The sequence below is a fragment of the Panicum virgatum genome, chromosome 9K, assembly GCF_016808335.1.
Source record: "Panicum virgatum strain AP13 chromosome 9K, P.virgatum_v5, whole genome shotgun sequence".
In the NCBI taxonomy this organism is placed as follows: domain Eukaryota; kingdom Viridiplantae; phylum Streptophyta; class Magnoliopsida; order Poales; family Poaceae; genus Panicum; species Panicum virgatum.
Genome location: NC_053144.1, coordinates 60734951 through 60870866, shown reverse-complemented (window position 1 = coordinate 60870866; position 135916 = coordinate 60734951). Strand labels below are relative to the sequence as shown.

Sequence of the window (135916 nt, the reverse complement as noted above, 5' to 3'; positions counted from 1 at the left end):
CTTGGATCCCTGCAGACGCGCAGGACGATCATCACGACGATCCACCAGCCGTCGAGCCGCATGTTCCACATGTTCGACAAGCTGCTGCTCATCTCCGACGGCCACGTCATCTACCACGGCAAGGCCCGGGACTGCATGCACCACTTCTCCTCGCTGGGGTTCGTCCCGGAGATCCCCATGAACCCCGCCGAGTTCCTGCTGGACCTAGCCACGGGCAACCTCGACGACATCAGCGTCCCCGAGGCGCTGCGCGGCTCGCCGGACCCCCAGGAGTTCAGGTCCCATGTCATCCGGCACCTGCAGCTCAAGTACAGGTCCGCCGCCGCCGCAGCCGGTGGCGCCGAGGCGGCGGCGAGGAGGACGCTGCCAACGGAGCAGTTGCGGTTGGCGGTGCGGGCGCGCAAGGATCGGCGGGGCATCGGGTGGTTCCAGCAGTTCGCCGTGCTGTCCCGGCGCACGTTCAGGGAGCGCGCCTCCGACTACCTGGACAAGATGCGGCTCGCGCAGGCCGTCGGCGTGGCGCTCCTCCTCGGCCTCCTCTGGTGGAAGTCCAAGACCGGCAACGAGGCCCAGCTGCGCGACCAGGTGGGGCTCATCTTCTACATCTGCATCTTCTGGACGTCGTCGTCGCTGTTCGGCTCCGTCTACGTGTTCCCGTTCGAGAAGCTGTACCTGGTGAAGGAGCGCAAGGCGGACATGTACCGGCTGAGCGCCTACTACGCCAGCAGCACGCTGTGCGACGCCGTGCCGCATGTCGTCTACCCGGTGCTCTTCATGGCCATCCTCTACTTCATGGCCGACCTCCGGCGGACGGTGCCGTGCTTCTTCCTGACGCTGCTCGCCACGCTGCTGATCGTGTTCACGAGCCAGGGCACCGGGGAGCTGCTGGGCGCGGCCATCCTGAGCGTGAAGCGCGCGGGGGTGATGGCGTCGCTGGTGCTCATGCTCTTCCTGCTCACCGGCGGCTATTACGTGCAGCACATCCCCAAATTCATCCGGTGGCTCAAGTACGTGTCGTTCATGCACTACGGGTTCAACCTGCTGCTCAAGGCGCAGTACCACGGGAACCTGACGTACGACTGCGGCAGCCGCGGCGGGTGCCGGCGGTTGCAGTCGTCGCCGTCGTTCGACACCGTGGACCTCGACGGCAGCATGCGCGAGGTCTGGATCCTGCTCGCCATGGCGCTCGCCTACCGACTCCTCGCCTACTTCTGCCTCCTCAAGCGGATCAGCTTCATGCCCTTGTGATGACCAGGGTTACGTTACCGACCGGTCCGGCCAAACCGGCGGGGTCCGGTACCGGTATACCGGACCGGTTTGGCCGGAAACCGGTCCAAACCGGTTGAAGTCAAATTTGAATTTAAAATCTTCTGTGCAAACGGTTCGTACCGGTATACCGGTCGATTTGACCGGTTTACCGATCGGTTTGACTGGTAACCCGCCAAATTCAAATTTTTTTCTTTTTTGATTTAAATTCAAATGCCCGCAAAGTATACTAAATGAATGTTTGTATAACATGTTTTAGCCTAAATGAACCCTCTAAGGCTTTTTTATACTACTTTTATATTGTATTTGTATACTTTTGTATGCATGTTTTTTTTGTTTAACTTCAAATCCCCGCAAACTATACTAAATGAACGAATTTTTGAGAAAATTTGACACCATTAGATTCGTCGCACCTTGAAGTATTTTTAGAATTTTTTTGGTAATTTTTCATTTTTTTAATTTAATTTTGAATTTTGAATTTGGACCGGTTTGATACCGGCCCAAACCGGAACCGGTCCGGACCGGTTTGACCGGTTGTGAACCCTGGTGATGACCCGGCTACTCCTGATTTGTTTAAAACCGATGACAAAGAAAATTGACTGCAGACCACTGTGTATCGGTCTTGTTCTTGACACTCGAGAGATGATTAAATGTCAGGTTCAGAAGAGACTGGTTGTTTCAGATATGATGGATGTTAGCCACGCTGCTCTCGGTGTGCCCTGTTTCGATCCGTAAAAGTGCCCAGTGCCCACACAACTGTTTGCGATCTGGCTCGCTGCGTGTGGCTTTTGCATCCCGATATCGATCTGGTTGCTGGTCCTCGATCCGCCTGGTGAAGCATGCGCTGCTGGCCTGCGGGCAGTGCGCTTTCGCGGTGGCCGGGGTAGCCACGCACTGTACCCGTCCCTGCGGCCTACGGGCATGAATGTGATCCGCCGATCGTTGCAGCAACGTACAGGCGCAGACACAGGCTAGGTGCCAGACCTTCAGTACTCGTCCAACCTGTGCCTGCGCCTGCGCCTGTACGTAGCTATCTGTATCGCTGCCCTCGCTCTGCATCTGAATACAGCGGCCTGTCTGTCTGTCGGTCGGGACGAGGCTTTGTCCCGCTGGCCGCTGGTGTATCCGGCCGCAAGCACCACCAACCCCCTGCGCCGTCCGCCGTCCGCCTCCCGGCCCTCCGGGGAGCTCAGCTTGTCGTCGAGGCCTCGAGGGGGAACCAGCGGTCGAGCACTCGAGCAGAGGCCGGAGGGAGACGAAGGGAGCCGGCCAGCCTCGGCCCGTGAGCAATTACCAACGCTAATCCTGGCCTCACATATACGATCCAACGGATACGGTGGATCCAAGGGGTGGACGGTATGGTGGCTGCGCCGCCGCGTTCTGGCCATTCCCTGCGTTCTCCTCCCCCGTTCCCAGTTCCGGAAGCGTCGGGGAGCAACGCGCGTACGCCGGCGTGCGGTGAGCCCCCCCTCTCTAGTCGCGCTCCTCCCCCGGCGGCGCGCCTAACAGCTAACGTGGATAGAGAGGAGCCGCCGCCGCCGGCCCCCGTACGTCGGAGTACCTCGCGTGCGCATTTACTGAGAGGACGGGGCGCTCTGTACCTGGCACTCTGGCAGTGGCCGCTGGTAAAAGGGGCAGGTGCTGTTCTGGCTGAGTGATTCGTGCCTGATGAGACACCGGAGGCGGAGGGGCGGCCTTCAACCTGCTGCCCGGCGTGCAGGCGTGCCGGACTGCCGGTTGCTGATCAGCGTGCAGTACCCGTACGAAAGAGCGTGCAGACGACGACGGTACAGTACGTTTATCTTCGAGCACCGACTTGGTGGCATATCACGGGACCTCCCATTCTCCCTGTGAACTTGCCACGACATCTACAATTTACACCAGAGGTGCAAATTTACTGCATGAAACTCTCCTACATCCTCGTTTGGTGCAAATTAAATGTGCTCTGAGTGGGGACGACTGGAGAGGCGATCAAGATCAAGACGTGCACGCAGCAGTGCCCATCCCATTCAAAATTAAGGAGAACCTTTCGATCACTTCACCTGTGTCTCGCGCCACGACGTCTCTTCTCTAGAGTCTAGAGTGGCAAACGCAGTAATTGCTGATAGAAAGATGTCAGGTTCAGCCGTCCGGGACTCGCAGCTATCGCGTACTACAAGCTACACGAATCCAAGGACCTTTCAATTCATACGGTGTCACGGTGCGTACCAGTAGCAGCCACCGGAGAATGACAGTGCCGGTTCATTGATTTCAGCCACAGGTACAGCACTCGCAAAAGTCGTCTGGTGATGCGTTAATCCTGACGATTTCTCCGTATGCGTTAATCAGCCGGAGCCCCTACGTCGTCAAATGTACGCATCAGTCAGGCTCGTCGTCGTCCTCCGGCGAAAACAGCGAGTTTTACCATTTGGCCGTCACAGTCGAACGTACCTCTGGCCGCTGGGCCCCCAACCCCAACAGCGCTGCTGGCTTGGCCCTCTCTCTGGCGCGCCTGACGAACTGCTGCGCCCTTTGACTTGGAACCGCAATCAGACTGCGCGAGTCGTTCGCAGAGGTCGTCCTTGGCTCCTTCCTTGCGCGCTGCAAAATCTGCCGCGAGAGACAACAGAGAACCCAACCCGGTCGGCGACCTGGTATCGCCGTACGTCGCGGAGCACGGAAGGGACAAGTGGTGGCATTCACTTCGTCGCACGGGCTACGGATCGTGTCTCCGATCCAGATCGAGCTCCCGGGCTCATGACGCCCTACGCACGACGTGGATGAGCAGTAGTATCCGTAATCGGAGCAGTAGAACACGCAAGATGCAAGTCGCCGTAGCACGTACTGTACAGAGTAGTGTGCTCATGTCCGACAGATGCTTCGGTGCGAGTGTGATTGGAGGGTGTGACAGTCACGGTGCGAGGGAGCATGAAGCGTAGTAGTACGAGCGGACAACAGCCTACTCGCCTTTGCCCATGCCCACATCCCTCCAAGAAGCCAGGAGAGAGCAGGAGAGCCCGAGGGGATCTGGATCACTAGACCAAAGGAAAAACATGGAAAAGGGGAAGCAAAACCAAAATCACTTCCTGTGACTCCAGTTCGAGACAGTACTTGAGCACTAATCAAGATTCCGAGGGAGAGGACGAGAGAGGAATCGGCTGTTCGGATTATTTAGGCTTGGCTTGTCTCAATTTATTTTCTCTCATAAAATATTATTCATTCTACAAGTTCTATACTATTTATACGATGAGCCGAACATGCTCGAACAGGAAGGGGGGGCAGGGCATTAACCACGCATCAGTTGCCACCGACCCCGACCCGACCGGCATTCAAGTCCCGCGCCGCGCCCCATCCCCCTCACCTCATCCCCGTGTGGCCGAAGCGAGCTGCCAAAAACGACGTCCCACGCGGGAGCACCACCAGCACCGGACCGCCGACCGCCGCCCCACAGGCCGCAGCACGATCGCGACGTCGCCACCACCCACCGCAGGGCAAGGGGACGGGACGGGCACTGGCAACCGGCACCACCCCCGCCACTCCACCCCGAGTTCGCCAGAACCCGAGAAAACCCCTAGTCGGATCCCCGTCAGGAGAGGGGCGTCGCGGCAGAGAGCTGTTCGTAGCACGCGGGCAGCGCGCTCCATCGTCCGCGGTGGCCATGGTCTCGTCCCCGTCCCCTCCCCCTGCCTTCCCCACCGTCGTAAGTGCGCGCGCCTCCCTCCCTTCTCTCGCCTAGTCACGACGGTTTTGTCGTGCTTGAGTGGTTGAGCTGTTCGCCGCGCAATGCGCCGTCAGGCCTCCAGCGAGCCGAAGCAGCAGCGGGGCGGCGCGAAGGCGGCGCCGGAGAAGGCGGACAAGAAGTACGCGCACGTCCCGACGCCGCTCCACCACGGCGGCGGCGGGGCCAGCAAGAAGACGCCCCGCGGGGCCAAGGGCGGCGACGGCGCCGACGCGGCGGTGTCCTGCTCCGACTGCCGTTTCAAGCAGCGGGCCCTCGCGCCGGCGTCGCCCGGGGCCGTCATCCGCTCGCTGTTCGTCTCCCTCACGCGCCGCTCCACCCCGCGCTCGTCGCCGTCGGCGACGTCGGCCTCGGGAGGGCCCGGCAACGCGGGGGACGGCGAGCAGTGGCGCCTCGCCGCGGCCGACCTCTCCCGGAGGCTCGCCGCGGCTACGCGCACGCGGGACGAGGCGCTGGAGGAGACCACTCGCCTGAAGCACTCGCTCGCCGAGCTGGAGCTCAAGCTCGCGCGCCTCGAGGCCCGCGTGCTCCCGACGCCCACGGCCGCCGCCTTCCCCGTCGACGCCTTCCTCCGCGCCGTCTCCACCGCGCGCGCCGCCGTGCGGAACCTCGCGCGCGCGCTGTCCACGCACCTCCGCAGCCCCGCCAGCCCCGGCCCCAACATCGAGAGCTTCCTCAACCGCGCCTTCCACGGCGACTTCGAGCTGGACACCGACGCCGACGCCCACACCCCGGACCCCGCGGGCCGGTGCGAGGCCAACCTCGCGGCGTACCACGCCGTGGCGGTGCTGACGTGGGAGGAGGTCCTGCTCCACGGCACCAAGCACTACAGCGAGGGGCTCAGCCGCTTCTGCGACGCCAAGATGAGCGAGGTGGTGTCCTCCCTCGGGTGGGCCCGCGCGCGGGCGTGGCCGGAGCCGCTGCTGCAGGCCTTCTTCCTGGCCGCCAAGGGCGTGTGGGGCGTCCGCCTCCTGGCGCGGTCCGTCCACCCGCCGCTCCCCGTGGTGCGCGCGGAGCGCGGCGCGCGCTTCGACCCGCGGTTCATGGAGGACGCCGCGGCCAGGCGGGCGGGGAGGCTGGAGCCGGCCAGCGTGAAGATGATGGTGGCGCCGGGGTTCCACGTGTACCTGGCCGGCGCGGGCGTGGTGAAGTGCAGGGTCGTGTGCTTCTACAGCAGCAGCAACGGCCGCACCGCCGGCCACAGAGATGGCGGGAGCAGCACCAACGGCAACGTGGGGTTGGGGAGTAGCTGTAGTGACATGAATGGGAGTGCTACAGACGTGGTGGATAGCTGTAAGAGCAGTAGGGTCGGGTAGTTGCTGCATACTCGTAGGTAAAGAAGAACACGGGGAATTTTCCTTGTCCGGTAAAAACACGATCTGCATTTAGCTGCTACTGCTGTTCTGTTTGTGTGAATATGGGTGAATTGATCATTACCAATTTCTTCTAGTTTTGCATCTCTAAAAGTTTAAATTCCGAAGTGCAAGGTCCTTTGTTTGGCCGATGCAGCAGTTGGAGTTTTTGAAGAGCAAGAGTGCGCCATGAGCATGGGCCCCTTGGAAGCTGGAAACTTTCCCATCACAATGGTCTATAGGAGACTAGGAGTTGATTGATTTGACGTTCCAACGATGTTAACCGTCAGGCACGGGCTTTTGGTCTTTCATTTTCCTTTCATCGCATCTTTGTTCATTTCTCTTCTTGTTGATTTGTTTGTATATCAGTATATGGGGGAAATTGAGCTTAGAAAAATATAGAACCGTATGAATCTACTGTTGGGATCTCTGCTTTGTAGATGCCCAGACAGAGAGCATGAACAGTAAGAAAAGGTTGTAATGAAAGTAAGTGTCGAACTCTCCAATAATGATCAGAAAATTCAACCCTTTACACTGTGAAGAGAGGGGGCTATTTATACCCCTAGCCCTCGGCCAGGTCTTCCTAAATTGCCCCCTCCCAACTCATTTACAGCTTACTCTTAGCCGGTTCCTGGGTAAAATTACAACGTGAGAGGTTTACAAATCCGACCTTCTCACATATTCACGTTTTACTCACATGTCTACAACCGACGAAGGTTACAACAACCTTCGGGTACCTCCGGGAGTTTGAGCCATGCAGGTTCCATGATCGAGCAATCAGTCGTCATCTTCGCTCCCGGTGGTGATCTCTTCTCCCGAAGGTCCTGGCCTTCGAGTTTATGCTTTCGGGTAGCCAAATGTCACCTTCGTCTCCCGAAGGTGGTCGCCGAAGGTCTTGCTCTTAGACTTTTGCTTCCGAGCGGCGGTTTGTTTCCTTCGCCTACCGAAGGTGACCACCGAAGGTCTTGGTCTTTAAACTTGCGCTTCTGAGTGATCCTTCGTCACCTTCGGGTACGCTTACCCTCCTCTCGCTGGAGCCCTGCAAAAGAGTTAGGGAGCATTTCCGAGGGTGGGAGCTTGACCCGGAGGTCCAATCCCCAACATCTACCACGAAGTGCTAATTTTAATTTCTCTTTTCTTATACTAGTGGAGATGTGTCACGTGTTTAAAGAACAATTGTATTTAAAAATATTACATGTTTGCATAGAATAGAGGCCAAATATGTCTTTGATGTAAGTCTTTATACCTGTTTATCTATCTATAAATAATAAATACTATAAGACGTGTGCATTACAATAAAGGAAATTTAATAATACTTCTCGACATCCATGTTCCTTATGGAGTAGACAGCAGCTCTTATATCTTCTGGGATATTGTCTGCGCTCTCATTAAAATGGCATCTTAAAACTTCAATTAGGAACCACTTTCTGAGAACAAACGGATCCTGTAGAGCAATTGAAAACATTTTTAGTAAAGGAGAATTTGAGTGATAACATAGAATATCTAATGGATTGAATTACTAACCATAAAGAGCCTTTGCTGGAATGGTTGTCCATCCCACAATCTCATAAGTTCATAGACTATATACTCCGTCAAGTTCCTACACATCATAAAATTTTCTAAGAACACTTAAAGTTATCAAGTCAAAATATTTCATATTTCAATTTATTGATGTAAAGAAAGGGGTGTTGGGGCAAAAAAATTAGTATTACCCGTCAAGTGTTTTAGGAATATAAAAAAGGAAATATAGGATTCCAATCATAAATGTCGTCATTCCATGCAGGATCTACTTCCTCCATGGCACGATCAAATGTTTTTCGAACCTTTTGTATTCGAGGAAGGTAGTAAAAGATAGGGTGGTTATATGCATCACTTTGACGCACAGGTGAAGGATCAACTATCATTATGACTCTGGCCTTCCTGTCTAGTACAAAAAATGCATATGTGCCACACGAATAGAAAGGTATGATAACCTAGAATAGTAGATGTTAATATATGCGCAAGCTTTAGTTGTTATATACGAAGCATAAAAGAATATGAAGCATAAAAGAAATTTGAATAGAACTTACCAGCTGACATGATATATATATATGATGAATGACGATGGCCGAGATGCGCCGGCCGCGACTGTAGTGCGCGTGTGTCTCGTGCCTTGCCTCCTGATGGCGATATGGAATAACGCCTAGCTAGTAACTTTGCCTCATGACGGCGATAAGGAAGAACGCCTAGCTGGCAAGTTCCCTGATTCCTTGCCGCACCTGAACTATACTATTTTTTTTTTTGCGGGTACTGAACTATAGTAATAACCAGGCCAGATCGATCACAACCATGGAAGAACGACAAGACACTAGCTAGTTGACAATGTGAAGGCTAGCGTGTGATGGAGATGTACCTCTGCCGCCGGCCGTCTGGTTTGGTCGAGCGCTAATGCAGCAGGCTGCTCCTGGCTCGGCGACCCGCTCACCGAGCGGGACGAGCGGCCGCTTGCCACGCGTCGCAGCGGCCTGCTGCCGGACGGTGCCGAACTTGGTGATGATGACCCTATGCAATCGCTGATGACCCTGAGATTGGTAGATTCCATGTGTAAATTTGGAAACATGAGATCACCGTGCATGGAAATTTGGAAACATGAGATCACCGTGCATGGAAATTTGGAAACATGAGGCCGCATACGCTAACTGCTCATAGTAGCTAATTGGCTTTTCATATGAGATTAACTGCTCATAGTAGCTAATAGAATTTCCATATGAGATCAATAGGTGGGTACGGTGGGTACATAGGAGAGCTATGGTGAGAAAAGTTGGAGATTTTGAGTGAAAACATTTTAGAAATAGCTATTTTCATCTATCCACCATCTTGGGACCTGCGGTGTGGGGCCATCTGTGAGGGGTAAGAGTGGTTCACTTTGGTGAGAATTGTTTTCAATTGTTTCAACTTTTATAGTATAGATAGATACTATATAAGTGCCTATCGTATTAACTATTAAGGGTTTCATGTTTTGTTATTTGCAGAGATGAGACCTGAATCAACAAGTTTTTGCAAAAGGAGATAAGAAAATTCCGGCCGAATTATTAAAAGTCCTCCATAAATGGGCTCTGTAGATCTCAAATTGGCCCATTACTAAAAACAAATGAGACCACCAAAAAGCCCAGAGCAATTGGTTGCTGCCAGCTCCTCTTCCGCTTCCCCAGCTCCCCACCCGCTCGCCGTGCGGCCGGGCCCGCTAGTTCCGCCGCTCGCCTACCTCCACACGCTAGCCAATGGCGGCCGCCATGCGGAGCGCCAGCCTCCTACGTCTTGGATTCCGCCAGGTCTCCTCTCTGGTGTTCCAGGTGCCCCCTTGCTCGGCCCCGAGCCTGGGCCTGAACCTGGCCGTTGGCCGTGCCGGATTGGTACGCCTCTGTTGCTCGGCGGCCGGGGCCGGCGACGACGGGGGCAAGAAGGTGTCGGCGCGGCTGGCGCTGACGCAGCAGGTGCTTCGCGACGCCGAGGAGCGTGCCGCGTCGGCTGGCTCTGACCCCGCCCCAAAGATCACCCTGGGTAACTAGCTAGAACTGCTGAATCCCCATTCGTCTTCCAATCGGTTCCTGAATCCTAAGGGTGTGTTTAGTTCCACCCCGTAAACGCAAAAAAGCCGTAACGTATTAAAGTGAAAAGGAATCTTGCTAATTTGAAGTACTAAATGAAGTTTATTTATAAAACTTTTTGCATGGATGGGCTGTAAATCGCGAGACGAATTTAATGAGCCTACTTAATCCATGATTTGCAACAGTGATGCTACAGTAACCATCCATTAATTATTGATTAATCATGGATTAATTAGCATAATTAGATTCGTCTCGCGATTTACAACCCATCTGTGCAAAAAATTTTGTAAATAGACTTCATTTAGTGCTTCAAATTGGGAAGATTCGAAACGCAAATTTTTTTTGCGTTTACACCCTACCGAACTAAACACGGCCTAAGGCTCCGTTTGGATGTCGATATTGGAGCTCTTGGCATTGAATTGGTTTCAATGCCAAATCAGACTAGTTTTGATATTGGGTTACAATACCAAAGTCATTGTTTGGATGGAGATGAAATTGCTAGATGGAATCAAGGAGCAAGCGAATACCAATTCGTGTTTGGATGTTCATACCTGTGGCATTTGAGAATTGACCATCGTCTTCTCGCCAGAGAAGGCCGCCGTCTTCATCCGGGGCGGAGCTCCCCCGCGCTCGCCCACACCTCGCCGGCGAGGAAGGAGAAGAAGGCAAGGGAGGACGGGGGCGGCACAGCTCGTCGGGGGAGGGAGGACGGGGGCGGCGCGACCCATCGGCGGAGGAAGGACGGGGGCGGCGCGGCTCGCCAAAGGAGGGAGGATGGGGGCGGCACGGCTCACCAAATGGGAGGAAGAAGAGGAAGGGCGCCGGACGGGAGGAGGAAGAGGAAGGGCTCCGGCCGCGAGGAAGAGGAGGAGAGGCGCCGGTCGCCAGGGACGGAGATGGAGGAGGGCCGCGGCGGCGGAGATGGAGGAAGAAGAGGAAGGGCACCCACTCCGCCGCGGCGAGCCGCTCCCCGTCGCCGGCCGCGTCCCGGCGTGCCTGGACGAGGTGTCCAACACGCTCCACGCGCCGCGCGCCGGGCACCACCTCTTCCATGGCGATGGGATGCTGCAGGCGGTGCGGCTCCGCGGCGGCCCTGCAAGATGCGCGCGACAGGGAGGAGAGGGGAGCGGGGAGAGGGAGAAGGGAGCGAGGAGAGGGAGAGAGAGATGCGGGGAGGAAGAGGGAGCGAAGGCGGAGCTCAGGGAGAGGGGGAGGAAGAGGGGAGACGCGGGGAGGGCGATTCCACACAATACGGAGGGGGAGAGCTCGATATTGCGGGAGGGGGTGCGGCGGTACGCTGAATTCCGTTCGGTATTGGTGCGAGTTTGCAATGCCGATTCCTAGAACATCCAAACAGCTGGTATTGGATGCCCTCAATGCCAATTCCGAATTCCGAGCTTTAATGCCTACATCCGAATATCAATGTCACACCTAGCATTGGTCCTAGAGTTGACTGTAGCTTATGCACCAGATACGGGGCTAAGATCACGATGTTAGTGGGGTTTCCACTGAATCTTCTGTACAAACCCTATTTGCAGAGCAAAAACATGACCGTACGTGCAGAGTCCATTTGACCGAAATGGCTCGCCCCTGGGGGTTTTAGTTGATGATTCAAGTGTTTCTGCAGCTAATTATTCCACTTTATGCCTACTAACATGGCTCGTGATGTGGAATCTGTGCCACGAAAGCAAGCTGTGAATAATATTGGGATCGGCTACTATTAGTTTGGAGTACCCATTAGTTTGTTGTTCACCTGTTCCTTGAGCAGAAACTAGTAGTGTCGAATGCAAGTTAATCAAGCATTGTAAAAGCACCTAGGCTTGCTGCCTTATGGGTACTAAGTAAAGAGTGTTGAAAGCGTGGGGTTGGTTGCGAGATGATAGTGAAGTTTGGGCTGGTGAACTGATGTATCCAACATAGGGTTGCAAGAGGGTACCTGAATGGTAGTTCTGCGTCACCACCTTATTTCATTCTGACAGTGGTATGTGTTCATAAGTTAGCACCTAAGGGCAAGTCATTTTTGTCTATGTTGTGAGGTTAAAGCTACAATTGAGAATGCATTATATTCTCACATATTGTCATGCAACACAAAATGGTAGAAAGCAAGCTGAGATCTGTTTCAGTGAGCCTGTGTGAATTTGTTGTTTGTATAAAATGCAATATGTGTCAATGGACCGGAAGAGAAAAAGAACTTGAAAAGTGAAAACGCTAGATTGCAAGCCATGAAGATAGATTTTGTGCAATTTTTCTTTCTTAAAATTATCTGTATCAGTTCAACATACTTTATCTCAGTGCAATGCGATGATTTGTGCACTGTGATGAGCGTGTCTAGATATCGTTTGAATTGCCCCTGTTCTGACTACATTTTATCTCTGCAGATCATGTTACTGTTAATTTTGCAAGAAGTGGTGGCCCTGGTGGTCAGAATGTTAATAAAGGTTTCGTGTTCTCCCCCATCCTTATTTTGCTCATTTGCATAAACTTTTGCTGTCAGTTCATTATGTTCTGTCATTGCATTTGGTATTGTTCATTCTTCTTGCTTCTACATTAAAGATTTATATAGTTCCTGCTTCTTTCTGCATTCAATAATTACTCATTAGCATATGTATATACCTTTTGTCATTCTTAATCATCAGATAATTGTAGTTGGTCCATCAGTGCTTGAATCAGGGGTTTCCAAATAATAATTACATCTTCTACTCAGTGTTCCTTGTTTTACCCTTTTATTTCTTTTTTTTCCTCTTGTTCTAAAATGGTGCTGCCGTTTTACAGTAAATACAAAGGTTGACATGCGATTCAATGTTAAAGAAGCTCACTGGCTTGGAGAGAGAATCAAGGAACGAATATTACAAGCGGTAAATGAAACCAACATGTTTCAGGATTGCTCCTGTTTATACTGTTTTCCAAACTTGTGCTCTTATATGTACTTTTGCACTTTCTTTCATATGTCTTTCCTAAATCCTGTCAACATGTTGTTAACATTGTAAGTTCTCTTCACGCACAGGAAAAGAATAGGATAAATAAAGACGGTGAGCTTGTGATATCTTCTACAAAAACTAGAACACAGAAGTAATTATCATTCTACTATACCTTTTAGTCATTTTTTGGATAGCAACTGACATGATTTATCATCACAGGGGCAACATTGAAGATGCTTTGCAGAAGATACAGGCATGTTTCCTCCCTTTTTTCTGTTTTTCTAGGACGAATTCTCTTGACTTACTCCACAAATTTATCTTAAGCAGGCAATTATTGATGCCGCATCATATGTTCCTCCACCCCCTACAGAAGAGCAGAAGAAAAAGATAGAAAAAATGTAAGCTGTTCTTTCACCAGTTTATTTCGCCAAAGTCTTCTGCCAATCAGTTGTTCGTATATGGGATTGAGATAGACCGTACCAAGTGCTCAATGATTTCTCAAGAAGTGAAATAATGTGATATTGTCACTGATTTTCTTGAACTTTCTGTGCTCTACGTGTTCCTAATTGTTTTTCATTGCAGTAACATGTTGACGATATATGATTGTTTTTTTATTTTACCTATATTAATTAATCTTACATGGTTTTACTAAGCTGTGCTTTGATATTATGTTTTGTACTTTTGTAAGGTTAAATGCATAAATGCCAAAATGTAGGAAGATTAGTTACAGTTGAGGTTGCCCTTCAGTTTGCTAATTTATTGCTCAGAACGCTTGTGTTGTTTCTTCTCAGAAACCTTTTGTTCCTCTAATGTCTAAATCTTTATTGTTTCATTCTTAACTCATAATTCGATATAGGATTTCTCTATTGCAAAGATCAAATGTTCCTCTGTTGGTGCAAATTACAGTGGTAATTCAGTTTTTCTGCCGGTCATTACAGTGCTGCAGTCGCTGAAAGGAAGAGACTTCAGAATAAAAAAGTGCTTTCACAGAAGAAGGAATTTAGACGGAACAGAACTAGCTGGGATTGATGGAAGGAACATACCTTGCACAAAACGTCTCTGTTTCCTGCTATTCCCCAGTGAACCTGGTGAACATTTCAGCGTGGTAACTTCTGGTGTTTTCTTCCTAATCTGTTTCTTGATGGTTTAAAACTTAGTATGAATACCTTATTGATTCAAATGGACTGGGTGAGTCTGCCAAATGTCTTTTACTCAGCTTGCTCTTGGATGTAGCAAAGCATTCAGGGGTGTACATAAATCGACATATAAAAACAAGACATGGTGAAGGCATCTTTGGTGAAGAAGAACGCTCAGTTTCATAGGCATTGCCAGTTCTTGTTTCGTCCATTGGGGACCGGCCTCTGCCGGGAAACACTGCTTGGGTCCTGAAACGCGGTATACATACCAGTCGTCCTGGTCCCTGAACTTATCAGATACGTACTAGATAGTACACGTGTAACTGAGCACTCATATGTAAAACTGTAACAATTTCCTTTTGGACTTTAGGCTGTGACAATTTCTTTTGGGACTTTAGGCTGTAACAATTTCTTTTTGAGGACTTAAAACTGTAAGAATTTTTCTTGTTCGCCAAATTCTAATGTCAGCGACGCCCGTTGAAGCGCCTCTCTCCGTCCGTGTGTGACTTTGAATATTTTGTTTTGTCCCGCAAGGTGAGTTATGCAGGGAGTCAGGGAGAGCGTGAGAGCGTCAATGCGTCTTGCACTATCGATGTGCATGGGACATGACTGAAGTGTTGTGCTGGGGCCTGTGAGTATTTGGCTGTGTTGACTTCTAAAATTTCTCTCTCCAAATTTCACTATTTATCTAACACATTAAATTTTTTACCTCATGTATAGAGCATTAAATGTAGGTAAATAAAAAAACTAATTGTATAGTTTTGATGTACACGACGAGACGAATTTTTTGAGCCTAGTTAGATCATAGTAGGATAATAATTACCACAAACAAAAAATATTATAGTGTTGGATGTGATCTTTTTAGCACTATTTTACAGATCTAAACACAGCATTTGAAAATTACTAGAACTGTACCATGCCATGGGCTGCAACGGTACAGCAGTCACACCAGGTCATCACTGCTCACAGGCTACGTATAGACTGAATTACTGATCCATCGTTATTGCCAGTTCGAACTGTTATCATAAATACAGAATTAAAGCTAGGATCCTAAGGATTAAAGTTAAGGCCCCCTTTTAGTTCGCAAAAAAGTTTGGGTTTTGAGTTTTTGACACGGTAGCTCTTTCGTTGTTATTTGTCAATTAATGTCTAATTATGAACTAATTAGGCTTAAAAAATTCATCTCGTGCTAATCAGTTAGACTATATCATTAGTTATTTTTTTAAATTGCATTTAATGTTCCATGCATGTGTTCGAACATTCGATGTGACGGGTACTATAGAAAATTTTTTGAGAACTAAACGGAGTTAAGCTTATATTTAGCCCGAAGTTATATAATTATTTTATTATTAATTTACATTTAATACTTCTATTTAGCATGAAACATCCAATATAACGGCCCTTCCATGTCTCGCTCTCGCTCTCTCGCCATTGCCAGTTGCTCTGTTCACCAATACAGTATACTGATGCACCATATGCCAGCGGATCAGCTGCAGGCCTAGGCTAGGCCACGGCCTCTCGGCCAGTGCATCAGACAGAGAGTCCGGCCCTGTGAGTCGTGTCCCCTGGCAGGCAGGACGGCGTCATGCGGTCACAGTGACGCTGCTGGTACACCGTGCACGCGGGTCAGGCGCCCCGACGCACGCCGGCATGCGCGCAGACCGCAGAGCTCGCCAGGCCAGACCGGCCAGCCCGGCGCCCGACGACTTTGGCCAGTTCGCAACCCCCGAGACACCACCTGCCATCGCCATTCCCTCGTCGTCCGCGCCGGCCCGGCCGTGTCAGGGAGCGCCCGTCACGCGGGAGCCACCGCGCGCCTAGTCGCCAGGCTTTGACTGCCGGGCCACCCACGACGACGTCTTCCCACGGGCCAGCGCCGGGCAGTTGGACGTCTCGTCGCGCCACCGGCAAGACGTGGAAACGACCGGAAAACCCGCTGGCGCGGCAGAGCCAGGCCGACCGCGGCGTGCCGGTGCTGCCACGGACGCGACGGGCGTCGGTGGACTCGCTCCGCTGTGCCGGCCGCCGCTGGGCGTCGCGCGCACGGGCGCGTGCCGTTTGCATCAGGACATGGACATCGAGCGCGCGGGGGGGTCCGGAGGCGTTGGGCGCGCCGCGGCAATGGCATACTACTGGTCAATGAAACTGGTGGCCGGTGCGCGGTGCCCACGCACAGCGTCCGTGTTGTATCGTTGCTCGTCGTCGCTGCCGCTCCCGGCCGCTAAGGCAACAGTGAAATCTTTTAGCTGGGAGCCTGGGACCGTGGGTATCTCGCACTTTTTTCATGGGTTCGTGTACGTGGGTTAACTGTGCAAGCGTTGCCGCGTACAGGAGGCGGGGCGCCGGTCTTGCCCGTGACGAGGCGTTGAACCCAACGGTTGGCATGGCGGATTTGCGGTGACTGTACCTGCGCGCCGATACTGACATATACAGCCTACTTGGTTTTGTTCCGTGACGATGAAAAATACCGAGAAATATTTAAGGTTACAGACACCCAGAAATAATTTATACAAAATTTGAAAAGGTAATCAAACAATTGTTTGGAACAGCCGAACAGAGGTGTCACGCCTAAAAAAATATTTTGAAGGAAATTCAGGAGAGCTATTTGTACCCTTCGTCAACTTGGGGGCTCGGGCCATTGCCCCGCCCACGCGCAATACATTTCCCAACACGCAGCGCGCCCCCGTACGCACGGCGCGGCACGGTCCTCCACCACCGCTAAACCCTTCCGAAAGAATCCCCAAATCTCGCACGCCCCGAAGCCTTCGAGGCCCGAAACCCTAGCACCTCGGCCGCCCCGCCGCCGCGCTCCCATGGCTCCAGGACTCCAGCGCTTCTCCTACATTGCCGGCGACGGAGCGCCCCGCCTCGACGCCGCCTCCGGCGAGGAGCTGGTCCGGGTGGACCGCGCCGCGTCCGTCGCCCTCGGCCGCCGCTCGCCGGAGCTGCCGGGGACCCTGTTCGTCACCACAAGGTAGTGAAGCTCGGCTTGCACGAGTACATCTCCAGCACTTTTTCCGACGGTTGATGTTTCGCTAACCGTTGGCTTGCTCACCTCAACTAGGAGGGTGATTTGGCTCAGCGAGGCGGAGAAGGGCAAGGGCTACGCCGTGGACTTCCTCGCCATCTCGCTCCACGCTGTGTCGCGCGACCTGGAGGCGTATCCCTCGCCCTGCCTCTACACGCAGGTGATTGGACAAGCAAGCTCTCCTTTTGCGGATACTTTAGTGCTCGTTGTAGAATTACTCCCTCTTGAGGTCCAATAAGATGAAAGATCGATCAGGTCTAGCTCTTATGTCCTAACAGTTGAGCTATGTGTGCTTAAAGTGTGGGGTGTACTCTACCTTGAAGTGTCTTGGACCATGGTCTAGGATCCGGGAGTGCCCAATAAGCTTCTTGTTAGTAGTGGCCTAGTGGGGTAGGCTGTACAATTCAGCGTGAGACGCTCGTACAGTCTTATTGGTAGATCCCTTTGCTCACGGGATTTCAAAAACTTCCTTCTTCTGTTTTCTGGATGGTTTCAGAATACCTCATAGCTTTTAGAGAACTAGGATCTTTGATTCACAGACCCTAGAACGGTTGTGTGGACTATTGAGTGTAGGATTTTTTGTCACATGATGCTTAGTTATTCTTTGACTATTGCAGTTGGCACCATTTTGCTTTTGGCATCTATAGCTTGGCATAGCTTGGTTCTCTTGTGGCATTTGCGGTTAAATGTTCCCTTGTCGATAACTGGATATGCAGAAGGCTCAGAACTGTTGTAGCCATGTATTTCCACTGATGAACAAAGTTTCTCTCTGTGTCTATGAGGGATGGTGCTGTCTCATTTGTGGATAGGTGGCAGTACCTGTTTTATTTTGTAGCAGTACTAAGTTTCTCCATTTCTACTGAATAACTCACCAGTCACCACATGTTGCAATAGAGTTCCTGAACAAAGCAAGCCCTCATCTGCATATAAATAAATTGTACTTTTGCTGTATTAGTTAAATTTTTTTGTGGATAAGTACCCTGCTGAACTTACATTATATCTGCATATCCTGATTCTGACATGTCTGTACCATTTTGTTGTTTAATTGGTGTGCAGTGAACCATTATGTGTCTGTTTTGTACTTTTGTTCTGTTGCTTTGTTTTTAATATTCCCTGGTATAAATGTCTGACATTTTGTCCATGTAATTTGAAGATTGAGGCAGAAGTTGCCACAGACGAGGAGGCTGTTGAATCAAATCCTGAAGCAAATGATGAATTAGACCTATCAAGAGTCTCTGAACTGCGCATTATACTGGGGGACCCTGGTCAATGTATCCTTTTAAATTAACATGTCTCTTCAAATATTTCCTTGTTTGCTTCATTCTGGTGTTCAGTGTTCAAGTGTTTCATGATTTAGATGTTACAACTTGCGATCTATTGAACTGATTCAGGGCGCTACTAATTTCATTATGCAATAATTCTCACAGTTAACACTACAATATCTCAATGTAAAATCGAAGTTGGCAGACTGCTGCTTTTCTTGTCTCTTGAGTTCTTGAAGTATCTATGCAATTCTCTCTGTGGCATTGCATGACTTGTATCCTTGACAGAACTTCAGTGGAAGCGCTTTTTGATGTCTTCTGCCATTGTGCTGAACTGAATCCTGATCCTAATGCTGGTAAGCTATGAAGTTACACTTGATACTTAGAACAGTTCTGTCGCAAATCAATGTATTTTTTTTATTTTCCAGAGCGCAACGGGGAGAATGGTTGGTTCCATGGTGATGATATGGTTGATGGTGGCTGGGTTCATGGTGATGAAGACATGGTTGATGGTAAGCATTGTGTGTATTTTTTTACGCTAATGTGTTAGCAGCACTTTGATGTCTTTTCTTGCATACAGAAAATGGTACCCAGTTTTTCAATGCCAATCCAATAGGTCAAAATGGTGGATATGACCTCAGTCAATCAGTGTTTGAGGTAAGCAAGGAATTTGTCAATGTTATTACACTCTTATAAGTTTGCTTTTCACTGTTTTAATCATAAGTCTGGTTTAGGGTCAGTTGATTCGTGAAATCTTCTATTAACGTTGCACTTGCACAGCCTCTGAGACAATAACACATATATCTATATAGTGGGCCCTGGGAAGTATTTGTCTGAGTTACACGGTTGTCAGAATTAGAAATAGTGCTTGGATATGATGCAATATTAATCTTACATTAATCGTGTTCACGTGCTAAGCTAGTACATTAGACTGAAGTAAGATATTATTTGCAAAACTGGCATACCTTATCCGCCCACTGCATTAAGTTCTAATTATGTTTCAGAATGCTCACCTAACATTATGGTCATTTTGGCTCACAGCTTCAAATCAATGACCAGCGTTTTGAGGATGCAGATGAGGAACAGGAGATCCATGAAAATGGACATTAGAAACAGGAATATATTGCTCAAAGGCACCATGTGATTTATTTTGTTGTAGATCACTACCGATGCAGATTGGTTGCCTACTGTTTCGCCTACATTTTCTCCCCTCGATGTTATAAGATTAACATCTCTGGGCGACTTTCTGGAGTTGCATCGAGGGTTACTTTTGGTGAGAAAAAGGTCTTGCTGCTGGTCAAGAATGTAACTTGTAGAGCATGATGGGGAAACGTGTGAATTAGTTAGGTACTTCTGATCTAACAAATAGAAGGTGAAATTGGGAAAAGAAATATATTATCTTTTCCCTTGTATATCATGGCATAACTATATTACATCTGTTTAGAATCGCTGGTCTCAGTCAATTTGGGTGTCACGTGGTGCATTTTTCTCTCTTATTCAAACTCATGCTGCCAGGCGGTGCTGCTGAACGATATGAGCTTCACGAAATTCTGGATCTGCGAGACTTTTTTTCAAAAATATGAATATGCTTACTTAAGAAGGTGGGAGTTTTTCCTTAATATACCACTCTAGTTTTCACCAGAATTCCGACAAATTGAACAACACGTTTAAATAATCATTTTTCTAGAGCATTTAAATTACAACTTGGTCCGACAATTTGCTCTAGCTAATTTATTTTCACCAGAATTACCAATTAGGGTTGAACGATGAAAGTTCCAGGCAATTATTCCAAAAACTTGCTGTTTTTATCGTTGCGACCGTGTGCTTGTATAAGTTCCAGCCAGTGTTCTTTCGATGGCACTCTATCCTTTTTTTTTTTGAATCAGATGGCACTCTATCCTGGAAATGAACGTCACAGCTCCTGCCGATCTTCGAAGGGATAAAACCCTGAAAATACTGGAGGACATTTCCCCCCCTTTTTCTTCCGTTTGAGAGGATACTAGTAGAGGACAAATGGAATGTAAAAACTAGATGGGCCGTTCAAAGCCTGGTTCAAGTTGGGCCGATCCGTTCACTTCTCATATAAGTAGCCTCGAACCCACCCGCGGGCGAAAACCCTACCTCGCAGCGCCGCCTAGCCCAAGCAGCCGAGCGAGGAAGCGAAGACTCCCCACCCCCCCCCCCCCCCCCCCCCCCCCCCCCGAGCCAGAGCACCATGGCGGCGGCGGCGGTTTACGGTGGCCTCAAGGGAAAGCTTGGCGTCGAGGACGCCCCCGAGCTGCAGCTTAACCGCATCCGCATCACCCTGTCCTCCAAGAACGTCAAGAACTTGGAGAAAGGTATAGCCGAACCTCAAGAATCCAGACCCCCTATTTCCTGATCTGGTCTTTTAGCTATCCTTGCTTTGTATACAGTAAAACGTGATGGTCTGTATACAACCTTCCTTTGCCGGCTGGTTTGTATATAGTTTATGTTTATGCTTTAGATCTATCTGCCGAACTTGTGGCCTGCAGTACTCTTAACGTGTAATTGGAGTCTCGTGAACATACAGAAATCTGATGTGTTGTAATTTACTGTTGCTGTTATACAATTTCCCGTTGGTTAGATTGCTGGGTGCGTAGACCCATTTCCTATTGTTTCTCTTGTAACAGAACAAAGCTCCAATCATCAATTTGATGTACCGTGCCCTTGGGGACAAGCGCGGCAGCCAAAGTGCCATTTCTTCTATTCGATCTTACAGGAAGATTTTAGCAACCTATGCCAATTATGTGTGATGTGTCGTTCCTATCACTTTCATCTAGACATAAGTTGGTGCTGGTCATTTCTATCATTTGATCAAGTATGCTATGTGTGATTGTGCTGCCTCAGTATATTGTATCATTGAGACTTAACTGTATTTTGGTCACATGTTATGCTGCATGCTGCACCATGAAGTACAGAGCTTGTGTTGTAGTCTGACATTCACTGAGTTCAGCAAACTGATGATTGTTGGGTTTTGCTGGTATATTTCAGTTTGTGCGGATTTGGTGAAGGGAGCCAAGGACAAGCAGCTGAGGGTTAAGGGACCCGTCAGGATCCCTACTAAGGTTCTCCACATCACCACCCGCAAGTCCCCATGTGGTGAAGGTATTGAGTCTTTCAAATCATCTGCTGTTAAACTGATATGTGGCATGGCTTTGGTTGGTTTTTCTAATTGAATTTTATAGAGTTCTCAAGCTATTTTTATAGTGCTAAACAGCTAAGCATGTTGTGTGTCCTAATGTATGAATTGACTATTCAATAAAAGGTGCTTTCATCTTTATGGTATTTGTTATCTGTACAACAGTATTGTTTTCAGTTTTAGCTAGTTTGCTGTCTTGTGATCATATTTGTTTTTCAAACCATTCTTTCTTTTTACTATTGCTGAAATCTGTACGTGGACCTTGAATTGGATGTTTCAATCATTATGGGTATATCTAGTCTGCACTCTGCACCTTGGTAGGTCTATGTTATTTCTCTGTTGTTGCCTTGGCTATGTGTTAAATTATGACTCACTTTGTACTATCTTAAGCTGTGCTAACCTTTTTGGGTAAATTTGGATTTTACTTTCTGGATACTTACACCTAGACCTTTTTTTCCCGGTTGGAGCACTGTTTTGAAACTATTGATAACTTTCTGAGGTCTACAATGTGGGATATGCACACTGATTCCATTTTGGTGTTTATAAACTCCTGTAATTGACTGATGCTATCCTAATTTGTTGATCAGGAACAAACACATGGGATCGCTTTGAGTTCCGTATCCACAAGAGGGTGATTGACCTGATCAGCTCCCCCGATGTGGTGAAGCAGATCACCTCCATCACCATTGAGCCTGGTGTCGAGGTCGAGGTGACCATCGCGGATGTGTAATGCCATGCAGTTTAGCTGTCATAGACTATCCATATATTGCATTGGTTTAGTTTTTGTGCTCCCTTTGTGTGCTTGTATGAGACATCTGAGTGATTATTAGCATCCAAGACTGTTTTTGCGCCGCCTACTATAATCCTACCATAGCTGTTTGTCTGGTCTAAAGGCCTGTGCTACTTGAAATTTTGATTCAGTTATCTGTCTGTTTCCCCAATGTCGTGCGTCTGTGTTTTGTCGGTTGCTCATACTTTTAACATATGAACTCGGCTGTTCCGATCAGTGTTGCTCTGGAATGATACTTATATACTCCATCCGTTTCAAATTATAAGTCATTCCAAGAATCTTGGGGAGTTCAAATTTTTTAAGTTTGATCAAATTTATATGATAAGATAATAACATTTATAATATCAATTAAGTATCATTAGATTTTTTGTTAGCTGTATTTTCATAGTGTACCTATTTAATGTCATAAATTTTTATATTTCTCTTTATAATTTTGGTCAAACTTTAAGATGGTTTGACTCTTCGAGATTTTTGGAATAATTTATAATTTGAAAGGGAGGGAGTACTTTTAAAGTCTGAACACGAGGGTTGCGATCAGTGTTAACTGGAATGATGCAGTCTGTGTTCCGCAATGACATGGGAGTTCTACATCATGCCGCGCCGGCCTGTGAACGGAGACAGCAGAGTGCGACCCCTACACTACAGGGGCTCTTGCCGCTGCACGCCTCCTGCGTGCGCCCGCCGCCATGGCGCCATGCCCGTCGCGCTGCCGCCGACAGCGACAAGACGGACGCACAGCGGGATGTTTGCCGTGCCAGTGCCACGGCAGAAGGCCTCCAGGCTCCAGCCGGAAATGCGGTGGTAAACTTGGAGACTAGAGTAACAAAAGGCAGTTGTGGAGGCAGGAATGACCGGCAAGAGGAGCTGCTTCCTCTTCTTCCTACCTGCCACTTCTCTTCTTCTTTCCTCAAATTTGTAAGGAGGACTTAGAGAGGGCTCGTGAGAGATTGAAAATCACGGCAGTTGGGGGGCTCGACGCCTCACCGCTAGATCCGCTCCTGACAAAAAGGAGATAGAAATCACCAGCTACTAGCTTCGAGGTGCGTGACACCGGCGTCACAGAAAACAAGAGGAAACGCTGACTTAACCATCAAGGTTCAAGGAATCGTTCGCGACGTGTGATCAGACGAGATCCGGAGTGGAACTCGGTGTTCAACTCTGCAGCGCCACGCCGCCACCTGCAACCCCAGTCCATTGGACCGACGACGCTTCACAGCCAAGGCAGCGGCGGATGCTAAACCCCGTCACGTACTCAAGCGAGAGAAAAAAAACGATTTCGTCTCGTTCGATTTTTGCCTGGAAACAGGCACCGAACTCCCGTCAAGAACCTTCAGCGGTGTGAATAGGTAGGTTTATATTGCAGTATCAAAAAAAGGTAGGTTAATATTTGTCAACGAGATTACGAGAGCAGGGAGCAGATCAGCCGTGCTAGCTCCAGCTCTCCGCCGTATGAAAAACTCTACTGCTTACTGGTAGGACGACGACGGCTTTGGGAGTCAGTCAATGCCCAAGTCCACGTGATTCGATTTCGCGTGCTCACGCCCCAGGCCAGCCGTCACCCTGTAACAAACAGCTCCTAGCGTCAATAGCTGCACTGTGGAGAGCCACAATCACCCTACTAATCTTATAAAAAGGAGCCCGTAATTACACTACTACCATTACGAGATGCTAATTGTGTCTATCTCCAGGACCGTCAACACCAACACATTCGGCAAAGCGAGACACGAATGGGCAGAATTGGAAGAGCTGACGGGCGAGAGGAAGGAAGCGTGCCGACAGTCCAAGATCCGGTTCCGATCCTTATCCCCATGATGAATTTCGGCCCCACGGGCCACTCGATCCCCTGGCCCGTATAAAATGAGATTGAAATCCAACCGAACGAAAACGATAACGATAATTTTCATAAAAAAAAAGAGAAAACGATAACGATAAACCAAAAAAGATTTTTGAGCCCCCAACAACCAAAAACGAAGCCAGGCACCTGGTACCGTCTGGTCCACACTTGATTTTTAAAAGGTGCAAGGGAAAAAAGAGAAAAATTCGCTGCAAACAGCATCTAAGTTTGAAGATATGCCAGATGTTTAAGGATCTTTTTTAATTGCAGGTGGTCGCCTTGGGGTTTTGGACACGTACATGCGATTTGCGATCTCTTTTTCTCAAGGTCAATGTCGTATCCTCGTCAAGAGCACTACTGTTTGTTTGTTTTATGGGCACTCGGTAGTCACTTCTCCTGTACGCTCATAAAAAAAGAGGAACAAAATAGAGACGCGCTCGTGGGAACTCGTGGGGCACCTCATAAAAAATCTAAAACAAGAAAGGGGAAAAAATAGAGATGCGAAAAATCCCCGGAATTTCTCTCCCCAAATGTAGCGCCCACGCAAACGAAATCCGCCGAGGCAGCCCCCTCGAAACCAAATCGAAACCATCCGCTCCTCGAAAAACCGGCAGCAGAGGCCGAGCGCCGCCGCGGACCCAATCGCCCCCAATCCCACCCAGTCCCCGCCCCGAGCCGAGATCCGGGGGCCAGCCGCATTGCCGCGGATCGAGGGGATGGCGCCGCAGCTCACCGGCGCGCCCGGCTCGGCGGCGGCGGGCGGCGTCGCGGCGGCCGTCAAGCCGCAGTTCCACCACTACCACCACCACCGCCTGCCCCCGCGCCACTACCACCCCGCGCCGGCCTCGCTCCTCTCCAAGCTCGCCTTCTGGTCCGTCTGCTCCCTCTCGCTCCTCCTCGCCTTCCTCCTCCTCTCCCCCTCCTCCGCGCCCGCCCCGCGCGCCGCGCCCGAGTCCCCGCGCCGCTCGCTCCACGCGTCCCCCTCGTCCACCGCCTCCTGGGGCGGCGCCGCCTGGGAGAAGAAGGTGCGGGCGTCAGCGCGCGTCAGGCGCCCCCGGGGCCACTCCGTCCTCGTCACGGGCGCCGCAGGGTTCGTCGGCTGCCACGCGGCTGCCGCGCTGCGCCGCCGCGGAGACGGCGTGCTCGGCCTCGACAACTTCAACGACTACTACGACACCGCCCTCAAGCGCGGGCGGGCCGCGCTCCTCGCCCGCTCGGGGGTCTACGTCGTCGACGGGGACATCGCGGACTCAGAGCTGCTGGCCAAGCTGTTCGACGTCGTCCCGTTCACGCACGTCCTCCACCTTGCCGCGCAGGCGGGCGTGCGGCACGCGCTCGTCGACCCCATGTCCTACGTGCGCGCCAACGTCGCTGGGCTTGTGGCGCTGCTCGAGGCGGCGCGCTCGGCGAACCCTCAGCCGGCGATCGTCTGGGCGTCGTCGTCTTCAGTGTACGGGCTCAACTCCCACGTGCCTTTCTCCGAGCATGACAGGACGGATCGACCAGCCTCTCTCTATGCAGCCACCAAAAAGGCTGGCGAGGAGATTGCTCATGTCTACAACCACATCTATGGGCTCTCACTCACCGCTCTACGGTTCTTCACTGTCTATGGGCCTTGGGGGCGTCCAGACATGGCCTACTTCTTCTTCACCCGGGACATCCTTGCTGGTCGGCCGATCACGGTGTATGAGAGTGCAGGTGGAGGCTCACACCAGACTACCATTTCCCGTGATTTCACCTACATTGATGATATTGTGAAGGGGTGTGTCGCGGCATTGGATACTGCTGGTCGGAGTACAGGCAGTGGAGGCAAGAAGAGAGGTCCGGCGCCATTCAGGACATACAATTTGGGGAACACCTCTCCTGTGCCTGTTACACAGCTAGTGGATTTGCTGGAGAAGCTGCTGAAAGTGAAGGCTGTGAGGAAGGTTGTCAAGATGCCAAGGAATGGAGATGTGCCATATACACATGCTAACGTAAGCCTTGCACAGCGGGAGCTTGGCTATCGGCCGTCCACAGATCTCCAAACAGGGCTCAAGAAGTTTGTGCGGTGGTATCTTGAGTACTACCATCCTGACTTGGCTGAGAAGCAGAAGCAGCATGCTGGTAGCAATGGCAAGGGTTCACGTGGTCGGAACGGCAGCTTGAGTAGTGCAAGATGACTGTTTATTCAGTGTCTTCGTGGCCTTTCCTGACGGTGTGTATCAGAATTCTACCTCCATTGCTTACTTCATCAGATTGGGAGGTTCATTTTGCTCAGCATGTTCTGGATGTGAAACAGAAGTTAAGAAACACTCATTAGGTAGTCATAATTCAAACACCTGGTGCTTCTCTTTGCTACCTTTTGCTGGGCATTTAATTCCTAGTTCCAGTAGTTGGTTCTTAGGATGGCACTGTTTGGAAGATGTTTCATGGGTTTGGGGGGAAGGCATTCTGTTGCAAAGACTACAATAGATTCTTTTAGTGACATTTTGTACCACGGGAGAGAACTAAGTATATCATGACTTGTTCTTGTTCAATTTAATTCGTGATGATCGACAGTTGGCCTATGCTTCTTTTCTGGCTGTATATGCTCTCTACCTGTGTGGTGTTGCATAACCGCACACGCTGTTTAGCTGCATTGCAAGCTTATTTTCAGCATGAGAATCTTAAAATTTACTGTATGCATTTTGGGTCTGAAATTTTATGTTGTGAAGTATGTTTTCATACCATAGTTATAAACCATTTGGTTATTGAAGTAAAATCACTTGCCTGTGTGGGTTTGTTAGTGTATTAATTTTTGGTCAGTTGTGATTGCCATTGCTGGAGTTTGAAAGCTTTATAATGGTGTTAGAACTTCTCGCGTCTGTAGTTAGCACTTTATTGGTCTGAATCAAACACTGCTTAAGCTTTTTAAATGTGTATGGGTTGTATGGGTCTACATTTGGTGGGGAAAATACAAAATGACAATTAGAGGGTTTTGAAGATATGTCCTTGTTCCTTGTGGGAACTGAGTGCAAAGGTGATAGTTATCTATGTTTGATATAGTAAATAAATAGCAATGTGGGTTTTGCTTCCTTCAAGATCTTCACCCTTTACAAAAGAAATTCATTCAAATTGTGTTGGACATGGACTCCAGCAAGATGGTGAATTGATGATACATTGTATCATGCATTCATGCTAGCAGCCATTTGTGAGGGGTGATGTAAAACAAATGAATCTATTCAACATATCAAGGCCTTGCAGGAGCACAGGTTGGAGTCGTCGTTTGCTGCATCAGAAAATATAAAATTCCAGCCTATTGTTGAGTTGAGTGCACTTATAGTTGTTCACGTGGTGGTCAAGCGACTCCAATTGACCCAATTGCATTGGATGTGGCATTTTTTAGATAAAGCACTTAGTCATGATGAAGCATGCTGATGGTTCTGCAATTTCATGATTGTTGATTCTTATAATTGCATGTTTTCCCCACGATCTAAATACTTATAGGCTTCACTCCTGCAGTCTGTATGATTATCTTTGATGCTTTTAACCAAAGCTAAATTCGTTATGCTATGGTGCGTGAGAAAACAGGAACATTTGGTCAGGCCCTGTTTAGTTCCCACCCCATAAACCCCGTAAATGCAAAAAAATGTCGCATCAAATGTTTCGACACATGCATTGAGTACTAAATGAAGTCTATTTACAAAACTTTTTGCATAGATGGACTGTAAATCGCGAGAGGAATCTAATGAGCCTAGATAATCCATGGTTTGCAACAGTAATGCTACAGTAATCATCCGCTAATTATTAATTAATTATGGATTAATTAGCATCATTAGATTCGTCTTGCGATTTACAACCCATCTGTGCAAAAAGTTTTGTAAATAGACTTCATTTAGTACTTCAAATTAGTAAGATTCTATCGCAAATTTTTTTTGCAAAACATCTAAACACGGCCTCAGTATCTTAGGTCAACTGGGTTATTCGAGTATTAATAGATGGGTAGCAGTTTCTCTAGCCTGTAGGCTGTAGAATTCTGCATCATTTGACCTTTTTGGGATACAAATCCAGTGAACTTTTTTTAAAAAAAAAACAATGCTGCACAGATGCGTGTGCAGGAATTATGCATCTAGCTTCTAGCATCGCCAGCTGCATCTGCATGTGAGCTGAAGCGGAGCTGCAGATCACATCGTGTCGCGCCTGATGCAGAGTTCCATCTTGACCAGTTGACCGCCAGAATAGACTGCTACTGAACTCTTAATTTCTTGTGCATCCTTCCTTCTGTTTCCGTCCATCCATCCATGTGCGTCCTCTCTCCCGGGCTGGGATTGACACGCATGTGCTCTCTCATTGCCGGCCACGAATCGTGTATCTCCCAGTCCTCGGCCACGTCGCTCGGATGGGCAATGCTCCGTTCCGGGACACGAATTTCCCTGCTTAATTACCCTTCAATTATGTACTAGGAGTAGGAAACAGCACACCTGTTTGGCCTCCAGTGCTCGTTGCCCATCTCCCTATTTCTGTACATGGGCAAACCAGCAGTCAAGGACACAGGTCACCGAAGAAACACACAGGGTAGGGTAAGGAGAACCTGGGCAACCGGATAATAGGGTAGGGAGAAGTGGAGAACCTGGGTTGAGAAGAGTGCACTCGGGCAAGCTAAGCAGACGATATTAGGGGGTTGCGAGTTTGCTGCATGCTGTGTTGCCATGGGGATTCCATTCTGCAAACCTTGCATGTACAAGTACCCAATCGCTGCCAGGGGTCCACGGCAGCTCAGCAGTCCTTCCTTGATGTGCTCTGAAATGAACTCATTGCTTTCTTGTTAGAACTAAAAGTGTGAATCATATCTAGGGAAATGCAGTTGTGGGGATACTGGTGATGATCGCACTGAAATACTCGGGCAGACCGGTTGAAGAATTCCTCCTTCAGTAATCCTTGGTGGAGCGAGCAGTAAGTACTAGGGGGAGGATGGGTAATGGGTAATTAATTAAGTATTAAAAAAGGGCAGTGGCGGGTGAAAACTGTACAGCAATGCCGTTTTCACTGATCCTTGTTCTCAGTATCCATGTCAGCAGAGAAGAAGGCCTGGCCCACCTGATGGAGGCACAGGCAAAGGCAAAAGGAAGCAAGGCAAGATTGGTGGGCTGGGCGATTGGTTCACGCACACACGCAGGCCCACTTCTATGGCCCATGGGTGATCCAAACAAATGGCCCAATAACTTGGGTCGTTTTGGTGACCTTGGCAAGAGGCCGGCCTTTTCCCTCTTTCTCGCTTCATCTTCCTCTCCCACCCAGCGGCGATGACGAAGCGACCCGGTGGCGATCTCTCGGCCTTCCGCTTCCGCCGCCTCATCTCCATGCTCAGGCGTCGCCGCCTCGTACTACGCATTCGAATTCCTCAATCTCCGCGACTGCAGCCGCGAGGCCGATATGCTCCACCGCTACATCATCGTCTTCCGTGTCATTGCCAACCTTGCCTCCGGCAAGACCCTAACCCGCGCTGTCGACGCGCTGTTTCAACGCCTCTACGATTCCCTCAACCACGCTTGCCGTCGGGTGCTACTCACCTAGCGCTCCGACCACATCAGGTGCGTCCCTACCTCATAGTTTGCTTCAGATTACCCGTGCCTTCCTTGGGAATTTCTATGATTTTCGGATGGCCACTGACTGATCGATACTGAATTTTTTCGAGCAACGCAAACCCGCAACGCGTGTAACAATTTCATCTTGCTTCCGTGGATTGATTTCTTTCTTATGTTCTAGGGCCTCAATGCTATATCAGAGCACCAAGCCCAAGGCAGTGGAGTATGTACTTGGTTGCCAACTGCCCTGAGCTCAAACCCAAGTTGGCACGCTTGCCTCACTGCATCTTCCATCCTACCTCGGTTGTTCCCCGGTACACTTCCCTCTAGTATGACAGTATGAGTATGACTCGTCAGTTCGTCACAGCCGTATCGCGGCACATGTCGTTGCTGCTTCCTTTCTTCAAAAGAGGTATTTAAAGAGGTTGGATTTCTCTTTGGTTGTTTCTGCTCCGGGCACCCACACGTTCAGGTTTCTTGTTTTGTTCAGGTCTCCTCTGATAGGTCAAAGGACTCACCATTCAGGTGCGTATGCGGGCACCCCCTTGTTCACGATGTTCCTGCATGTGCTATATTACATTTTTATTACAGGACCTAGTCAAATGTACTGCTAAGCGTCTTACTAAATTCTGATCCAGTAACATGGGTCACTATTGTTGCACTTGTACATATTCAATTTTCATTTTGTTTCCATAATTATGTATGTTCTTAGGATATATTTTAAATACCAGTTAGGTCTGCATTTAGGATGTAAGTATAGTTTACCTTTCATTTGAAACTGCAGCCCAATACCCCTGTGTCATGGGCCAACAAGCTGCTACATCTTCATCAAGGTCTGCAAGGAAGGCAAGCTCTAATCGGGATTCGGGAATCTGTCGCTGAACTGAACCTGTTGAAGCGAAAGATGGAGTAGTTCAGCGTTGTCAGACACTGGAGGGTGAATCTGCAGATCAGCTGAGGTCCAAGAGGGTGTTCAGACTCGCAGTCCAAGCAAGTTGGCCCATGATGGAGGTAGAGTGATATTGCCCTACCGCTGCTGCACTGAGGCAGCAAGTCCTCAGTGCATTTGCAATGGGAATGAGATGACTCCGTAGAGCAACGTGTGATTGGCATTGTGCAATCTTGAACTGCAAGTCCTCATGGCATTGTGCAATCTTGAACAGCACCATGTGACTGGCGTGTTATAATTTTCTATCTTATTCAAACCTAGTTAATAGTTATCATCCACTTACTGCAACACGAATATCATCCACTTACTGCAACAGAGACTTTGAAAGTGGGATAGCTTAATTAGGAAATACGATGGGATATTGAAACTTTACATCTTTTATATCTGTTTGCCTTGGTAACCATATCTGTTTTGGAGGTGCATAAGATATTTATATCAGTTAGCTATTCAATCATCAAAGTTCAAACTACCGGAGCATGGTAAAGTCCGCTAAAGTTGCTAATAGCTTGCAATCTTTTATTTCCTTAACTTTCAGCCTGGAGAATTATCCCAATGAATTCTGGCTTGGACTGGTTGAAGACAGGGTGATTACATCACTAAGGAAATTAGTGTTGAGTCTTAGCTATGTGCTGTATTTGAGACAATGGCCCGACGTAACACTGCAGATACTAGGTTATCTTTCTTCTATTGTTAGATTTCATGTCAGTATTGTTTAACTGAGGCTTGAATAATTGGTATCCGAACATGGAAATGTTTATGTTGATCTTGTTTTGGCTTTTGAAGCTAGACATATGCATGCTATTGTTAAACCTGGAAATTTGAAGACGTTTCAAATGAATTAATTAATATTTGCGTTAAAAATAGCAATGCACGCTTATGAGAAGATTCTAGAAGATTAGTGAGTATACATAAATCATGGTTGCTATGCTTCATGGTGAAATTTGGAATACTCTAGAAACTAGATATTTGTACAGTTAGATAAGCATGAAGAAAATTCTAAAGTTACATATTTTATAAAGAAGTGTGTAGAAGATGGACATATGACAAAATCATATGAGCCATGGAGTCCTATAGTAGGGGTGCCCTCTCCCCTCTTGCCATATCATGACATAAGGGGTCTTCATGTAGTGTAGTAGTGTCATGGTAGGATAGTCACATAAAAAGTGCCAGATTCACTTGGTTGCACATATTTGGTGAAGACGCAATGGATATTGAAAACCATGAAAATAGTCCGAAAAAAAGAGAAAAGTCTAGCTCCTTTAGACTGTGCGTAAAAATAAGAAATGCACAAAGAATTCCATTCTCACCGCCGGCCCGAGCCACTGAGCCCAACAACTATGGGGCCGGCCGTGAAAACCATTTTCACCACCTGTCCGTGGCTCGGGCCGGCGCTGAAAATGGTCCCCTTTATAAACCCTCCCCCCTCCTCATCCTACCCGAGTTCTCCATTTCTTCCCACCATTTTTTCAGTCATTTCTCACCATGGTATTCAAAATTTCAGGTCTCTTTTGAAGTATTGATATCAAGGACTCGGTTTAAGGTTAGTAACTAGCAACCATTAAATTCTTTGCTTTTTTCCTTTGGGTAGATTTCGAATTTCAAGTTTGAATTTGATGGAGGGGCTTTTTGTTAATGGTAGAAGCAAAATCTATGTCTTGTTTTAAGGTGATTACCTAGATGCACATGCAATTCATATCAATGCAATTCATATCTTGTTTCGTTGTATTAATTTTGATATGAAGTTTACATTGATTTGTTATTTATAGATGGAACGAGGGTGGATGTATAGTTTGAAGGCTCCGGATCCCAATTTTGTGAATGGTGTTGATTCATTTGTGAAGACGCTCGGGCATATTGCATCAATAGGCTACAAGATGATGACCATGTGTATTGCCCATGTGTTGATTGCCACAATCAGAAACAATTTCGTAATATCAAGCAAATTTGTTGTTATCTATTGGTTAGGGGTTTTATGGTAAACCATAATATTTGGAATAAGCATGGAGAAGACGGGGAGAACTTACAACATGATGCTTCACGGCATGATACCGTCCAGGAAACTGTGCATGAGAATATCGCTGAAAGAGTTCATGAAAGAGTCGAGGAAACCGTCAATGAAGTCGGCAATGATACGTTGGCAGATGATGAAGTAAGTGATGATCTAGATCAGATGATACGTGATGGGGAGCCAAAATTCCTGGATGCAAAAAATCTAAAGAAGTTAGAGCAGATGAAAAAGGATGCGAAGACACCGCTGTATCAGGGTTCTAGTGTGACTAAATTGGAAGCTGACATATTGCTGTTGGAGCTGAAATCAAGTAATGGTATGACGAAGCAATGATAACGAAGCTTGGCTTACGTGTAGCCTACATTATGCCTTCGCCCTTCTTCTTCTCTGACCTTCCACCGAATAGACCCACTTGGCTGCTTTCATCCTCGACAATGAGCCTGCATTCTCCAATGTTCAACAATTAAATTTTACTTAAACAACATTGTGTCATCCATGCTGCTAGTTAATTTAAGTATCAACTCAATTTCAAGCCGGCTGGTCTTACCAAGACTCGGGAAGTAGACCTTGAGGTAGTCTTTGATCTATCGGCTTGTTTTTGTTTTTAGGCTGAATGGATAGTTTCCCCTGGGTGTTATGTATAGGTGAAGGTGAAAACAACACAATAATCAATCAAAAAATGATAGTAGATGTGTTTCGATTCGATACCAATATGGAAAATAAATGAGTCAACTAGTCACTGTTACTTTGTTACCTTGCAGTTGTTTAGTCGTAGCCGTAGTCTCCAGTTCGACTAAAGAGTGTCCACAAAAGGGTTATCGGTACTCGCGCCACCGCTATCAAGATAAACACGAGTTATGTGGTTGCGGTAGTATGACTCGACGCGACCAGAATTCCCTATCTCCTCATTTGGAAGTACACTCAGCAAAACGATGAGCGCACGGTGAGCCCTCGTGATATCCAGACCATCAACATGAACACTGACAACACCATTCACAGCCTTCCTTGTTGAACCATAGTGGTTAAAATTCAAGGTTTTTTTTGTCCATGGCACATTCTCAAAACGTTGTTTGGTGTGTAGCACACTCTACTCTTTGATTTTGTCCTTGAGACACCACCAAAACATCATTTGGTATATGTAGCACACCGCCGGCAATAAAACCATTTTACATCCAAGAATGTGAAAGAACAATGACAGAAGGACAAAAATACCCTGAATTCATTCTGTAGCTCCGTTTGCTCCTATGCGGTGCCAGACATTATCCATTCCGCCGCCTGTCACGTGGAGCCCGCGACCGCGCTTCCCATCGCACGACCGTGTGGAGGTCAGGACCGCGCTGCCTGTCGCGCAGAGGCCCGCGACCGCGCCGCCTGTCGTCGCACGGAGGCCGCAGCCGCGTCGCCTGTCGAGCGAGCGCCCACGCGGAGCCCGTGGCCGCTCTACTGGTTGGCGCGCGGAGGCCGCAACCGCGCCGCCCGTCGAGCGAGCGCCCGCGTGGAGCCCACGACTGTGCCGGCCGTCGTCACACGCTAGTCCGCGAGTCTACAACTGATCGCAAGGGCCTCGCCGCCGCTAGCCCGCGCCTCACCGAAGTTCTGCGCCGCTGCTGGCCTGCGCCTCGCCGCAGACCCTCACTGTCGGTCCGTGCCGCCTCCGCCGGCGCCGACATCCCGCACCACCACTGATTGCGCCGACGGAGCTGGGTGGGTACAGGCAGACGGAGTTTGTGGGTGCAATAGCAAATGTCGTAGGGGAAGGGAGGATGAATGATGATAGGTGGGCCCAAGGGTAAAATGGTTTTTTCATCCTCCTTTGAGTTGTAAATGTTTAGTTTATTCAGTATGGTGTGCAGCAGACCAAAATATTTTTTTCACGGTGTGCTGGATACTAAATTGAGTTTGTCGATGTGTAGTATTCAAAATCACATTTTTACAGTGTACTATGGATAATTTTTTCTACAATTTACGGGGCACGGTCCCGCTCCTTTTGGCGAAGACAATGTTGCGGGTCATCCTGACTGATCTGCTTAACTTGAAGTACATGTTTACAGTGTATTGAGACTTTGAAATTAAATTAGGATGTTATATCACCTCATTTATGGGCAAATTCTTGTCAACTGCTAGTTGCATTTTATTTAATCAGCAACATGATAATGCTTGAAATCACAAAGTCAATCTAGCAATAAACTTTGCAATGGTTGTTGCACAAAGTTCTCCCCCTGCAGCTGCTGGCTCAGCGTCTCTAAGAGCTTGGCCCAGCTCAGGTGGTTGCTCCTGAGGCAACAGCAGCTTGCACGGACAGTTTTCAATAACGCGGTCAAATTGCAGAAGCAAGCGTTTTCAAGAACAATGCAAATAATGCATCCTAAGAAACATAAGGGGTGTGACAGAACCGCCAAGTTAAACGGCTTAATTAACCGTAATGACCATTATTTGAACGCATCAGACGCATTAGCTTAATTAAGTGTAATCTGACAGTCTGTTTCCAACCCACAGGCCGATCGAAACACACCAAAAGTCTCGCGCGACGGCGAGCGCAGACGGTACCAGCGTGATACAATTTTACAAAATAGTAAACAATATTAAAGTATTTACAAAATGACTTTTACAAATTAAAGTTCATATAATAGATAACAGCAGCGGTAGAGAGAGTCTAACCTAAGAAAGATTTTCATTAGAAACCAACTGAAATAATTTGAAATAAAACAATAACTATGGAGACGTGAGGGCGTCACATCGAGCCCACCGATGTGAATCCGGATTAGCTCCTATACCTGAAACAGGGTAAACAACAAACCCTGAGTATACTAATATTCAGCAAGACTTACTCGACTAAGGGTATACTTAGCCCATTATCTAGACATGTAAGGCTTTCTGGCTGTGTATTATTTGCAGAAAAACGTCTAAGGATGGATTCTTACTTTCAATATTTTAGCTCACGTTCTATATAAATTAATATCATCTAGGCATTTGCAGAACCCTTTCTAAAACAAACATAATAGAAGATCAATTAGTAATATCAACATTTCCTTCAACATATACATTAATATTCCATCTCATTACTACGATGCGGTGCTGCGATCAAGGTGCTCATATCCGAGAGCGATTGACGGCGAATCGATCCGATTTAACCTTGCAAGGTGGACCTAACCAACACGGCACGTATTTGCCCCGTCGGACTATACGAGCCAACTATTCCCCTCCCCGCCTCGAACTATAGGACCACCCAACTAGCGTATAGTCAGTCGAGCTCAACGAGAGACCACCAAAAGTAAATACATGCATCCCAATTCTCCGCGACTACTCGACTCGTCCTAAGGGGCGGGAAGGAGTCCTGTACTTTCGAAGTGAGGCAGTACTCGGCTTACCGGTTTCGACTACCTCCTACTCCCGGTATGCGGTTAGTACAGTTCAAACATGATCAGCAGGGCCAACAACGGTACGGTCCTCAATTGACACGGACGAGGCTAAGACACCAGGAACCCTATCCTGTTGCCATACCTATATCTCATCATCATTCCCCCGTCCTGTCTCAAATTTCCATTCATTCCATATTGCATTCCATATCTCATATACTGGAATATAAAGATAACTAAAAATCTCGCAAGTAACCAGAAATTACTCGACTTTTGCCCTATAGCTCGCGAGTGACAGGAAATCACTCGACTTCTACCGAGATCTATTAATCATAGCAGTGCTATCGACCTATACATACGAGTATAAGACAAGGAAACCTAGGGATCATGCAACTAAGGTTCCAGACAACTCTTAAAAACGTAATGCACAAGCAATACACATATAATAATTCATAATTTAAAATAGTAGGTTATGCACCGGGGCTTGCCTGGGATTAACATGGAGTCAGTGTTAGTTAGATGATACTCGCTTGGCAAGTACCTTCCTTTGGGTCATGCACATCGGGATCCATTCATCCATCTTCTAGATGTGTCCACCATTCACCGTCTTCTGACTCGGCTCCAAAATCATATGTTTCACCTCCATGCGTTGTATATCTAGCGTACCTAGATGAGATGCACCAATGCGGATGTCTGAATGCATGGCAGTGTAGTAGATGATACAGCAAAAAGGACAAGCGAGGCTAGCACAATGTCACGATTACATGGGCACGAGCATAATGCCATATAATGCGATACGATTAAAAGAAAGACATGACTGGCAATCATTTATCGAGTAAACACAACAAACAAACTCAAAAGACAATTGGGTTGGTGCTGAAAAACTAGAGTTCATTTAATTTATTTTAGCCTGAAGTATTTCCTTCTAGAAAGCATTACTAAATTTATTTAGAAAAGCCAAGCAATACGATAAAGCAAGAAGGATTAAACTAGAACTTAATGTAACAAGCGAGCAAGCATAAGCAAGGTAAATAAAGACAAACCACATTTTGATATATCAAATTTAACATGATTTATACATGAACAAGAATTTAATAACTGAATTTACCATTCAGTACAGTATTTATAAAGAAGTTTGTACAACTAGAGAGCAGACACAGGGAACATACAGCGAGATGCTTATCAATAGTTGCATCAACCCTACACTAGCTTAACACACAAGCACTTCATACAACCAACAGGTCAGAGGTAATTAAAGTGTTTCAAAATTTTGTTAGACAGCTCATGAAAGCTAGCTCCGATGACTAACCACCAGTCATGACATCATATGTACAAAACAAATGTTTATTTTCTTCTAAACCTAATATCCATGTTCTTTAATATTAAACAAGCCTATTATGAGGTAAATTAGTAACTCAGGATATGAAATTCTTACCTTAAACTACAAACATTATCACTAGTTTACCATGAAATTGCTAAAGCATTTGAATTGTTACAACTTCATTTAAGGAATTATTACAAATTATCCACATAAAGCATTAACAAGCAATTTCGTCACTTATGATTCAAACTATAATTTACTACAACATGTCATATTATCTACCCAAAGCATATATCTAGTCGTGAGGAGCATAACAAAGTAAGTTTCGTCACTTATGGTTCAAACTATAATTTACTAGATATTAAAAAAGTTTAGCACATTTTCTATTTTTACACCTTTCTATTATTCATAATAATTTATTAAGCACTATACAACCTAAATCAATACTTAGTCATGCATGCATAAATAATTCTGAAATTTTTACCACAGAACATACATCACATGAATAACCTACCATAAAAATTTCATAGCAAAAGGAGCAACATAGCTACGGGTATGAATTTAACCCTAACATGCATAAATAAAATTTTAGGATAATATTTTTCTACTAAAGCATATAATATTATAGGTTCACTGCATAGATCTACTCACAAAGATTTCAATTTTTTATTTTTTATTTTATGATTTTCCATGATTTACTATGCATTTTCAAAGTTTACAGCCACTTAAACTAATATTTAAACTAGAACAAAAACTATTTAGAAACTAAAGATCAACCTGTAAGGAAAGTTGTAGATCTTAGAACAAGGAATCCAAAAAATTTTAGTTTGTATTTTTTGATTTTTTTTATGATTTACTATGATTTTTCAAAGTTTCAGCCAATTTATTGCAAAACAAACCGTTCGGAGCACTATTCATATGAGTCTACGGTTGTGCAGATAGGCCCCTGAACTTGTTTCAATTGTCGCACAAGGTCCCTGGTCGCGATTTTGAAGCAGCGGAGAAAGGGGAACGGCGATTCCGGCCATGGGGGGCTTGCTAGCGGCGAGGGAGGGGTGGAGGAGCATGAGGGCGACGAGGACTACCTGTAGGTGGGCTTGGTTGGGGTTGGGGCGATCAGAGAGGCGCCGACGGCGATAGCAGCACCTCGGCGGCGCTCCAGCGAGGGAGGACGATGGGGCGGCCATGGAAGGATTCAGCAAGGCCGGGCGGAGTGAGGGCGCTCGGCGGCACAGCACAGGGGCACGTGCACGCGGCTCGCGGCGAGCAGCAGCATGCCGACGGCGGCATGGCTCGGGAACGAGCGCTGAAACTCGCGGAACGCGCTGGAATGAGGAGAGCATGAGCTTCAGCGAGTCGAGGAAAGTCGATTCTAGCCTTTGGTTGTCGAAGATGATGACCGGAAGTGGGATTTCACTGCCAAGTGGATCTCGGTGGCCATAGCAGCCGATGGTGGAGCTCGGGCGCGAGCAAGAGAGGCTGGCGAGCGGGGCGGAGCAGCACACGTTGGCTCGGCTCGTGGCCGCGCGGCCATGGCGGGCGACGGTGCAGGGCACGCGGGCGGGTGGCCGCGTGCGCGGGCCCGGCGCCGCGGCAGCAACCGCGCAAGCGAGCGGCGCAAGCGCATGAGAGAGAGAGGCGAGGGAGGTAGAGAGAGAGGCAGCGGTCGAGCAGTAGCAGCAGTGGGCATAGCAGGGACGCACAGCGCGAGCGTTTGCGACCGGCGCCGTGGCCAATTTGGCCATGGTGACCACGCACAAAGGAGCGCAAAATATCGGGGTGTTAAAGGGGGTGCTTACGTGTTTAGCGAATCCAGACCTTCGTTTTCGCCGGCGTATGCTTCGACGCGATCAGGACTGACGATGGGCTTGGGGCATGTACAATTGCCGCGGTCTTCTCGCTTCTGTGGCCTGTGGCTGTGCAACGCGAGCCCTTTAACGGACGCTGCTTTACGTCACTAGACACAGACACCCTGTCCGCGCCCCCAACGCACCGCGCTCGCGCCGCGGCCGCCTCCACGCGCACGCGCCCACCACGCACGGCACGACGCCGTGCTGAATAGTCGAGCGCCGGGTTGCCCTGTGGCTGCTGGCTGGAGGAGCATAGAGAAGTTTTATGGTGGTTGAAGCCCAAGAGGTTAGAGGCCATGGAAGCATCAGCCATTGAATCTGACCTGAACGCACGCGTCGCCCCCTCCAGTTGGTGGTGCACTGTGGCTGGCAAGCTGCAAGCCGTATCACTCGTTTAACGGAAGGGATTGAGAGATACGCGGTTGGCGTCGGCCGCAAAGCGAGCGAGGAATCCTTGCGGCTAGCTGGAGCGTAATTTCCTTCGCGCAAAGCGCACGCGGCTTCGGAGAAAGGCATCCCGAGCAGAGAAAGTCCCCTTGGCAGGCTTTGCGCCTCCGGCCCGGCAGGCGGCAGCAAAGGATTCCGGGAGAAATTCGCGCGGGCGTCGTGCCGGGCGCAGCACCAACCGCGCGAACCCGCGGAGGGGATGCGCGCTGCCCGGGCCTCCGGCGACCGCCTCGCTGTCTTTCCCAAAGGCTGTGCTCGGCTGCTCCAATGATTGGTCCCGCGGACGCTGTCGCCGTTGATTGCCGCGGCCCTCTGAATCATCGCAACGGAGCTTACGTTTCACGAACCTGGGAGCACGCGAACCGCTTGGGCTTGGTGATCGGTGGTGTTCGGCTCCGTGCCTTGACGTTGCAGGATGCTCTGCCGACGGCGAGCATGCCACCACTGGAGCTGAACAGAGACCGCGCCGCCGACTCACCGACCGGCGGGACAGGAGGACGCCCGGTGGGCGGTGGTGATCGTCTGGTGGCGCTCGGTGAGCCACAAGGGATGACGAGGTGGCGGTGACAGGCGATGGAGATGTGAATGGACTGAACGATGGATGAGGAAGACCGCGGAAAACGACTCCCGGAGAGTGAAATTGATCGCAAGTTTTCTGGCCCTGACTCTGATAGCCTGATTAAACAACCCCCTCAAAAAAAGGCCTTCAAAAAAGTTTGATTGGACAGTGGACACTGGGTTTCAGACCGCCAACGTTGCAATCCACTGGAAGCTGCAGCTACTGCCTACTGCAGCTAGATCAAAATTAAATTGGATTTCCTGCGGAGTAAAAGGTTTCCCTCTTGACGGGCGACGGCCCATCCACCACTCCCTGTCTTCCTCCGCGTATTCGTCAAAGTGCTGTCCGCTTCTTGAATCTTGATGAGAACACGCGTAGAGCTGGCCGGACAACAGGACAAAGCATGGGCTGAGAATGGAGGCGCACGGCTCTCACATCTCAGCAGCGGTCTGGGCCATTCAGGCATGGCCAGATGGAATGGAACGGTTGAGGAGGAGCAAGTGCCATGATTGCCTGGGCCGAATCCAGTATCCAGGCTTATCCTTAGCCACTCTGACCTGACAGACTGACCCTGCACTTGCACGTTTCAGTATATCTCCTGTAGGATCATGTGTAGTACCGCATGATCACCTCCACCAACTGCCAGTCTGCGGCCATCAACAATCGAAGCCAACAAGCTCTCCAGAAAAATGGAAAGCAAGGCGGGCAAAAGTGCAGAGTAATAAAAGGTAAGATTATGAATGGAAGGCCTAACAAAGCATACCAAAGCGCTGCATATTTTCAAGTCGACGATCAGCCCTGGCTAAGTAAAGAATCTTGATGAGTTCGGTGGAAAGAGGGAAGAAAGCTTGAGATGGTTCCAGTCAATTCCAAGACAGGGAAACAAAAGCAAAAAAGAAAGATTCTTGAGAAGAAGAATCCGAAACATAAAGCAAACCAGAACTTGATTATAACACACACACACACACACCAAAAAAAAAAACAGAACCAGTGTTACATGCAGCTAATCGAGTATCACCCTCACAGTCTATAATCTAGCCAGTTGCAGAATCCGTATTATGCAGTATGTACAGCATCGATTCGATGGAACAAGAAGTACAAGCGCAAACATGCATGCGCGCGTAGAAATATATAGGATCAGCGATCAGCCAATGCAAGCGCGCAAGAAAAAGCATGAGAAATCGAGCACTAGAGGTGTGGTGGACAGCAGACCGAATCACGCGTACGTGTTCATCATCAGGATAGACGAGACGAGGCCGGATGATGGATTCGATCGATCATGGCCGCCACATGTCCCGGATGGTCTCGTGGAAGCTGGCGAGCACGATGAGGAGCAGGACGAGCATGGCGACGCCCCAGGGCGAGCTGCCCTCGGCGGGGGCGCCCCCGTAGCCGGGCCTCCAGCGGCGCTCGCTGGGGTAGAAGCCGAAGAAGTAGCCGTCGAAGGAGTCGACGGAGGAGATCCAGCGGATGAGGAGCACGAGCGCGATGGGCACGACCAGCAGCGCCCAGCTGAACTGCTCCGCCGCCTCCTCGATGAAGTCCTCGTAGGTGAAGAACCACGAGACGCCCAGGAGGAGCGAGACCATGAGCAGGATCAGGATCACCGGGTACGGCAGCGGCGACAGCGTGAACGCCTCCACGATCGACGACTCCGGCCGCCGGTCGCCGTAGTACGCCATGGCCGCCGTTGGTTCGGGGTCCGGGGCCGGGGCTCCTGTGGTGATTCTTGCTTCGGAGGGGAGGTCGGGAGGGGAAAGAGAGCGAGGGAGAAGGACGCGGGCGGAGCCGGCGATAGGGATGGGGATATAGGCGCGGGCAACCAACCGCGGATCGTGTCGTGGGCGCGGCGCGGAGATGGGTGCGTGTAACGGCCCAAAGGGCTCACGCTGACGTGTACTGATTATTTGGATGAGATCGTCGAATCATCTGAGCGTAAATTCTCTGGATTCCTGATCGGTTTCGATTATTTGGATGCCGCCGCGCTCGTAGTAGTTTCCATATGATCCGCGCGTGTCACGGAGGGCAAGGGATTACGGTAGAATCGTGCTGTCGGGTTCTTGTTGGAGCTCTTGTTGTCCAGTCAAGCCTCAGTGTCCAATAATTGGATCGCAAATTGTGATCGCAGCTTCTTCTATGGTCCTCAATTTAAGCCTGAAGGCGTGGGAAAGTGTCCACAAAAAAAGGAGGAGGCGAGGAAAGCGCCAGATATTCTGCAGCCGTACCTGCGTAGCATCACTACCAATCCTGCCTACTGTAATTTGTATAGGAAATTGACGGACAGTTGCTCCCCTGAATCTTTGGCAGGAAGATTTTCTAGTAAAAAAGCTACCCTAGCTTCTTTGATTTTTGGCGTCTTTTTGTCTTTAAATTTTCGTCATAGATATTGTATTTTTTTCCCACAGGAATAATATAGGAGAAGTTTCCTACTTCCTACACATGTTCGTAAAATTTTTTTAGGACAAATGGTATGTTTTTTTTTCTTGAGAGAACATGGAAGGAAATCATAAAAGCATCTTCTGTTGTCCAGCCCAACACAGGCCCACAGCCCAGGCAGCCTCCTTTCCGTCAGCCCAGATTCAAGGGCCATCCAAGCAAGTCCACCCTCCTTTCCCGTTTTGCGCGTCCAGCCCAACCCTAAATTTCACCCTCGGCCCTCTGGTGCCGTGGTGCCTCCTCCCCCGCAATAGCAGCCTCGAAAAGCCTCCACCGACCACCGCAAACCCTTGCCCGCGCCGTAGGGAGCTAGCGATGGCCGGAGAGGACGCCGCCGCCGGCGGCACTGCAGCGGCAAAGAAGCTCCCGAAGGAGGAAGATGATGACGAGTTGGACAACGTTCCGCTCGCTGTTTCTAGGGCTAAAAAGGCGCGCAATGCGAGCGCCTCCAAGGTCAAGAAGGAGGAGGAGGAGGACGACGACGACGAGGAAGACAACCTTCCTATCTCGCATTCGCGGTCGAAGAAGGTTTGTTTGCCTTCGGTTCACCCAGATCTTATTCTTCGGTCTGTTTGGGGGGCGGGCGGTGCGAGCATATCTAGATTTTGAGAGATTTGCTAGGTTGTTTGGAGATAATTCGTTTGTTAGATTGCCTTCAGTCAGTTCCTTTTATTTAACAACTTAATTTGTGAATATTGAGAATTTGTGAAATGCACAGCCCAAGCTTTGCCAAGGGTTGGACATGCACCCCGCGGTGTTATTTAATTGGATTTTTTTGGGGTGGGGGTAGGGTTGTTAATTACACTGCGGTTTTGTTTTATGCACTGTTTTCCGGTTTCAGTCTGAAAATTTGTTCCAGTGACATAATAGGACATAGTTCACTGACTGTCTTAATCTTCTTATGTCTTTTAGAATGCTAACATCGTTGTGTTCTGTAGGGAAATGAGAAAGGCACCGTGAAGAGCAACACGAAGACTTCTAAAGTTAAGAAACAAGAAGTCGAGTCTGACGACGATGATTTCATGGTTGCAATTTTAACGCCCGTTTTGTTCCCATCTATGTTTTCCTTGGTTCTCATTCTGAGATTAACAATTATGCACCGTTCAGCCAACTTCGCAGAAGAAAAATGCATCTGCCGGTGCCAGTAATGCCAAGGCATCCAAGGTCAAGAAACTAAAAGATGAAGATTTAGAAGATCTTAAGGTATGCTAACACATTGATCTATACTGTGCTTCTTTTTATTTGCTTATAAGTGTGTTGACTTGGTGAAGGAGAACAAGAAAAGGAAGAAAAGAGTGGGTGTCAAAGAAGGGGCAAATATGTCTGTTGTCAAGGGTGAGAAGGTGAAGAAAGAGAAGAAAGTATATGAATTGCCAGGGCAGAAGCATGATCCTCCTACAGAAGTATGATCAGTGTAACCTCCTCCAATCTGGTATTTCATTTGTGAAACAACTAATTTATTTTTGCTGCAGAGGGATCCATTGAGGATTTTCTATGAATCTCTCTACGGACAGATACCCACTAGTGACATGGCTGCAACCTGGTGAGATACAACATATGTATAAGCCGAAATATTTGTGTTACAAGCGAACTAGATATAGCTACAGTAGCCCACATCTTTGCTTGGATCAATACAGACCAATCTGGTTCCTGAAACCAATGGTATAAAATATGTGCACATGTTGGATAAATTCTTGCCGAATCTTTCACAATTTTTGGAGAATAATTCTTCCAAAAAAGTCAAAAAAGTTTGTCAAGCGGTTATGCCACACTTTGGCATGAAAATCAGTAGTAATATGTAGCATTAAGACAACCACACTCGTAGTCTTTAACTGTGAGTGTACATGCAATCTTTTTCTTTCATGGTAATTTTAACTCGATTAAGCTTCTGTGTTTATCCTATCATGTAGGTGGCCTGCACATCTTTATATCTGATAGTTGGCTGCATAGTTGTGGAACTCTAAAATTTACAATATTTAAAGATGATATATGCGAAGACCAATTTGAATGCCATTATCTCAAAATGTATGATCCTTTGTTGTACATACTTAATTTGTTCTGTGGTACTTAATATCTCGTAGTGCTGAAATTACATGTGGCATTATGTTCTGGTTGATGTTTAGGATATACAAAATGTGGAAAGACGAACTAAGATTAGTTGAATTAACACCTTTCAATTTAAGCCGTACCATCCTGATGTGAATTCCTTAAAAAGAATGCAATGCACAGTGTTAAATATCAAAGCTCAAGCAATAATTCTGCCAATAATTAAATGGTTGCATGCTAGAGGCTCGAGATCTTACTTGTTCTGACTTTTCAAAAATTGACCACTGCAATTTCCTATTTAGAGTTTTCTAGTACTTAGAATGAGTTATTGTCAGTCATGGAAAAAAAAAATCCTCTGGCAAAATGCCTTCGTTGCTTTGTCATGGTTTCAGTTAGTTTCCAGTAGTTCCTGACTAGATCATTCCCTTCCCTTGGCATAATGTTCCACCCATACTGAGTGCACGAATAACATGCCAGAAGGCAGCATTAACTGGTGAAGTGTCAGCTCCCAACCAGAATAAACATGATTGTGTAGTTATGTGAATTCAAGCATGCATCAACATTCTTGTTAGGCAAAGGCGACCTAATATGTTTGATTATTCTTTGGATGTGCATAGGTTGATGGAATGGGGTTTGCTCCCGTTGGATGTGGCTAGAAAAGTTTTTGAGAAGAAGCAGGGCCAAAAGTTGAAGTCACCAGTTAAAACAACTGTTTCGAAGAGAAAGCCTACTTCTCCAACAAAGACACCGGCTTCATCTGCTATGAAGTCTGTCTCAGCTAAGAACAGTGCAGGAAAATCCACGTCTCAAAAGAAGAGGAAGGCAAGTAGCGAGTCAGATGACGATGACGATTTCATCATGGCTCCTAAGGCGAAAACCAAAAGGCAAAAGGCGAGTTAGGTTTTAGCATCTCCTTTTTGTAATGAGACATGTTCTTCAGCCAATATGCTAGATCAGGATAGCCTTGGAAAAACGATGAGAGAATTATTCCTTCCACCAGGATCAGGCATCTGGTGTGAAGTACGTCGGTGCAGTGTCTACGAGTACCATTGTTGTTGAACTCAATATTTTATATCCAGTAGCAACCATTTACTTCGGTACCATTTGACAGTATCTAACATCTGAATGCTTGTGCGCATAGAAAGCAAACATATTCGTCTGAACTCTGCATCTTCAACAGATATAAATTTTGCAAAATAGTTGCATTTCCATGGATCAATATGTCTGGCTTTTTTTCTGATAGACAATGTGTCTGTGGCTTTAACACATTATTCCAGTAAACTTGAATCAGGTTAACAAACTTGACGAACTGCATCGTTGCACTTCGTCAGGTTGCAACCGAGCCAGCATGAGCATAACATGCTGCTTCAGTGCCTGTGATCAGACAAAAAGCAACACCACAGGCACCGCTCAAATACTGACACTCTGTTCCCTCCATATACAACTGTCATGTATGATGTATAGTGTAGTTTTATTCACTTCGGCGATGATGACACGGGCGGTGGCGAGGAGAACAGGCCGGATGAACCGGACAATGGCTCGTGCACGACGGTGTTGGTGGAGACGAAGATGGGGTTGCTGTTCAGTTGCCGCATGACGGCCCCAAGGGTATCCGTGAGCAATTTCTTGAACTCGGCTTCGTCTACCGTCTTTCCACCGTCGGCGTTCGCCGTCTTGATGGCCTCGTTCACCACAGCATCCACCTGAGGCAATGGTTAAAAGCATACGTTTGTTGGCGCCAAATTTTGGATGTGTTTTAGGATTTGATTCTGAGAGTGCTGTGTCATCTGATCTGGAGATGTTACCTGTTGAACAGCGCCATAATGTGGCAGGTTTGCAGCATCGGCCATCTTATCAAGGGCGGCTATGAGACATTCCTTTGATGCCTTGTTCTTATGTTCTCCTGGCACGCCTCTCCAAACAGAATCCAGCAGCTGGTGCACAGAAACAAGATTTCACATAAAATCGGCATTGGCATTGCCCAACAATCTGTCTGATGTTTGAGGGAAAAAAAACAAGTTTGAAATACCTTGTCGAGCTCGAATTTGTTGGCCAGCAGCCTCTTGACGCCACTCCCGTCGTAGGTGTTCTCGGTGTGGGCGACGATCACGGCCTGCTCCTGGAGCCGTTCGGCGACGGCGCCCAGCAGCTCCCTGAGCCGCTCGACGAAACCATCTCGGGAGGCCGGCTGCTCAAGCTGATCGGCAGGAAGCTGCCGCAGTGCCGGCTCCACGATGTTCTCGGCAACCCAGGCGTCCGAAGCCGGCGGCACTCCATGGTCGACGGCGAGCTGCTGCAGGGCGGCCGACAGGCACCGGCGCAGGGGCACACCTTCAGAGCCGACCTGCGAGAAAATGGCAGCCGCTGACGGCTCGTATCTGCTGCTGGCGACGAAGTCCCGGAGGTCCTCGCCGTCCATGCGCAGTATGACGATGGGGTCCCTCTTGAGCCCCGCCGCCATGCCGAGGAGGATGTCGGACAGGGCCTCCTGGAACTCGGCCTTGCTCACCTCGCCCTGGGACGTCCCATGAGTCAGCTCGCTCACCACCTGCGCGCCAGCCAGCAGTCAGGTTGTGCAGTCTGCAGTGTGGGCGACTGGCGGCCGTCTTGACTTGTTCAGAGAGAACCAGTGAAGTGAGCCTGCAAATAGTCTGAATTTCTTCGTATCCAGCGGTCAGCAGCAGATGCTTGCTGCCAGAGGATCATTCCAGAGGCATCGGCCGTGTCGTGACAAAGGACGAACTGTTTAATTATCCGTTGATGACATTTTTTTGTCTTCATTTGCGAGTGCCAGATTTGTTGGCACCGATGAATTCGAGCGATACGCCCAAATGTCAAATGGTTCAGGATAAGACGTTCAGATTTGGATCGTGATGTTTCAGGTTCTGGTCGGTCCAATGGGATGCCCTCGGGGCTATGGCATCTTGACATGGACCCCCGGGCAAACCTCCATCCTGCATTGCGTTTTGGAATCTGCCTTTTGCCGATTTGGAACTCATGATTAACATTCCTATGGTTGATAATTCAGTTAGCAGACTCGAAGCATGCGTGGCAATTGTTGATAGGCATAGGCTAGTACTAGTAGTGGAGCAGGTCAGAAAGCCCAATAAATCTCAGCTGCTACTAGTACAATATCTTCGTCATCTGATCGATAAACACACGGCCGGGCAACAGTTTTTGTGTCCTTATTCTGTTCTCCTGTATGTTCTATGCTAAAGCCGCTGCCATGTGATAAATGTATATGATTTTCAAAATTTAAATGATATGCATGCAGCTATTTCCAACTGGCCTGTCGTACTTAAATTGGCATCTCGAGGTGTGAATCAAATCGAGCAGGAATCCGGTGTAAGGTACTATTGTAGACGAAAGTTCTTTCTGTATGGCGTACGTATCAGGATTTTAATAAAAAATATTTGAAAGACTCTGAAAATAATTTGATCGTCAATTTATCTTTGAACACGTCATTAACTGTTACAAAAGTATTAAAGATATATGACATACAAATCCAAATATACAACTTTTGGACTCTAATCATTAACCGATGCTCAAAACATATAAAGTATGAACTTCTTAAATCCTAATACACCCTGTCCGTGCCGAGTAATATATTCTGATTAAGGTCGCAGCTGTGAAAATTAAATGCAAATATATTGTCTGAGACGAAAATACACATGCCTGTGACTGTGAGGCTGTGATTCATTAATCCCGATCTAAGCCTAACCACATGATGCTTCAAGACGCCAATGATCATCTCGCTTTGTCAGCTACGTACCATGGTAGCTTGGTCGCCGGAAGTACAGCAAGCAAGCTACGGCTGCAAAGCATAATTCACGGCCGGCGAGCACGTACCTCCGAGCAGATGTGGTCGGTGTTTGGCGACGCCCCCTCCGCGGGCACCCCGAGCGCGGCGCCGATGTCGGCCACGGCGGGGCGGAGCTCCCGCACGGAGAGCCTGCCGTCCCCGTCGGCGTCGAGCTGCCGGAACGCGGTGTCCACGAGCATCCCGAAAGCCTCCCGGTCCTCCACCAGCTCCCGGATCTCCGACCCGTCCACCACCACCTTGTGGTGATGGTCCTCCTCCCCGCCGGCGCCCCGCTGCCCCTCCCGCGCCTTCCTCCTCCTCCACTTGAACCACCCGCTGCTGCTGCTCCTCTCCATGGCGCCCGCCTCCCTCCCCGCCTTTTATATATATACAAAGTGCACGGTGCGTGTGGAAAATGTTGCACCGGTGAGGTGAGCTCGGGCGGTGGACGTGCCTCTCGCGACGCCTATTGTTGAGCCCTTTTCCCCCCTTTCCCACTAGCTAGCTGTATAGCAGCGGCAGCGGCAGCTGGGCCGATCGAGCTAGCTCGCGCGGCCGGCCGGTCGCGTCTCGGCGTCTGATTTGTCCGCGGCGCGTGGCGAATGAAAAGCAGGGCAGGGGAAGGGGACGGCCGCGGCCGGGGAGAAAAGGTTGGCTGGGCCGGGGGGTGTCGGCGGCCGGATAAGGCGCGGGGCGTGGGACACGTGTGGGGCGGCGCCCACTTGGTCGCCACCATGTTGCTCCGGCGGCCGGCGTCCACCCGAGCCCCGCACGACCGCACGCGAAGAGATCTCGGCCGTCGCAGGTCGCACGACGGGATCGCGCGGCGATCGTGGCGATGGCTACTCTGCAGCTGGTACGTGAAAGCGTCGGGGTGGTGTGTTTCGGTTTGCGTCTCCGGCGGGGGAAGGCATATGTCATGGTCGGCGCGGGTGGCGTCGCGATTATTGGCAGCAGCTGGGCCGGGCGGAAAGCGACGGCGGGATGGCCCGGCCGGCCGTGCAGTGTCGTCCTGGCACAGCTGCCGGCTGAGGCGATTGAAGCTTTTCTTGGATGCTGCAATGAGAGGGGTTGACAAGCGACAGGCTAGGCTAAACAAGGAACATGTCCTCTCTGAAGATTAGAGGTGCATCTTGAATTCGTACCTATCTTTTATTTTTCTCGCAAAACAAACAACAAAAAAGAGTTGAAATGTACGGCTAGCGAACTCTAACTTTATTCACAGCAGTAGCTGAGAATTTGTGTGAACGCGATTGGGCACTGGAGTGTTGGTATCTGATGCTATGAATGGCTATGGTGCGAGTAAAATGAAAACCACCCCAGCAGCACGCCTCGCCTCGACCAAGTTGTTCTATTCCTGGCCAATATTTCCACAGGTGGTCTGTGTAGTTGCAAACCAACGAGGTGTGTGGGCAGCTTGGAGTGTACGCGTGGAGGATCCTGACGCCGCTCATAAAGTTCAGGAAAAAAACAAGTTGCTTGACCTAATTGAGGTGATCCCCTTTTGCCTCTGCCTCATATGCTTCGCTTGCTCCAGAAGCGTCTAAGTGTAGTTGGTGTCACGCACTTTTTGTCCTTGTGGGGTGCGTAGGAGCACTGGGCCACTACACCCGGACAAAAGACGCGAAAGAAATAGGGAACCCAACGAAATGTAGTGTGTGCCGCCACGCCGGTTTTCAGACACTTGTGCGCTCCATCTGGGCAATCACAGGATACGACACGCCAAAAAAAAAAAGGAAACAGAGGAAATATCCGTTGTTTCTGCAAAGAGTTTTACGGTCCACATTTGTTAAGATTCAACGGGTTGCCCACATGCATACAGGATTACAGGTAGATGGGGCATAGAAGGGACGCAACTGCTTCTTGTCTGCCCCAGCAGATGAAAACTGTGTTAAACGAGACATCTGAAAAGTCAGTCAGGGAATGGCCAGATTGTAAATGCATAATGTTTCAAATACAGGCATTCCTTGCCCACGCCACCAATTTATATACACATGCCCAGAGACAAAAGCACATGAAAAACCACGAAGACAGCCCAGAATAACCAGGTGAACAACAACACATGGCCACTCCACCAGGCAACAGGACAACCTAAACCTCAAAGAACAAACACAATGTGCAAGGAGAACAATGGCTTGCAGCTAATTCCCAGCAGGATCGATGCGCCTCCTTAGCTTGGCGCGCGTCACACGGATCGTCTCCTCCATCGGCGTCTCCTCAAGTGCAGGGTCCAGCTCTTCTGTGCCTTCTTCAGCGTCACCACCGGCCTCATCGATGGCCATCTTGTCCACCTCTTCAGCTTCAGGGAGTGATTTGGCACTAGGCTCAGATTTCGGTGAATCAGCACTTGTGGCTGGAGTTGGCACCGGCTCAACGGCATGTTTCACCTCGCTTTTCTTTGGGCTCCCTCCAGGTTTTTGAGTGGATGCAGCTGCGACGGGCTTTGTGGATGCCACTGAACTAGATTTCGCTGATGCTTGACGCTTGATCTTTGGGGAAGATGGGACGGGCTTGGTCTCCTGAGATTGCTGTGCCATTGCTGCTTGCCGAGCAGCGATTGATGCTGCTCTGCGCATAACAGGTGCTGCTTGTTTTTGTGGTTGCTGCTGCTGCTGGTGCTGTACTTGTGGTTGCTGCTGTTGCGGCTGCTGTGGTTCCTGAAGGAAATCAAAGCATCATTTCAACATGGGGTAACACGGTGATACTATAAGATCAGATAAAGCTGAGCACACATTCCTATGACTTTCTTAAACTGAGAGGATTCGAGGATACACCAAAATTACTGCTACTAACAACCATGCATATGCAACCTTCTTTCTTGTGCACCCCTTTGTACAGCATGCCGATGGAATGCCTAGACGGAGCACATTTCTGAGTTTATCCTGAGCACAAGGACATATATTTGTATCCACTATCCAGGGGATCAAGATTTGGGCAGTACCTCTCTCTCAGTTTTCAAAAATAAAAATAAAAATAAATGGACTACTAGTCCAGATGCACCAGATGGTTTACACTAACTACCTGCCTTAGTTAACAAGTAAAAAAAGGGAGACCAAAAAGTACATACATATTTACCACTTACTTGCTACTGTTTTTTTTTTGGAATAATGATGCTTATGATGCCATAATTACATAAGACACAGATAAAAAATGCTTCGAATAGCAGACAGAGGCTCAAAAGGAGAGTTTCATGCTAAGCCTTGAGAAAATAATCATACATCAGTACAGGTTATGGTGACTAGAAATGTTTTTCAGTACACGTTCATATGTCAAATGATATATGCTCTTGCATACTTGGGCAATGAGCATTGTAATTGTAAAACCAACAAGTGTCTTTTGCAATTTTCTAAATATAAGACGCACTACTCCAAACTCACTGATACTGGTCCAAAACGACAAGTGGTTTACAAACTTCATCAAAAAACAAAATGCTCCTGATGCACAGATGCACTTGGGGTGGCAAAACATTTGGGAAGATAGCATTGTATTACTCATGGACAAAGACACATATTCCTATCAATTGTTAGAGAGAAGTTTAGTGCTAGAGTATTTATGGTGAGTGATACACACGACTAACTGCTGTTTTTATAAAGAAATTTAACAGAAAAAATGAGAAGGGGTGGTAATTCGTAGAGAAGTCCCAATTTTCAAGATTGTGACAGAAACCTAAAATCTAGGTTGCAGACTGGGTTACTAAACAAGACTGAAGTGGCTTTTCAGAGATTATATGCTTGCAACTTTGAGGCAGGCTGAGGTCCAGCATGGAAGTACGAGCTACTGCATCGCTATTGCAATGAATTTGGTAACCATGACCTACAGCGGAATCCATTGTTTGTGTTACTTTCCGGCTCTTCTGCCGCCGTGTGGGTTTTCTGCCTATTTGCCTTGAATTAACTGTGCGAGTGTATGGCTTCCATGCCCAGTTTCACTTATAAACCGGGCCGCTTCTTTTCTCTGAAACAGCAGGGAACTCCTTGTCCTTTTCGAAGGTTCTTCGGAAAAAAGATTATACACTTGCATATTTTTTCAGTTGAGTTACATAATAAGCATATCACGAAAATGTATATGGTTCAAATGTTCTTGCAACGGATGTCCACTGACCAGGAAGATACGAGTACACGGCTACACGCACAAAATTTTCTAAGGTGCTTCATCTTCCATGTCATCAAAGTCTGGTTAATGATGTGGGGGACAGGGGTCTGGGGGGTTTTTCTTAGCCTGTGTGAGAAGGGTCTTCTTTCTTAACATAAATGCTGTGGGGGCGGTCTTTCCCCCACAGGTCGAGTTTTTTTGGTTCATGATGTGGACTGTGGAGCATACATCATACTTTAGATTTTTTTTTTTCAATTATAGCAAGGTCAGATTTCGAAGAACCTAGTACAAAGCTATTTAACATCATTTGTACTAGGTTCTTCAAAATCTAAAGTAACCTCTGCATATGATACTTAAATAACTACAGATTCACACCTCTGGAAAGTAACTACATATTCTAAAAATACCTCTGCATATGATACTTAAAAAACATCATTTGGCAATAGTAGTGAATGCAACTTGACACAAAGTAGCTAAGAAACTAGTATAACAGCATTGCCAGATTTGCCTCAGAGAAGAACAGAAAAAAGATCTTTAGTATCTGCGGGAACATGACAATGTTTAACATCCTTAGGCTGAGAAAACACCTATTGACTCAATGGTGAAATTAGACAGAAAAGCGTAATAGTGCATTTGATCCACACCTGATGTGGGCGCTGCCTTGATTTCTGAGAAGGTGACTGGGACGCGACATATTTCAAAACATCAAAGAAAGTATTCTGTCCTGCAGAAGCAGCCTTCTGGAAATAAAGGACAACCGTATCGGTGGCTCGAGCTCTCAACTCAAGCAGATTGCGATCAATTTCATTCTCATGCTGAGAAATATATGGCCTAAAGAAAGTCCCATAAATGTATGTAGTTCCCTGCAATGAAAGCGTATATGAATCCTATGTACAAAAAACGTGTAAGATAGAAGGTGCAAGGGACAAACTAAGTACCTTTGTCTTTGGGTACCACAAGTATACAAAGAACAACAGCTTTGCTTCTGAGTAAAATGGTAGCCTTCAACATGAGCGCAAACAATGTTAGAGACTCATCAAAGAACTGAAGAAAATCGCAACCTTAAGCAGTCTCACCATGATACTGTAAGATCTCCAAATCTTTCTAGAACAGTCAACAGGGCAACTAAAATCCTAGACAGAGGAAACAAAACTGAACTTAGCAGATTGCTCATGGAAGCCAGTGTTGTGACCACAAAAATTATTGAACCACCTTACCAATACTGACACCAAAATATGAGCTGCTCAATCTCCGGTTTGTTCAGTTCAACAGTCTTGTAGCACTCATAGGCAGGATAGGCATAGCCAAAGACCAAACTACGAGAAATTGGCATATCAAACACGAGAAGATAAATGAAATGTTAGCGCTACATTTCTTCTGAACACCACAGAGAACATGCTAGTTATTTTTTATCAAGTTGTTTAATAATTCCAGTAAAAATACTTATTCCACCTTTTCACCTTTATATTCCACAATAAACCACAAAAGGAGCAGTTGTCAATTTAAAGGTGCACGGATTTAGTATCTCAATATCTCCAACAAACAAATGAACGGGATAAAATCCAAGATAGCTTTTGATGAAGCAGATCAAAGAGCGCAGTATTGGATTCATCTTGACTCATATAGTAATATTCTGCTATGTTAAGCATTTCAAGAAATATGGTTATATAGACAATAACCTTAAAAAAGAATGAGCCGGACCGGAAGAATAAACGAACAGAACCTTTGACCGTTGTGCAATGCATTGAAAACTTGCTCCCATGCTCCTCGAGGACGATAAAATACTTTTGAATGCGTTGCGTGCTCTCAGCCAGATTTCCCGGCGAAGAAGAAGGTGGACAAATCGACAGGAAGTAGAGCATCTCCCAATTTTTTTTTAAAAAAAAAACAAAACAATATACTAAAGACGAGACAAACCAAGAGAAAGACTGAACTCTCCGAATGGGAATGGCCACCAACAAGTTCTCATTTCATTTCAAGAAATCAAATTTAACCTCGAACACGCATGCGTCTAAGAAAGTTTCAAATCAAAATGACAATCCGCCAACAATACATTTTAAGATTAGGAGCAAGAGAGCGCTTACAGGAGGACCCTGGAGAGGAACCCGCCCATCATCTTCTCCGGCCTTCCTGCGCACGACCAGATCCGCCAAAACGAACACAAATCAAAACGCCATCACCGCGCCGACACATTCCGAAGGGAAACCACGGAGAACCGAGCATACCGCAAAGAAACCTTTCAGGAGAGGGATCTGGACGGGAGGCGACCGGGGCGGTGGCTGGACGGAACAGACGGAGCCCGCCTGTGAGGAGAGAGGAACGGCCAGGACCGCCGGTTTCCCCTCTCTCCACGCTACCTCTCTCTCCTGGCCGCGGCTAAAAATACCGGTAATGCGGTGGAATGGAATGCGGAGAGGGAGAGCCGGAGGAGAGGCGAGCACGTCCGCCGTCAGCTCAAACTCAACCAACCTGACTGCCCCTCCGCCCTCCCTCTCCTGTTCAAGTTCAACCATGGGAGTGCAAGAGAACAGTTCTTTAACCAATTATAAGGGCTTGTTTGGCAGGGCTCCGGCTCTTCCAAAAACAGCTCCGGCTCCGGCTCCTTAGATGGAGCGGCTTCTCTGGTGGAGTTGGAGCCGTTTTAGAAAATGTTTGGCAAAACAGCTTCACTTGTTAGATCGATGTGTAAGCCGCGTGAAGCCACGATTTCATGGCTTCACCTTGTCTGTGTAAGCCGCCGATGGCTTCAGGACCGGCTTCACACGTGTGAAGCCGGTTACAAAACAAACGTTTGAGAGGGCTTCACCTGGAGCCGCTCGTGAAGCCGCTCCAGAAGCCCTCCCAAACGGGACCTAAATGTACATGTCCCTCTCGATCGACCTTGGGCAAGGCGGAAAATACTTTATTCAACGCTTTATTTTATACTGCGGTATACTACGCACTCTTATCCAATTGTAGGCGGTCAGCCATGGAAATTGGTATGCAAACTTTTAGCACAAGTGGTTCTCCATTAATTATGTTTTAGGATTTGTACCCTTGTACTACTTGTACATTTAAGACTAACAAAAGGTAGTTCATAAAAGTTATATTAAAATACTATTCTGAACAAAAGTGTAGAATACTAGCTGCATTTTTAAATAAATGATAATGGAATAATTAGCTTTCTTAAACGTCATAGTATATTTGAAGACGAAGGGAGTAGTTTTTTGCGCTACCCAAATATAGGAACTTTAAATAGTAATTTATGAAATGAACTGATGGTACAAAGCGTTTGATTTAGTTTGTACTAAAGCAGTGCCATGAAAAATTGCACCAAAATTATATCTGCCTAATTTGGTAGATCTGAATATTCTTTAATAAAATTTCAGAACAGTTGCTCTCTATATCAGCTATAATCAAAATGCTTCTATATACTATATGTATAGTTTATCAACATATTCAAGTATAACTATAAAAAATAGTGATCAAATGAATGTTATACTAAACTTATTGGAGCGAAGAGGCAATTATGGAGTAAGGAACCCACTTAACACAATCCTGCTCCGCATAGCCTAACTGGTTGGCGCAAAGGAAATTAAACCTCTAGTGGTGAAAAATCATGGTCCTTCATCCATTTTTAATGATTTTCTGTGAATCATTTTTGGGCCTTTGGGATGTGACCCTAACATTAATTATATCCCTGTCTCTAGTTGAGATCTGAATCATCATGATATCCAGCTTTTCTTTGGGCAATCATGCTATTCTACATCACATATTTCCATCTTAAGATTTTTTTTTCTCTTGGGTTAGAGCAATTAAAAGGCTACTGCTGATGCATCTAACTTAGGAGAGTACACTGGCGTTCTGTGTTCATGTTTCCCCGCTGCTCTACGGCTCCGGGGGATCAATGCAAAAACGTGAAGCGTGCATGCTCAAGCCCAACTCTCGTATGCCGACGTACGGTTGATCGAGGTGCATTTCCTGGTCCGCGTAGCAGCTCACCGCGCGAAGTGGCAAAGTAGTTAAAAGTGGGTAGGGTGGTGCGACACCAGAAGTGCTGCAGGATCCATACCGCACGGAGCAGTGAGAGGCGGAGACCGATCGAGAGGGATCGGAGGCGGCAGGGGTTGGTGGATGCAGGACGCGAGGGGACGGCGGAGGGGGGGCAACGGACCCATGGCCGCGCTCTGATCGGATCTGGCGTTCCGGCCTTCCTTTCTCTGTCGCGCCGCACGTAAAAACCCTCTGCCCCGGCCGGGCCGGGGGGACGTGACCACTGACAACGTGCGTCCAAATCGCAAGGTGGCGGACCTAGCTATGTGAACTATGGCCTAGCTGCTAGCTGCCTGGCCCTGTGCGCGCATGTGCACGTTTCACCAATCGCCGATCGGACCCGACGCGACGACTTGGACGTACGTGCACCAAACCTGTACCCAAATTTGGTTTCCCAAACTGTACTCTATAGTCTGTACACTTGTTCATGTGTGGGTGAAATCACGAAAAAGATAGTGTGGTGCTTGCTGATAGCTAGATATCTCTCTGCCTTTTAAATTTCTTAGTTTTCATCACGTCGACACGATGGTATTCACCAGTGAATGTAGCTACTAGCTCGGTAGATCATGTATGCACTAGCCTGGAAGCTAAAGCCAAGGATTTGGTGCAGATGAGCGTGCACGTGAGCACGTCTCAGCTTTAAGATGGCTTCACATGATTGCCATGCATGGGTGGAGGGGTAGATTGATTCCTTCAAAGCTAAAGCTAGCTTACCTTTGGCTCTTTTCGTCTGGGAGCCTCGGTTTATTCCCGGCAAAAATCACCACCGTCTCAAATTAGGACCCAAGAAAGAGAAGTGTGCAAGGACCACTAGTATCTTATTACTTTTGAGTGCTATTTTTTATCTTGATATATCTGTAAATCTAGATAAGATCATAATGTTACAAAACTTTAGAAGATATACAAACACAATACTTTTCTCCGTTATAAACATATGATGTTTATGACAAACGAATTAGTTCTGAAATTTAACATTGCTTACATCCAAAACGACAGCTATATGTAACCCAGTGAGTTATGAGTATGTGTATGTCTAGTAGACAAGCACAAAAATGATTGGCGCCTGAAATTTTTCTTTTAATTATGGATGAACATCCGCCCTTTAATGTCAGGATATGGTACCCACATGTTCTCCGGCCAATACCCACATGTGACATGTATCATATATGACCACAATAGTACACGTACTCCTGTCTTCCTTTTTGTCTCGTGCATAATTTGCAAGCTAAGTGCTGCTACTACTACTACTACAAGAATCTGGCTGTAACATTCCTGATCAGACCTACAACTACTGTGCACTCGTTTGTACGGCATTTCATTTGCCATTAGCACAAGACTAGGAACTCTGCTGTATGTCAGTATGTGCCCTTTAATTTGTTTGCTAATCTCTCTCTGTTCATTTTCCTTGTTCTTTTCTCTGTCTGGCTGTCTCGACGCGGGTGACGCTCATCGATCTGCCTGTTAGACATGGGTCTTTGGGATCATAATTCCATGGTAGGTGAGGGGACAGGTTAGTGACCAGTCACTAACGTCATAGAAAGCATTGCAGTCCATGTGTTTCATCAGCATTGAGATGCCTGGTCTGTTTTTATGTCACACAGCCACCGAACCTAGCTACTAGCGCATCTCACATATCATAATTGCGACTGTTATAGTTCTCCATCATACAAACAAACAACGATATTGTACGAGCTTAATCTGCAGATTATACAACTCTACTGTCAAGCTATGTTGAGGTCAGAAGTAGATTTTTTTCCTCTTCAGGGGAATACTGAAATCTGACAAGTGACAATTAGAAGAGCAGAGTCTGCAATCAGGCCGATGAGAACTCCAACCTTATCTTGTTCAGTCCAAAACAATAATCTTTGTGTTATAGTATATCGGTCCTGTGAGATCATCTATGTTATCATGTATGGGACCCGTTACGTATTCCACGCTTTGACAAACTCGATCGGCTATGATAGTTATACAATCTCATCTAACTGACGCCATCAACTGCACTGCAATTTATGCTCTTCGTACCCACCAAAACATAGCTAATTATGTTAGATTTATGGGCTTCGCCCATATAAATAATCCTAATAAATCTCAAAGGCTCATTAGCGCTAAGAGGAGGTACACCATCTATTAGTTCCGTATTGCTAATGGACGATGGTGTAGGGGGTTTTTCTCCCTTTAAATACGGACCACCTCCCTCATGGAAAAGGTGCACCATAGATCACTATACGTGGAGTCCCCAAGGTTTGGGAATTCATAAGAAGATCTAATCTGAGTTAGGGTTTTGCCTCCTCTCGTTGCTGCGCCGCCACCGTAGTCTTCTCCATCCCGAGCGCCGGCGTGCACCGGCGAACGGGAGAGCAGGTCTCCGGAACCGCTCGCTCTTGTGATCCTGCACTCGGAGAGGGCGAATAAGGTTTTTGGGAAGCGCTAAGAGCGACTGCTCATCTTCTTCGCAACGGCTCGTCCTCCGTCCAAGTCAGGAGCTGCGGCGTACCGTCGTCTGCAACGCCGGTTGCTGCGCTCCGTTCGAAAGACCGTCTTCGTCTCGTCTGCGCCTTTCGTCTTCCCGGTGGCTCCCGCACAGTACGTATTTTGTGATCAGATCTGTTTCATAATCATGTTTTCTGAGATCATATTTATGACATACGTACTGTCTAGTAAGTTAGAGTCATGCATGCTAGGTTTAATTCTCGTCATGATAAATCTAGTTCGGAATTTAAACTTACAGTTGTCTATTTTTCTAACAATCCAAAAACCTTATTATAGCCAATCTGTTGATTTAACAATGGCTGGTTTCGCTGAGTCACTGAGGCCAGAAAAGTTTACTGGCGTGAACTTTAAGATCTGGAAGTCCAAGGTTCGCCTCTGGTTTACTGTTATACACATCTGGGACATGAGACTTGGCAAGCCTGAGGGCGTACTTACTGCTGAAGAGCAGAAGAAGTACGATGAGGCCAATAATCTCTTTGTCGGATGTATCATTAGCAATCTGTCAGATGGATTAGTCCGTGTGTACATTGATGAGACAGAGGCGAAGACGTTGTGGGATGCTCTGGTTGCAAAGTATGATGCAACAGATGCGGGCAATGAACTGTACCTCATGGAGAGTTTCCACGACTACAAGATGGTGAATAACTGTTTTGTGGTGGAACAGGCGCATGAGGTGCAGTGCATTGTCAAGGATCTTGATCTCCTTAAGTGTCCTATTCCCGACAAGTTTGTGGCTGGATGCATTATTGCAAAGTTGCCTTCCCAGTGGAGGAACTTTGCCACAACTCTGAAACACAAGAGACAGGAGATATCAGTTGAAAATCTGATAGCGACTCTTAATGTTGAGGAGAAGGCTCGGAAGAAGGACGTGTCTGAGAAAGGAGATCAAGGCCAGTCCAGCGCCAACCTGGTCCAAAAGTTTCCACATGGCAAGAACAAAGGGAACAACAAGCCTAATAAGACCACTACCTTCAAGAAGAAGAAGAAGAACAAGGTTTTGGAAAAGTGCTATGCATGTGGTAAGTTTGGACACTTCTCCAAGGAGTGCCCAGATCGGGCAGACCGCAGGGCCAAAAAAGCAAATGAGTCCAAGGATGTCAACATGGTGACCATAAGCAACACTGGAGATGGGTACGGTAATTTACCTACAGTTCTTTCAGTTTTTCAATCCATGAGTTGGTGGCTTGATACGGGTGCTAATGTTCATGTGTGTGCTGACATCTCTATGTTTTCTTCTTACCAGACAGTCCAGGACTTCTCCGTGCTGATGGGGAACGGTTCACATGCTTCTGTTCATGGTGTTGGCACAGTAGATCTGAAGTTTACTTCGGGGAAGATCGTGCAGCTGAGGAACGTGCAGCATGTGCCCACTATCAACAAGAATCTGGTCAGCGGGTCAGTTCTATGCAAGGACGGGTTTAAGGTAGTGTTAGAGTCCAATAAATTTGTCGTGTCGAAACATGGACAATTCGTTGGTAAAGGCTATGATTGCGGAGGCTTGTTCCGCTTTTCTCTTGCTGAATTTTATAATAAGTCGGTGAACCATATTTGTGGCGACGTTAGCGATGATGCGAGTGTTTGGCATTCACGTTTATGTCATGTTAATTTTGGTTTGATGTCTCGGCTTTCCAGCATGTGTTTAATTCCGAAATTCACCATTGCTAAAGGTTCTAAGTGCCATAGTTGTGTGCAATCAAAGCAACTTCGGAAGCCTCACAAGGCTGCTGAGGAGAGACACTTGGCACCTCTAGAACTCATACATTCTGATCTATGTGAGATGAATGGTGTGTTGAAAAAAGGTGGAAAAAGATACTTCATGACATTAATTGACGATGCGACTAGATTTTGCTATGTTTATTTTTTGCGAACTAAGGACGAAGCGTTAGACTATTTTAAAATCTATAAAGCTGAAGTTGAGAATCAACTAGAGAGAAAGATCAAGCGTCTAAGGTCAGATCGTGGTGGCGAGTATTTTCCCAAAATATTTGATGAATTCTGTGAGGAGCATGAAATTATTCATGAGAGGACGCCTCCCTATTCTCCCGAATCAAACGGGATTGCCGAGAGGAAAAACCGCACGGTGACTGACTTGGTTAACTCCATGTTAGACACAGCTGGTCTTTCTAAGGCATGGTGGGGGGAGGCTGTATTGACTTCGTGTCATGTCTTGAATAAAGTTCCAAACAAGAATCAAGATCAAACTCCATATGAGATGTGGAATGGGAGAAAACCATCACTTTTTTATCTGCGCACGTGGGGGTGCTTAGCGAAAGTTAATGTGCATATTCCAAAGAAGCACAAGTTGGGACCTAAGACAGTGGATTGTGTCTTTCTAGGATATGCTCAGAGGAGCTTTGCTTATAGATTCTTAGTGGTTAAATCTGAGATACCAGATGTACATGTTGATACTATTATGGAATCTCGTGATGCAACATTTTTTGAGAATATTTTTCCTATGAAACATATGCATATCAATTCTAGATTTTCGACAGAAATAACTCCTCAACCTGCAGTACCTATCGAGTCTTCTGAACAATCCGATGAACATGAGCATGTCCTAGAGAAGGATGACAGTGAAGCTCCTAGAAGGAGCAAGAGACAAAGAATTGTAAAATCCTTTGGTGACAATTTCACTGTGTACCTTGTGGACAATACTCCCATGTCCATTGCAGAGGCATATGCATCTTCAGATGCAGATGATTGGAAAGAAGAAATCCATAGTGAGATGGACTCAATTCTTTCTAATGGAACATGGGAGCTCACTGAACGACCCTATGGTTGCAAGCCAGTAGGATGTAAGTGGGTATTCAAGAAGAAGCTTAAGCCTAACGGTACTATTGACAAGTACAAGGCTCGGCTTGTTGCTAAAGGGTACACACAAAAGGAAGGCGAAGACTTCTTTGATACTTATTCACCTGTTGCTAGATTGACCACTATTCGAGCATTAATTTCCTTGGCTGCCTCATATGGTCTTATCATTCATCAGATGGATGTTAAGACAGCTTTCCTAAATGGAGAGTTGGATGAGGAGATCTACATGGATCAGCCTGATGGATTTGTAATGAAAGGTCAAGAAAACAAGGTGTGTAAGCTTTTGAAGTCTTTGTATGGGTTGAAACAAGCACCTAAGTAATGGCATGAGAAGTTCGACAGAACTTTAACTTCTGCGGGCTTTGTCATTAATGAGGCTGATAGATGTGTGTACTATTGCTATGGTGGGGGTGGAGGAGTGATATTATGCTTGTATGTGGACGATATACTGATCTTTGGCACAAACATTGATGTGATCAATGAGGTCAAGTCCTTTCTTTCAAAGAGCTTTGATATGAAGGATTTAGGAGAAGCTGATATTATCCTTAACATCAAGCTTATTAAGGTTGAGAATGTGATTACTCCTTCACAATCCCATTATGTGGAAAAGGTCTTGAGCCGTTTTGACTATATCGACAGCAAGCCTTCTCCAACACCTTATGACCCTAGTGTGATGTTGAGAAAGAACAGGAAAATTGTCAAAGATCAACTGAGATATTCGCAGATTATTGGTTCACTCATGTACTTAGCTAGCGCAACGAGACCCGATATATCTTTTGCTGTGAGCAAATTGAGCAGGTTCATGTCAAACCCGGATACTGATCATTGGCATGCACTTGAAAGGGTTATGCGCTATCTAGCAGGTACTATGAGTTATAGGATTCACTATTCTAGGCACCCTGCTGTGCTTGAGGGATATAGTGATTCAAACTGGATATCTGACGCTGATGAGCTATATGCCACGAGTGGGTATGTGTTTACTCTTGGAGGTGGTGCGATATCATGGAGGTCTTGCAAACAGACCATTTTGACATGGTCAACCATGGAAGCAGAACTTACTGCTTTGGACACAGCCACTGTTGAGGCAGAGTGGCTGCGTGAGCTCTTGATGGACTTGCATGTGGTTGAGAAACCAGTGCCGGCCATCCTTATGAACTGTGACAATCAAACGGTGATAGTCAAAATGAGCAGTGCTAAGGATAATGCAAAGTCATCAAGACATGTTAAAAGACGACTGAAGTCTGTTAGGAAGTTGAGAAACTCCGGAGTGATAAGTGTGATTTATATTCAAACAGACAAAAACCTGACAGATCCCTTTACAAAAGGATTATCACGGAATGTGATAGATAGTGCATCAAGGGAGATGGGTATGAGATCCGTATAAGTTGCCATAGTGGTAACCCAACCTATGTGATCGGAGATCCCGTGAATTAGGACTTGGGGAGAACAAGCTGATGATGAACTGAGGAGAGTAATGGTTAAACCCTCTCTAAGAAAAGATGCAATACTCTCAGTTGCTGTAAGGCAGGTTGGCTATTTGCCTTAATGTATTTCTGTTGGCTCTAATGAGCAAAGGTGTTGTCCTATAGAGCATTCTTGAAATAACACACCTATATGAGTCTGACTATCTAACGTCGCAGTCTGTGAGATTTGGGTCATCTCTAGTAAACTCATGAAGAGACCAGGGAGTACGACGTATATACTCCACCCGCAGAGAAGGCTACTGGCAGCCATGTACTGGTTATGACTTTGAGTGAAATTTGTTCACACCAAACTTGCAATTCAAGGCGTAGTCTATTGTTCAAGTTGTTGATAAGTGTAGCTTGGAGCTCTAGGTGAGAGTTCAACTTAACAGTCCTCACTAAAACACTAGTATATCAAACAGTAGTGAGAAACAGGCAAAATCTATAAATAAGTATTTGAGATCTGGTGGGGGATTGTTAGATTTATGGGCTTGGCCCATATAAATAATCCTAATAAATCTCAAAGGACCATTAGCGCTAAGAGGAGGTACACCATCTATTAGTCTCGTATTGCTAATGGACGAGGGTGTAGGGGGTTTTTCTCTTTTTAAATACGGACCACCTTCCTCATGGAAAAGGTGCACCATAGATCACTATACGTGGAGTCCCCAAAGTTTGGGAATTCATAAGAAGATCTAATCTGAGTTAGGGTTTTGTCTCCTCTCGTTGCTGCGCCGCCACCGTAGTCTTCTCCATCCCGAGCGCCGGCGTGCACCGGCGAACGGGAGAGCAGGTCTCCGGAACCGCTCGCTTTTGTGATCCTGCCCCGGGAGAGGGCGAATAAGGTTTTTGGGAAGCGCTAAGCGCGACTGCTCATCTTCTTCGCCACGGCTCGTCCTCCGTCCAAGTCAGGAGCTGCGGCGTACCGTCGTCTGCAACGCCGGTTGCGGCGCTCCGTTCGAAGGACCGTCTTCGTCTCGTCTGCGCCTTTCGTCTTCCTGGCGGCTCCCGCACAATACATATTTTGTGATCAAATCTGTTTCATAATCATGTTTTCTGAGATCATATTTATGACATACGTACTGTCTAGTATGTTAGAGTCATGCATGCTAGGTTTAATTCTCGTCATGATAAATCTAGTTCGGAATTTAAACTTACAGTTGTCTATTTTTCCAACAAATTCCACCGAAATATTGCCTTACTCACCAAAACATTGATCAGGTAGCAAGCTGCTGTGGATATGATCCTGATTCTGAACGTTTCTGAACAACTTAAAGTCAGTCGCGCCTCGATTTCGTGATGCAGGTTAGATCGTAGAACCAAGGACCTATGCTTCAATTAAATTCTAAAGAACGTTTTCAAACAGGCCCCGAATTTGCAACTCTTTAGTGTCTCACTATCAGATCAGCCGTAAAACAAACTGTCCGTAGACCAATGCATGTTTCACAATGTCAAAACCTGTTGCCATGCGTCATGGCTTTGGTTTTTTCAGATTATAAAATCCGAGCCAGACCAACTCCACTGTGGCAGAGTGTGGCCCCTGCCACAAGCAACCGGTTAAAGATGATGGCCCGATGATTGTGACTCGGGGGAGATCCTAAAAGAGGCACGCTCAGTTTCCTTTTTGCAAAGACAAAGTCGCCGCTTAAACTTTCCTTTTGGTGCAGAAAAGACCCACATCTTATGGCCAGGGCCTAGGGAGGACACTTTACTGCTACTCATATGGATGCCATCAGCCTTGTGAAGTTGTGAGATAGGACCTCAAATCAGCCTTAGGCGATGGTATATATGTTAGATCAAGCTGCAGCGTGATGGTGTCCCACCTGAATTGCTTTGTTACCTTTTTAGAACGGATAGTGATACTTTAGCCTGAATATTTATTTGAAAGCATTGGGGAGGGAGCAGCCACCGAACGATAGCAACTTAACTACAGCTTAAAGATTGAATGCTAAATGAGAGGATTGTTAAGAATATGCTTAACGGTACTCTGCAGGTGATGACGATATAGTAAATGATGACCAAGGAAATTATCCAGGGGAATGTGCTCTGGTGGATTTCCAAAAGGGAAATGATAAGCTACCGAAGATTTTTTTTAAAAAAAAAGTACTTGAATTGGGCTTGAGATAAAGGATCCAAGGGCCCGACAAACTGGGGTGAGCCCAGACGTATGATAGAAGAAGCCGAAACAGCCCAGCCAACTAAGCCTAGCTATCCACCGGACTCCAGCATGGCCATAATCGACCAGATAATTTCCGTTCAATCCATTAGCTGTTTGTAAATTCCAATTCAGACAAAAATAATTGTTCACTAAGGATTTTTTTTCATTTTTAACAAAAGATAGAGGAAAAATCTATTTTGACCATCCAACTATCACTTGAATGGCTAAGGGATTTTGGTCATCCTTAAGAATCGAAACCTGGGTTATTCCCCGAGCTCACGTTGAGCCACGTCACCTGCGTTTCCTGACCGTTTGATCACGCACGCAGACGGTTGAGGTAGTACCTCTTCCACTCATTTTGCAAAAACACCCTTAAACTTTAGGAAAATCACCCACAGTCCAGCAGTCTCTCTCAGACTATTTTTTTGAAAACTCACTCGTGCTTTATCGAAATCAACCCGTAGTCCAACTAACCCGATTCTAGGAAATTTCTAAATACAACCTCAAGTTTTCATGAAATCAACCCGCCATCCCCACCCTTTGTCAGGATTTCTTTTAAAAAAATCCTCGGCTTCAATTAAATTAAACCACAACTCATTCTATTCGTTACATCTACACAAGCAGCATTATGCGTACGATTTGAACACCAAAACACGTCAAAATCAAAAGTTATTCAATATAGAATGTGATCAAAAATTCAAAAACTAAAACTTTATTGTAGAACAAATTTTAAAATTCAAAACGCTTTCACACTTCGTTTGCATAAATACTTACGTGCAATCGGTTGTACCTATGATTTGGAAACCAAAACGCCTTCAAATCAAAAGGTGTTCAAAATAAAACTTACTAAGAATTTCAAAATCTACAGCTTTATTATATACTACAATTTCACATTCATTCATTCGCATAATTTTTTAAGTAGGATCCATTCTACCTATAATTCGGACTCTGAAACATCTTTACGTCAAAAAAGGTTTAAATATAAACATTGCTCAAAATTTCATAACTTAAAGCTTTACTACACAACAAATACTGCAACAAGAGACAATAAATATAACAAAAAAAGATAGTTTCATCTCCATACCCAAAATAATATTCTGTTTAAATAAGAGTCGTGACTCAGAGAGTCCAAAATATAAGCCAATATATAGCTAACATGAACCCAACTTACTTTGAAACTAAAAACAAACACATAGCTTACATAGCAAAACATCACATGCATTTAAAAAAATACATGAGCTAATTAAATTATTTAGCGGTCCAATAACTTGGTTGCGTAGCGACACTGCGCTTGGGTTTCTAGTGCAACTCTAAAATCGGGTATTTTGGACCATTCAAGTATCAAAACCGTTTATATATGGCCATCCAGCTATTTTGAAGAGTGGTTTCACTTACGTGAATGGCATGTGGAAGTGGGGAGGGGGCACATGTCAGCTCCTTTTCCTCCCCTCTATCTCATTTGGCCGAGCAAAACTGCGGCAGCCGACCGGTTGACCGTCGTGTTCCTACCGTTGGCAAGCCATACGGCGGCTGGAGTTGCACCTACAACATCTACGCAGCGAGGCAAGTTCAATGGTGTGTCATGTGGGTGAGAAGCAATGACTGAGCATTGACGACGGCGAGGAGGGGGTTCCAGCCGTTGGTGAGCTCCATGGATGAGCGCGGGAACTGGCAGATTGTGGTGGAACGCGAGGGCATGAGCTTTAGAAGGTCGCTTACATTCGTTTTTTTAGGAGAGGGGGGAGGGGGGATCCCCACCTAATTTCATTGGAGCTTCTTGCAAGCTCAATAAAACATCAGGTTCAGCAGTTTTACAACCAAAGCTCACACAACACTCGCAAGTGTTGTGTGAGCTTACATTTGATTTGAGCTAAATGCATGGAGTTGCATGACCAAAATTGAACTCAGATGATAATTGGATAGCCAAAATGGACTTTTTCCGGAGCTAGGAGTAGAGATGAAACAGTCGTTGAAGACCCATTTTCAGCTCATGCTCCGCCCCTGCTTGCGTGGTGACTTCGCACATGGAGAACGTGCTTCTCATCAAGGACAATACCAGATACTTTGGCGTACATATACGTGCATACCAGTTTTAGACTTTTAGTAGGTAGTTAGTTTGGAAGTTAGGCGTGCTGCGTGCATTATATCCTTCCGTGCGTGCTTGAAATTTGCTCTCCATTTCTTGAAAAGGTGAAATTGCAGGGCTAGCCCTTCACGTGCGTTCACAAAACGAAAATAAGATGTAACACATCAAGCACCAAGTGATTCCAGATTCCTTTCGACAATATAGAGGGCCGGCCAAAAGAAAAGTTGTAGCCATCAACAATGAATTAGGGCATTAGGCATATTGTTAATGTCGAGATTGCATAATGAATTTTGGCGGTCATGTTTACGAAGAACAATAACAAGAAAAAGATGAATGGAACTTATATATGTATCAAGCTGAGTTCTTAGAGAACTTCTATTATCCTGGAGCATGCTGCGCTCATGTCAGGCTAGCCCATGGTTTGCCATTGCATTACATATATCCGGGAATAGCGGTCATATTGCGGCTGATGGATGTCTTCTTCTCTTCGATTTCTCACTGCTGAAGAATCGAAAGTTCGAAACCATGGCCACTTCAACAAGCTCTGATACTGCAACCAATGATAATCTCACATCGCAAACAACGAACACACATATATATAGTACGTATAATAAAGCATACAACATGCTTCCAGAGTCCAATAATACATAGGTATCATTTTTTCCAACCAACACTACATATGGTATTTGATCAGCCGTACAAAACACAAACGTGTCAAATGATGGGTAAAAAAAACAACAACTCCAGTTTCCCGCGTCGCGCAAATACATGAGCTAGTGCCCCCACATGTGTAGATCACACATGCATAATGCATTGCCCTAATCGACAGCTTATTCATATAGATGTAGTAGAACTACTAGGACGCGCCCATTCAAGTTGCGCGCGTGCAGTGCGAGCACGTGGTGCATGCGTGCTTAGAGAGTGATGTTTCCTCCGAAGCATTTGATCTCGGGCTCCATGCCGGAAGGACTGAATTGGGGATTAGGGCCGCACACGCACAGTTCTACGGACGGGTGTAGGAGACCGAGCTCCGCGAGGGTGGAGTCGAGGATGTCCATCAATCTAGGCACGAAAATAATCTCGACCTTGTCCACGAGCGCTCTAGCTGCCGTCTCGAGGGCCTGAATGTTGCTGAAGCCATTAGGGCACAGAGACTGGGCCGGCGCCGGCGCCGGTGCCGGTGCCGGTGCCGGTGCCTGGGCATGAGCAGAAGAAGCCGCGAGTATGAGCACCGCCATGGCGAGGATGACCAGGGGCACAGGGTTTGCCATGGAGAGCTTGGAGGCCATTGCTAGCTAGTTAGAGGTAGCTAATTTGGATGTGTGTTCTCAATCGTGTGTGTGCTTTCAAGATGATCGATGGTAGCAGGTATTTATAGGCATCTGCAGCGGCCTCTGAGGCCGCGAGATCCACCTGTTGTCAATATTGTGATTGCAAGTCCAATTTTCACTCTTGAACTATCACAAAAGTCCGATTTTCAATCTTCAACTACGAAACCGGACAACATAGGCCATCCAACTGTCAAAACCGAGCAAATTTGGCCCTTGAGATGATTTTGAAGGTGGTTTTGCATTTTCTAAAAAAATTAAATAAATCCAATTAGATATCAAAAAATCAAAACTAATTCACTTTAAATCAGAAAAATATGAAACTAGTACCATATTTTTTCTAAAAATGTAACCTATCTATTATTGCTCCATTTGAATCTTAGTTATTAAAAATAATAGGCATAACTGCAAGCAACCAAATATTATGAACATACAAAAAATAGATCTGAATAGCTCACAAGTCATATGACAATAGATAGGTTACATATTTAGAAACCTTTTGATACATATTTCATAATTTTTGACATAAAATGAATTACTTATAAAATTTTTAGTGTAAAATTGAATATTTTTAATTCTCACAAAATAGAAAACCACCTTCAAAACCACCCCAGGGGCCAAATTTGCCCGGTTTTGATAGTTGGATGGTCTATGTTATCCGATTTCGTAGTTGAAGATTGAAAATCGGAGTTTTGCGATAGTTGGAGGGTGTAAACCGGACTTTTCCCTTTTCTAAATCATTTGCTTGTGCATTTTGATAACTGCTAGTACTGTACCTGCCCACCCTGTTGACATAGATTAAGTGTAAATTTCAAAGGGAGTGGTGGAATTGGAATGTGCCCTGGTTGACATTATTCGGATCGGAGCTGCATCTCGTCCATATATGCGTGCTGACTTTACACAGGATGCACGATCCGTTTTCTTGCTCCTAGTAGCTAGCTAGCTGTGTAGGATGAATATAATAATTATATTAGTCGCGCTCGCGCATTATCCTTACGTACATACCCTTGAAAGTTAGTGATCTATATTTGAAAAGATGCAAGCAGAGCAACACTAACCCAGGCTTCAAGTAATCAGGCTAGTATCCACCAATGTAACGGCATAATGTTACCAGTTTATAAGCAGTGACGACGGAGAACAAGAACAACGACATTGTTGTGGTGACCCTAAACGCACACGCGGCCGCGCATCTGTGCGCCGTGCGTGCGCGCACGCCGGCACGTACGGCGCCTCAGCGTGCGCGGATCTGCGGTGCGCCTGGCACCGCTTGGCGCCCGCCCGCCTTGTGCACGGGGCACATCGCCTCCTCTCTCCATGGACGGCTCCTGCCTTTCCGCCCATGCCTAGCCGGCTAGCCCCAACGCCGTCTGCCCCCACCCGTGTCCGTGTGCATCGTTCGTTGTCCTTGCTGCCCAAGGACCAAGTCCTTCTCTAGGACAGGCATCAATGGAAGTCTGAAGTTTACCATTCTGACGGACTCGACTTCAAAACCTTGTAGATTTCAAGCACTAGAGCCGTGAATAACCAAGTAACGAGTAATTAAAACTGCATGTTAATCTTTGATTAATCAGCACATCACGTGCATGTACAACTTACTCCAGTCAGCTCTCCCACTTATTCGTTCTGTATGTTGTTCGACTAATTACCATGCTTGCTATAGACACCGTGCCCGACGCATTGAACAATCGACTTTCACTGCAAGTGCATTGCACATTTAGCTAAGCCATCGCGTAGGAGCGCGCAGATCACTCGGAGCTCGGAGGTGCAGCAGGAGGGAAGCTAGCGGCACCGCCGCCATGGCCTGCTGCAAACCCTTGCCCTTCCTCGCCGAAGCTGCCGCTCTGATCGACATCCGCCGCCGCCCCTTGCTGCCAGGCCGGGTCCCAGGCGGGAACGTGCCAGGCCGGCATCATCGGCGCCGGCTGCCCCATCGGCGGGTAGTAGTACGGCATCCCGGCGGCCGGGGCGCCGCCCGCCGCGCCGCTCCCGACCGCGCCGGCCCCTGCCGCCGCAGCGAACCCCAGGGCGCTCCCCGGCTCCTCCTTGGCCTCCTCGCGCGGCACGATGTCCACGAGGAAGTCGAAGACGTCGGTGCGCGCGATGGCGGCGGCGACGTCGTTGCGCTGCAGGGTGCGGCGCTTGTTCTCCTCGGCGTGCAGCCAGGAGCGGATGGTGAGCTCGAGGATGAAGAGCTCGCAGGCCTTGGCGAACAGCACGGGCGCCTCGGCGGAGATCATGCGCACGTCCTCGTCGGCCTTCATGATCTTCTTGATCCGGGCCAGCGGCAGCTGGTGGTTCTTGAAGTCCGACGCCGACGCGCGCTCCGCCTCCTGCCGCTGGTACGCCCAGAACGCCTGCAGCTGGGCCTGCTGCTGCTGGAGCAGGTGGTGGTGCGGGACCGGCGGGGGCCCGGCAGCGCCAGGCACGCCGGGCACCGGGGCCCCGCCGGTCGCCGGGGGCTGGCCGGTGGAGTAGGGCAGCGGCTGGTTGTCCATGGGCTGATGAATTGCTTGCTACCTTTGTGACCGTACCGATGCTAGCTTCTTCTCGCCTGGTATCTAGCTGCTTGCGAGCTGCATGGATGCAGAAATTTTAGGTTAGGTACGTGTTGCCAATGAACGATCCGAACGTCTTCCACGTATGCAACAAATGGCTAACAGTTCAGAAACACATGCAACGTGTGCAGACGTGCAGAGAATCGTGCTGATGATCAGTTAATGTTGTAGTCTTGCAGATTGAGGAGCGAGGAAGCATTTTTGGAAGCTTATTAGCTCTCAGCAAATGCAGCGGATCAGGAGATGAGGAGAGCAGAAGCGCTATAGGTGGTGCAGTGCAGACATGGGGCCCTACTTATCTATTTGTCCTAATTGCATCACGTGCGCATGCATGCTGCATATAAATTGTTCTTGGGAGACCTTTTCATATATATTGTGAAACTAAGTCTAATAAATTTTATTTAAGCATACAGATTAAGAAGCTAGCTACGCGTTCCGGCGTATCGTTGATGACTAGGTTCAAGCTCCCACTTTTCTCTTGACTGAATTATATCGAATTTATGCAGCTCTTTGTGCCCATGTTTTCTCGGTTGTAGTCTTATAGAAGTTTCTTTCAATTATACGACAAGTTGGAAGTCCTTAATTTTTTTTGTGTATATGTATTTAGGATGCAATATGTTTCTATGAGCGTTCTCGAATAGCCATAATAGGCTCCATTTTTTTTCAAGTGTGTGTGGGGGTGGTCTGAAAAATTCCAGATTACTATACATGTGATATTCAGTGATTTGGATCGAGTTGGGAGAAAAACTCATGTTTTCTTTCAGAAAGAAAAACCCAATGCATTGACCAACTAATTAATGAACAAGAAAGTGATGAACTTATGCTCTACACTGTGGCGAAGTAGAAACCGAAACGATTTTCTTTTCCTTGAAACGAGGAGATTGAAATCCAAATCTCCACAAAAGGAGAGAGGCGACAAAGTAAGTTATTCATTCAAACCGGCGTATAAGTCTCATATTTGTGAAGAAAATCAGATTTATGATGCTTGCAGCAGCGGAATCGAGCATGAGCTTCAACCTGAATGCAAATCAGACTAACCTTTGCGCCTGAACTAGAGCCAGCTGCTGGCTCAAGCTCTCTTACAGGAGTGATGAGCTCCTCCTCCGGCACAGCAACCGTGCGCCGCCCGGCCTGACGCTCTTGTTCAGCATGGAGATCGGAAGCAGGCAGGCCGGAGCGATGACCCCGCGCTCCCGAGGCTCTCCCTGCTGCCGCTGCCAAAGCCCTGAGCCAATGGCAAGCTCCACTTTCTTTTGAGCAGGGGCTGGGGGCTGGTCCCATAGAGCTGAAAAAAATCGTGCAGCAGACGGAGACATTGCATATCTAGAAGCAGTCGACCGTGTCATCTTCGGCTGCTTGGAACCTAGCTAAAAGTAATCTTGGCACGTTCAGATGCTGCGGTTATATGCTAGCTTCTTTACCCAGTGGTAAATAGCATTAAAATTTGTACTAGATAAACTAACGGCCGAGCTCTAATCTTATACAACGTTGAACTAAAAGTATATAAAAATCTAATTAGATTGTGAAGAGACTAACTAGGGCCATGATCCGTTACCATCCAACCGTAAATGGCATGGCTACTGGCTGGTGCGGATCGTCGATGGGAGCCTCAAAACTCTATACCAAACCGTGTATATTAAGGCCGCGTTAATCCGTGGTTAAAAAGCTCCACAAGGAAAGAAGAAGTCAAGAAGGCTACTCATCATCCTTCAGAAATGGGAAATGACACACACGCGGGGGTTAATTATCACAAGACTAGCTAGCAGGGGAGCGGTTTCTCTTTTGTAGCACTGACAAGCCTTGCTATCTGCTGTGAAAAGGGTCGCTGGTTCTGTTTTGGCTCGTACCTGCGGATAAGAAAAGATGAAGAGGAGATCGGGAGAGCTGGCGTTCGTGGCCAGGCTTGGTCTTTTCGGATATGGCTATTATCCGCTCTCCAAGTTCCGCAGCCTCTCAAATAGAAAATACAATGCAGCATGTAGCTGCTGGGTTGTGTTTTATTGAGTGGGACCCACACCATCACGTGTGCTTCACACCCGGCGCGTTGGGGTTCACTCTAGGCCCGTCGAGGTAGGACTTTCATCTGTACTGTACGTCTCCGGCGGCGCACTGGCGGCGCGCCCCCCGCGCTCACTGGCCCCGCCGGCGAGGCCACGCAGTCGTTCTCGTCTTCGGCGCCGGTCCGATATCTCACTCGGCGAGACAGGGCATTCGTCCTCGTCTCCGACGCCGCACAGTCGTATTCGCCTCCGACTCCGAGGGCCTCACTCTGGTGATGGCCGAATTCGCAGACCTGGACCGCATTTTTTTCTCTCTAATCACCTCTTTTGCTTCTTGCCTTCTGCACGCAACCATGGAAACGGAGAGGTCTGTTTGCTTGCCCGTGCGCCGGCCTCAAGAACAAAATGAGATGTACATTACATGAGAGAAATTTCTGTCTCGGCATTTCTGTACTCGGAGGAGCAGAGATGAAATACTTTTCCAGTTTAATTTTAAAAAAAACTTTTCCAGCCTTTTTATCTGATCGCAGGCCCCACCAACCGAATAAGTCCAAACCATATTCCTCCAACTCATCCAACCATGTTCCGAATGCAAATTGGCATTTTTTGCACTAACTAATGCTAACTAGTAAATATAACCAACATGTTAATCATTCTATAATAACTAGACCACCAAAATCCTGTTTGCACTGGACATGCCGTGCTAGAATCACCAAACTTATATGGTCCAATTGCTCCTGAAATTCCTGCCTTCACTTGTAAACTAAATCTTTAATCTCCTATTTGCTTTACTATTTTAATCCATTTTGGGATGCAGTTCTGCTTACCAGTGGATATGCTGTTTGCGCAAGGCCTGTAATTTGCAGGGAAACGTTGCCGTAGCCGTACAGGTAGGAGCGATACCGCGGCTGGAGTGAGGTGGCAGGGTACTATGCAGTGCGGGCATGGGGCCGCATGGACAGGGTGTCAATACCTTCAACCCTCTTTAATTCAAAATTTTATACTATTTTTTTAAAATAATATTTTATTTTGGAAAACTAATACAATATTTTGAACTAAAGATAAAGATGGTTCGAGGCGCCCCTAAGAGTCACCCATTGACACCCCTACGCGCATGGTCGTATACCAATGTATACGTGCCATACAACAGTGTATTTCGTGCTGGTATATGGCTTCGTATATGAAATAATGGCGGAATACCAAAAGATTCGCTGCCTGCTGCAGCTGCCACCTGGATGCATTCGAGACATGGTGCTGCCGGCGCAGACGGCAGAGATAAGCCCTTCTGAGCATGTACAGCCCAAGATTCCGCGTTGCTCTCAAATTCCAGCACTCAATTGGGTTGATCCGTGCATCATATCATGGGAAAATCTAAATCTGCTCCTCGCCTCCACGGCACCAGCTGTGCAATTTCTCGTCCCCGCGTGGGGTTCAATGGTTCACAGACACGGTCACGCTAAGCAGCGCTCCGTCATGGTGCATCGGAATTATTATTAGGGAACATATCTAGTGCAAACCATGAACCTCGTGCAAACCCGTGCAAACCTACTAAACAAAGTTTTAAAAAATTCTGAAAAAAAATCATGAATGTGCTTCTCAGATTACATCATCTATATATAAAATTTCATGGTCAAATTCGTCTTACTCTAGAAGTTACAAAAAAGACAAATTTGAGATGCATTTGAACCATTATTGTTGTCAGAAAATTTGTCTTTTTTGTAACTTCTAGAGTAAGACGATTTTGACCATGAAATTTTATATATAGATGAGGTAAGTTGAGAAGCACATTCATGATTTTTTTCAGAATTTTTTGAAATTTTGTTTAGTAGGTTTGCACGAGGTCCTTGGTTTGCACTAGATACGTTGCCTTATTATTATCAATCAATCTATAACTCTTAAAAAACTCCCCACTATAACTCATTAATTGCTATTTCTCTAGCATGTGGTGCAACCACATCACTTTAATAATTTTTGATCAACCGATCTGTGATCCAACGGCACAGTATCTCCCAGCACAACTAAGTGTCATGCTCAATTCACTAAGTGTCATGCTGCCACATGATCAACCCACTAAATATCATAATTTCTATTTCTCTCAATTATGTTTTTCATATATTTCTACCATGCTGCAGTTCATCAAAAGTATAAATAAAAAGAAGCCCATCAGCAAAACTTTTTGTTTATTAATTAGATATTACTCTATGTAACATACAGGTGTTAAAATCCCCTCGCTTTATTTCCTTTTATTATTACCTCATGAACGTTATTTTCATCTATCCACTAAATATTAGTCTATCTAATACTAATAAATAAATAAATTCACATTTGTCCCCAAAAAAATGCAAAACAATTCATCTCTTATGGTCTTCTATCTTCTAATATTGATGCATCTCACTAGGAAACGTTAATTTATATTTATCTCAAACCTCATTGAGCCACCAACGATGGAAGAAGCACTCCATCCACCTTCTGACTCCGTCTCTTCATTTCTCTCATATTTGTAACTTGATCATCCAATCTGCCGTTTCAAAGTCCCTCTGTCTACCAATGACACCACCACCCCTTCCACTTCTCATGATGTGTACAACCCCAACGCTCTATATATTTTGCCCTGTCGAAGCCAATGCGGCGTTGCCCACATTCTCAACTCTATTATTCCAATTTTAACATTTTTATCCATAAGTCCTGCAGCAACGCACAGGTAATATAATAAAACAGGGACCGACCAGAATTTCAGGATCTTTTTGTTCAATTTGAGAGCATAGGAATTTCAGGGTTTCTCAAATTGATGCTCCACACTTTACTCACTGCAACTTAGCTGCACGAAATTGCATATTGCAAATTGCAAAGATATATTCCAATTGTCTGATGAAGTTAAGATTCTGCTCCTGTTTTTTAGGCCTCTTTTGGACCATGGGATAAATCCAGCGGAAATTGAAACTGATCCTTTTTTTTTTGAAACGAAAATTGAACTGATCTTTGAAAAGCTCTTGTGAAATTTTCTGCATTCCAGACTTGTACGAAGCAAAGCCCAGTATTGCGTTGTGATGTTTACACTAGACATTGGGCTGTTGTACAAGTCCGTGGGCCGTTTGGCGCTCATCTACATGGGCCGAGGTGTTAGCCCATGTACGCACTAAACAAATGAAGGCTTCAGAGATTATTATGGCCCATCTCGCCTCACCTGCCCGCTTGACTCTCTCAATTAATGCCGACCGGGCCAACACGATGTTCCGTCCCTGTCAAGTTTTGACACGTAAACCAACCCCGCGAGAACTCTTTTTTCTCATCCACAATCGCACCCGACCCCACAAGTCAGCCAGCCTAACAATCTCCCCCGCGAAATCCACACTCTTCTCTTCGCCCGGAGGCAAACAAAATCCCAGAGACCCAGACCCCACGTCGTCCCCAATCAGCAGCGCCCAGATCCGAACTCTGGCACCCGGGCCCCACGGGTCAGAGTCCCGATCGGTGCTCGGCCCCGCCACGTCTCCGCATAATACCACATGGTCCACGGCACCCCCCCCCCCCCCCCGCGGCTGGCTCTACCTCCTCCCCTCGCCTTCCACCTCCTCACGACGCGAGGAACCGATCAGGCCACCGCTGCGCGCGCCGGAGATCCGCTCCGCCCGCGCGAGCCCGATCCGAAACCCCTCGTCGGATCTCCAGGGATCTGACGGAGGAGCGGCGCCTCGGCTGCTGACCCGGCGGGGCACGCGCGCACGCCGGCCATGGCGCGCGGTGGCGGGGGCGGGTGCTGCCCCTCGATGGATCTGATGCGGTCGGAGGCGATGCAGCTGGTGCAGGTCATCATACCCGCCGAGTCCGCGCACCTCACCGTCTCCTACCTTGGCGACCTCGGCCTCATCCAGTTCAAAGACGTAAGGCCCGCCTGCCCCCTGCTCGTCCCTCCGATTGCGTTGTTCCGGGCTAAGGTATCTGGAGGTTTTGTTCATTGAGGGGGTGGGGGATCTCGTTGGTGCTCGTGCCGAATCCCCACGTTTTGATCTAAGGTGGTGGCTCGGTGATAGCACTTTGAGATCGGGGTTTTCTGGGAAGAGGGATTCCTGTCGGCATTACGGAATTGCAGAATTTGCAGCTACAACGCGCAATTGTTACTGTTTACTGTACAAACATTGGAAATTGTGGTATAATGGTTCGCATTGCCATGATCGTGGTAATCGAAGCTGGGAATTTAGCACAGGAGTGCTTTCTAATTGGGAGCTATCTCACATATGACATATGCACTACTTGCAGTCGATGAAAGTAAAGTTCCTTGCAAAAAGTTTATGTTAGCATTCAATTGAGCTTGATTAGTAGACAGTGAAGGATGTGCGATGCTTCAAAACTGCTCTAGGTGCTTCTTTTTCTTTTGCTTGTTGTTTTTCTGTTAACCTGATTATTGTTTTTCCACCTCAGCTTAATGCAGAGAAGAGCCCGTTTCAACGGACATATGCTGCCCAGGTACTTGCCTTTTTAACCTTGACATCAATTTTGCTTTAACGCTAACTTGAAATCTTCACCAATATGCTAGTCCCTTCTGGTCACAGAATATCTCTTTTGCTTGTGATGAATTTGAACCCTTTTCCCATGATAGATTAGGGTGTTACCTTGACTAGGCAATATAAACTTTTCATTTTCCGAAACCATTGTTGACCTCACATGTATTTGTTCACTATATAAAGTATAACTAAGATTATTTACCCATTCGTTCTATTCTTTTTCACTGTGTTTTTTGCTCGGCTTTACTTGTTGTACAGATCAAAAGGTGTAGTGAAATGGCTCGCAAGTTGAGGTTTTTGAAGGAGCAGATGTCAAAAGCTGAAATATCAACGTCTCCTACACAACTGAATGAAACTCATCTGGAATTCGATGACTTGGAGGTATTGTAGTCGTTGGGATGCTCCCTGATGGTTCGGAGTCTTTAGATCTTAAGTTGCTCTTTTAACACTGCCTTATAACAGATAAAGCTTGGAGAACTGGAAGCTGAGCTAACCGAAGTTAATGCAAACAATGAAAAGTTACAGCGGACATACAATGAGCTGTTAGAGTACAATACTGTTCTCCAAAAGGTATACTTTTTCTGAAGTATTTTATTGCATTGAATATACGTTTGATGCACACTCTTACTTCAAGTAAAGGAGTTAAGTCAGGCCATTATAACTTTATTTCTTTCTGTTGTTAGTTTCTTTCCTTGCTGCCAGAACATATGTTGAATAACTCTGCACAAATATCCGTCATGTCCTCTGGATTGAATTACTTTAATTTTGGCTACTAAGACTTGATTCTAGATCTTATTTTTTTGCTTTATGTTTTCCAGGTAATTATTAAAAGATACATATACTCCCTCAGCAACCTTATTTGTTTCTAGTACAATAGTGATATGGCAATTTAATGACAGAAGCCTGCCGTATATTTGCCCACTAATCACTCCTGATTTGTGCTCTAGCATCTAAGCTGCAATTGTTTTTCCCATGTGGATAATATTATTCAGCATGCAACACATTGGATGCATAAATTCATGACCCGACTCTTCTGTTGTCATTTGATTGTGTGCATGTTCTAATGTCATCCTAGTAAAGAACTACTTTAAAATGAGCGAGTTTGTTTAATTATTTTTTCCAGGCTGGTGAATTTTTCTATTTAGCTCAAAGAAGTGCTGCAGCACAACAACGGGAAATAGAGGCAAATCAATCTGGTCAAACTTCACTTGAGAGCCCCTTGTTGGAACAGGTAATATTATTCTTTTGATAAAGCAGCGTCACCCTCCTTCCTTCTTATGTTATATTTTTTATTATCTGGCCCTCTTAATTAAGATATTGCCACATTCTTTTAGGAGATGTCAATGGATCCATCAAAACAAGTGAAACTTGGCTCATTGAGTGGCCTTGTGCCAAAGGAAAAGGCTATGGCTTTTGAACGGATCTTATTCCGTGCCACAAGGGGTAACATATTCCTTAGGCAGGAGCCTATTGATGAGCCGGTCACAGACCCAGTTTCTGGGGAGAAGGTTGGCATCTATTTTTTTGAGCAATATATTTATATTTTTTATCCTTCGAAAAAATTGTATTCCTGACCCTTTCAAAATTTTCAAATTTGATAGTGTTTCCCATTTATTTGCACAATTAATAAGAAGAAAAATCAGAATGATCACAATATAACTATTTCCTCCTAAATAAAATGGTAGGGAAGTACTTGGCCAACTCTGATTGTGCTGACACTGATATTTATGATTTCTTTATGGTATTAAGTAATTAATTCATGAGTGATGATTGCTACAATTGACAATGTCTCTCCTTTATAAGCATGTTGATTCTGTAACTGCTTACTAATCACTCTGAATACTTGTTCTATCTCGAGCAAATTTTTTCTCCGACAATTCTGACTCTAAGCTTATTGTTTAATGTTTATCCTTTGCTTGGACTTAGTTGCTGACCTTTAATATGACAATGCAGGTAGCGAAAAATGCATTTGTTATATTCTATTCTGGAGAGAGAGCAAAAGCCAAAATTCTGAAGATATGTGATGCCTTCAATGCAAACCGTTACCCATTTCCAGAAGATGTTACCAAACAGCTTCATGCTGTTCAGGAGGTCAGCACTTAAACACTATGTTTGCTGACATTCTTTATTTGAGTTCACCATGGTAGATGATAACTTTTGACACTTTACATGATTTAGAAACTGTAGTTAGAAAATTCAACATATGCATATACGTTCTTTGCATTTGATATGGGTTTGAACCCAGTTTGGATGCTATTGGGATCATTAATACTTATTTATATTCAAAAAATGAATCTGCCTTGGTTTGAAGATCGTAATGATATCAATTTTTAGTGCTTAATTTCTAGGCGAAGAGAACATCTAGACTTCATTCTGCTGCTCCTAAATCATTGATGATGTTGTCGATTACTGAAACTGATATGCTGACTTCTTGTTTGCATTCTCGAAAGTTTTGAATTAAGGCTGAGCACTGTTATTAGAGCCTTTTCCTCTATCGGTATTTAAACATATGATATGTTCTGAATTTCTGAGGTCGTATAGGTATCTGGAAGGATCTCAGAGTTAAAGGCAACAATTGACATGGGCTTAGCTCATCGTGACAGTACACTCAAAAGTATTGCATCTGATTTTGAGCAGTGGAACCATCTGGTAAGCTTATTGTTTTCTCCATGCATTTGATAAAATTTTGAATCTTAAATTTTGTCCGAAAAGTTCGGTTTTGCTTTACTTTGTATTGTATTTCTCTTGTACCACAATTTCATTACCAAATTGCAAAACCAATGCTACAGGCAAAGAGGGAAAAAGCAATTTATCACACTTTAAACATGTTGAGTGTTGATGTAACAAAGAAATGCCTTGTTGCTGAGGGCTGGAGTCCTGTTTTTGCAAGCGTTCAGGTACTTAAAAATCCATGGTCTCGTGATGTTTTCCTTGGTACCTTCTTGATTCCCCTTTTCACATCTAATTCCTGCATGATTTACAATGGATCTCTGCAGATTCAAGATGCTCTTCAGCGTGCTACTCTTGATAGCAAATCCCAAGTTGGCTCAATCTTTCAAGTTCTCAACACAAAAGAATCTCCTCCAACATATTTTCAGACAAACAAGTTTACATCAGCGTTCCAGGAAATAGTTGATGCGTATGGGTATGTTTTGTAACTGCCCTTGCAGCCCTTAACGTATCCTCTTATGGGGAGCTAAATTCATTAGAGCAGTTAACTTTGGCTATAAATTAAAAGCTCGATTTTGTGCTCTTGATTGCCCTTATATGGACTTCAATATTATTTGTTTTGTAGGCTGCGTATATAAGATACTAAAATCAATGTCTTTGTGATGCATTCTTCAATTTCCTCTAGTTTATGTTACGAAACTATGTTCCCTTCCTCATTCTTGTTTTCAGCATGCTACCGATCCATTTCCTGAGAAGCATGAACTTTCTATTTATCTTGAAGGGATTAGAAAAAAAATGCACTCTATTACAAAACATGTTTCACACTGACTGTATTGATGCTACATATGCGCAATATTTTCATTGCATATCTTCTCTTATCCTTCGAATAACCAAATCGTCCTCTTTCCATCCTACTTCCTGCCAGATAGTGAAACCATGATCAGAACACATAATACTGGCAACATGAGGTTAAAGTTGGTCACCAAGTGGCATAAAAGATAGTAAATATTGGTGTGTAACTAATGCTAATAAACTGTCGTCTCAAATACGTTTCCTGTCTTTATTCTTGACACCTTTTTATTTGGACACGCATAGTGCATGTTGATCAAAAGAAGTGTCAATAGCATAACACACACTACTTGTTCAATATTTCTATAAAAAATTTTGCTGCCAGCTTTTGGATTTCTATAAATTACTTCCTTTGACTAAAACTAACGTGGACTGCTTATTTTGGTAAATAAAAAAGTGGGATTCATTTTTATGGTTTTGCTCAATACTTTTAAGGTGGATAGGTTCTAACATTGCCTTCCATGTGGTACAGGGTAGCCAAATATCAAGAAGCAAATCCTGGAGTATTCACCATCGTCACTTTCCCTTTCTTATTTGCTGTCATGTTTGGCGATTGGGGCCATGGAATTTGCTTGTTACTTGCAACACTATATCTGATAATTCGGGAGAAGAAACTAGCTTCACAGGTTTTTCCACTGTCTTAATTTCATTTTGCCTCAATTATCTGTATGATGTACGTACAATTCTAATACCTATTTGGACTATGAATGATAGCCTTGTTCCCCAAGACCTAGTTTTTCTCCTCAAGTATTTGTTGTTTTGTTAATATTCTGTGATAGGCTGTGTGACATCTGATTTCTGTACAGAAACTTGGAGACATAATGGAGATGATGTTTGGTGGGCGTTATGTAATTATTATGATGGCTGTTTTTTCAATCTACACGGGATTAATATACAACGAATTTTTCTCTGTCCCATTTGAACTTTTCGGTAAATCTGCCTATGCGTGCCGTGATCCTTCTTGTAGGTAAGGAAAATGAAATAAGTAGAACCTATATTTATTTATTTTCTTATAAATTTCATAACATTTTAGCTCACTAATTTCCCCACTTTGGTTATAGAGATGCTACTACTGAAGGATTAGTTAAGGTAAGAGGAACATACCCTTTTGGTGTTGATCCTGTCTGGCATGGTAGCCGCAGCGAGCTGCCGTTTCTGAACTCATTGAAGATGAAGATGTCAATCCTTCTTGGAGTTGCACAAATGAACCTCGGAATTCTGATGAGTTACTTCAATGCAAAATTTTTCCGGAACAGTCTTAATGTCTGGTAAGTTTATATGCCTTCTGACAGACAACATGGTGTTGTATTTTGAGATGAGGATAAATATAACAATTGTGTAGTAGCTGATCCTTTCATCGTTTTTGGTACAATCACTAGATTGTGATTATTCTGATTTTATTCCTTCGATTCAGGTACCAGTTCATTCCCCAGCTGATTTTCTTGAACAGCTTATTTGGTTACCTCTCCTTGCTCATCATTATTAAGTGGTGCACGGGGTCCAAAGCAGATCTGTACCATGTTATGATCTATATGTTCCTTAGCCCAACAGACGAGCTTGGGGAGAACCAGTTATTTAGTGGCCAGAAGACAGTGCAGGTATATATTCCTTATTGATAAGTCCCTTCTGTGAAGCAAATTAGTCAATTAGGCATAACAATTCTCATCTCCTATGCAGCTTGTTTTACTTCTGCTTGCTTTGGTGTCCGTGCCTTGGATGTTGATTCCAAAGCCTATTCTATTGAAGAAGCAACATGAGCAAGTATGTTTATACAGTATCCCACATTCTTTTGCTGCCTTTTGGCTACAGTTTAATTTACACTGACCGTTTCTTTTCAATCAGAGGCATCAAGGCCACCAATACACAATGCTTCAGGACACCGATGAATCAGTGGGAGCAGAGTTGGGGGAACATCATGATGAATCACATGACCACGAGGAGTTTGAGTTCAGTGAAGTTTTTGTTCACCAACTGATCCACACCATCGAATTTGTTCTTGGTGCAGTCTCAAACACAGCTTCGTACCTTCGTCTTTGGGCTCTGAGGTAATACTACTTTAAGCAAGTGTCTTCAAACATGGCCTCATCTACTCTCCATCCCATACTTACATCATTATTCACACGGACTGAACAAGCAATTGATATTATCCCTGCAGTCTTGCGCACTCGGAGTTGTCCACTGTATTCTACGATAAGGTTCTCCTACTAGCATGGGGGTAAGCAAGAGAAATCTGTCAAGCTAAAAAAAAAGAACTACCCAAATTTACCCTGAAATCTTACTGTTTGCTCTTGTAGGATGAACAATGTTATCTTCCTTATTATCGGCATCATCGTCTTCGTCTGTGCTACGATTGGTGTCTTGCTTGTTATGGAGACTCTGAGCGCTTTCCTTCATGCGCTGAGGCTTCACTGGGTGGAGTTCCAGAACAAGTTCTACGAAGGTGATGGTTACAAGTTCGCTCCATTCTCTTTCACGCTGATTCGTGAGGAGGAAGACTGAGCTCGTCGGTCATTTGTATTTATTGTAGCCGATGTAAACTCTTGGGTGGCCTTTGTTCCCAGAACAATCATTTTTTCATCTGTTGTCTCGGGAAGGATCATAAACATCCAGTCCCTTGTTTAAGCGTGGGATGAAACAGCATCATTTTTCCTTAGCTACGAGCCGTGCAGAGGATTTTTGGGTCGGTTGGCAACACATCTAGGGTGATATCGCCCTTGTATGATGCTAATAAGTAGTTGCCGATTGGGCGATGTGTATGTTGGATATAAATAAGCATTGTATTGAAGGTTAAACATTTCATTGTGCCCAATTCCAATAAAAAGTGCTATCTGCATTAAGATATGATCTCCTACAGTTGTGTGTCCACTGCCCAGACACTTTATCATATGTTGGCCTTTCTTAGCATGCCAATACTCTGATATAATTTGCACGCTCGGTCAATTAACTCTTATGTTTGCGAAAGCTAAACCCAAAGTACTACACTTTATAAACAAGGTAAATTCGTCCGACTGCTGCTATCACATAACATCAAAGCAAAAGCCTAAAAGAAATCTGACGGGAAAACTAGGAGCAGTCAAGTTGAGGCCAGCTTCCTCAATCGTCGATGTTGGGGACGCTGCTGGCACTGCGCCTGGCGCTGCTGAAAGGTCCTGTGACGGTCCGGCCGACAAACTTGCCGGCCTTGCTGAGACCGCTCCCGAAGGCGCCAATTCCGGAGCCCACGGCGCCGATGCCCGTGCCCACCATCCCGGCGCCCGAGCCGGCGGAAGCGGAACTGGTGCCCGAGCCGGTCGTCGCGACGCCCGTGGCGGACGCGTTGGTGACCGTGGACGTCGTGCCGGTGGCCGCGTCCGCGGCGCCGCTGACGGCCGCCGTCTCGCTCCTCACCTTCCGCCGCTCCTCCACGGTCCGCTTCTCCAGCTCCAGGGCCTCCTGCGCCTCCGCCTTGGTGAACTGGTGGTACAGCACCTGCACGAGATCGCAAGGCACCGTCAGGCAACCGGCGGCGAGCTCAACACGAACGCGGCGACAATGGCGTGGTGATCGGATCTTGCCTTGATGGTGAGCACGCCTCTGTCCTTCTTGTCCTTGACCTTGGTCGTGTCCAGCGACGACAGCAGCTGCAGGTTCACCTCTTTCACGGTCTCCATCCCCAGGTCGCTCAGGGGCAGCTTGGCGATTCCCAGCCTCTTGTCCTGCTTCATCTTGTCCTCGTCGAACACCTGCAAGCGCAGAGAGAACTCAGGCCACCTCCTCTACTTGCTTCCTCTCTGGATGGGCACAAGTGAAGTTCGTGTGTACCTCAAGAATCAGAGCCTGCGTCTCCTTGTCTTCGGCGATCAGCTCGAACGTCTCGTTCCACTGAGGGTTGAGGTTGTCGTCGATGATACTGGTCTTCTCCCTGAACATTGGGCGTATGAACAGGACCACGTAGGGGTCGGATTTGCCGATGAGCTCCTTGTTCTTGAGGGATTCCGCGCGCACCACGGTGACCGTGAGCTTCCCGTGTGGCTTCAGCTCAAGGTCGCTGCGCAAGAGAGGACGAGATTCTGTCTGTCATCCCACCATGTTCTTCGGGTAAAAAAAATCAAAGAACTTCCTGGACGAGTTCGGTAGCAGTTTGTGTTAACCTGACGTCCACGTCGACTCCACCCAGCGGAACAACAATTCTATGTGGCCATTGGAGCATGTCAGTGATCAATGACGCCACTGTATCCTACAGAAAAATAACAGGGAAATGTGAACTTTCCCTGCTCAGACTTCGTAGACCGAAATGAAACAAAGGTAAAAAAAAGGGAAGGAAAATCCATTTCATACGTCAATCATGTCTGAAAGCCCAGGCATCGCGGTCAGGCTTCCTCCCACGGCTTTCAGTACGTAGTCGATTCTCGGTTTTGGCTGCAATTTCAGGGAAACCATGCGTCTCAAAAACAAATATATTACAAAGAAACGAAGCCTGTTCCCATGCTATTGAAAATGAAAAAAAACTGTTCTCATATACATCTCTGGCACCAAAGGATTTTTTTTTTGAAAAGCTGCACCAAAGGATCTTCGAAATAGAACTGAAAAGTTAAGCCTAGGCAAAAGAAACACACCTCTGCCAGAAGAGCAACAACAACAGCAGAGATGCATGGTATCTCGTCTGACAATTGGAAGACCACACGGATGATGCTGTACACCTGAAGGTTCTTAAACTGTATAGGTACATGAAAATAAACACAATAACTGTTAAACTAATCAGTACTAAATGCAAAAACAAAAATTGCAGTTTAAACATGAGTTCCAGTTTCTAGACAAGTGTAACGTACATTTTTGCACTGCATTCAAATAATGATATAATTGTGCCATAGTCTAGCAACATAAATTTGGATGATCCATTCTTTTACCTGGTCCGCTTAAGCTAGAATTATGAATGTTATCCATATGATAAAATATTTTATGTGCAGTTACATTAAACAATTCAGCACTTTTTTTTTACAAGATGCGAGAAATTAAAGATCATATTGCTTTTGGCCAGGTTGTGTAGCAGTCTGCAAACCTGAATGGGAAGTGAAGCAACAAGTGTTTCGACTGCAAGAATGATATTTGGATCCCCACCCCACCGGAAGTCCATGTCCATTGTAAGCTGCCCTTTCTTAAAACTCTGAATCCGAATACCTTAACACAGAAAAACGTTAGTCACGGCGAGATGTTGTGAGAGCACATAACTGTGAATTTGACACCATTTTGTCTTAGCAACCTTCTATTTTCGGTGGAACAGTCCCAAGAGAGAGTCTGCTGAACTTCAGTGAGGATATCCCTGGCGGTCGATATTCATCGAGTAGTGGTTCCACAGAATCCCTGATGACCATGGTTGCTGCCTGTAATCAGATGCAACTGTAAATCATGACAGTTCTTGACAGCAAAATGGCCAATTAAAATGGCAAAGTGGTCAGATCTGCCTGTATCTTAACAAGTGTTCCCTTTACAGGGAGTTATTATCTTACCTCTTCAATAAAGGGCCAAAGCTTGCTCAATTGTTTGTTGAGCCATTTGACCTGAAAGCAAAACCAAAATGTGTGTCAAGGTAAGCAAGCAAGCAACAAATAAAGGGGTCTTAACTCTAGGAGAAGCAACTGCAAGCAATGGAGTAGTGGATGTTGCATTTTCCAGCTTTATCTATCAATTACAACAATTAAAATTCAGATAACTTTGCAGTACTGACTGGGACAGGAATTGATAGAATGCACACTGTAGTACTGTACCCAATATAGCAATGGCATTTTACATGTAATGATTTGCTACATCAAAAGAGCGTCACGTCAAGTAGCATTTCACCTGTTCATATTCTGGGAATGATATCCACTGGGGGACATTTTCTCCACATATTTTCTTCACGTCTTCACGGTTGAGAGATCCCAGTGAATTGATATCTACAGCCTGTTTCAAAATGTATCATTGTGAAATTTATCATAAAAGTAAGAACTGCAAATTCAGACGAAAACAAAATTACAGTGAAGAGACATCCCCTTTCAAGATACATGCTGAACACAAATCACCAATAGCGGAACACAGGCAATGTTCTTAAGTCTGAAACCCCAATCTATGGGCTATGTCTATTCAGTGGTATTGCTCCAAATCGAAGATATAAACCGATGCTTTCAAGTTCCACCAATCGATCGGTATTTATCAACAACCGAAGGTTTATCTCCATTCGTGAATCGATCGAGAACAGTTAACTAAAGGTGAGGGTAAGAAGATAAGAACTTTTGCATAGATCAAATCGGGATGATGCAGTAGCACTTGCCTTGTTGCTGCGCTTGGCGGCGCGGCGAGCCATGGCGCGCCCCCAGCCGGCGATCAGGGCGACGCCGACGATCATCCCCATTACGAATCCCGATATGAACCCCATTTCGCCCTCTCCCTTCTCAATGCGCAAGGACCAGGGGAGGAAGAAAACGATGAAGTGAAAAATTGGCAATTGTGTACGGAAATTCTTGGACCAAAATCGATGGCGATCCTCTCTCCAAATTGTTTTACTGCTAACGCTCCATTTGGGGCCGATTTTTTTGCGTGCAATTAGCAACAATAAAGAGTGTGGAGAGAGAGGGTGGGAGGGGAGAGAGAGAGAGAGAGAGAGAGAGAGAGAGAGAGAGAGAGAGGCCGACGTGCAATGGTGTGCGATTGGCGAAGGTTGTCACGGCGAATTTCGCATGGCTGGATCTGTGCATGCCTTCTACGCGTTAGTCCCTCCCTAGAGATTAGTGCTTGGTGAGCCTCCGATTCCACATTTCCACGCTCGTGTTGCGTAACAAACTCTATTTTCTTCATAATATAAAAATACATAGCTCTCTTGCGTATTTGAGAAAAACTGCAGAGTCCAGTTTTGACGTGTTAGCACCTGGCCAAAAAACCGATTTCAGTTGGAAGGGGATCCTCTAAATCTGACGATAGATCAGACCATGACGTGGTCACTGACCTGTGGGGCACGTGGATGTGGGCCCGCATTGTCAGTAACCACATTACAGCGACTTACCGATTCTAACGTCATTTAGTTCAGTTTAGACCAACTAGGTTGGCTTAGTTATTTTGTGGATTTTATTTTTGGGATTTCAAAACTTGTCAAATGTGGCTCGTGGACCGAATAAGCAAATTATCCCAACAGCTATTCATGAGGCAACCAATTTTTTTCAGACTGTTCGGTCTGACAAGTTAGTACTTTCGGATCTCCATCGCGTGTTCATCTTTTTTTTTTCCTTATAGCAACTCGAACTATCTCTACTTAACTGGTCCATTGTTGCGCTCCTTGGCCACTCCACTTTGCGTAAAAAAAGTGCAAAGGCGAAGGAAATGGCAAGACCTCATGTTACTAACAGGTTGTGCTAATATTGTGCCATTTGGGGCAAAATATTTCATAGACTCTGCTACCAGGTAACATTATACTCTGAAAGGCCATGCATGGCAGGGCGCTGATAAGCCCACAAAGCCAAGCTGCAAAGCAGCAGAAGAAGAAAGTCAGGGTCCGCATAACACACAGCCAATTGCAAGTTGACCAAAAAAAGAGGAAAGAAAAAGAGAAGGGTCACGGACCATGGACAAAAAGAACCTTTGCTTTCATTGAACTTTTGCACTTTGCTGGAAAAAGGAGTAAAGGGCAGGGCTTAGACTGAGATATTCAGGAATCAGGAGAGAACAAATTATCACTAGTCCCTACACTCCTATTACGAGGTTGCTCCATGCGACCATGCCCAACCAGAAAGGAAAGGTTATCAGCAAAGTGTCCTCAGCACAGTATTAGTATATTCCTTCCTACCCTGGTCCTGGCTGATAATATGACATCATATTGTTGCATAGTACCCCTAGCATACATGCAAAGCAATATGCTAGTTTAGACAATTGAGCTTGTTCTTCCTCCTTTATCCGTTTTTTCAAAACAGCAGGAGCACTTCTACAATATTTCCTTTTTGTTTTGAAACTTTATTAGATTTTTGTTTGTGCCTTTAGTTCATCCAAAAATATCTATTGAGCTTATGTCGCAAAGTTGCCTCTAAGGCCAGTCTCAATGTGAGTCATGAGTATCAAATTTGCCGACATGACAGAATCATTATGAAGAGAGAGGATGTGGAGTTCTGTCATTCTCCAGCTCGATTACCTAGTTTATACTCTTTGTAACTGTGCCGATAACACTCCCACTCAGCGGCGGAGCCAGCCGACGGAGTCACTGGTGTCAGCTCCATTAGAAACCGTTGTCTGGTCACTTGCTCAACAGGGGCGTAACAGTAACTTGCCACTGATTTTGAAAGAAATCATCGTTGTCAGCTGACATTGACAAACAATCATATTTCCATCCCTGCTCCCACTAAGAATGACCTAAGAAAAGTAGTTCAAAGTAGCTGGGCGGGAGTCATGCTTCTCTGGGACCTAGGACGCAGGAATTCTACGGAATACACTTGAATGCTTGCATGGAAAAAATATGTTTCACATGACACTCTTCCAATAATAGGATTCGCCCCTGTTGGAAACTTCAATGTGAGTAACTGAGTATTCAAGTGTATTCACCTCTACCTCATGGGCGATCTCGATTTGATTGGTGTAGGGTATGCGGATTGTGGATACTGTATGAGTTCTCTCTCCTTTTCATGCAGCCATGCTAAACCCTAGGGCCACTTTTAGCCATAACCAACACTCGCAGCAGAGCAGATCGTGGTGGCTCCTTGACCACACACCGGGACGAATCTGCGTTGACCAATTTTGACCTCCTGCCCCCCCCCCCCCCCCCACTCATTAAACCCGCCTCCTCTATTATCAAAAAAAAAAACCCCGCCTCCTCTTAATTGCCCCCTCCGCGACCCGCTCCTACATTCTCACCTACAAATGCGCCAGCTGGCTCCGCCTCCAACCATCTTTTCTCCCTCCCCCTCCCTCTCTATCCACGCCAACAGGGTCACCCCCTCGACGCTGCGCAGATCGGGCGGCCTCCCACCCGCCCACTGACCGTGGGCCAGGAAATCCGTCGGCCCACTGGACAGTGTCCAGCATCGGATCCTCTCTCTCGCCCGCCCCTCCAAGTCTCGAACCCGTAGCCGCTCTGGGGTCAAGCGCGCACGCTGACGCTGCACGCATATGGGGAGGAGATGGCGGAAAGCCAACGCACTTTTCGCTCGCCTCAGTCCGCTGCCTCGCTTTGCGGTGCTCCTCCACCCCGCTTGTCTTTTCCCCGCCTCCGCCTCCGCCTCCCGCTCGGCCGCTACCGGCCCCTCTAAACCTCCCCACACCCACCCGGCGATGCCCTCGCGGCAGCCCCCGCCGCCGGCGCCGTCGCCAACCCCGGCCGCGGCGGTGGCGGTCGTCCTCGCGGACCTTCGATCCCGCGGGGGGCTCCACCGCCGCCGCGCATCCGCTGCCCCCGCCGCCGCCGCCGCGGGGGCCTCGGCCGCGGCCGCGCTGATCTTAGCGGTCGCCGTCGCGCTGCTGCTGCTGTGGCGGAAGCGGCGGAAGCTGGCCGCGGCGGCGGGGGCGCAGCCGGCGGCCGAGCTGCGAAGGCTGTCGTACCAGCATCTGCGGCGCGCCACGGGCGGCTTCGCGGCGGGGAGCAAGCTGGGGCAGGGCGGGTTCGGCCCGGTCTTCCGCGGCGCGCTGCCCCGGTCGGGCCAGCCCGTGGCCGTCAAGGTCATGGACGCCGCGGGGTCCCTCCAGGGCGAGCGCGAGTTCCACAACGAGGTCTCCCTGGCCTCCCACCTCCTCGGCTGCGCCGCCCCGGGGGCGCCGCCATCCATCCTCCTCCCGTTCGCCTACTCGCTCTCCGCGCAGCCGCGCCGGCGGAGGATGATGCTCGTGTACGAGCTCATGCCCAATGGCTCGCTGCAGGACGCGCTGCTCGGGAAGAGGTGCCCGGAGATGGTGGCCGAGTGGCCGCGCCGCCTCGCCGTCGCCCGAGACGTCGCCGCCGCGCTCCACTACCTGCATTCCGTCGTGCAGCCGCCTGTGATCCATGGGGATGTCAAGCCCAGCAACGTGTTGCTGGATGCGGACCTCCGCGCCCGCCTCTCAGATTTCGGCCTCGCGCGGATCAGGTCTGAAGAGGAGGATGAGCTGGAGAGCGTCGCGATTGGGGCCGATGCTGATGGGAATAGCAATCCCGGCGGTGGATGTGACGAGGATGTGTCAGTGGCTGGCGAGAGCATGACTGCTGTCGTCGTCAATGGGGAAGACAATGCTGCCAAGTCGCCAGAGGATGATGAGGCGTTCACCACGGCCTCTCCTGCAGAGGCTGCATCCACTTCTGGATGTGACAAGACTAGTGTTGGTAGCGGACGGAATGCCCGAAGCTGCAATGGTGGAGGAGCTGCAGGATCAGGATCTGGGAGTGACTGGTGGTGGCGTCAGGACAATGGGGGCGGAGGTGGTGGTGTTAAGGACTATGTCATGGAATGGATTAGGTCTGAGATCAAGAAGGAGCGGCCGAAGAATGATTGGATTGCAGGATCGTCTGCAATTGCCCCTGTCACTTCAACGGTGAGGAAGAAGCCAAAGCGTCGCGCGCGGGAGTGGTGGCGTGAGGAGTATGCAGAGGAGCTTACTAAGAAGCAGAAACGGCGGGCACTCGCCAAGTCGAAGAGTGACGCTGGTGCCATGTCTGGGTTGCAGTGGTGGGAGAGGGATTGTGATTTAGAGGAGAAGGGGCATTCAAGGTGGAGGATGATGAAAAAAAGCTGGAGCCGGAGGAGCAGCAATGGCAATGCCAGCATCGGTTGGTGGGTGGACGGTGTGAGAAGGAGCAGCAGGGATTGGGCCAGTGGGGAATTTGTGCCCAAAAGTGGTGGAGCGGTGAGCAGCACACCAAGCATGCGAGGTACAGTCTGCTATGTGGCTCCGGAGTACGGTGGTGGAGGGCCTTTATCAGAGAAATGTGACATTTACAGCTTTGGGGTGGTGTTGTTAGTTCTTATATCTGGGCGCCGCCCACTCCAAATGACCACCTCACCAATGTCAGAGTTTGAGAAGGCAAGTCTCATCTCATGGGCAAGGCATCTTGCTCAAGTGGGCCGTTTGCTTGATCTTGTAGACCCTGCACTGCGGGATGTTGATCGAGACCAAGCACTTCTATGCATTACCGTTGCGCTCCTTTGCATCCAGCGGTCACCAGCTCGCCGGCCCTCAAGTGCAGAGGTGCTTGATATGCTCGCTGGTGAGGGCGAGCCACCACCTCTTCCGTTAGAGTTCTCGCCTTCGCCTCCTGGCGGGTTCCCCTTCAAGTCCCGAAGGAAAGGCCGGTGAGTTTAGTTTATTGACTAGAAACACATGCGCGGCTTTGCCGCGCCCTCCCTTGAGGGCCAGTGTAGGATTCAAAATATCAATGATGCTCATGACATCGATATGGGGTTATTGGAGCTGGCAAGGCCTTGAAAATCTGCATTGGTCTGTTAACCTTGAGTTGCTAGTGGTACAACCGATATTTTTTTATTGCTATAATTCTAGGTATGACAATAAGAAATTTTATTGTAGTATCATAGCATAGGAGATTTAGGTCTGAACATTCAAAGGAAGGTAAATTTTGTTTTAGAAGCTGAATATAACAGCTGCATGCCTGCATCTAAACTGCCTCCAAGCAAAGTTATGTTCTTTTGTTGAAGATTACAGACTACTGGATAAGGGCATGCAAGTTTGCCAAATATGGGTCACTGTCATCACCAAACTGATGACCGAACTCTTTGACATGAAAGCTGCAAGAGAATTTAACTGGTTGCTGCGTCTATTCCATAGTTCATCATTGATCACCAATTGCAGGAACAAGCAAGAGTTACAAATTTGTCAGTTGTCACACCTGAGCCGCATCCTACTTGCTTTGTACAGACAATTATGAATCACTACATTTTCAGTAATTAAAGAATTTCTTAGTTATCCTGAGTCTTCTCTTAAAAAAAAGGACATTTTCATGGCTAAGTACATTGTGCATTCTCGTTCTGGAAAAGTTGATTTGTTCTCTTAAGGCTTGCTCTTCTTGGACACCTTTCTACTTCCACTGCAGAGTTCAGATTTCAAGTTTGAATATGGAAAGTTGTTGGATCTAAATAATACAATTTCACAAAGTCAGACCAAACAACTGTGTCTGAAATGATCTTCCGCCATCACATATAGTACATGCTATAATAATGGCATCCTTCTAGGATTAACATTAAGTAAATCATCTAGTATGAAGCAGATCAGGCAATATTCATACAATGTGCAGATCAACAAGTAGCACCTGTTACTGACAAAGAATTGTTGCATCCGTTAGATGAGACCCAAGATACTGATACTGAAATGTGTGGTGACATCAGCAGTTTAGCGATTTGTTTTTACCATGTATACATCATCCAAATGAAAGCTATTGCGATATGGTTGCTAGTATTCTTCGATTCAGAACTGTTTGGTTAGTAGTTGCCTTGGTAATTGCCATTTCACACCTATGGCAAACTGATAGTTTTGATGCAATTCTATTATATTAATTAATATGATTGTTTCAGATAGCTCTTTAAGTAAAATATATATATTAAAAGGAATAAATTGCTGAAATAGTATTTGATCTAGTTGAGTTCTATATGGAGAACTGGCTGCAGCCTCTAGCTGAATTTGCACATGACAGTGGTATTGGCATTGCCGGTATATATCTAGTTTATATGTATGCTAAGCATGCTTCCCTTCAATATTATTTAATCTTTCTTGTTGTTTGTTGTATCCTAAGTATGCTTAATTTGGCAGCATGGTGTATTTGCAATCTTCGATAGTGTTGGATACTGAAATTCAAAGGAAAAAGAATATCTGCAATTTCCTTGCAACAAATCGAAGGAGGAACAAATTATCTATGGAGATGGAGGGTTGAAGATTTTAAGTACACTGTTTACCTGTCGGCTCAAGCATTTGGGATAGTGATGCAGCACACATTATTGACTTGGATAGTGAGCGGCCTGAGAAGGAACAACATCGATGATAAACAGGGAGAGGCAACGACATCTGATGCTCACCACCCACGAGCTTCACGCTGGTTGGAGGTCGAAGGTTGGCGAGCGAGTCGGGGTCAGGCTGACAGCAAGGTAGCCGAATGCTCCAGCGCCATTGGGCAAAGCTTGGTGGAGGTCGAGCCCATGCCCGCACCGCCGGCCGTGCCGGAGTCGCAGTGGCCGCTGGGGCCCACCCATGCAGGGATGGCCGGGACCGGAGCGGCCGGGTTCTCCGCGCCCGCACCCGTCTGCGCCGGGGTCACCTGGGAAAGCCTGGTGGAGGTCGAGCCCACGACCTGCCCGCACCGCCGGCCGGGCCGGGGTTGTAGTAGCTTCTGGGCCCCGCCCACGCCGGGATGGCCGGAACCGGAGCGGCCGGGTTCGGCACGCCGGCGCGCCCGCCGGGGTCGCCGGGTCCGCTGGGGCTATGGCTATCACCCACGCGGCCGCGCTGGGATGGCCCGGAATGCAGCGCCCGCAGCGGCGACGACCATGCTGGGATTAGGAGCGAGCTGCGTGCGGGTTCGCGATGGGTCGGCGGCGATGCCCACGCTGAGAGGAGGAGCGAGGTTGCAGCCGCCGGCAGCGAGCTCATCACGCGGGGCCACAGCTGCAGGCAGGTAGTCGAGGTGGAGCACGCGGCGTTGGCACTTGGCAGCAGGTTTTTAAAAATCGCTCGATATTCACGATAATCAGTGATTTTTACCGTTACCGTCGCAAGTTGAAATCGATTTTCAGCTGAGTTTTCAAAAGAAATCAGTCTAAAATTCAAAATTTTAAAAAAAAATATAAAAGTGAAGGAAAAAATTCTATAAAAAAACTAGAGCTTCTCCATGGCCTAGAACGGTATCACTCCATGAAAATAGCCTCCATTTAATTAGTCAAAAAAATTTCTTGCGCATGAGTGTGGTAAATTTCTAGTTGTACTGCAATGGTACAATGTATGGTGTCACAATCATGTGTGACTCATGGACTGGACCTATGTGCATGAGTGTGGTAAATTTCTTGTTGTACTGCAATGGTACAATGTACTCCCTCCATTCAGTTTTGATAGATATATTTTCATATGACACAATGACCAAGGGCACCACAAGTGTGCTTATCAATCTAATAAATGTTACAGACTTTTTTGTTGGTCCTCCAATGTTTTAACTAGGAACTCCTTGTAACTAGTGCTATTTATTGCCAATACCCATGCTAATAGTAAATATAGCTATCATTTTTGAACATTTAAGTTTTTGAAATATAGCTATCAAAAGTGAATAGAGGGAGTACTTTTGGAAGTCATTTGATGTAACTGGTCACTCACAGGATGCTAATTATAGCTCGAGCAATGCCAGTTCAGTTTTCAGCTATCCACCTCAGTACGCACCGCCTCTGCAACTCCCCCACCGTATATGGGAAGGTTGCCACCGCCACCGCTACCGCAACAACCTATTCATCTTACCTTTTGGTTACCAAGTGCGTATGGATTGCAGGTGTGTATCTGTTTAAGTGTGTTTATTCAATCTTTTGTTCACCTCTCATATTCACTTCATCTAATAAATGTAGGAACAATATTATGAACACCATGAGGCAGAGGATGAAGATTGAAAATTGCAATGTGTTCAGACTTCATGAATTTGTATGGATATGTAGAAAACTTTGCATGGAGTATCATGTATCCGCTTAATTAATGTACTCATATTTGTATGGACTCTCATTTTATTAATTTGTATGGATATGTAGGAAACTTTGCATGGAGTATCATGTATCCGCTTAATTAATATACTCATATTTGTATGGACCCCAAGTGCAAAATATTAATATATGTGTCATGCAGCAAATGAAATTATGTCTAGTTTTCTTATTTTTCTCCGAAAAACATGTTTATCAGCACACATCACTGATTTATCGTCGGTTTTTGTCGATAATCACTAATAAATAATCGATAATCTTTTTTTGAATTCGAACGTCCTTATCAGCTGGTATTGACGATTTCTTAGCGATTATCAATCGATTATCGTTACCGGTGGTGACTGATAAAGTGCTTACCGATGAAAATGTAAACCCTGCTTGGCAGTGAGTAGAAGGGTCTAGAGAGTAGAGACCGTGGATGCGGTGATTACTTTTGGACAGCCGGATCAAGATCGGACGGTGAAAAAAAAACAACATGACGTGGCCCAATCTCTGATCAGATTCTGTCCGCAGGTTTCTTTAGAGATTAGATGAAAAACGTAGTGTTAGTCTTCTATCCTTATGCTTGTTTCTTCTTGTACAACACTCCTAATTTATTTGCTTAATTTATTGATATGTAAAGAACTTGATGGGATAAAACAGTGAACAACTGGGTTCAGATTTGGCGAGAACTGTTGTGCCCCATTAATCAATTGGATAGTCATAGTTTGGTTATTTTTTGTGCAAACTCCTTGCTATCCAGTCAATTGATTGATTAGAAAACAAGTACGAATCTCAGTTCAAATTGACAAGACTGTGCTCTATCAACCACATGCTTACTAGTTGTTTTGCTAACAGCAGGAGTACCATGCTTGAACAGTTGATTTTGCTGAAAGAGAGGGAAGCATGCAGCTTTTTTTTTTTTAGTGTAGTGCCTGGCCCTCTGACTGCAGTGCTCACCCCCGCCTAGACAAGCACACCCAGTTGGTTGATGGTCTGAACTTTCAAGCTTTCCTTGTTGGAGTTCCCTTTCACTTTTTCATTCCACTGAGATTGACTTTTCCTTAGCACTCTCACTTTGTCCAGCAAGTATATTCTACCTAGTTGCTGGCTTGCTTCGAACAGCTTGAAAATAATCTTCAAGTAGGCCACTGTCGTACAAACTATCAGAAAAGGCCTTTTGTCAATCCTGTTAGTGTGGGCATATACTCTAATTGAGGTTCACTCTCTAAACTTGAACGCCTTAACCTGGAATAAAATCCTGGGTCATGTTTTAAAGCAGTTACAGAAAAATTCCAAGCTTGTAAAGACCTCCTAGAACCCCCATTCTTTGTGCATTATATGAAAAATTGTTCTTGCAGTGAGTTCTAAGACTTGTAAGTTATTTATCTGTTGAAACTACATCAGCCGGCATATAAATCGAACTACATCACCCCTTACTAATTTGACACCAGCTTGTGCTATCCTTTCATTTTGCTGTGCATTTGTTGTCTTTGTTGTGGTCAGTTCCTTCAACAGAAAATAAATGTAAACTCTAAACCATTCACATGGACTGTGGTATGAAGGATAAAACTTCATGCGTATGAAGAAAAAGGTTAATCAGATAAGTGTTGCCCGTTTACTGAGAGCCAACTTGGCACCGACAACTGATCAAATCTTGGTCCATTCAGCTATATGAGACTTGTAACCAACGAAAGAAAGGTAATCTGATCCATATTTTTCATAAGTCAGATGTTGTCATGAATTTGAAGAAGTGATTAACTTTTCATAGTCTGACGACGTCACAGAACAGTACATGTGGAAGGTGTTGTGATGGGCATCTGTACTTCTTTGGGCTAACTGATGTTGATTAGGAAGATGAAATTTGTTCTCTGTCCCTTGAATCCTTGGTTATGTAACGATGTAAGTAGATTTGTTGGACTGCTGGCAAGTGGCAACTGATGATCTTTGCACATCGATACAAGGAGGTGGAAATTTCGAGCTTGTTATTTCTGGCCGCCATTTTGTAGTTCAGTTTATGCTGCTCTTGGTCAACTACAATTGAGATGATAAACAAATGAGAGAAATTACCTTGAGGCAATTAGCAGGTGTTACGTGAATGTTTTCCTATATCGAGCTTTAACCTTGTTTTTTCGATTGATGCTTATTTTAGCATGGTACTTCAATTGCAAAACGTGATTACACTGTTGCAATGTTCATATAGTTTCGATGATATCATTGTTACCAAATAACCCTGTCTGTCCGAAGTTTTAATGTCACGCAGTAGTTTGTTCATTTGATCAATGTAATGTTGCGGTACTCCCATAACAAATGCGAATAACACGGCATGCTTTGATGATCTGACGCGTTGAGTTGTCAAAAAATACATGCATTGATCGCCACCTATACACTTATCACCATCCATTATCGTTCCATTATGAGCTGCCCTGGAAGGTCATCAATCCAACGAAATTCTTATTGGTTGTTCTTTATATACTTGTGCAATTCATATAGGCAGCAGCAAAAAAACGAGCTTCTATTAGCATGTGTTTATATACTTATAAGAATATTTTTCCCGATGTAGATGTGTTTGTTCTTTATATAAAATTTAGCATCCCCCTCAATCCAACGCGCAAAGAGAACTTTAGCATTATAAAATGCATATCTAGCATTTCGTGGATGGCTCTGTTAACCCGATGCAGGAGCAAAAAAAGTGAGCAGGACGTCGGGTAGGGTTAAAAAAAACTGACAGATGCTTCTTGCTGAGTACCTTGAGTTGCCAATACAGTCAACAATTTCGTATGATGGGAGCAAAAAACGAATTATCTATTTCCTTGCACTGAGGCATAAACGAACCCATTACACTGTAGGATCCTGCATTTCCAAAACAAATCTACGGTATTCAGATGGCTGCTATGATAGAAGGGCATAACACTATGGCCATATACAGCTGGGGTAATTTGTCTGTTCACTTTTGTTCCTGCCGAAGAACGAGGTAGTTACGGCCGTTGTTCTTAAACATGTGAGAGATTCTCCTCACAATGTTAAGAAATGCTGTCTTGTCCTGCAGAAAGAGACAATAAAAGGCATCAAGATCTTGGACATCTAGTAGAACTGTAGAAGGGATGGGTATTAACAAATTACTGCACTGAAACTTGAAGTGCACTAGAATGCATCAAGAACAAAAACGTATCATCAAAAGGCTGAAGCATCCTACCTCTTGAGTTACTAAACGAGGCTTGAACCTCAACACCAGATCTTGAGTTGTGACTGGTGCGAGTGCACGAAGTACTGTCCTGACTTCCTCCTCTTTGATGGGTGATAATTCTGTTGTTCTTGCTGGAAGAGATGCTTCTGAATTTGGTTCCAAAGAAGACGGAGTTTCATCCTTGATAGACGACATTGTGGTTACCTATACCAACAACATGCCACTTTTATTGCAAAGAATTCGGTGCAGTGTATGATAGATCATTGAAACTTTTCACGTGTAGAGTGCAAAAGGAAGAAATTACATACAGGTTCTGTCTTTATCTTTTTGGAGGCTGCGGCATTAGAAGTATTTGCATCACCACCCCCTGATCTCCTCTTTTGAGTGGCTTTGGATGGAGGTGTAGAGCCCTGAGCGTGCTTTGATGGTGTTGGTTTAGCAGGGTTGCTGTCCACTTGTTCATTTTTGGGTACAACCAGTTGTTTTGGAGCACATTCTGGTGATGATGGTTCGTCTTCCTGTTGGATGAAACAACTATAAACATGAATTCTATTCCACGAGATTTGCTTGTGCTAATGCAAAAGCATATGCAAGTTCTAAGAATTCTGATCATTACGTCTGTGTTTTTGTCGTCCGCGTCAGACTCATTTTCCCCAGCAGCTCGGCGGAGTAGCTTTTTTAGCTCCTGACCAGACTTGCTCAAGTTGCCATTGCTGCCTAATTCATTCTCGTTGTCATCCTGTGAGTGTTATGATAGAAATCAGATATGGCATCTATCAACGTAGTTCTGGTTAAGGTGGGAGCATCTGCAGATGTAGTAAATAGCTTACTAGAAGTATATTGCAGTAGGCACATCATATCTCTGTTTACCTGCTTAATTTCAGGAGGAGCAGCCTCAGGATCCGCTAAATCAGGTCTTTCCTCTATATCAATGTCCAGAGTCTCATCATCATCAGTGAAGGTCTCTTCGTGCTCCCAATCATCACCTAATAAACAAAGGTTCCAGAATGAAGCTAACATGCATACTGGACTGGCTGAGAACTTGGGTGTGGAAAATGGTATATGATCTTTTTTATTTCTATTTTGAAACTGTGAATAGTTCTGAAGAATAACAATGAAACATGTGCTTATACTATATAAATGCAAGCAGAACCTCAGAAATCTCAGAATTAACAAAAAGCAGTATTTGACATGCATACCTTTCTCAATTTCATCATCCAAATCGAAGTCTCTGTCCTTCCCACTTTCCTCGCCGTCCTCATCGATGCCTTTAGTAGTAAGCCCAAGCCTGTTTCTCCTTTCAGCTTCCCCTTCTTCGTCATCCTCACCTTTGACAGATTGATTTCCATTCCCATTCATATCTTCTTTCTTGGGGTGAACCCCATTTGTTACCCCTCCATTTACATCGTCAAGCCTCTTCACATCCGAACTAAAGGCAGCAGCTCCATTTGTAGCTGCCTTCATCAGCCACCGTTCATACCCAAATGCATTATTTCTCCTTCTATTCATCTTCTCTTCAGCTTCTTCCAAGGTCAGCTGTTTATACTGCGCAACTTTACTGAAGTTGTACCTGAGAAGACATAAAAAAAAACTGCTAAGGATGCTCTAACAAAACTAAGAGTGCTTGTCTCAGAAAATTATATTAGGGTCTTTCTAGCACTTATTAGTAATGTCAGTACTTGAGGAAATCACTCTAATGCCACTTGAGTCTTGCTGGTATAGTGTTTGGGTGACTGATGGTAACAGTTTCTTCACAGACAGCAAAAGAAAAGGAGGGCGGGGAGAGCAGAGCTCTATCAGGAACCAACTGGAACAGCAGTGATCTCCTTGCCTTTCAGTGTTAGTGAATAGTATGTAGCCGGTGGGTCTTCAATTTGGCCTTGATAGTTGATAGTGATGTTCACCTGTCTCATCCTCCAAAATCCAAGGCCGCCTGCTGTAGTGCTTTTCCTGGTTTGTCAAATATGTGGTCATTAGCAGGGGAAGCATTATCTTATTGTCCTTAAGTTGCTATGCCCAGAACAAATTACTGCATAAGGATCTTCTATGCATTTGCCAAATGCATACTGCTACTGTTCTACTGGTACCAGATTTATGAGGCAGCAGAACTACTTAATAGCACCTACAGTGTTATCTGAGATCCATTGTGATTAGTTCGCTGCATTAATCAAAAGTAGGGTACGCACTATTTTTAAGGGACGAAGCATATTATTAATTGAATAAGAATATCAGCATTATCAGTTTGTACCAAACAAAACAATGGTGATCATGATCATCAACGATCAAAAAAATCGAGTACCCGCAGTCCCGCACGTTCCCGGTAAGCTGCCGTCCTTGCGGGACATCCTTGCGGAGAGACCACCTGTTCCCCGCGCTCCTCTTCTTCGACGAGGGCGGCAAGCCGGTGGTGAACCTGCCGATGAAGTGGGCCTTCTCCGCGGAGGTATCCACCCGGGCATCGTACTCCTGCGCAGCGCGGCACGGGGATTTACAGCAATCCCCGGTGGGGGGGGGGGGGGGGGGGGACAAACGAACACCCAGGTGAGCCGCATTGGTCGCGCGAGCGAAAATTCTGCATTCACGAGACAGCGCGCGGGGCGGGTACCCGGATGAGCCTGGTGACGGGGGCGGCGCAGACGGCGCAGCGCCCGCGGGCGCGCGCCACGGCCCTGCCGCAGCCGGTGCAGAGGGTGGTGTGCCGGCACGGCGTGCCGTAGAGGTCCGACGCGGCGCCGCAGCGCTCGCGCGCCGGCTTCAGGAGCTGGTCGGCGGGGGCGCCGACGCCCGTGCCCATGCCGCCGCGCGCCGCCCGCCCGGTGGTGGTGCGCTCGGTACGTAGGGTTTGGTGTCGGTTTGGTTTGCGTGTTCGGTGGGGCCGTGGGAAGGAGACGTGGCGGATTTTAAGGGCTGAGATCGAAAGCGGCAAGAGGGAGGAGGGGGCTCGAGCCGCGCGACCTGCCCTGTTTCAGTTTCGCCTCGCGCCTGGTGGTGTGGCCCCTGCTGGCTGGCTGCTGGTGGGGACGGAATGAGCCGAAGCTGCAACGCGTGCGCGGGCCTGACGATCAGGGGGCTGGGGCCGTGCGCAGTGCGCAGTGCGCAGATGGGCTCGGCCTCGTAGCGGACTCGACTGCACTGTGGGCCAGCCAACCAGGATTCCTATATATTTTCTGGTAGATTTTTATTAATACATCTTCCACTGTTTGAGATGCGTGTAATGTTATTGGATGACTGGGATGATATGTGAGGGCAGGTGCGCGTGACATGCACGGCACGAACTGCACGCGCGGGAGCAGACTGGTAGGGCAGCAGGTTGGAGACACATGTCGCGACCCAACAGTACGATGTGTGGGATGGTAAACAAATTCAAGTTTCAAATGGCGTTTTCTCTTAAACCATGCATCCAATTTTAATTCTGTTTAAACCATAGTATTCTTTAGAATTAATGCAACAAAATGAGATCCAATATATTATCTTAAATTTTAATTTTACATATTTCAACATTTCAATATACTAGTTCAACATTTTTAATATATTACCTCAACATTTATAATAAGTTGTTTCAATATTTTTTTATAAATGTTGAATTAGTTTTTTTAATATTGATCTAGTTATGACAATAATGTTGAATCTATTATTTCAAGCTAAGGAAAAACAAAACGAAGTATAAATAGAAAATCAAAGTACATGGCTTGAGCCTCCGCTGCAACAGACGATCGTCAGCGTGACTTGTGCTTGTGCATGGACGCTGCTGTGTCCAGTGGGCCGGTGCTGGGCTGTAGTGGGCTTGTGCGATTCCACAAGTTTCTATCGCACGGAAGATGGATAGGCCCCCAGCTAACCGAGGGAAATAGCCGTGAGTGATCTCAAACTAGATGGAGTATTTTTTTTTCTTCTCCTGCTCATATTTGAGACCCTGTTTAGTTTTCAAAAAAAATTACAGTATCCGTCACATCAAATATTCGGATACATACATGAAGCATTAAATGTAGTTGAAAAAATAACTAGTTATAGTCTAACTGATTAGCACGAGATAAATCTTTTAAGCCTAATTAGTCTATAATTGAATATTTTTTGTCAAGTAACAACGAAATATGCCACAGTACCAAAACCAATAATTTTTCACCAACTAAACAGGGCCGCTAATCAGTACCGTTAGACGTAACATATATCATGATCGTGATGGTGAGACGCTTAGGGCAAACCCAATGAAAGAAAAAAAAATCATGATACAAGAAATTATTTATAGAAACTATCTTGCATAGCGAAGGTGTCTTCGAGTAATAAATATTTTTTCTTTCTCTCTCCCAACTCTATCTTCTTCCTCCAATTGTAAGCGAGCACGGACCCCCTAAAAACTGATGGTTTCTCCCCAATGGCGATTTTATGGTTTCTTGGTGCATTGGGTCAAGAGAAGGCTTAGTTTTTGCCTTAGGAAATCATTTCTAGTATTTTTGCTCTCTTTCTTTATTAGTTACGTTTCCATGTCAGCATTTTGCCTATGTGGCAAGTCATTTAATAAGAATTGAAATTGTCATCAATACATCGTTGGGACTGCTCTTACAACAACTTCATCAATCTCGAGTTCTTGACATCCGGAGACTTTCAGAGATGATAATAGGTGAGCTTGGCTCCGAACAGAGATTATTCGACGTGGACAATCCTATATGACTGTACCGTCGGAGTAATAAGGTACTACTCCCTCTTTTTTTTATAAGGTCACGTGGATATTAAGATTCAAACTTTGCAATCTTTAACTAATAATTTAACTATTAATTTTTATTTTATAATATAAAATTTATAAAGTTGGATTCGTAATCAAATATATTTTATTATGATTACAAATTTATAATCATAAGTGATATAATATATATGATAAAATGAATAGTCAAAAATGTTATTTGAAAGACCTTGTCATACTATACTATGTCTTATAAGACCAGTCTCAGTGAAAATTTTATGGTCACAGATATCTATACTGAAAACTAGGTAATCGTGTCAGATGAGTTTCATGATGATGAAACTCTCCTCACAGCCTATGAAATTCTATCATTTTTTTCTATGTCAACAAAATTGATGATATTTAATGTCATAAAACCTTCATAAAACTCTCATCCAGACTTGCCTAAATATGAAAGGAGGGAGTCAGCGCATTCGTCCAATCGCTTTAGGTCTCGAAGACTGTACTCGCGTGTCGCGTGTCGACAGTGCTCGACATGCCGGAGACCATTGCCTGCTTCCGTGGAGTACGCAGAGGCTGCCAGGCTGCTGTTGCCGCGCGTCGTTGTCCAAATGGACGCAGCTAATCCTGCCGACGCTAAGGGCAGTCACATTATAGACTCGATTCATAGAGTCTAAGCCTCAAAGACTTAATCACAAGAAATTATATTTTCTAATGTAAAGTATGTTACTTTGGTTTATATGGTCCATTTATCTCTCTAACATTCATTCTTGATTTGTGTGAAGACTTGGAGTCTAAATAAGACTTAGAGTCTTGATTTTTCTCCCCCTCTCTTCCATAAATATACTGCCACATCAGCAAAATATAATAAATAGGAGGCTTAGACTCTATGATAAAATCTGTGTTGAGACTGACCTAACCCAGCCAGGAGGGCTCCTTGGACAAAAATGAGATGGGCGCTGCTCATGGTAGGGTTTAATTTCGATGCGCCGCCTCCGGCTCCTGACCTTCGCCGTCGGACCACGCTCCCGTGCCTGTTTATCAACTGGTCGTCTCCATCGATCAACTTGGCGCCGGCGTTTAATGGTCTCAGTGCATCCGCATTTAATAATCACGAGAAAAAAAAGCTTTTCCGACGAGACCAGGCGTCCAGGAGGGCGGCGGGGCGCGCACGCAGGGCCTCGTCAAGCGACGCGGCCGCCGAACGCCCGAGCCTCGTGTGATCTCGCCTTCATATCACGGCGCGCGCGCCCGTGCCTCGCTCCAACCACCACGCGCGGCCACGCCTGACGCCCCCGACCCCCGCGCCGCAACAGAGGAGGACACCCGGGCCGCGCGAACTCCACGAGATCCTCTCCCACCGTCCCACGTTCCCATCCTCCCATTTTTTAAGAAAAGCTACCGTAATGTGGATGAAAAAATAAACCGGAAATATGAATAGCTAGATGATGTAAAGATGTATGCACATACAAAATTTGGGGATAAAAGAAAGGAAAAGTTCACTTTACACCATTGAACTATCGTAAAAATCAAATTTTCAATCTTCAATTACAAAATTGGATAACGAGGACCATCTAATTGTCAAACAAGACAAAATTTGTCCCTTTGGTGGTTTTGAAGGTGATTTGTATTTTTCAAAAAAAGAATAACAATTTTAATTGGATCTAAAAATCAAAACTAATTCATTTAAAGTATAAAAAATATGAAACTAGTATCTTTTTTTTCTAAAAATGTAACATATCTATCACTGCTCTATTTAAAAATAATGTGCATAATTATAAGGAGTCAAATACTATGAACACAGAAAAATTGAATCTAGATAACTAATAAGTAGAGTGCCGATAGATATATTACATTTTTAGAACTTTTGATACCTATTTCATATTTTTCGATTTAAAATGAATTACTTACAAATTTTTTTGTATAATTTTAACTTTGACAAATTGAAAAACCACTTTTAAAACCATCCAAAGGGCTAATTTGCCTGATTTCAAAAGTTGTATGGCCTCTATTATTTGTTTTTATTATTTAAATGTTGAAAATTAGATTTTTGTGGTAGTCGAGAGTGTAAATCGATTTTTTTTTAAAAAACTTGTGCAAGAAGAGAGAAAGGACAAAACAGCACGTGAGTAGTTGGGGATCTGGACCTATTCATCTGCTGACACGGCTGGATCACTGCGATTTGCGATTCGCGGATCTCAGGGCTTTCTTGCTCCCATCAGAGCAAGGTTTATAGCGGCGCCGACCGCCGGCTAGGAAGGAGGCGGTGATGGTGGCGGGCTCCGCCAGCTCAGCCAATGGCAGCGGACGGAGGGCCTCTCCGCCGGCCTGAGGCTATCCGCAGCGGCTACGCCATCCCGCGCGTTATCTCTTGTCCAGAGCGGGATAACGCAAAAATCCGCTACAGCGGCATGCGCTAAGCGGCACGCTATCATTGCGCACCGCCTCCCGCACGCCAAATCCAAAGCAGAAAGCATACGCCCGCTATCTGCCTTCCGCCGTTGTCTGCCCCAACTACCCCGTCCTCGCACCCGTGCTAGGAACGGATGAGGCGAGGCCCCTACTCCTCCATCGCTCCGCCTCGCCGCGGCCGCCGGCGAGGGAGGGGTAGGGAGGCCCGGGAGCGGGGGTGGCTGGCCCGGAGCTGCTGCTATCGCCACGCGCCGCCTCCCGGATCTACTACCCGGAGCTCGCGGCGGAGAGAGGATGCAGGAGGAGGAAGGAGGGCCTCCACGGCCCGTACGTCCCACCCCGGCCAAATCCGCCCGAGCTCGGCGCGGCGGAGCTCGAGGTCGGCGAGCTCGACGCCGCCGAGCTCGCGGCGGAGGTGTGCGCGGTCCCCGCAAGGGGGCGTGTCGAGGCGAGGGACCGGCGAGGCGGAGGCGTGCACGAGGCAGCCCGCTGGGCGAGGAGGCGTTCCGTCCCGGCCCGCCGCGCGTCCGCCATGGCCGCCCCGCGCGCCGCCGTTGCTCCGCCGCACGTCCACCGCTGCCCCGTGGCGCTCGAAGCCGCCGCGCATCCGCCATGGCACCCGAGCTCTGCCGAGCCCTGAGCACCCGCGCCACCCGCCATGGCCGTCGCCACCCAGCTCGCCGCCCGTTCCGGCCACCGCGCGCGCGAGCTCCACCGCCCGCCACCTCCATGGCCAACACGCGGGGCACTGCCGCCGCGCCGCCATGGCCACCACGAGGGAGGAGGGAGAAGAGCTGGCGAGGGAGGGGGAGGAAGGGCCATGGCCATGCGGCCGAAGCTCGGAGGCCACGCGCCATGGGAGGGGCAGGAGGAGAAAGGGCAGCGAGCCCAACGCCGCGGCGGCGATCGCCCGCCCGCCCGCCATGGCCCCATGCAGAGGAGGGAGGCGCCTCCGGCGCGGGGGGGCGGCGAGGTCGCGCGGCACGGGCGCGGGGGCACGATGAGGTTGCGCGGCAGGGGCAGGCGCCGCGCGCGTGCGGTGGAGGGGCGCGGGGAGGAGGAGGAGGTCCAGCTCGAGGTGGGGAGCTGGAGCTCCGGCGGCCGCGGGTCCTACTGCTGCCACCCCGCTGCGGCCGCTCCGCCTGCGCAGCGAGCAGGAGAGGAGGCCCGGAGATGGCGCAACGCGCCGCCATGGCCACCGCACCGCGTGCCCGCCGCCCGCGCCCGCGCGCACCGCCGAAGGAGCCAGGGAGGGCCGCCGCCATGGCCACTGCGAGGCCCACCGCCGGGGGCAGGCGCGCCAGCCTCCGCCACCCCGCGCGAACCTCTGCACCGCCGGTCGCAGAGGACGCAGCTGCAGGGGACGCATGCCCACCGCCGATCTCCAGTGGGCGGCTGCTACAGGGGAGGGGCCGTGGCTAAGGATGGATTCGGATGTATATTCGAATGTCAGATTTTTTGTCATTTTTCTTCGATTATGGACAAATAAGATATAAAATTTACTATTTAAATTCATAGCATTGTATTTAACATTGATCTTGTAAAGATTCAAAAAAACTAAACCTCAAATTTATCATATATATTCTCAAATAATAGATATAAAAATTTGAATACGGATCGGATACGAATACGAATCTTTTTTCACCTTTTTAATTGTAGGGAGCAAATAATACATAAAAAATTTATACAAAAATTTTATTCTTATGTGTAATAATATGCTTGATAATATAAAAAAAGATTAGCATAAAACTTTAAGCATATCTATTTTAAAATATCAAATTTATTCTAAGAATTCGGATGTTTAGATCCATCCTTAGCCGTGGCCCGCCGCCTTGGCCGCTCCGGCGCGAGGACGACGGTGGGAGGCCGGAGCTCGAGCCGTGCGGGGCCCTTGCACGGACACGCCGGGGCATGTCCTGGCCCCGCCCCGTCCGCTCCTGGACCTCGCCGCCCCCGGCCTCAGGCGCTCGGCGCGCTGGCCGCCGGGAGCCACCCGCTCGCCGCGCGGCCATTGGAGGGGGCGGAGGGCCGAGCCCGCGGCTCACCAGCAAGGAGGCGTGGCCGGACACGCCATTGGCGGCGCCGCCGCCATGGATCCGCCTCCGCGCCGTGAGGGAGGGAGAGAGGCTAGAGGCGGTAGGTCGACAGAGAGAGACATAGAGCAGGGGAGGGGGGGGCGAGACGGACGAGGGGAAAGAAAAGGAGGGGAGAATAAAAGAGAGAAAAGAAAAGAAAAGAAAAGAAAATGAGATGTTAGGTGGAGATGGTTGAATAAAATATGTGATAGTTGGGATAGAGTAGAGATGTAGAGAGTGAACGAGCGCAGTGAAACTGAATATAGAGAGGAGAATCTCGATGACTAGACATGAATATTCTTTTTGGAGAGTGAATTTAGAGAGTGATGAGTGCGGAGAGCCTGAGCGGGCGCGGAGTGAGACGCCCGCCTCTGTCTCTCCTCATCCACATCAGCTCCCAACCCATTCACCGCCGGTTATAAGGCCGTGTTTAGATCAGGGGACGTGTAAACGCAAAATTTTTTTGTGTGGGAATCTTCCCAATTTGAAGTACTAAATGAAGTCTATTTACAAAACTTTTTGCACAGATGGGTTGTAAATCGCGAGATGAATCTAATGATACTAATTAATCCATGATTAATCAATAATTAGCGGATGGTTACTGTAGCATCAATGTTGCAAAATCATGGATTAAGTAGGCTCATTAGATGCGTCTCGCGATTTACAGCCCAACCATACAAAAAGTTTTGTAAATAGACTTCATTTAATATTTCAAATTAAAAAAAATCTTTTTCATTTTAATTCGTTTACGGCATTTTTGTGTTTACGGGGTGGGATCTAACACACCTCTCGAAGCCATGCCCCTCGGTGACGTCCGCAGATCCGCTGGAGCAAATGTTCCGGGCTCCGGCCTCCGGGGACTATGCTGCTTTGTTTAACGCCTACTATTATCATTGGCGACGATGTTACTGTCAACGACCTAAATGTATTGCCGCCACCTACTACGATCACCATTATTGTTTTTGGTTGGTGCGTGTCCCTCGCCGATCTGATGTCTTCCTGACTCTCGAGTGACGACCATGCCCCGGCGTCTTTAATTTTAGGCGTGTTTAGTTACGTTGCAAAAAAAAAATTTAAAAAAATCTTACTAATTTGAAGTATTAAATGAAGTCTATTTATAAAACTTTTTTATAAATAAATTGTAAATCGCGAGACGAATCTAATGATACTAATTAGAGCCTTAATTGAGCTGTGCCCGATGAGAGGGAGAGAGGGCGGGTGGTTATCACATCAAATCAGTTCGGCACTGCAGTCATACTGTATTGCAACTGTGCATTGATATTTTTGCAACTGTGGAAGGAGTCCAACTGTACGGGAGCGAAGTCAGAGCGCGTTTAGTTCCCCGGCAAAAATTTTTGGAGGTCAAATCAGCACTTTGACCGGATGTCGGGAGGACTTTTTGGATACTAATTAAAAAACTAATTTCAGAACTCACTTGGAAACCACGAGACGAATCTTTTGAGGCCTTTGACCGCGTCATTAGCACATGTGGGTTACTGTAGCACTTATGGCTAATCATGCACTAATTAGGCTTAAAAGATTCGTCTCGTCATGTACATCCAAACTGTGTAATTAGTTTTGTTATTTAATTATATTTAGTGCTTCATACATGTGTTTAAAGGGGAGGTGAAAATTTTTGGGTGAAAATTTTTGGGAACTAAGGGCGTGTTTGGTTTGTGACCTACGGCGCCACACCGCGCCACACATCGCGCGCCGCAGGTGTGGCGGCCGAATCGGCCGCCGCAGCTTAGGCGCGGTGTGGCGCCATAGGCGCCAAACCAAACAGCCCCTAAACGCGCCCTCAGCTACTAGAGCTACTAGAAGAGAAGACTGCTTATTTATTTTTACTTGCGAAGACTATGCATTTGTTTACTTATTCGTGTCTTGGGTCAGAGAGAATGATGGGAACATTTCCTTTTTTATTCTCGCTCGTTGGCATAGTTAAGCATGGAAACATTGCCAAAGGTATGGTTTGAGAAAGGATGGATGCCAAGGTCCAAGTACACGGACCGAGCTCATTTATGAGGACAGAGAGGATGGAGTTTGATAGGACGAGAGCTCCTCCGTCACAGTCATAAATTTTCAGTCTTCGTAAAGGTAGAGAATTTTTTTTTCTCGAGCATTAGTTAGTTTTGACACAACATGAAGCGATTTCAGTTATTCAAAAAGTGCAAACCAATCTCTCTCAGCCACACCTTTCAGAAATTGGTTTGCACATCCGAGTAACTGAAATCTCTATTCGGTTATTTCAGTCTGCCCTGCACGAATTCACGTCGAGGTCGACTCGCCGGTACAAAAAAAAAAAGAAAAAAGAAAAAGCGGCCAACCCTCGCCCCTATCCGCACGGCACCAGGTCTACCTGTCCGTTGGACGTCGTCGGCGAGCTCGCGCCAGTCGCCGCTCCGCATTGTAGCATGACGATGATGATATGATTGAGATATGCCCCCCGTAAACATCGCTGCAACTTGCACCAAAAGCGCCGTACAGCAACCCCCACTGCGGCCGCCCGATCGGGTTGACCGTCTGTCACAGCTTGCTCACACCAACCACGTCGCCGGCGCCGGCGGCGGAGTGGCGGCGGACGAAGTCGGCCACCTGCGCGGTGAACTCGGCGGCGCAGTTGGGCTTGAACAGCTCCATGGCGTGGTACCCGGCGCCGTCGAGCCTCGCCTCCACGGCGCCGCCGGCCTTGCGCAGCGCGTTGGCCAGCGTCCTCGTCCGGTCCCGCGGCGGGTCCTTGCGCCTTCCGAGCACCAGGCAGGGCGGGAGCCTCCGCAGCCGCGCCGCGCCGACGCGGGCCAGCATCGGCTCCGGGTTGCAGTACTCGTGGTCCCGGTCGGCGCCCACGGGCAGCGCGAGCTCCCAGAGCAGGTCGTTGGCCGGCAGCGGCAGCACGCGGTCGTCCACCGAGGCCGCCTCCGCGGGCGACCGCGCCGCGCCGCCGAGGTGCGGCTGGTTCAGGATCACCCCGCGCAGCTCCACGCCGGCGTCCGCCGCCGCCAGCGCCGCGCGGAACGCGATGCTGGCCCCGTTGTGGCTGCCCATCACGAACACCGGCCGGCCGGCGGCCGCGTGCGGGCGCGCCCACAGCACCGCGTCGGCGGCGTCCTCGAACGCGGCCGGGAGGCGGTGCTCGGGCGCCAGGCGGTAGTCGACGGACGCGACGGCCGCCGGGACGGCGGCGGCGAGCGCCGTGCAGGTGTTGTGGAACGGCTCGGAGGCCGCGCGGAAGAGGACGTACCCGCCGCCGTGGAAGTAGACGATCAGCGGCAGCCGGGCGTGGCCGCCGGACGGCACGAAGAGGCGGAGGCCCGTGCCGGCGGCCTCGCTGAGCGGGACGTCGTTGGAGTGGACCACAATGCGGCGCGGCCCCTGCTCGCCGTCCCCGCCGCCCTCCGCCGCGACCGCCACGGGCTCCCCCGCCGGCGCCGCCGGGAGGAGCGGCGCCTCCCCGTACCGGTACAGCGAGCCGTCGGGGTTGAACCGGATCTTGAGGTACTTGTAGGGATCCATCGCCCCCACCTCTGCGCTGCGCAGCTCAAGCTCGGCGAGGGGCGGGGCGTTTACTCGCGCAGTAGTCTGTGTCTGCTGGAACTGGAAGCGAGCTGCTCGACCCGAGTGCACAGCTGAGCTAGAGCGCGGCGTTTATATACCTCGCGGCCCGCCTGAGCGTCCTTGGCCTGAGATGAGAGAGCGACTGCCGCGCGCGACCTGGCTGGGTTCAGACGCGCGATGGGACGGGGCGACGCCGGGGGTTGGATTGGCGAGGCGGAAAGGGCCCGCGGGTCGCCGGCCTTTAAGCGCGCGCCAACGAGCACCGGGCGCGTGCGCGCCGCGGCCCTGGGCGCCGAGGGGCCGCGGAGAGGCCACGCGGGTGGCGTCCGACCGCGCGGGTACACCGTACACCCGTGCACCGGACGCGATGAGGATGGTTGCGCGGGGTGCCTCCTTGCTCTCAGGCTCTGAGCGGTGAGCACTCCGCCCCGTTCTATACCAATTAGAAGCATTATATTTAAACTAATTATAAAACTAATTGTATAATATAGGCTGACACATCTATTAAACCTAATTACTTCATAATTTTCTCATGTTGTGCTACAATAAATATATAATAATTATAAATTAATTAGACTTAATAGATACATCTGGTGAATTAGCCCAACTCATGCAATTTGTTTTATAGTTATCTCACATTTAGTCCCCTAATTAGTATCTAAACATCCAAACATCCGACATGATCCGGACTAAAAATTAGTTGTGGGGTCCAAACAGCATACGATTTGAGCGGCAACCAAGATTTGAGGTGACATTATAAGCATGTCTGGCACTTCCCGATCGTGAACTAGAAACTAAGGACGTGTTTAGTTGCGCTCCGTAAAATTTTTGAAAAGATATTTTTTTATGTTTGAAGTACTAAACATAAATTAATTACAAAATAAATTACAGAACTCGTCTGTAAATCGCAAGGCGAATGTAATGAGCCTAATTAATCCGTCATTAGAGGCTGTTCACTGTAGCATTACTGTAGTAATTTAGCGTCTAATTACGATATAGTTAGGTTCATTAGATTCGTCTGGCGATTTATAGGCAGCAGTCGCAATACGTTTTTTATTTCGTCTAGATTAAAGTCTCATGTAGGTGCCGGAAATTTTTTTTGGAATTTTGATTTTTGCAACTAAACGGGGCCTAAAGCTGGCACTGTTTGGTTCAGAGCTCTCGCAGCGCGAAAGCAACCACCAACCATAGAAGTATTGATGAAAAGGAACTGGACGGAGCACGGTAGGATCTGTCATCTGTCCCGTTGCGATGTCAAGCTTTCTTCCACGGAAATGATTCCAAAGCCGGCTGACCGACTGGCTACCTGCGTGCGTGAGTGTTCGGTCCGGATAGCTGACCTGTCAGCGCAACGGCAACTGGCCTGGCCATACCGATACCGGGTGGCTTTTCCGGCCACTGCCCAACACAATCAGTCTACACTCCGGGGCCAATAATGCAAGCGACAGTTTTCCTTAAAAAAAAATAATGCAAGCGACAGCCCGATCTCTGCAGCTGCACTTGCACGACGATCGCCTTATCCCTCATCATCTCCTCTTTCTTTTCCCACCCGATGGAGAAAAGAGCCGGCCAGATGTCACCGCCGGTCGGGGGGCCATGCGCCCGTATGGGTGGAGTCGCCACTCACCGGCCGCTCCGCGCGCGGAAGCACCGCCCGGCCCGGCCGTCCCCATTTCCGGCATGTGGCCGCATCCTTTCTGCGGGAAAAGACGATGGGCCGGGCGTTATCCGCGGGCTCGCCGCGTCCACACCGTGGGGGGTAGTCGCTGCGGAGCGAGACCGGTCGGTTCCAGATTTCCCAGCCGTCGCCGGGCGGCGCGCTCTACCGGCCGCCGGGAGCGGCGGCCGCGCGTACTGTGGACGCAGCCTGCGCGGCGCGGCGAGGACGACGACCACCGGCCGAACTCGTGCGCCATGCACGGTTGACGCAGCGGCAGGGCGGAGACGTGGGGGGGTGGCATGCGGTGCTCGGTTCTCTGTTCTCTCGGGCATGTGGAGTGGAACGGAACAACGCCGCGTCGTTGTCGGAGCCGAGCGGGGGCACCACGCGCTGGCCGGAGGCGAGATCCTTTTTCGCCATGTGCAGCGGCGTAGCCTAGTAGGCCACATGTGCTTGGTCATCCGGCCCCACTACGTTGAAAAAAAGTCTACTCCTTTTGTCCTTTCCTTACGAGTATTTGTCTACCTAATATAATACGGTAAAGGGCAAAGAGTTTTTTTTTTGAAAGGTTGCAAAGAGTTTGGTATATTGCTACATTTGCATCTACCTGTAGCTATTGAAATGATGGTAAGAATCTGCAATGAATCTTGCAAGATCTCACAAAGATGAGGCCAAACTCCCAAGTATCAAAACATTGCATCTTATAATCTAAAAAAAATCAAAACATTGCATACTCATGCCACAATATTTTCTTCGCTCACATGGCTGTAAATCAAAAATGGGAGGGCGAAATAATATATTATCATGAAGGTACAATTTGGACACAAAATCTAATAATTGGAAATTGCACGATAGCAATGGTGTGGACGTGTGGAATTATCTTGTATGGTCCTTGTTTTGCGTCCATTAGCATACATGGAGTAAATTAGCTTGGGACTCGAAGAATCAAATTCATGATACTATGCATTTGGAAAGTTGTGTTGCAGCTTGCAGGTCAATTTTAGAGAGTGCATGATACAATAGACACAATAGCATTGGGTAGAAGTTGTTTCGCATGATACTTGTTTTTTACGTTCTTTAAAATAGACACAACATCTTACAACTTAACTAGGTTCTCAAAGAAGCAAATTCAAGATATCTCACATTGAGTCATATCAGACTTATTATATGATGCTGTAATTTTGGAGAAGCTAACACATAGGAATTTAGGATTACTAAGTGTTTCATTGACGTTGTAGGATACCATTTAGTAACTGTAAGCGCATCTATATATTTCTGTTTTGCTGAATGAATTTTTCTAAGACCTGGGTCATCTTTGTCAATGAGAATAAATATCATCACAGGAAAAGAGGTACTGCATTCGTCTGAAAGTGTATGTCGTTGGTCTTCCAATAAAAAAGTAACAGCTCACTATATGGACTCAGATAGACAATGGCCAACGAGTAGCTCAGGTTACAGGGAAAATCATTACTACATGGAAATCAGCAAGATGTACAGCACAAACGCACTATTCTTCGACATTACTGTTACTACAAAATTTTATTTGGCAAGTACTATAGGTATGAGCAACAACAAGATCAATTCATCAGATGTAGAAATGTACAGGTTATGTACATTTACCAAATCCACACGGCCTAGAGTACACATCATGTAGAAAGGGTCCCATTTCGTCTTCAAGGGAATCTGGCTTGGATCAAAAGTGGTCTGAAAGAACCGACGCAGAAACCCTCTTCAAGGATGAGGAAAGTGCGGAGATGTCTGATTCAGTGTGGCCAGCTGATACAAACAGACGGATTCCAATGGGAAGTTTGCACATATCAAGATTTGACTTCTTTGATGTCACAATGAAAACTGAATCTTCCTTCAAGACCTGATGGGGAAAGAATGTATAAACAGGTGCTTACAAAAAGTCATGTAAACTGCAGCTTGAAGTTTTATTAGAGTTGATTCAAACTTACCCTCTCAGCAATAGTTTCAAGAAGATCTAGGTCGGTGGTAGGGGAACCTGTCGATTTTTTCAGTTTAAGGAAGACGATAGGTGACAGAACATGGCTGGAAATTTCAAGCCCCGGAGTATCCGATAGTTCTGCAGAGTGAATAAAATGGTGTCAACATGCCACTAGTACGCTGCTTAATAGTTGGCAATCATCTTGCATGGACAATAGTAGTTACTGCATGCCGTATTATACTTTCTTAGCTCATATAATGGATTATGTATATCTGTTTCACAACTAAATTCTGTTGTACCTTGTGGTTAGGAACCTAGGGCTCACGGGCAAAAATATTGCATAGTAAACTCATATGATGACTTGCGTATAGTTTAAAAGTTTACACTTAGGTAGCCGACTAAGTGGTGTGCCCATATTTTCCCTCATTAACCCAGGGAAAAGAACAAATAAATAAGAATGGATGAAGCAAATAGTTTAATGACAATAAAATCATTTCTACCTTTATGCAAAAGAGCAATATTGCTCCTTAGGTTTGCAAGAACTGACGGGTTTTCCTCCAGGTAGTTGACGGCAGAAACAGCAGCACTGGCAAGATAAGGTGGCAGCGAGGCAGAGAAAACATACCCAGAGCTACTTAGACGCTGCAAAATTATATCTCCTTGATCAGATAAAAGATTAAAATGAAAGAATATCTACATAAAAAAATTGATGTTCCATCAATCTGGTATTGCATCTACCTGATGATCAACAACTCTGACACTTCCTGTACAGAAGCCACCATCAGTGGCCAAAGCATTTCCCATTCCAGCAGTGATGATATCGATTTTTTCAACCTGCACAAGCATGGTGGAATTTCAGAAAATGGAAGAATGTGCTTAAGTATCCAGTTAAAAGTACTAGATCCATATTCCATGAATCAATTGATGACGGCCCAGGAAGCTGTGGACTATTAACACTTGTTTTTTTTTCTTTTATACCATTTTAGTGTCACAGTGAAACATGTTTAAAAAAAGCCGAAGCAAAATACTCACGGGAACTCCATAATGTTCAGCAAGGCCACGCCCAGACTTTCCAAGCACCCCAAAAGAATGACTCTCCTCCAGAATAACACGGAACCGATATTTCTCCTTCATCCTGACAATCTCATCCAAGGGGGCAATTTGGCCAGAATTCTGCATTCACAAATCACAGCAGCAGTAAGATTCGTTTCATGAATTGATCAGGTATGCTGTCACATGTTGCAAACTTTCAACCCTACATACAAAAAAAAAGACAACACATATCTACACAACAATCCCAAACGGTACTGCACCTGGTAAATGGATTCTACAACAATGTAGCGTCTGATCTTTTCAGCACGTTTATTTCCACGAGTAAGTTTTTCCAAAGTGCTTGCAAGTGAAGCCATATCATTGTGCTTGAAGTACACCACAGTACTTCTTGATAGATGGAGACCATTTTGCACTGCCCAGTGAACACCCTCGTCGCTGCAATAACATTCAATACAAGTGGAAATTCAGCAACAGAAAAAACAGAAAAATAAATTAATGGAAAAAATAGCCAGGTGGAGTGAGGAGCAATAGCAATTAATAGAGACAAGAAAAAGGTGACAACTTTGCTGAAGCTTACGAGCTATAGATAAACTCATGGTGCCTAAAAGGTCAAGCATGTGGTCATCACTACAACAAGAATGTCAAAGTTCCATGACTAATTGTACATTTCATAAATTTTCATCAAAGAAGAAGGTGAACTTACGCGACTATGATATCTCCTTTCTTACAAAAGGCTGGTATCACACTGAATATTGTAGAAATCCCATAAGAATACAGAATGGAGTCTGGAGTTCCGAGGAATTTAGCTATTTTTGCCTCACAGTCAAGGTGGACATCTGCAAGGGTAGAGTGAAAAGGTAAGATCCTACTCTATATTTGCAACAGAGGTCATTGTCAGTGAAAGATGGTACTAACCAATTGTTCCATAGAAGCCACGTGGACCACAAGACCCAACACCATATTTCTCCAGTGAACCAACACAAGAATCCTGAAAGTCACCCACATCGTTTAGATATTCCCCAAAGGCCCAAACAAACAAAAAAAACATTTGTTGAAACAGTGTCAAGCAATGGACTTGTCTCTTACAATAATCTTCTCATTGCCAATTAAACCGAGGTAGTTTGCCGACGCAAAGTTGACAACTTCTTTACCATCAACGATTGTATGCGGTCCGGCAGCACTGTACAAAAGCAGAATAGAAGGGTTAATCTGATGCTCAGAAGTTTAAATAATATAAGATGTCGAACAACAACAGACATACTGCAATCATAATTACTTCGCATCGTATTCCATACTGCATGCATCTATTCTGATAACAGAAAACCAGAAATGTCTCGAGGAAAATTTCTGTGAATTAGATAACATACACAGATAACTTAAAAATACTACTGGGGGAAATTCAGCAGAAAGAATATTCCATGTACAGGAGTGACTTCAGATATAGCACTGCCATCATAAGGGATGCTCAATAGCTATTCCCCCAAAGAAAATATAAAAAGCATGCAGCTATGCATGCTGGCAGGAATTGCTGACTAAGAGAGCGTACATTGATGAAACTGCTGGGTTATTAGTGAAATGTAATCATAGAAATAACATAATATTGGCAACTACATGAAGGCAAAGCTTATAACCTGATGGCAAGAAACCCTACTATTAGAAAAAATGTTCCAGATCAATATTGGTCCTTCACATGGCACTATTAAGTTAAGTGCAACGCAATGTAAGAACAGCGAATCCATCCAGTTAATCCATAGATATGAAATAATATGTAGGCCTACTCATCACGCAACAATGATCTGCATTGACCCTAAAAGTATTTGTGAAATCACTTTGAGAATAAAGCCATTCCCACCAGAACAAAAAGTTTTCGACACCATTGGTTCAACTACTGTTTTAACTAGTAGTCATGGAAAGCAAGCCATCGCACAAACCTTTCCAACATTGGAGTGTCAATCCTGGCCCCCTCCTTGATCGGAGGGCATAGTGGCTCTGGCTCCCATTCATCACATAGCTCATCAATCTCCTGCAGAGATCAAAATGCTAACCTTCAGTTATATGCTTCATGAAGCAATGACCAAACAAATACTGTGTATCCATTAAATGAACCCAGTAGTTAGCAATGAGAAGAACATCTCACCTTTTCAGTGAGTGGCTTCTTTGGGGGTTTGTAGCTCTTCCTGGTGAGCTGGAACACTATGACTGCAATAAGAAGCCCTTCCACGACCAAGTGCCCTGGCAAATCACAACGCCCGTGAATGTCAGACACTAAGCCCAACCGAGCCAACTCATCAATCCAACAGGAAAGAGGGATTACCATCAATATGTACCCCGAAGACGACGGCACGGGCAAGAGGGGCATTGAACGCAGCCGAGACACGAGCGAGCACCGCCGCGGTGGCATTCACAACTGGCAATGCCATGTCCATATTCCCCCCAGGAGCTTCTCGTATGAACTACCAGCGCCTTGAATCTGCCAAGCAGACAGTGCCAACCAGTCAGATCGATCGCTGGATAGCCGAATCCAATGCGGAAAGCAGGGGCCGCGGCGGCCAGTGCGTGGGAGGACTCGTGGGTTCAGCTGAACCCCTTTCGAATTCTCGGGAGATATAAACCACTGTTACTACCCCCCGCACACAGCAAGGGATTCCGCCACAAATTGGATGGCTTGGAGCGCCTGCCCCAGCAAGGGAGATTCGGATTTGCTTGGCACCAGCGGGAAGATCCAGAGGGAGAACGCAGACAATTCAACCAAGCGAAGCTAGGGCTTCCTTACCGAGAGAAAGGGGGATCAGCCCCAACTCCGGCGGGATCTCCGCCCTCCCGCCGTCTACAGGAGGAGGACGGCGGCTACAATCCCTCCGAGGTGGCGCGCTTCGCTTTCAGCGGGAGGAGGCGGCGCGCCTTCGCCGGCGACGGGTCGGCGAATGGGCCCGGGAGCCAGGCGGGGGCGGGCGGCGGTGAGTCGTATGCGAGCAGTGGAGGGTGGGCGACGGGTCCGAGGCGGTGGTCCGTGCAGCCGCGATGCGGGTTGTAATATAACGGGGGGCGGGGGAGGGAAGAAGGAGAGACGACGACGCGGAGGAGGAAGACGAGACGCGCGATGGGTTTGAGTGGGCTTGCGCCCGGGCGGCGGTCGCCTTTGGCTGGCGCTGCCTGGGCTGGGTAGGCTCGGCTCACTGTCCGTCGTCTAGTCTCGATCGGGCCAGCCGGCCAGCGTTAATCCGGGTGGCAATGGTCAATCCTGGCTGATACTTGTCCTTCAAAAAAAATACTGGCTGATACTAATTCTAAGTAACTTCTTAAAAAAAACTAATTCTAAGGAAAAATAGTGACGTCCACTAGTCTACTGCATCATCTTCTGGTTCTGGGCTTTTAGTGGTTGGTTAACCACCTAGGAGCTGCCTGTCTTCTTCGTGGCTCCCCTGCCTGATGGCCCCTCAAGACTGACTTCAGTGTGCAGGAGGGCCATATTTGGTTACAGTCTTCAAATTTTTTTCAAAAAAAAAACGAATATATGCATGGAGTACTAAACAAAATTTATTTGCGAAACTTTTTTCTCGGATGGGTGTAACTTTTCGAGATGAATCTAATGAGCCAAGTTTTACCATGATTGGCTACAGTGACGCTACAGTAACCGTCGCTAATCACCCTCTGATCATGCGGTCAAAGACCTTATTAGCTACAGCACATGCTACAGTACCATAATTGTGGAGGTTGTTTTGTAATTAGACTTCATTTAATACCTTTAATTAGTGGTCAAATGTAACGACACGAAAAATTCACCAAATAAATCACACGGTAAAATTTTTCAAAACTCTTTTTCATCGTTGAGCTCAATTAATTCTAAACCCTAATTTCCCCAGAGGTTTCCGCCGTACCGACACCCGACTTCATTTGTCATTCCATCCCTTTTCTCCGCTGACCGTACTTCTTTTTTTTCCCACCGCCGTCCCATCTCGCGTCACGCGGCCGCATGTCGCCCACGCGCGACCGCCCGTTGCGATCGTCACCGCGAATCTCTCCCCTTCTCTTTTTCTCTCTCTCCTTCCTCTCCTCCTTGCTGCGTGCACCCGAGTGCTGCTTGACCGCAAGCGCCGCGCGTGCCCACCTCCCCTGTCTGCTCGCGTACGCATGCCCGACACCGAGCGAGGCCGACCGGGGCCGCGATCGCTGCCAGCGCGCACTCGCCCCACTTTTTCTTTCCCTTTTCCTTTTTCCCATTTTTCTTATCTTTTCTCCATTTTTTTCTCTTTTCCCCTTTTCTTTTCTCCCTTTCTTTTTCTCTTTTCTCTCTTTCTCTCCCTCTCCTTCCTTCCTTCCCTCTCTCCTCCCCGAGCACGGCTCGCCCCGGCCTGCCCCGGCCCCCTTCCTCTCCTGTCGCGCACGCCCGGCCGCCCCGCCCCTCCTCCACGCTCGGCCCGCCGCCGCACCTGGCCCACACGGACGTGCGCGCCCAATGGCCGCCTGCCCACGCGCGCATGCCCCCGAGCCACGCCGCACTCCGACCGCCCGAGCGCCCCTCCCCGCTCCGGCCTGCTCCTGGCCGCCGCGCTCGCGCACACCGCAGCGCCTGCTCGCCCGCGTACACGCGCGCCACCTCGGCCTGCCCGTGCGCCCGCGCGCGCGCACGCACGTGGTGCTCGGCACGCCGAGCCGCGACACGCGCGCACGCGCACCGCATGTTCGCGACGCCCGCCGTGCCACCTCTCGCTGCCGCCCCCGCGTGCTTGCCGAGCCGTACCCGCGCCGCTCGCCGTGCCCCGACCCCGCTCGCCCCTGCTAACGGCTCGCCCACGCACGCCCGGCCGCTGCTCCACGTGCACCGCCGCGCCATGCGTCGCCTAGCAGCAACGCCCAGCCTCCCCCTCCACGTGCCACAGTGAGCGGCCTCGACGCCCTCGCCGCTCCGCGACAACCCAACGCGGCCACCCACCATTAATTCCGCCCGCGGAGCTCGCCGGCCGACCTCACCGCCACGGCCTCCCCCACCGACCTAAATCGCCTATAAAATGGCACCCAGCGCGGCTCCCCCTCATCACAACCTCGCTCGCCGGCCATAGCCTCCTTCCTAGCCCGCAGCACCGCCGCCGTAGTCTCCTCCACCCGCCGCCGCCCGCTCCCGTCGGCCCGCCTCTGCGCACCGCCCCAGCCCGAGGTGAGGACGGGAATCACACCCGCGCACCTCCCTTCCCCTTTCCCCCTCGCTCCCGGCCGCCGCCATGGCCCTGGACGGCCGGATTGGCCGCCGCCGGTGAGCGCCGTCCCCCTTCCCTGTTCCTCAGCGCGAGGGGAGGAAGGAGACAGGGCACTTTTGCCCATAACCCCCTTGTTGTGGGGTTCTAGGGGTACCCACAGCCGGGTGGCGGAACGCACCCGCCTATTCCCAGTGAGGGAGTACTCGGGGAAGTACTAGGCGATGGGACTGGATCTACGCTGAGACAAGGACTCAAGAACACACGATTTAGAGTGGTTCGGGCCGCCGGAGCGTAATACCCTACGTCCACTGGGAGATGTATTGTTCTTGGTGGTGTGTATGTACCTATCCTCTGCTGGCCTTGGCTCTTGCCCAGCCTGAGGTTTTCTAGCGGCGCCCCCTCCTTTTATAGATCAAGGGGGAGCGGATACATAGAATGTTGATGCCCCGACAGGTGGGCCCAACGTGACTGTGGCTACAGTGGTAGCGAATCTTTCCTCCGATATGCACACTGCTGCTCTTCTGACTCAGGGGGGTCTTTTCTTGTCCCGTCAGCTAGGCGCCCGTTGGAGTAGCGTAGCTTGCGGCGTGGCCTGCTGAGGCTATTATGCAGCGTCATAATGGGCGAAGCTGAGCCGTCGTATCCATCTGTTACGGCAGACTGGCAGACGCAGTATGGGCGGCGCCAGCGGCTCCACTGCCTTGGTAATACGCGATCAATAGTATCCCCTGGTCAATGAAACGCCTCAGCTTCTGCTATATCAATGCAGTCGTTCACCTACCGCAATAAATGCAATGGTGGGTGAACGTTGGTATGGAAATTCAAACGGCCATGTCTTGTAGACACGTGGCGGCCCCGGACCACCCCGACGCGGGGCGTCGATCTCTTCCCTTAGTGAGGGGTCCGGTTATTATACAGGGGGTCCGGGACCCCATGTGGGGTCCGGGACCCTGCGGGGGTCCGGTCTCCTTAGGAGGTCCGGAGCCCCGGCTGCTTGCGCACGAGTTCCTGCCTCTTCCGGGACACGTGGTGTCTCCGGACCTTTCCCAACTGTGGAACGGTCCGGAGCGTTGCTGGGAGAACATGACTCCGGATCTCAGGGGTCCGGCTGTTTGGATGTAGTTAAGGATAACTACAAGGCCCTTGCCCAGACTCAGCAAGAGGGGGTACCCCAGTCCTGGGGTACCGACAGTGGCCCCCGGGCCCACCTCGGGTGAGGTACGAACCCGCAGGTGGGGCCACCATCGTGATGTGTTCCTACGCAAGTTGATTGCGTTGGTGTGCTCATGGAGAGAGCGGGCATCCCGGACCCCTGAGGCCGGTATGCCTGTTGCCAGGTTCAGGTACTAGAGTGCTCTCCATTGGGCGACGAAGGTGTAGGCTTAGGGTACGGAACCAAGCTAAGCGGCTACACAGACTTCGGATCGCTCAGGGAGTAAGCACCACTTCCCGGACCCGGCTCTTGTCGACCGTGGCGAGCGGTCTCCGCCGGAGCGGGCCACCGGAGTGGACTTGTAGCGACCGTGGCGAGCGGTCTCCGCCGGAGCGGGCCACCGGAGTGGACTTGTAGCGACCGTGGCGAGCGGTCTCCGCCGGAGCGGGCCACCGGAGTGGACTTGGAGCGACCGTGGCGAGCGGTCTCCGCCGGAGCGGGCCACCGGAGTGGACTTGGAGCGACCGTGGCGAGCGGTCTCCGCCGGAGCGGGCCACCGGAGTGGACTTGGAGCGACCGTGGCGAGCGGTCTCCGCCGGAGCGGGCCACCGGAGTGGACTTGGAGCGACCGTGGCGAGCGGTCTCCGCCGGAGCGGGCCACCGGAGTGGACTTGGGTCGTTGCTGACGACCTGATGAAGCATGCTACCAGACCTCATAGTAAGGTGTAAAGAAACCAAGCCTTATACTAGAAGGGAGCCCGGGACCTCTAAGGACAGCAGTCCTGGATACTAGAGTACTTGTAACAGGGTAGTGAAGTACGTAAACTTAGGGTACATTACCAGGCTATGCTACGCGGAGCTTCTCTACCCCAGGATACAAGCACCACTTCTCCAGAGCAGGTCCTCAGGGGTCCGGACTGCCTTCCAGCTAGAAGGGGTGTCTTCACCTGACCATAAGCTAGCAACTTAACTTGGATTGTTAGCAATAAGGAAAACTCCGTTCAAGAGGAAAGAATAGTTAAACCAAGGCGAATAAATGTAACCCAGGGCGGAGCCTAGGTAAAAACTGAGAAAGAAAATCTCCTTTATTATTGTGGTTGTCACGGTATACATCAGAGGTCGGGATTACGAGGTCGGACCTCCACCGCTCCGGACCGTTTTTTGCCTGTTTGTGTGATAGGGCCAGAGGTCGGGTTTACAAGGTCGGACCTTGACCGCTCTGGACACACACGTAGGCGTCACGTTATTACAAAGAAGGAATTCTCTTAGTCTTTTTTTAGGAGTAACCTACGGCTGCATGCTATACAGCGTGTTCTTCTTCGGAGGTGAAGGCGCCCTGGACGTGCCTGAACCGCATCATCCAGCATCACCTCGGGAGCTCGGGGGACCCCTCCTTGCCTAAGAGCTGTCACATGCTTACATGGCATGAGACAAATTCTTTGGCTTTGAATGGAAGAGGCCCCCTCCCCCTGCCGTCGCCGTTGCCGATGGAAACCAGAGCCCTTGTGCAGCAGATGGACCGGTGCGACGCGTGGAGAAGTGCGGTCGTTCGCCGGCTTGTCCTTGGTGCTAGCGTCCAGGGGCCCCCGCGCGAGGTGGCGGGTCCTGTCTGCAGCAGCACCGAGCAACGCTGAGGTGGATCTCCGGTGCTGGAGACGGCAGGACGACACGGTCCACTTCCTCCGGGATGGCCGTCGGCTCCAGGCTCCATGTTGAGAGGAAGCCTTGAGCCGACACCATGCCACCGCAGAGGAGGTGTGGCCGTTGCTTGAGAGAAAACCTTCAGTCGACGTAGGGGCAGCAGCGCCCAGCGGCGCCTCCGTTGTGCGCCGCTACGCCGACTCCGAGGTGTCGCAGTGGCGACGCACAGCAGGCGTCGCTGTCGTGCGCCGCCGCACCGAGGGCGTTGCCGCGCCGGTGCCACGACAGGTGGAGTGAGTGTGGCCCTGCCTTCCTTCATCTTCAGGTTCGTTGTTGCAGAGGAAGAACACAGCCCAGAGGCCTGAAGATCCAACCTGCGCCTGACGCTCCCCACGGACGGCGCCAAAATGTTGTGGGGTTCTAGGGGTACCCACAGCCGGGTGGCGGAACGCACCCGCCTATTCCCAGTGAGGGAGTACTCGGGGAAGTACTAGGCGATGGGGCTGGATCTACGCTGAGACAAGGACTCAAGAACACACGATTTAGAGTGGTTCGGGCCGCCGGAGCGTAATACCCTACGTCCACTGAGAGATGTATTGTTCTTGGTGGTGTGTATGAACCTATCCTCTGCTGGCCTTGGCTCTTGCCCAGCCTGAGGTTTTCTAGCGGCGCCCCCTCCTTTTATAGATCAAGGGGGAGCGGATACATAGAATGTTGATGCCCCGACAGGTGGGCCCAACGTGACTGTGGCTACAGTGGTAGCGAATCTTTCCTCCGATATGCACACTGCTGCTCTTCTGACTCAGGGGGGTCTTTTCTTGTCCCGTCAGCTAGGCGCCCGTTGGAGTAGCGTAGCTTGCGGCGTGGCCTGCTGAGGCTATTATGCAGCGTCATAATGGGCGAAGCTGAGCCGTCGTATCCATCTGTTACGGCAGACTGGCAGACGCAGTATGGGCGGCGCCAGCGGCTCCACTGCCTTGGTAATACGCGATCAATAGTATCCCCTGGTCAATGAAACGCCTCAGCTTCTGCTATATCAATGCAGTCGTTCACCTACCGCAATAAATGCAATGGTGGGTGAACGTTGGTATGGAAATTCAAACGGCCATGTCTTGTAGACACGTGGCGGCCCCGGACCACCCCGACGCGGGGCAGTCGATCTCTTCCCTTAGTGAGGGGTCCGGTTATTATACAGGGGGTCCGGGACCCCATGTGGGGTCCGGGACCCTGCGGGGGTCCGGTCTCCTTAGGAGGTCCGGAGCCCCGGCTGCTTGCGCACGAGTTCCTGCCTCTTCCGGGACACGTGGTGTCTCCGGACCTTTCCCAACTGTGGAACGGTCCGGAGCGTTGCTGGGAGAACATGACTCCGGATCTCAGGGGTCCGGCTATTTGGATGTAGTTAAGGATAACTACAAGGCCCTTGCCCAGACTCAGCAAGAGGGGGTACCCCAGTCCTGGGGTACCGACACCCCTCCCTTCTATTATATTTATTAAAGAATCCCTCCACCCTTTGGCTTTTATGCAAAAACATCCCTGCCCTTTATGATATTCACAAACAAACCCCTCCACTCTGCAACATATTTATAAATAAGTCCCTGACCCCTTTTAGAATAACCCAAATAGTTTCTAAAATACAAACCAAGCCCCTGCTTTCTCAAATATAATTACAAACAGGTCCCTGGACCATTATTTAACCCCTAAACCTTTGTTTAACCTATCATTTCATGCGCCAAACGACCTCGGATCGACCTAAAACTTTACCATGCCTCTCATAACATAGTTTTGACCATGCCATTAGGAAACCACCCAAAAATATAACTCCGAACTCCATATTTTAATTATTTCTGATTCGAGCTCAACGATAAAACTTTTATTTCTTTTTCTTGATTGTGTGTTTGTTTGTATGCGTCGTAGATCACGGTGTGAACGAAGGAGAGCCCGTTGACGAGCAGTACTGTGAGCAAGCGAACGAGGATCAGTTCTGCGATCCCGAGCCCGAATGACAGCAGCTTGATCAGGACTTCCCCGAAGGCTTCGATGACGACAAGTTCAATCCCATCCTTTGATGCATGCTTTTGTCCTAGTTTTTATAAACACAACCTATTGGCCTATTTTACAAAATTGCATATGTTTTGCTTGCATGAAAACACGGTTGGATAGCCACCCCTTGATTTGTGATAATCATTCCTTGACCACCTAGATTAAGGTCTGAATGTGTTGTTTGGACGTTAATCACTGCTAGAACGCTACGCTTAGGACCTCAAATTCAATACAATCTGTTTTATAAAGGAAAATGTGTGAGTATGTGGGAAGGGTGAAAAGTGGAATTTTCGAAAGATGAGTTTAAGCGGGATGGATGGCATTTCTGTGTGATTTGCCGGCTGGTGTGCTCGTGCCTGTGTGGCAGGGCAGAGAAGGGAGATATCCATCTTGTCACCCCTAAGGATCGAGTTGGTGTTACATCTCACCTAACTCCACTCTCGTGCAAACCACTCGACCGTTGTATGGGCAACGGCTTAGCATAAACCCCACTAGTTAGTCTGATAGTCATCAGGAGAGCTGAGAGCAACGGGTGACCAAGGAGAAGGGATATGTTCTGTGTGACTTAGGCTCCGGTTAAACCTCAGAGATAGGTCAATGCCCCCTTGGTGGATCCCGTGGTGGCTAGTCAGGTCTAGCTAAGGTGGGTAAAGGCTTTGTTGGGATCTGCACCGACACTAAGGTGATCGTGTTGCGGTACCCCACTTGTGGGTAAAGTTGCACACCTCTGCAGAGTTGAAAACTATTCGAATAGTCCGTGCCCACGGTACTTGGCGAGTTACAGTGTGGTCTCACAACTAGTGTTTACTTTGGGATGGTTTGGCGTGAGTGGTTTTGGAGATGTGTCCGGTAGTTGTGCCGTGTGCTACGGTGGATGAGGAGTCCGGTTGCAGTCTTAAAACTTGGATCCTGTGCGGATCGACCCTTGGTGTTACTCGATATAAGAAAAACTAGTTTTAGAAATATTTGTTTTCAAACGAACCCCTGCATAAAATATTGTTTTCCGCAAATCAAACACTAGCCTTATCCTTGATTTACCATGTGCATGATATTCTGTTTATACCCCCTCCGTGGGTGTGGTTGGACTTGCTGAGTACGTTTGTACTCACCCCATTCTTTATTTTTACAGAAGAAGATCCAGACTTTGTGCCCGACGACGTTGAGTAGGGGTACCGTCCTGCACCCAGCCTTGCCTGTGGTTTTGGGTCACCCGCAGGAGTTACCGCATGGCGCAAGACTCTGATGACTTTCTTTTTATATTTAATATCGTTGCGTGTGTGTGGATTGTAATCCTCGCGATAGTGGCGCTTCTCTGCTCACTACCGCGTAGAGTTGTACGGTAATGAACCATCTGATGTAATAAATGTGTCATCAGCCTCCTGTGACTGATATTTGTAACACATTTAAGTCTTCTCTTATGAGGGGATGCTTCATCAAAGGGGCAAAAACTTTTTCACCCCTAACCAAACAAGGCCCAGAGTTGAGGTTCTGTTTGGTTCCAAATAAGTCACCTACTTATAAGCTAAAAAGTAAAAAAAATAATTTAATTTGTCAAACAACCATAACTTATAAGTCACCTCAACTTATAAGTTTTAGGTAGGTCACTTGACTTATAAGTCTAGTCTGCTTGGTTGCAGGTGACTTATAATCCCCTCTCTCTCCACCAGCCCGTCCGACCCCCTCCCCCTCTCTCCCTCCCAACCGGCGGAGCCTCCTTCGACGCGGATGCGGATCACCTCGCCCTCCTCCGCCTTTGCACGCGCGACCGCAACGGGGAGCGCCTCGGCTCCTCCACACGCGTAGACCGAGCTCGGATGGCTCGCGGCTACCGGATCTGGGGCAAGGGGCGGCAGCGGCGAGATGTGGAGGGCGCAGGCGGCGGCCGCGACGGCGAGAGGTGGTGGAGCCGGCGCGCGGCATCCCGAGCAGGGGCGAGCAGGGCCACGTGGAGGCGAGTTCTGCGCACGATGGCGAGATTCGGGCGCGGAGATGGAGGCCCGCGCGGTGAGGCAAAGGTCAGCGGCGGCGCTCCGCTGCCGGGCGCCGTGCTCGCCGCCAGTCCAGAACCTCTGCTGCTGCTCGCCGCCGGGCGCCCTCCGGTGCCGTGCGCGCCCGGGCCGAGGCACTCCGGTGCGGCGCGATAGAGGAGCTCCGGTTCGCCCCCAATCCTTCTCTTCCCCAACTCGCCGCTGGCCTGCCCTCCGGACGCTGGCGCAGCACTCGCCGTCGGCCTGCCCTCGGCACGGCGGCGGACCCGCGGGACAGCGGCGCCGGGCTCGCGGAGCGGCGGCCACCTCGACCTCGACCTCGACGCGCTTCGCACCTGCCGCGGCGGTAGTCCAGCAGGGCGGCGGCGGGCCAGCAGGGCGACGCGAAGTCTGCGCAGCGGCGGCCGCTTCGGCAGGAGACGGAGCACGGGGTGGGGGGTGGTGAGATAGGGTTGCCGTGGGCCCCACGCGGAAAAAAGGTGTGGGCCCCACACGAAAAGGGGTGACTTATAAGTTTTAAGTTGGGGTGGAGCTGCTTATTGCTTATAAGTTGGGGTGACTTATAAGCTAACGATATTTGGCAAAATAAGTCACTTTTTATACTTTTTGACTTATAAATTGGTGACTTATTTGAAACCAAACAGGGTCTTAAGCAGCGGCGCCCCAACTTAAAACTTATAAGTCCCCTTTTTCGTATGGGGCCCACATCTTTTAAATCACTTAACAACCAAACACCTCTGACTTATAAATCACTGATTTTAAATCACCTGACTTATAAGTAGGTGATTTATTTAGAATCAAACAGCCCTGCGTCGCAGAACCCAAAAATAAAAATGGCATGTCGTGACTCGTGAAGTCGTGAGGTGGTGTTTTGACGTGGTTGCAACTTGCGTTCGCGTTGCCCGCCCGGCGGTGCAGGAGATGGGGGTGGACTGCTTCAACGCAGAGGAAAACGGGCCTAGAGAAGGTCAGTCTGTGTGCGAGGGCAGAGCAGGAGAATGTCAAATCTGGAAGGCGTTATGAAAGAGATTCGTGGCTGGCGGACTGACTGACTTCTCATCTGTGCAACATCATCGGTGCTATTCAGTGGCAGCTTCAGCCTTGGAGGCTGCTGTTGTGTTGGTAAGTCGTACAGGACTACGGTAATCTAGTCGCAAATTCATTCGGTAGATGAATTTTGCAGAAATTCGTGTAGGGCCACCTTATATTGCGCGGAGTTCACAACAATTTTATAAGAAGTGGCATAATTCTCGGGGAGGGGGGAAGGTACTGTACAAGGGACATGAATATGAAACAAGGCATGCGGAGCACGGAGCCCCTCTTCCAACTCGGTCCGTTCGCGGCTGTTTGGATGGCTGGATGCTGTTAAATATATAACTGTTCTGTTCGGCTATGACTGGTGCTGATTTGCTGTGAGAGAAAAATACTCTTGTTGGTTGCCAGCAGAACAGCGTGAGTGCTTCACTGGGCCGAACGGGATTATGTTCGCTGATGGGCTACTTGGTTGGGCTTCGCTGACCCGTTTTCCAATCCACAAATTGCTGAAGTCTTCACTAATAAAGATCTTGGTTCGATGGCAGTCAATCTGAAATTCCTTTTCGCAAAAAAGAAAAGTTAATCTAGAATTCCGATCGACCTTTGGTACGAGCTTATATGTTTTGTATTGTTCATTATTAGCGCATGCGCATGATGTGTCGCACAAATATGATTAGATGGATATGTGTTCGTGATTAATTATTTTCAATCTCAACTTGAAATGAACTTTCATCTCGAACCACGTTTCCGTTTTTTGATCCGATTGAACTATCATGTTACTTAGAATAAATACAACAATGAGTTCCAATCTGTTTACATTTTTAATTATTTTTGTGTTTTGGATATAGCATTTGGAATGAACTACTTAAACATTGTGAATATACATGTCCGATGTTTTAATACACTACAACACATTTGGGCTTCTGCGACGTTTCATTTATGTCACTGAAAGTGGTATTTTCGTCGTCTTTCATAATCTGTGACATTTGCGTGACGAAAATCAGTTCGTCGCCTATACCATATCATAAAAGGTCTTCTGCGACGAAAACATATTTTTTCGTCGTAAATCTTATGACAATTATTCTATCGTCACTAATTTGTGACACTCATTCTTCGTCATAATCAATACCAAGAAACATCACAAAACTGTGTGCTTAGATGACTATACATGTGCCACGTAGGATAGAAAACGTCATAAATTTTTTATCTCATGTGATGTGGCAATGACTAGGATATGTTGTGGCACCTCCATTATGACGATTTGATTCATTATAAAATATACCATATATTTTCATTCAATAAGTTCTTCTGTACATGGAAGAAAATGATACAGAGAGGGATGGTATACAATATATACAATATTCCAGACTAGAAGTAAAATATACATGACATCTGAAATGGGTAAACTTTCTTGTGTTTCCATACTTCATCCTTGGAATCATCTCAATACCTACAGTGTCAATACATTTGTCCTGCATGAAAATATATGATGCTCCAGTAAGCACATATTACAGTATTTAATAACATTTTCTTTTGTTAAAAAATACTATCTAAATTTCTATTGAAATTAAAACCAACAGTTCATTCTAAAACCATGATCATTGCGTTCATAGAAATAGAAAGTAGATAGTAATTAATCTCTGAAGTTATTTATAAGACATCTTTCTACCATTTTTTCAGATAGTAGGAATTGATCTTTGTAAGACATCTTTCTACTAAAGGACTACACGAAGTCCTCATCCAGAACTAGTGTGATCATAGTTACCTGGCAAACTGACGACTCTCTGTTCAAGTTCACTCTGCATCAGCCAAATCTCTATTCTAAAGCTGAAATAGAAATGTCCTTGTCTGAATGAACACTAGATTCCTAGATTTTCAAATTTTGAAGGAAAACTCTTATTGAAGAAACTTCGCTATCTATATTTATTTGAATAATCATCCTAAACAAAAATGAAGCACAAATTGTAAGCACAAGCATTCAAATATACGATTTCTTTCAAAAAGTATAAGGAATGGTTAATTTAGATATTATTCAATGTAGTTCACTTATATTATTAAGTCATAAAATTTTCTATAAAAAATGTTACTTTGATAGAGCGGAATGTGCACAGTCAAATTATTGTCAATATGATACTTCGAGCAACTAGATCCAAAACAGCGTATATACTCTTGCCTTTAGTAAATAAAATCTATTATGCAAGTAGCACTATACTTTGCACTTGACTTGTAATTAAACAACAGAGGAAGACAAACAGAAAGTTACATCTCTTGTAGGTGGCCAGAATTAATCAAATGAATCTGAAACAATTTTTAGAAACAATTAAATCTTTTGAAACAAAAGAAGCAATTGAATTAAAATAGAAGGAAGTAAATTCCAATAGTTAAATATGTACCTGTGATCTTGCATCTCGTATCCATTATTGCCTGCAAGGAAAGAGAATATAAAAGCAGAACATCCTTTTGTGAAAATTGCAGTTACAGACATCTAACGTTGATGGCAATATATCAGGCACATCTCAACAGTCGGACAGGAGACGGAGGCGACGAGGGACTGTAGCGCGGTGCCGGATCTTGGACGGGGAGGTGGGGGACCGGCAGTTGGGGGAGGCGGACGACGCAGCGGTAGAACGGGGCGGCATAACCTGGACGGGGAGGCGGAGGGGCGGAGCGACGGCGGCCGGAGGCCGAGCTGGAGGCGCTGCTGCAGATCCACGAGGAGGCCGAGCGGTTGCAGCGTCGGGGAGGCCGAGCGGCGGAGGGGTGGCGGAGCAGGAGCCACCGACGAGGATGAAGGGACGGAGGGGTAGCGGCGCCTGGACGCGGAGGAGGAGCGGCGGCGGCTCCTGGAGGCGGAGGTGAGGCGGCGCCCTCAGATGCGTCGCTCACGATGAGGAAGTGACGCCCGGTCCCTGGGATCGGGAGGGTGGCCCCGTGGAAAAATCGTGGATAGGGTTAGACACCTTCTCGTGGGTTTCCAAATGGCCCAGGGCCGATTTCCACGTGGGCTTTCAGCACTGGGAAAAGGCCGGGATTCCTGCTTCCGAACTAGAATATTTTTCATGGCACAATTAACGAAATGCACTATTAGTATAATGGTTGGTCCTTTGCTTTCAATAGGGAGGCTGCAGGAACTATAGAAAGAATTAACCCTAAAAAATAAAGGTAAAAATTAAAGCTAACGAAATACAATCGGCGCATAGTGGTTACGCCGAGGTCAGCACCTCGTTAACAATTTCTTGTACTTTATTATTAATTATATTTCTCATCCCATCTCTAAGTTTTAGAAAGTTTATATCTATCTTTAATATTTCATTTTGGGTTAGATTTTCCCCTTAACTCACATCGAATGGTTAGTGGGTCACACTTACCTTTTAACTAAATATATGTGTACGTGTAGAACCTAGCAGTGCGTGTCAGTCTCACATAATCAAATGGCAATGGAAACCACCCCGCATGTGGGCTGCGCCGCGCATACTAACAAGGATGACATAAGCATTAATTTTAAAAACAATTATGACGAACTAGAATTGTCATAAATTTTGTCATAAATGTGGCAATGGAATTGGTTATGACGATTTTTGATTGGTCTTAGTGACACACACTGCATTTTCGTCACTAAAGTGTATTGACTCCTAGGAAACATCACAAACAGAAAGTATTCAATGACGCATAGCTCTATCGTCACGAGAAATTCGTCGCAGAAGGTCATCTATGTTGTAGTGATATACTGTTTTGATATTTTCATGTAGATGTTGAACTAGTTTATCCGAAATATTGATTTAGGTTCTACAAATTATTAGATCAAATTTGATAAACCATGTACAAATGTACAAGGCATAAACTTGAGCGATTGGAATAGAACATACAAATCATAAGAAAAATAACAAAATAATCTACTTGTTTGTTTCGTGGTTTTTTATTGGTGGATTGTAATAATTAGACCCAACGGGTTATTGGCGATCTGATGTAAGCAGACTATCTTTCACAAGATAGATAAGAGAGCCAAGCTAATTAGCGTAAAAGAGCACTTCTTGCAGATGATACTACTGCTACTACTTGCCCAATCAAGCAAATCATGACTTTCATTTCGAATATGTAAATAAAAATCAGAATTTTTCTGTGTCAATCTCATAATATGTCAATCGAATTTGTGAGTGTTCTGCTCAAGTAAAAAAAAAAGTTCTGCTCCACAAAAAAAAAGCAATGTTGTGTTCAGTCCCACTCGTGAATAGCTCAAGCAAGAAAATGCTTTCCTAATTTAAATTATGAATGTTCTGCTCAAGAAAAAAATATCCTAGCTGCATGATAAAAATGTTCCAAGCTGAATAAAAATGATCTGTTGGTTGATCTCTAGATGGTTCAGTGTATATATAGTGAGTGCTTAAAAAGTGACTGACAGGTAAGCAAAGTATCAGTCACGGTGAGACAGACCAGTGACCTCCTTTCAAAATAAAACAGTTGCCTCAGGTCAGTTCGCCAAGACGCAGAAAAGTGAATGCTGCAGAAATGAATGATTCTGCTGATTGGTCAACCCCTCGGTCGAATTAGGAGCTGGGCTTCTCCTAAGGCCGTGCTGTATTCTCCTCCCTGCGCCCTCAGATGGCGAGTCCTACTGCTGGTGGAGGAGGTGGAGAAAAATGAAAAGACTGTCCGTCCTGCAGCATAGATCTGTGTAACGGTGGAATATGCGAGCGTTGCCCTTTTCCTTTGCATTCCAGAACCAGTAACTTTTGTACAAGATGCAAATCTTGTGCCCCCAAAAATGAAACATGTAATCTGCTTTTCAGTAAAAGCAGGCGAAATGCCTTCCCGTGGAAAAGAAAATACTAGCGAAATCAACCCCGTAGAGCTCTGGAGGTAAATTTCTTGCAAGAACAATCGGCAGAGCAGTCACACAATGTAAATTAGTAGTTGATTCTTGATTGATTAGCAGTCACACAATAAGCTTTACATGCACTGCAATATAAGATGTGGTCGAAGTCGAAGAGCATTGCCGCCGGTCGAGCATCAGCTGCCTATAGCTAGCACTAGCAGGCCATTCGACTCCCTGCTACGCCGCTACAGAACAGGCTTTCTTCAGTTCCCGACAGAGTGACAGACACACTTGTGCACACCTGCATGCATCACACGTATACACACGGCATATACAAATATATGTATTTGTATATCTGATGACATGGCGAACGATGGAGCTGCAGCTTATGATCCATCAGGTCTGCGGCCGGTTGGCTCTGCCCCTGCGAAATCGCACCGTGCACAGGTAAATCGGCCGGGCATTCAGAAGCTAGAACTCAGAAGCGAAGCGTGTGTGTGATGGGACTTGGGAGCGTACGCACTACGCACCTGTTGTTGTTGTTGTTGTTGTTGTTATTGTTGTTGTTGTTGTTCCTGTTGCCGTTGCGGGAGTCGCCGGAGCGGCCGTTGGGGTAGCCGTCGTAGCCGCCGGACTCGATGTCGCCGACGTCGACGATGAGCTGGGCGTAGTGGCGCCTCGCGTCGTCGGCCGTCTTGCCGCCGCCCACCGCGGCCGCCACGCGCTCCCACCGCCCGGGGGTGTCCTCGTCGTAGGTGGCCAGCGCGCGCTCGAACCGCGCGTTCTCGCTGACGCTCCACGACATGATCCCTCCTCTGCTCAGCTCTCGCCGCTCCCTATCACACACACTTAGCTTGTTCAAGGCAGTGACCACCAACGTCTAGCTACCTCGCTTCTCAACTAGACTTTGGCAAGCTGCTACTAGCTCCCTGCCCCGCCAATGGATCGATGGCTCGATCTGTGTTGCTTCGAACCAAGCATTCGGGGCCTGACGATATTTATAGAGGGACAGAGAAAGGCTTTGTCGCAACATGGGTGTAAATTAAAACCTCCTACATGCTACGCTGCAGCAAATCGATCGGCGTATAATGGTAGTGATGCTGCTAACAATATTCTAAGAGGCGAGTTGCTAAAGCTCAATGCAAGGGGGTGGGAGGGATTGCAATGGCAGGTAGCCGATGAGCGAGCTGATTGGCGGGGGTTTTATTCGACAGACGTAAGAAAGTATCGGGGCTTTAGACGATGTGGCATTATTTTAACGGCAGCTTGGCTTTCTGTTAAATGGGTGCCAAATCAGAGGGATCGATGGCCTTACCGGCCGGGCTAATAGCCTAGCGCTTAGCTTGCTGGCTTCTAGTACTGCGACTTCGTGTCATTTTTTTTTCAGTTCAACACTTGAAAAGAAAATGTCAATTCATTTCGTATTTGAGCAGATGTTAGAGAAGGAAATTTTCATACTCC

The 135916-nt window shown here is 47.4% G+C and overlaps 18 protein-coding genes and 3 long non-coding RNA genes across 25 annotated transcripts in view; 10 read left to right on the top strand and 11 right to left on the bottom strand.

Annotated features, from left to right (window-relative positions):
• Positions 1–1546, top strand: part of LOC120653014 (ABC transporter G family member 26-like) — a 2792-nt gene extending 1246 nt beyond the window's left edge. The window contains exon 5 of the mRNA XM_039930998.1: positions 16–1546. Coding sequence (XP_039786932.1) covers positions 16–1248 — 1233 coding nt within the window. The 3' untranslated portion in view covers positions 1249–1546. The remainder of the gene's footprint in view (positions 1–15) is intronic.
• A 2965-nt stretch (positions 1547–4511) lies between these two features.
• Positions 4512–6460, top strand: LOC120653013 (IRK-interacting protein-like). Its single transcript, XM_039930997.1, has 2 exons — positions 4512–4945; positions 5041–6460. Exons 1-2 carry the CDS (start codon positions 4904–4906, stop codon positions 6298–6300), a joined length of 1302 nt encoding a protein of 433 aa, XP_039786931.1. The 5' UTR covers positions 4512–4903; the 3' UTR covers positions 6301–6460.
• A 3023-nt stretch (positions 6461–9483) lies between these two features.
• On the top strand, positions 9484–14464 carry LOC120653012 (peptidyl-tRNA hydrolase ICT1, mitochondrial-like). Of its 2 annotated transcripts, XR_005666718.1 has the most exons (8): positions 9484–9876; positions 12302–12361; positions 12696–12778; positions 12928–12992; positions 13061–13094; positions 13169–13239; positions 13780–13946; positions 14075–14464. XR_005666718.1 is itself a non-coding variant. In XM_039930995.1 (7 exons), the coding sequence occupies exons 1-7, from the start codon at positions 9597–9599 to the stop codon at positions 13868–13870; spliced, it is 684 nt and encodes a 227-aa protein (XP_039786929.1). In that variant the 5' UTR covers positions 9484–9596; the 3' UTR covers positions 13871–14464. The 2 variants fall into 2 exon arrangements, 1 of the variants encoding a protein (XP_039786929.1); XM_039930995.1 differs by having other exon boundaries at positions 13780–14464.
• Positions 14465–16615: 2151 nt separating this feature from the next.
• Positions 16616–19741, top strand: LOC120653011 (chloride conductance regulatory protein ICln-like). The gene is made up of 7 exons (XM_039930994.1): positions 16616–16951; positions 17042–17165; positions 18159–18276; positions 18564–18623; positions 18696–18779; positions 18848–18924; positions 19309–19741. Exons 1-7 carry the CDS (start codon positions 16791–16793, stop codon positions 19375–19377), a joined length of 693 nt encoding a protein of 230 aa, XP_039786928.1. The 5' UTR covers positions 16616–16790; the 3' UTR covers positions 19378–19741.
• A 675-nt stretch (positions 19742–20416) lies between these two features.
• Positions 20417–22433, top strand: LOC120653010 (40S ribosomal protein S20-2-like). Its single transcript, XM_039930993.1, has 3 exons — positions 20417–20606; positions 21280–21393; positions 22015–22433. The coding sequence occupies exons 1-3, from the start codon at positions 20483–20485 to the stop codon at positions 22155–22157; spliced, it is 381 nt and encodes a 126-aa protein (XP_039786927.1). The 5' UTR covers positions 20417–20482; the 3' UTR covers positions 22158–22433.
• A 2100-nt stretch (positions 22434–24533) lies between these two features.
• On the top strand, positions 24534–26606 carry LOC120653003 (UDP-glucuronate 4-epimerase 2-like). Its single transcript, XM_039930988.1, has one exon. The coding sequence runs from the start codon at positions 24768–24770 to the stop codon at positions 26211–26213; it is 1446 nt and encodes a 481-aa protein (XP_039786922.1). The 5' UTR covers positions 24534–24767; the 3' UTR covers positions 26214–26606.
• Positions 26607–27978: 1372 nt separating this feature from the next.
• On the bottom strand, positions 27979–39022 carry LOC120653008. The gene is made up of 6 exons (XR_005666717.1): positions 38317–39022; positions 36452–36576; positions 33309–35328; positions 33102–33181; positions 28643–32994; positions 27979–28532 (listed from the first exon to the last, which is right to left on the bottom strand). It is a non-coding gene; the product is annotated as an uncharacterized LOC120653008 (long non-coding RNA).
• Positions 29342–33265, top strand: LOC120653007. 2 transcript variants are annotated; one of them, XR_005666716.1, is made up of 6 exons: positions 29342–29603; positions 29779–30009; positions 30088–30122; positions 30382–31218; positions 32048–32086; positions 32313–33265. It is a non-coding gene; the product is annotated as an uncharacterized LOC120653007 (long non-coding RNA). The 2 variants fall into 2 exon arrangements; XR_005666715.1 differs by having other exon boundaries at positions 29779–30122; positions 30382–30608; positions 31082–31218.
• A 1949-nt stretch (positions 39023–40971) lies between the features above and the next one.
• Positions 40972–41984, bottom strand: LOC120653006. The gene has a single exon (XM_039930992.1). It carries the CDS (start codon positions 41767–41769, stop codon positions 41365–41367), a length of 405 nt encoding a protein of 134 aa, XP_039786926.1. The 5' UTR covers positions 41770–41984; the 3' UTR covers positions 40972–41364.
• Positions 41985–42730: 746 nt separating this feature from the next.
• LOC120653005 (ABC transporter F family member 4-like) lies at positions 42731–45682 on the top strand. 2 transcript variants are annotated; one of them, XM_039930990.1, is made up of 6 exons: positions 42731–43051; positions 43462–43548; positions 43631–43726; positions 43777–43926; positions 43996–44066; positions 45187–45682. In XM_039930990.1, the coding sequence occupies exons 1-6, from the start codon at positions 42839–42841 to the stop codon at positions 45467–45469; spliced, it is 900 nt and encodes a 299-aa protein (XP_039786924.1). In that variant the 5' UTR covers positions 42731–42838; the 3' UTR covers positions 45470–45682. The 2 variants fall into 2 exon arrangements, with proteins under 2 accessions (XP_039786924.1, XP_039786925.1); XM_039930991.1 differs by having other exon boundaries at positions 42734–43051; positions 43795–43926.
• Positions 45683–45747: 65 nt separating this feature from the next.
• LOC120653004 lies at positions 45748–48920 on the bottom strand. The gene is made up of 4 exons (XM_039930989.1): positions 48419–48920; positions 46599–47117; positions 46375–46503; positions 45748–46272 (listed from the first exon to the last, which is right to left on the bottom strand). Exons 1-4 carry the CDS (start codon positions 48725–48727, stop codon positions 46045–46047), a joined length of 1185 nt encoding a protein of 394 aa, XP_039786923.1. The 5' UTR covers positions 48728–48920; the 3' UTR covers positions 45748–46044.
• Positions 48921–50262: 1342 nt separating this feature from the next.
• Positions 50263–54979, bottom strand: LOC120653002 (putative HVA22-like protein g). The gene is made up of 7 exons (XM_039930987.1): positions 54689–54979; positions 54548–54593; positions 53681–53779; positions 53540–53596; positions 53402–53465; positions 53108–53326; positions 50263–51028 (listed from the first exon to the last, which is right to left on the bottom strand). The coding sequence occupies exons 2-7, from the start codon at positions 54577–54579 to the stop codon at positions 50513–50515; spliced, it is 987 nt and encodes a 328-aa protein (XP_039786921.1). The 5' UTR covers positions 54580–54593; positions 54689–54979; the 3' UTR covers positions 50263–50512.
• A 15373-nt stretch (positions 54980–70352) lies between these two features.
• LOC120653001 (nuclear transcription factor Y subunit C-2) lies at positions 70353–73147 on the bottom strand. The gene is made up of 2 exons (XM_039930986.1): positions 72425–73147; positions 70353–71404 (listed from the first exon to the last, which is right to left on the bottom strand). Exon 2 carries the CDS (start codon positions 71324–71326, stop codon positions 70577–70579), a length of 750 nt encoding a protein of 249 aa, XP_039786920.1. The 5' UTR covers positions 71327–71404; positions 72425–73147; the 3' UTR covers positions 70353–70576.
• Positions 73148–76920: 3773 nt separating this feature from the next.
• On the top strand, positions 76921–84248 carry LOC120652999 (V-type proton ATPase subunit a3-like). Its single transcript, XM_039930984.1, has 18 exons — positions 76921–77267; positions 77806–77850; positions 78147–78269; positions 78351–78458; positions 79012–79119; positions 79223–79396; positions 79842–79979; positions 80430–80537; positions 80678–80785; positions 80885–81033; positions 81880–82033; positions 82214–82374; positions 82469–82675; positions 82822–83005; positions 83085–83168; positions 83250–83452; positions 83563–83622; positions 83702–84248. Exons 1-18 carry the CDS (start codon positions 77118–77120, stop codon positions 83904–83906), a joined length of 2469 nt encoding a protein of 822 aa, XP_039786918.1. The 5' UTR covers positions 76921–77117; the 3' UTR covers positions 83907–84248.
• Positions 84249–84359: 111 nt separating this feature from the next.
• On the bottom strand, positions 84360–87986 carry LOC120653000 (calcium-dependent lipid-binding protein-like). Its single transcript, XM_039930985.1, has 11 exons — positions 87694–87986; positions 87225–87326; positions 86894–86944; positions 86647–86767; positions 86446–86564; positions 86003–86101; positions 85725–85805; positions 85538–85623; positions 85209–85434; positions 84962–85129; positions 84360–84875 (listed from the first exon to the last, which is right to left on the bottom strand). The coding sequence occupies exons 1-11, from the start codon at positions 87796–87798 to the stop codon at positions 84501–84503; spliced, it is 1533 nt and encodes a 510-aa protein (XP_039786919.1). The 5' UTR covers positions 87799–87986; the 3' UTR covers positions 84360–84500.
• Positions 87987–90499: 2513 nt separating this feature from the next.
• On the top strand, positions 90500–96757 carry LOC120652998 (receptor-like serine/threonine-protein kinase At2g45590). The gene is made up of 2 exons (XM_039930983.1): positions 90500–92675; positions 96568–96757. Exon 1 carries the CDS (start codon positions 90510–90512, stop codon positions 92661–92663), a length of 2154 nt encoding a protein of 717 aa, XP_039786917.1. The 5' UTR covers positions 90500–90509; the 3' UTR covers positions 92664–92675; positions 96568–96757.
• A 1981-nt stretch (positions 96758–98738) lies between these two features.
• LOC120652997 (transcription initiation factor IIF subunit alpha-like) lies at positions 98739–102074 on the bottom strand. Of its 2 annotated transcripts, XM_039930981.1 has the most exons (9): positions 101815–102074; positions 101509–101675; positions 101007–101159; positions 100409–100779; positions 100080–100195; positions 99826–99948; positions 99518–99727; positions 99219–99413; positions 98739–99065 (listed from the first exon to the last, which is right to left on the bottom strand). In XM_039930981.1, the coding sequence occupies exons 1-9, from the start codon at positions 102001–102003 to the stop codon at positions 98970–98972; spliced, it is 1620 nt and encodes a 539-aa protein (XP_039786915.1). In that variant the 5' UTR covers positions 102004–102074; the 3' UTR covers positions 98739–98969. The 2 variants fall into 2 exon arrangements, with proteins under 2 accessions (XP_039786915.1, XP_039786916.1); XM_039930982.1 differs by lacking the exon at positions 101815–102074 and having other exon boundaries at positions 101517–101641.
• An 8375-nt stretch (positions 102075–110449) lies between these two features.
• Positions 110450–112265, bottom strand: LOC120652996 (probable carboxylesterase 8). The gene has a single exon (XM_039930980.1). It carries the CDS (start codon positions 111885–111887, stop codon positions 110901–110903), a length of 987 nt encoding a protein of 328 aa, XP_039786914.1. The 5' UTR covers positions 111888–112265; the 3' UTR covers positions 110450–110900.
• A 2710-nt stretch (positions 112266–114975) lies between these two features.
• Positions 114976–119749, bottom strand: LOC120652995 (long chain base biosynthesis protein 1a-like). The gene is made up of 13 exons (XM_039930979.1): positions 119364–119749; positions 118905–119060; positions 118728–118822; positions 118522–118613; positions 117677–117770; positions 117506–117578; positions 117294–117426; positions 116851–117025; positions 116570–116710; positions 116276–116371; positions 116038–116179; positions 115548–115675; positions 114976–115459 (listed from the first exon to the last, which is right to left on the bottom strand). The coding sequence occupies exons 2-13, from the start codon at positions 119014–119016 to the stop codon at positions 115283–115285; spliced, it is 1458 nt and encodes a 485-aa protein (XP_039786913.1). The 5' UTR covers positions 119017–119060; positions 119364–119749; the 3' UTR covers positions 114976–115282.
• An 11153-nt stretch (positions 119750–130902) lies between these two features.
• LOC120652994 lies at positions 130903–132563 on the bottom strand. Its single transcript, XR_005666714.1, has 2 exons — positions 131408–132563; positions 130903–131114 (listed from the first exon to the last, which is right to left on the bottom strand). It is a non-coding gene; the product is annotated as an uncharacterized LOC120652994 (long non-coding RNA).
• Positions 132564–134542: 1979 nt separating this feature from the next.
• Positions 134543–135407, bottom strand: LOC120652993 (protein RADIALIS-like 3). The gene is made up of 2 exons (XM_039930978.1): positions 134986–135407; positions 134543–134879 (listed from the first exon to the last, which is right to left on the bottom strand). Exons 1-2 carry the CDS (start codon positions 135258–135260, stop codon positions 134852–134854), a joined length of 303 nt encoding a protein of 100 aa, XP_039786912.1. The 5' UTR covers positions 135261–135407; the 3' UTR covers positions 134543–134851.
• Positions 135408–135916: the final 509 nt, after the last annotated feature.

Bases quoted from the DNA above. Each gene is read 5' to 3' on its own strand.
- LOC120653013 (XM_039930997.1), top strand. From the start codon at position 4,904: ATGGTCTCGTCCCCGTCCCCTCCCCCTGCCTTCCCCACCGTC. The intron at 4,946-5,040 runs GTAAGTGCGCGC...ATGCGCCGTCAG, and splicing joins CCCCTGCCTTCCCCACCGTC to GCCTCCAGCGAGCCGAAGCA.
- LOC120653012 (XM_039930995.1), top strand. From the start codon at position 9,597: ATGGCGGCCGCCATGCGGAGCGCCAGCCTCCTACGTCTTGGATTCCGC. The intron at 9,877-12,301 runs GTAACTAGCTAG...TTATCTCTGCAG, and splicing joins CGCCCCAAAGATCACCCTGG to ATCATGTTACTGTTAATTTT. The intron at 12,362-12,695 runs GTTTCGTGTTCT...GCCGTTTTACAG, and splicing joins TGGTCAGAATGTTAATAAAG to TAAATACAAAGGTTGACATG.
- LOC120653011 (XM_039930994.1), top strand. From the start codon at position 16,791: ATGGCTCCAGGACTCCAGCGCTTCTCCTACATTGCCGGCGACGGAGCG. The intron at 17,166-18,158 runs GTGATTGGACAA...TGTAATTTGAAG, and splicing joins CGCCCTGCCTCTACACGCAG to ATTGAGGCAGAAGTTGCCAC. The intron at 18,277-18,563 runs GTATCCTTTTAA...ACAGAACTTCAG, and splicing joins ACTGGGGGACCCTGGTCAAT to TGGAAGCGCTTTTTGATGTC.
- LOC120653010 (XM_039930993.1), top strand. From the start codon at position 20,483: ATGGCGGCGGCGGCGGTTTACGGTGGCCTCAAGGGAAAGCTTGGCGTC. The intron at 20,607-21,279 runs GTATAGCCGAAC...GGTATATTTCAG, and splicing joins CGTCAAGAACTTGGAGAAAG to TTTGTGCGGATTTGGTGAAG. The intron at 21,394-22,014 runs GTATTGAGTCTT...TTTGTTGATCAG, and splicing joins CAAGTCCCCATGTGGTGAAG to GAACAAACACATGGGATCGC.
- LOC120653003 (XM_039930988.1), top strand. From the start codon at position 24,768: ATGGCGCCGCAGCTCACCGGCGCGCCCGGCTCGGCGGCGGCGGGCGGC.
- LOC120653006 (XM_039930992.1), bottom strand. From the start codon at position 41,769: ATGGCGTACTACGGCGACCGGCGGCCGGAGTCGTCGATCGTGGAGGCG.
- LOC120653005 (XM_039930990.1), top strand. From the start codon at position 42,839: ATGGCCGGAGAGGACGCCGCCGCCGGCGGCACTGCAGCGGCAAAGAAG. The intron at 43,727-43,776 runs GTATGCTAACAC...TTTGCTTATAAG, and splicing joins AAGATTTAGAAGATCTTAAG to TGTGTTGACTTGGTGAAGGA. The intron at 44,067-45,186 runs GTGAGATACAAC...GGATGTGCATAG, and splicing joins AGTGACATGGCTGCAACCTG to GTTGATGGAATGGGGTTTGC.
- LOC120653004 (XM_039930989.1), bottom strand. From the start codon at position 48,727: ATGGAGAGGAGCAGCAGCAGCGGGTGGTTCAAGTGGAGGAGGAGGAAG. The intron at 47,118-48,418 runs GTACGTGCTCGC...GCTGGCGCGCAG, and splicing joins CCGACCACATCTGCTCGGAG to GTGGTGAGCGAGCTGACTCA. The intron at 46,504-46,598 runs GTATTTCAAACT...TCTGTGCACCAG, and splicing joins ACAAATTCGAGCTCGACAAG to CTGCTGGATTCTGTTTGGAG.
- LOC120653002 (XM_039930987.1), bottom strand. From the start codon at position 54,579: ATGATGGGCGGGTTCCTCTCCAGGGTCCTCCT. The intron at 53,780-54,547 runs GTAAGCGCTCTC...AATTTCTCGTAG, and splicing joins TTCCTCTCCAGGGTCCTCCT to TTTGGTCTTTGGCTATGCCT. The intron at 51,029-53,107 runs GTGTGGATCAAA...GATTTCCTTCAG, and splicing joins CAAGGCAGCGCCCACATCAG to GAACCACAGCAGCCGCAACA.
- LOC120653001 (XM_039930986.1), bottom strand. From the start codon at position 71,326: ATGGACAACCAGCCGCTGCCCTACTCCACCGGCCAGCCCCCGGCGACC.
- LOC120652999 (XM_039930984.1), top strand. From the start codon at position 77,118: ATGGCGCGCGGTGGCGGGGGCGGGTGCTGCCCCTCGATGGATCTGATG. The intron at 78,459-79,011 runs GTATACTTTTTC...TATTTTTTCCAG, and splicing joins ACAATACTGTTCTCCAAAAG to GCTGGTGAATTTTTCTATTT. The intron at 83,623-83,701 runs GTAAGCAAGAGA...TTGCTCTTGTAG, and splicing joins GTTCTCCTACTAGCATGGGG to GATGAACAATGTTATCTTCC.
- LOC120653000 (XM_039930985.1), bottom strand. From the start codon at position 87,798: ATGGGGTTCATATCGGGATTCGTAATGGGGATGATCGTCGGCGTCGCC. The intron at 87,327-87,693 runs GCAAGTGCTACT...ATTTTGAAACAG, and splicing joins CCGCCAAGCGCAGCAACAAG to GCTGTAGATATCAATTCACT. The intron at 85,130-85,208 runs GTACACACGAAC...CTGCGCTTGCAG, and splicing joins CGCAGGCTCTGATTCTTGAG to GTGTTCGACGAGGACAAGAT.
- LOC120652998 (XM_039930983.1), top strand. From the start codon at position 90,510: ATGGGGAGGAGATGGCGGAAAGCCAACGCACTTTTCGCTCGCCTCAGT.
- LOC120652997 (XM_039930981.1), bottom strand. From the start codon at position 102,003: ATGGGCACGGGCGTCGGCGCCCCCGCCGACCAGCTCCTGAAGCCGGCG. The intron at 100,196-100,408 runs GTATGCATGTCA...TTTGTTTATTAG, and splicing joins GGATGATGAAATTGAGAAAG to GTGATGATTGGGAGCACGAA. The intron at 99,414-99,517 runs GTATGTAATTTC...TTGTTGGTATAG, and splicing joins AAAAGATAAAGACAGAACCT to GTAACCACAATGTCGTCTAT.
- LOC120652996 (XM_039930980.1), bottom strand. From the start codon at position 111,887: ATGGATCCCTACAAGTACCTCAAGATCCGGTTCAACCCCGACGGCTCG.
- LOC120652995 (XM_039930979.1), bottom strand. From the start codon at position 119,016: ATGGACATGGCATTGCCAGTTGTGAATGCCACCGCGGCGGTGCTCGCT. The intron at 118,823-118,904 runs GTAATCCCTCTT...GTGATTTGCCAG, and splicing joins CTTCGGGGTACATATTGATG to GGCACTTGGTCGTGGAAGGG. The intron at 118,614-118,727 runs GTGAGATGTTCT...TGATCTCTGCAG, and splicing joins AGAAGCCACTCACTGAAAAG to GAGATTGATGAGCTATGTGA.
- LOC120652993 (XM_039930978.1), bottom strand. From the start codon at position 135,260: ATGTCGTGGAGCGTCAGCGAGAACGCGCGGTTCGAGCGCGCGCTGGCC. The intron at 134,880-134,985 runs GTGCGTAGTGCG...GCGATTTCGCAG, and splicing joins AACAACAACAACAACAACAG to GGGCAGAGCCAACCGGCCGC.